At 35.7% G+C, this 137433-nt stretch overlaps 3 protein-coding genes across 8 annotated transcripts; 1 reads left to right on the top strand and 2 right to left on the bottom strand.

Moving 5' to 3' along the window:
- Positions 1-17592: 17592 nt before the first annotated feature.
- LOC136029310 (transcriptional repressor CTCF-like) lies at positions 17593-90342 on the bottom strand. Of its 5 annotated transcripts, XM_065707579.1 has the most exons (11): positions 90223-90267; positions 85246-85313; positions 72856-73135; positions 70910-71170; positions 67649-67843; positions 59593-59865; positions 33835-34080; positions 30094-30261; positions 28623-28847; positions 27329-27529; positions 17593-22709 (listed from the first exon to the last, which is right to left on the bottom strand). In XM_065707579.1, exons 3-11 carry the CDS (start codon positions 73100-73102, stop codon positions 22066-22068), a joined length of 2460 nt encoding a protein of 819 aa, XP_065563651.1. In that variant the 5' UTR covers positions 73103-73135; positions 85246-85313; positions 90223-90267; the 3' UTR covers positions 17593-22065. The 5 variants fall into 5 exon arrangements, with proteins under 5 accessions (XP_065563651.1, XP_065563647.1, XP_065563648.1 ...); XM_065707575.1 differs by lacking the exon at positions 85246-85313 and having other exon boundaries at positions 90223-90342; XM_065707576.1 differs by lacking the exon at positions 85246-85313 and having other exon boundaries at positions 72856-73179; positions 90223-90309.
- On the top strand, positions 39424-45512 carry LOC136029307 (uncharacterized). The gene is made up of 3 exons (XM_065707573.1): positions 39424-39554; positions 42591-42797; positions 44322-45512. Exons 2-3 carry the CDS (start codon positions 42594-42596, stop codon positions 44766-44768), a joined length of 651 nt encoding a protein of 216 aa, XP_065563645.1. The 5' UTR covers positions 39424-39554; positions 42591-42593; the 3' UTR covers positions 44769-45512.
- Positions 90343-96721: 6379 nt separating the features above from the next.
- On the bottom strand, positions 96722-136554 carry LOC136029309 (transcriptional adapter 2-beta-like). Of its 2 annotated transcripts, none has more exons than XR_010618013.1 (9): positions 136388-136553; positions 127956-128015; positions 122966-123119; positions 112271-112576; positions 111192-111369; positions 106159-106372; positions 103001-103108; positions 100795-100987; positions 96722-97130 (listed from the first exon to the last, which is right to left on the bottom strand). XR_010618013.1 is itself a non-coding variant. In XM_065707574.1 (9 exons), exons 1-9 carry the CDS (start codon positions 136514-136516, stop codon positions 96945-96947), a joined length of 1509 nt encoding a protein of 502 aa, XP_065563646.1. In that variant the 5' UTR covers positions 136517-136554; the 3' UTR covers positions 96722-96944. The 2 variants fall into 2 exon arrangements, 1 of the variants encoding a protein (XP_065563646.1); XM_065707574.1 differs by having other exon boundaries at positions 103001-103089; positions 136388-136554.
- Between the last annotated feature and the right edge of the window lie 879 nt (positions 136555-137433).

The following is a 137433-nucleotide window of genomic DNA, read 5'->3' as shown; positions in this document are numbered from 1 at the left end:
TTTAAGACATATATGTTCACGTAGAAATCTATTAATGTTTAAGTTTAAAATGACTGATGAACTTACAATGGCAAAAGCTGATGAAGATGCTCAAAAGAGTCTTTTTCTTCTTTATTTTTCAGCGTCACTATGAAGTACATATCGCAAAACCTTTGTCTTTTTTAACTTAAATCTGGTAGGCATTGATGACCTTATTCAAGTCAAAATCCCAAACTCAATCATCATCGCTATCATTTTCAGTTTTGATATGTTTTAACTCTCGCTGTCCAGGTGGATTTGTAGGTTCTTCAGTCATTTTACAATTAAACATTTTTTCGTGAACGAATGTCTTAAATACCTTTAATGACGTCATAGTCACAACAAAAATGACGACAACTAACTTCATGACGTCAGTCGACACACAAACATGACGTCACTCGACACACACACACACAGACAACTTATTTTTATATATATATAGATAGATTAGTTTGGCCTCAAGCCGTATACAGGATGCCAACATGCTCATCGTGCTCTAGCTTCGCTATTGCTTGAGGCGCATAAAATGGTTTTAAGGTTAATTTTTGTGCACTGGATGTTTCAAAAGCATTTGATTCAATATGCCAAAGCCAACTTGATATTCTTTAATCCAACTTGGTGTTAATGTGTCTATTATATCAACTCTTCGTTTTTGGTATGCTAATTCATTTTTTGGTAAGCTAAAAATTTTAGTTTGCTGTATTCTTGGGGCATATTTTTCCTAATGATTTAAGTACACAATAAATGCACGGCATTAATCCCCACTAAGGCTATTATTCTTTTTATTCACAGAAACACCAACCTAAAGAGAAAAAAAACAAGCGTATTCCCTCTTGGATAACTCCCCTCGTGGAAAATTCCCCTCAGATACAAAATAGAGCAGCTAAAACCTATAATATACACGAGCCTTGCGACACGTGGGATTGAACCTCCAAACCTTCGGCCCAGAAAGTATGGCTGTATCCACTACACCATCACAAGGTATTGAGATTGATGATTCTTGTATAACTTGATTAATTTACTTGAAGCAGTAAACAATTAATGGTTGGTGTACATAATTTAACTACGATGAAATTGAATACGCAACATGATGCTTTTTTTTGTCAAGTTTCGTAATTTAATAATTGTTCTGTCTGTGTGTCTGTCAGGTGACGTCATGTTTATGTGTCGACTGACGTCATGAAGTTAGTTGTCGTCATTTTTGCTATGACGGTGACGTCATTAAAGATATTTAAGACATATATGTTCACGTAGAAATCTATTAATGTTTAAGTTTAAAATGACTGATGAACTTACAATGGCAAAAGCTGATGAAGATGCTCAAAAGAGTCTTTTTCTTCTTTATTTTTCAGCGTCACTATGAAGTACATATCGCCGAACCTTTGTCTTTTTTAACTTAAATCTGGTAGGCATTGATGACCTTATTCAAGTCAAAATCCCAAACTCAATCATCATCGCTATCATTTTCAGTTTTGATATGTTTTAACTCTCGCTGTCCAGGTGGATTTGTAGGTTCTTCAGTCATTTTACAATTAAACATTTTTTCGTGAACGAATGTCTTAAATACCTTTAATGACGTCATAGTCACAACAAAAATGACGACAACTAACTTCATGACGTCAGTCGACACACAAACATGACGTCACTCGACACACACACACACAGACAACTTATTTATATATATATATATAGATTAGTTTGGCCTCAAGCCGTATACAGGATGCCAACATGCTCATCGTGCTCTAGCTTCGCTATTGCTTGAGGCGCATAAAATGGTTTTAAGGTTAATTTTTGTGCACTGGATGTTTCAAAAGCATTTGATTCAATATGCCAAAGCCAACTTGATATTCTTTAATCCAACTTGGTGTTAATGTGTCTATTATATCAACTCTTCGTTTTTGGTATGCTAATTCATTTTTTGGTAAGCTAAAAATTTTAGTTTGCTGTATTCTTGGGGCATATTTTTCCTAATGATTTAAGTACATAATAAATGCACGGCATTAATCCCCACTAAGGCTATTATTCTTTTTATTCACAGAAACACCAACCTAAAGAGAAAAAAACAGGCGTATTCCCTCTTGGATAACTCCCCTCGTGGAAAATTCCCCTCATATACAAAATAAAGCAGCTAAATCCTATAATATTCAATAGCCTTGCGACACGTGGGATTGAACCTCCAAACTTTCGGCCCAGAAAGTATGGCTGTATCCACTACACCATCACAAGGTATTGACATTGATGACTCTTGTATAACTTGATTAATTTACTTGAAGCAGTAAACAATTAATGGTTGGTGTACATAATTTAACTACGATGAAATTGAATACGCAACATGATGCTTTTTTTGTCAAGTTTCGTAATTTAATAATTGTTCCTTCAGGAACAATTATTATTGTATATATATGGAGATATATAAATGACGACGGGGATACAGGGAATGTTTGATTAGCAATCACCATCAACAAAGCTCAAGGGCCATCGTTAGAATAATGAGGTATTTTCGCGCTGCTCTGGTAGTTCCTTGGCACGCTTTCTGTTGTTTCTTTCTCTATCAGCCTCAAGCCTGTTTCCTTGCTGTTCTTTTGATTCCTCGGCACGCCTTCTATTCTGACATTCTCTATCAGCAGCAAGTTTTTTGGCATAGACTCTTTGAGCATCTTCCTTGGCTGTTGCCATTGTAAGTTCATCAGTCATTTTAAAGTTAAACATTAATAGATTTCTACGTGAACGCATGTCTTAAATATCTTTAATGACGTCATCGTCATAACGAAAATGACGACAACTAACTTCATGACGTCAGTCAACACACAAACATGACGTCACCTGACAGACACATCCATAAATCTTATGTAAGTATTGTATAAAACAAATTCTAATAACTCAAAAATCATATCCAAGCTGTAACATCTCAAGTTAACTGTAGTATTAAAGCAATTTGTCCATATACTTTTTTATTATAAGTGTCTATTTTTAAGAACCTTTTACTAGATAAGAGGAAAGATTTCTTGATAACAGTTTTTAAATTATCAAACACTACATAAAGTGATAAATTAGTATAAATTGTCGCAAAATCGAAAGACTCAATTTTTTTAGCTGAAACCATTGTTAAAGAATCTATCACCTGCAGTGAATTATTAACACTCGAATATGGATTAAAATTCGAAAATTTTTTAATACCACAACAATAGGTTTTAAGTTTATTTACAATTTCCATTAAAATTAAAGAGAGGTCAGTAGCATCAATGCGGGTTGGACAATTAGCTGCTCCAGCAATAAACCGTGGTTTAGGGGGATTCTTATGAAATTTTACAGTCCAATATAGGAAAGGGAACTTTTATATATATATATATATATATATATATATATATATATATATATATATATATATATATATATATATATATATATATCTATATATAAAAATAAGTTGTCTGTCTGTGGGTCTGTCAGGTGACGTCATGTTTCTGTGTCGACTGACGTCATGAAGTTAGTTGTCGTCATTTTTGCTATGACGGTGACGTCATTAAAGATATTTAAGACATATATGTTCACGTAGAAATCTATTAATGTTTAAGTTTAAAATGACTGATGAACTTACAATGGCAAAAGCTGATGAAGATGCTCAAAGAGTCTATGCCAAAAAACTTGCTGCTGATAGAGAAAGTCAGAAAAGAAAGCGTGCCGAGGAATCAAAAGAACAGCAAGGAAACAGGCTTGAGGCTGATAGAGAAAGAAAGAACAGAAAGCGTGCCGAGGAACTACCAGAGCAACGCGAAAGCAGACTTGCTGCTAAAAGAGAAAGTGAAAAAAGAAGGCGTGCCGAGGAATCACGAAAACAGCAAGAAATCAGGCTTGCTGCTGATAGAGAAAGTAAGAAAAGAAAGCGTGCTGAGGAATCATAAGAACAGCAAGAAATCAGGCTTGCTGCTGATAGAGAAAGTAAGAAAAGAAAGCGTGCCGAGGAATCAGAGCAACCTGAAAGTTATTGCCTGGCATTCAGGTATAGCCCAGTCGATGATTATAGCTTGAGTAGATGTGTTCATATCGGGACAATGTCTAAAATTTTTCCCTATTGCAAGGCATTGAAATTCAATGGTGAAACAATGGGAATGTGTTGCGCCTCAGGAAAAGTTAAACTTCCTCTATTGGCTGCACCACCAGAGCCATTGAAAACTTTCCTTACTGGAACTACGTCAGAATCTAAGCGTTTTTTGTCAGAAATCAGAAAATACAACTCATGTTTCCAAATGACGTCGTTTGGAGCCCAAATCGAAAATCCAGATCAATCTATAACTACTTTCAAAGTAAAAGGGCAAATTTATCACAGAGCAGGGTCCCTTCTACCATTCTCAGACGAGAATTATAAATTTTTACAATTGTACTTCATCAGTGATAGAAATTCTGAATTGAATGCACGTTGCGAAATTTCTCCCAACGTTGAAAGGACAATCGTTTCCCAATTGCAACATCTTTCCGACGAAAATAATAATTTAGTGCGTCTGTTCAAAACAGCCATCGATTTGATGCCTACTGATACGCATAAAATTGTTATTTACGCTGACAAAACGCCTCCTGGCAAACATGTGCGTAAATACAATGCTCCAACTATCGACGAAGTGGCAATCGTTATGGTCGGTGACCAGTTTTTACCTCGAGATATTATTCTTCATAAGCGAAACGCTCAGTTGTTAAGAATTGCTGAAACTCATCGATCCTACGATGCCCTACAATATCCTATCATTTTTTGGGATAGAGCCGACGGCTATCACTTTAATATTAAATTGATGAATCCAGCCACTAACAAAGAAATGAATAAGAAATGCAATGCAATGCATTATTATTCCTATAGACTAATGATTCGGCAGGATGAAGAAATTATATTTTAAAATGCCGTGAATTGTTTCACCAATTTGTCGTTGATATGTATGCTAAAATTGAATCAGAACGTTTTCTATATATCCGCCTGAATCAGACCAAGCTCCACTCTGAACAATACATTCATTTGCGAGATGCTGTTATAAATGACGGTAATGCCACAAACGTTGGAAGATTAACAATTTTACCTTCGTCATATACTGGCAGTCCCCGTCATATGCATGAATATGCTCAAGATGCTATAGCGTATGTTCGTCTCTATGGTCGTCCAGATTTATTTATTACATTTAAATGTAATCAATCTTGGGACGAGATACTGCAGCTTTTACTTCAAGGACAATCGGCGGTTCATATGTATGACATTACGACCCGTGTCTTCCGGCAAAAGTTGAAATCACTGATAAACTACATAGTAAAACTTGAAGTGTTTGGGTCTGTGCGATGCTGGATGTACTCAGTGTAATGGCAAAAACGAGGTTTGCCACACGCACATATACTAATCTGGCTACATAAAAAAATTACTTCGAACGAAATTGATGATGTGATTTCCGCTGAAATACCTGATAAAAATGTCGATAAGGGGTTACATGATATTATTGTAACAAATATAATACATGGACCTTGCGGTGCACTGAACGAGAATTCACTATTCACCCCAATCAACATGAATGCTTCTTTCTACGCCTGCTTTTAGTGAATGTACCCGGTCCGACATCCTTTGAGTATTTGAGAACTGTAAACGGGACTATACATGACACTTACCGTAGTGCATGCCAAGCTCTGAATTTATTGGAGAATGACCAACACTGGGATAACTGCATCAATGACGCGTGCGAAACGTCAACCCCAAGTCAAATTCTGCATTGTTTGGCATCATTTTAACAACTTGCTCTCCATCAGCTCCTACAGAGTTATGGGAAAAATATAAGTCAAAAATGTCCGAAGATATACTCCATCGAAAACAGTTAGAGACGTCAGAAATGACTTTTGATTTTACATCAGAAATTTATAACTACACTTTAGTTATTATAGAAGATTTGTGCGTACGTATGGCAAACAAACCTCTTCAGGATTTGGGAATGCATTCACCTAACCGTATCGCTGCTGTTTCGACATGTGTAGAATTGGATCGTGAACAAAGTTACAGTACGAGTGATCTATTGACGTATGTACAAAATAACATTTCCAAGTTAACGTCGGAACAAAAAGACATTTATGATACGATAATGCATTGTGTCGATAACAACGTTGGAGAAATTTTCTTTTTGGATGCGCCAGGAGGTACTGGTAAAACATTTGTGATAAAACTGATTCTGGCATCAATTCGATCAAAAAATGATATAGCGTTGGCAATTGCGTCGTCCGAAATAGCCGCAACATTGCTGCCTGGTGGAAGAACTGCTCATTCCGCTTTGAAATTGCCTCTGAATTTGCATTCTACAGAAACTCCCACGTGCAATATTTCCAAATCATCTGGGATGGGTAAAGTATTGCAGCAATGCAAACTTATTATTTGGGATGAGTGCACAATGGCACACAAAAAATCGCTCGAGGCTCTGGATCAATGCTTGAAAGATTTGAGAGGGAAGTCGAAACCCTTTGGCAGCACATTAATATTGCTTGCGGGAGATTTCAGGCAAACATTACCTATAATACCTAGATCAACTCCTGCAGACGAAATGAATGCTTGCCTGAAAAATTCTAATTTATGGGCACACGTAAAAATATTAAAATTAACTACAAATATGCGTGTCCGATTGCAAAACGATGACTCTGGTCAAACATTTTCAGATCAATTGCTGGCAATTGGAAACGGAAAGCTCCCAGTTGACTCAATTTCAGGACGTATACAACTACCTGCTGATTTCTGTAATTTAGTGACGTCCAAAAATGAATTGATTGAAAAAGTATTTCCAAATATTCTAAATAATTATAAAAATAATAAATGGCTAAGTGAAAGAGCGATTCTCGCACCCAAAAATATAGACGTCCACGAAATCAACAATATTGTTTTGACCAAGATTCGAGACCAGGTAGTCCTTTACAAGTCAGTCGACACATTTTTGGAACCAAATGAAGCGGTTAATTATCCATCTGAATTTTTCAATTCCATAGATCTTTCAGGGTTTCCACCACACGTGCTACAACTAAAAATAGGCGTACCAATAATACTTTTAAGAAATATCAACCCACCAAAGCTTTGCAATGGCACTCGACTTGCCGTAAAAAAAACAATGGAAAACCTAATAGAGGCCACAATCTTGACAGGGCCTTTTGAGGGTGAGGCTGTTCTTATTCCTCGCATTCCCATGATTCCAACGGATCTGCCTTTTCAATTTAAAAGATTGCAATTCCCAATTCGATTAGCATTTGCAATCACCATTAACAAAGCTCAAGGTCAATCATTAGAAAAATGTGGTATAGATCTTAATACTGATTGTTTTTCCCATGGACAATTGTACGTTGCATGTTCGAGGGTCGGTAAACCTGACAATCTATTTATATGCAGCGACAATTGGACAGCGAAGAATGTTGTATATTCGCAAGTTTTACGCAGTTAATTTGTATTGTATCTATCTATCTATCTATCTATATAAAAACGAGTTGTGTGTATGCATGTTTGTTTGTTTGTAAAAAGAGCGTTTGAATATGACGTCATTATTAGTACATACGGCTTTGTATATGCACAGACAATGGGAAAGCCAAGAATGTTGTATATTCGCAATTTTTACGTAGTTCAACTCCTGCAGACGAAATGAATGCTTGCCTGAAAAATTCTAATTTATGGGCACACGTAAAAATATTAAAATTAACTACAAATATGCGTGTCCGATTGCAAAACGATGAAACGGAAGCTCCCAGTAGTGGGAAAGCCAAGAATGTTGTATATTCGCAATTTTTACGTAGTTTGAAACACATATATAAATCTATCTATATTCACAGGTGGGACATAGGGACACAACTACAATAGCGCGGAACTAATATGGCACGTAACGACTTACGCGCGCGGGGGGGCTTGGGGGGGGGGGGGGAAGCGCCCCACCAACTAGGTGTTGGGGTGGCGCGAAGCGCCACCCCAACAGCTAGTATATATATATATATATATATATATATATATATATATATATATATATATATATATATATATATATATATATATATATATATATATACTAGCTGTTAGTGTGGCGCTTCGCGCCACCCCAACACCTAGTTGGTGGGGCGCTTCGCGCCCCCCCCGCGCGCGTAAGTCGTTACGCACCATATTAGTTACGCGCCATTGTAGTTGTGTCCCTGTGTCCCACCTGTGAATAGAGATAGATATAAATATATGTTTTTAACTACGTAAAACATGCTAATATACAACATTCTTCGCTGTCCCATTGTCTGTGCATATAAATAGATTGTCAGGTTTACTGACTCTTGAACATGCAACATATAATTGTCCATGGGAAAAACAATCCGTATTCAGATCTATACCTCATTATTCTAATGATGTGTCCCTGTGTCCCGGTCGTCATTTACATTCCCTGTGTCCCGGTCGTCATTTGTGTCCCGGTGTCCCAGTTTGTAATTTCTCTTTGAGTGTCCCGGTCGTCATTTATATTCCCTGTGTCCCGGTCGTCATTTGTGTCCCGGTGTCCCGGTCTGTAATTTCTATTCGAACAATCCCTGTGTCCCGGTCGTCATTTATATATCCCGCCTGTGCCCCCGGCGTCCCCTCATTTTACAATTAAACATTTTTCCGTGAACAAATGTCTTAAATATCTTGAATGACGTCACCGTCAAAGCAAAAAAGACGACAACTAATTTCATGACTGAAAAAGAAAAAAAATTAAAAAAAGGAAAAAAAGTGAAAAATAAAGGAGAAAAAGAAAACTAAAAAAAAGCGACCGGACACAAGGAATGTTCGATTAGCAATCACCATCAACAAAGCACCGGGACACAAATGACGACCGGGACACAGGGAATATAAATGATAACGACGGACGTCATGTTTGTCAACTGATGAAATTACATACCGGGACACCGGGACACAAATGACGACCGGGACACAGGGAATATAAATGACGACCGGGAACCTCAAAGAGAAATTATAGACTGGGACCAACACTGGAATAACTGCATCAATGACGCGTGCGAACCGTCAACTCCAAGTCAAATTCGTGCATTGTTTGGAATCATACTAACAACTTGCTCTCCTTCAGCTCCTACAGAGCTATGGGAGGAATATGAATCGAAAATGGCCGAGGATATACCCCATCGAAAACGGTTAGAGACGCCAGATATGACTTTTGATTTTACATCAAAAATTTATAACTATACTTAAGTTATTACTGAAGATTTGTTCGTATGTATGGCAAACAAACCTCTTCAGAATTTGGGAATGCCTTCACCTAATCGTACGCTCCTGTTTCGACATGTGTAGAATTGGATCGTGAACACAGTTACAACACGAGTGATCTATTGTCATAGGTACAAAATAATATTTCTCAGTTAACGTCTGAGCAAACAGACATTTATGATAAGATAGTGCATTGTGTAGATAACAGCGTTGGAGAATTTTTTTTTTTTTTGGACGCGCCATGAGGTACTGGTAAAACGTTTCTGATAAAATTGATTCTGGCATCAATTCGATCAAAAATGACCTAGCGTTGGCAATTGCGTCGTCCGGAAGTTGCCGCAACGTTGCTGCCTGGTGGAAGATCTGCTCATTCCGCTTTGAAACTGCCTCTGAATTTGCATTCTGCAGAAACTAAAATGGCAGTCTCAAAATTCATATTAGATATGTTTAGGGAAAGGGTGGGCATGGGAGGGGGGTTAGTAACCCTTCAATCACTTTTGACTGTTAAAATGATCACTTGTCGTCTCAATTTCCGATTGAAAGAACCGTTTTTGAAGTTTCTACGACAATTCCTTCGATACGAACTACCCTAGTATATGACCAAAAGAATTACAAGTTATGGCAACATTGTTCTTTACTTAGGCCGCACTGTTGTGCTGCCTATTATCTACAACCATGATACCAATGTCATAACTTAAATTGAACTATACCAATTCTATATTATTAAAATGTATTGTTTTATACTACCTTATCTAAAGATAAGTATGTGTTGCATCATCATCAATGAAATGATTACTTATAAATAAATCATATCATTGGTAAAACGCTAATAATTATCGAGGCAATAGCCTGGTCTATGTATGTAAATTAAATAAAAAAAACGAATTTTTTTAGCTGAAAGTAAGGAGCGACATTAAAACTTAAAACGAACAGAATTTACTCCGTATATGAAATGGGTTGTCCCCTCCGCAATCCCTCGCTCTTTACGCTAAAGCTTTTAATTGTTTTAAAAAGTAGAATTGTGGCAGAGTCAAACTTTAGCGTAAAGAGCGAGGGATTGCGGAGGGGACAACCCATTTCATATACAGAGTAATTTCTGTTCGTTTTAAGTTTTAATGTCGCTCCTTACTTTCAGCTAAAAAAAAATAGTTTTTTTTTATTTAATTTCTGAACGTTTTTGAATTAATGCATGTTTGGTTTTGGCTCTCCGCACATAAACTATTAAAATGAAATTTGTATATTAATTCTTTTTTTGGCTAAATGGCTTTCTCTTAGTTTTGATCAGACGATTTTGAAAAATAAGGGGTGGAGAAGGAGGCCTAGTTGCCCTCCAATTTTTCGGTTACTTAAAAAGGCAACTAGAACTTTTAATTTTTAACGAACGTTTTATTAGTAGAAATTATATGTAACTTAAGAATTAACTTACGTAACAAACTTTCATAACCTTATATTTTTATTATGTATACGAGGGTTTGTACCCTCGTTAATACCTCGCACTTTACACAAAATCGTAAGTTTTGTCCCAATTCTTTAAGAATGACCCCTAAATCAGAAAGGCCGGTAGAATAAATAGTTGAAATTACTAAAAATACTTTAGCATAAAGAGCAAGGTATTTATCTCCTCCTAAATACCTCACTCTTTATGCTAAAGTATTTTTAGAACAACTCATATGCGTAATAATCTCTGTTCGTTTTAAGTTTCAATGCTACTTCTTCCTTTCATTTGAAAAAACGTTTTCATGTTTAATTTTCATTGTTTTCTTATAGTAATGCTAGAGAACCCTGCACCCTTTTCATTGAATTTTTCTTCCCCCATGACAGACTCCTCCAAGTAAAGATCCTCCAACATAGCCCCCTCTCCTCAGCCCCACCCCCAAACAAAATAAAATCCCCCTGAAAACGTCTGTTCACTTCCCAATAACCATTACTATATGTAAACACTGGTCAAAGTTTGTAACTTGCAGCCCCTCCCACAGGGATTATGGGGGAGTAAGTCATCCCCAAAGACATAATTATTATGGTTTTCGACTATGCTGAACAAAATGGCTATCTCAAAATTTTGATCCGTTGACTTTGAGAAAAAAATGAGCGTGGGAGGGGGCCTAGATGCCCTCCAATTTTTTTGCTCACTTAAAAAGGGCACTAGAACTTTTCATTTCCGTTAGAATGAGCCCTCTTGCGACATTCTAGGACCACTTGGTCGATACGATGACCCCTGGGGAAAAAATTAAATAAACAAACAAACAAATAAACACGCACCCGTGATTTGTCTTCTGGCAAAAAATACAAAATTCCACATTTTTCTAGATAGGAGCTTGAAACTTCTACAGTAGGGTTCTCTGATATGCTGAATCTGATGGTCATTTTCGTTAAGATCCTACGACTTTTAGGGGGTGTTTCCCCCTATTTTCCTAAATAAGGCAAATTTTCTCAGGCTCGTAACTTTTGATGGGTAAGACTAAACTTGATGAAACTTATAAATTTAAAATTAGAATTAAAATGCGATTCTTTTGATGTAGCTATTGATATCAAAATTCAATTTTAGAGTTTTGGTTACTATTGAGCCGGGTCGCTCCTTACTTCAGTTCGTTACCACGAACTGTTTGACAATCATTTAGTAGGATGATAATATTCAGACTGAAAGATGCTATAGACAAAGTTATAAGAGAAGGTCAGTATGGTTTCAGAAAGGATAAAGGATGCGTCGATCGAATTTTACCTCTTAGGTTAATAGTTGACCAGTAACCCAGTTATTGAGCACATTTAGTCCTCAGTTTTATAGATTATGAGCAGGCGATCAATTATGTTGATAGAAGAGATTCAGCATAGGTCTTATACATGTCTAGTCTACCAGACAAATACATTAAGTGAATAGTGCTATCTGCGAGGATAAGACTGCTACGGTTAAGATAGGAAAGGGAGTTAGCTGCTGGATTAACATTCAATCAGGAGTTAAGCATAGTTATGTTCTATCCACCTTTATGGATTATTTTGATCCATTATGAAGCATTCACTGAAAATGATCATCGTGCAAGATTAAAAAAATTAGTAGCAATAAAATTATATAATGCTAAATTGAAACACAGTCTTGCACGCAGTCCTTGCGACACCGAGGATTGAACTTGCCACCCATTGAACTGGATGCACATGTTCATCCACTACGCCATCACAAGGTATAATAAATCATATATCTTCAATAACTTCATTAATTTACTTTCATCAGTAATTTACTTTGTAATATCAGAGACTTATCTATATCTTCTTATGTTATACCTTATAAGTAAGGTAATCTAACTATAGTAAGGCGCTATAGTTAGATTATGAACAGTCATATATAGCTTCTTTTTTTTAAGTGAGATATTAGTGATATACTTCATAACAAATCAGCCTCTTAGCACAATAAGCCCTGGATTATTACTTCGAGCAAAAAGTCTTTCAGTTATGTCCCAATAATCATAGCGTAATGAATCCCTAATAGCTGTTGCAATGTGCAAATTTTGGTGGTATATCCTACAGTCCTCTAGTTTTAATTTTTCAACGTAAGACGATAATTATGCTATGTTTTATAGCGGATATCCAGTTTTATTTAAATATTGAACAACTTTTTTTTTATAGGTTGAAAAAAAGGAAATTTTTTCCATTCTTAAGCAGCTGTGGATAATCCTCAAGAAACAATCTAAGTAATATCATTATTCAGGATCAGTGAATGGAAAGATAAAACTAATTAATTCAGTTATATAAATATATCGCGCTTTCAGTGCAAGAAACGGTTGTAGACTCATCCTGAGAGGAAAGGTTCAGGTTCAGTAACTTTCTAAACAGTGGAAGCAAATAAATTACTAAGTTTGAATATGTTAAATTTATATGGAAATAGTTTGATTCTTTAACCAAGGTTGTGCTCGATTTGGAATCTGTGATCCCAGGAACAGTAAGGAAGCATAGTTTTCAATTCTTCTCATATAATCTGTGTTGAAGAATAGATTTATTTAACTGGAGTTGCCTTATAATATTGTTACTAATTTATGCTCTTTGCTTGGAAGCAAAACAGCGTCATCTATAATAATTCTTAATAGCGGATTCTAGAGTGCGTTCATATTATTAAATTTTACTAATAAGCGAGCAGAAGAGGGGAGTTTCTTGTCGCAAGGGCCGTTGTACCTGCCGGGAGTGTGACTCCCTTAAACTGCGGGGATCAGGTAGCAAGAAACTACGCTTCCCTCGCTTATTAGCTTAAATAGCTCTGTATTACGTCGTAGTTTATTGAACTGGCTCCTCCCCTCGGACTTTGATTTTGCATTACGGATTGTGACGTGGCTGTTGCGATGGGGAGTAATGAGAAATTGGTTTGGAATGCGTTACTGAATTATGCTTTCCGTGCGATAAAAGCTGGTAATCGCTCGGAGGATATAGCGAAAAAAGCAGTCGAGTTTTTCTCAGAGGAAGCAATTGCAATGGCGAAGGAGTTATTGTGGCCCCTAGCAGGAATTACCACACGTGTTACTGCGCGATCGAAGAACACCGATGATATCCTGGACATATTAAAAGTATTTCGGGTTTGTGAAGATAAAAATATCTCGTTGCCGCGGTTTGTGATTTTCGAACCTGATGAAGTTCCGATAATCCCGGGAGAAGTGACGGCTACCCTAACCCGGAAAGTAAACGAATTGTGTGCTAAGTTCGATAGTTACGTGGATTCTAATCCCTCTCCTTCTGTCTCTGCTATGCCTGCGGCAGAAACCAACACGATCATGTCGAAACTGTCATATGCGGTTGTTTTGAAGAATCCCCCGAAAGATCTTTCGAACCCTAGCGCTCGGAAATCCTATTTGGACAGAGTATGTGGTGATACTAGTTCGAACATTGTGGAGCTGAAACCTAGGAAATCTGAATGGAGAGTAGTCTTGAACAACAAGAATGCTGCCGAGTCCCTGGCTGAGGCAGTGGGTAAAAGTGACTCAACTATAAGTGTTAAAGTAAAAACTCCCGCTTTCTTCGGAATAATCCGCCACGTTCCCACTGAAACTTCAGATGACGAACTGCGCTCAGTTGTACCGAACTGTGTTAAGGCCGTACAAATTGGTAGTACTCGGTCATTCAAATTACAGTTTGAAAGCAAAGCTCATCTCTTTAACGCAATGAACTCTCCGCCCATTTTTGGTTACGAGCGACTACCCATTACAGAATTTAAATTCTTACCGATGCAGTGCTACAACTGTCAGTCCTACGGACATGCAGCAAAATCTTGTGTAGATCCCCCGAAATGTTCAAAGTGCGGTGGAGATCATTCCAGCTCTCGGGACAATCCATGCCAAAATGCCCCCAAATGCGCTCTGTGTGGTTCTTCTCGACACCCGTGCTACAGCTTCCAATGTCCAGTAGCTCAGAAGCTAATTTCTAAACAATGATCGGTGATTCTATACGGGTTGTTTCATGGAACTTAAATGGTGGAGTGGTTGATAAAATGCCACTGTTAGAAGGATTGTTATGTTATAACGATGTACTCTGTGTGCAGGAACACTTCCTCTCGAATCAAGCCGTTAGTCTGCTTGAGCTAAACGATGGCGTCAAAGTATTTGCTACTCCTGCAAAGTCATCGGGCAGGGGAAGGCCGTCCGGTGGAATCGCCATTCTTGTTAGCAGCAGGTTAAATCCCATTCTGTATAAATCTTCAGACTTTTTTGTTGCTGTTAAGGTGCACAAAACTGTTATCCACTCTGTGTACATGCCAACAGACTACAGAGACAGTAAATCAGAAAAAAAATTTAGTGAAGCCTGCAGTAAGCTATCGAGTTCGGTGGGCAGCTGTTCTAGCCAGGGCCTTGAATGTATAGTCGCTGGTGACGTGAACTGTGACTTGACTGATGAGTCTAACGCTCGAGCACAGATCCTCCTATCTTCCTGTGACGGTCTTCGTCTTGCTAACAATGATCTGTGTTTTACTTATATCCATAACTCAGGCTCGACTTCATCTCTCGACTTCATGTTAAGTTCCATCCAATCTCCAGCTTGCGGCAATTCGCACGTAGATCTGAGCGTAAGCGCGTCTGATCACTTTCCAATTATAAACACTTTTCGAGTTATTCCTGCCTCTCCTAACCCCCCAACTAATGAAAAGAAGTGGAAAATCAAAACTAATTGGAGTAAAATTGACCTGGCTACTTATCATTACGTATTGGATGAGATTCTCACAAAGATTAAAGTGCCGTTCCAATTACTACAGCAGAGTGTATGTATTCAAGATGAAGAGAAACAGCTGCTACTAAACATCTACTGTAGTGAAATATCTCACGCACTGTCATCTGCCGAGGCCGCTGCGGTCCCCATTCGTAAAGTCCGAGTGGGAACGGAAATTCCAAAGTGGTCCGAAAACCCTGCTCTAAGTGAAGCATGTGGTCGTGCAAAATTTTGGCTTAGGCTCTGGAACGAGTGTGGTCGTCCGAAATCAGGTGTTGTAAATGAAGTTCGGCTGTTCAGCAAACGCAGATTTGCCAAGATTTTGTCTAAGCATAAATGTGAAGTGATCGATCAACATAGTCAATTGATAAGTAATGACCCAAATGCTGTGTGGAGATTTCTTAAACGTAATGGTGATCAGAATAGTGTTGAACCTGTGATCTCTGAGCAAGATTGGGTGTCCCACTTTACTTCTGAGTTCTCTCCACCCGAACAAGATCTTGAAGATAAATATGAAGTCGAACTTGATAAGTTCATGGAATTGCCTAGTTCTGGTGTTGGCTACATAGTAACTGTTCCTAATCTGATTCGTGCAATTTCAAAATTAAAAAAGAAACAATCGAAAGGTGTCGACAAGTTGTGTGGGTTGCATCTTGTACATGGTACTGCTGGTCTCCTGAGTCATTTAGAGCTTCTATTCCAAATTATCTTTAATTCTGGTCTCGTTCCCGACGTTTTTGGTACTGGAGTAATTACACCTATTTTGAAAAAAGGGAAAAATCCGTCTGAATGCGTATCTTACCGCCCTATAACTGTTTCGCCGGTTTTATGTAAGCTTATGGAATTGCTAGTTATAGATCATATTGCTTTTCAATGTTCTACCCCCGATAATCAGTTCGGATTTAAAAAAGGTGTTGGTCGCGAGCACGTCCATTATATTCTTGCTAATATATTAATAGAAGCTGATGAACTGAATGAATCCCTTATTCTAGCGAGTCACGATGTTAGACGTGCTTTTGATTCTGGGATACATCCCCAGTTATTAGTGTCTGCTCATAAACGTGGTGTGGACCGATCGGTTATTTTGCCTTTTCGGGATATGTATAAGAAGCTTCGAGTCCAAGTTAAAGTCCCGTCTCCTAACGGGCCGATTGTATTACCAAATGCTATTCCGGTTAGAAAGGGCATTAGGCAGGGTGCAATTTCGTCACCCCGGTTGTATAATAATAGTGTTCTCGAGGCCCAAAAGTTAGTGCAAATGAGCTGCATTTTCCGAGGTTTGGATGTAACATTACTTAATTACGCAGATGATATTTTTAATTTAAGTAGATGTTTGTCTCGTATTGAAGAAAATTTTCAGATTCTAGATGATGCTTATAGAGAGATAGGCCTATCTTTTAATGCAAGTAAAAGCGAGATTGTTGCTTTCAATAGGAGAAATGCAGATTGTATAGATCTTGCTGTCAAATTTGGTGCTCAAGAGGTTCCACTGTCTGACTCCATAATGTACTTAGGAATGCCTATAGGTCATAACATGGCATCTACACGTGCTCGCCAAATAAGTAATTTCGCAGAAAAGGCACGTAAGGCTTACGGGGCGCTATCTTCAACTAAAGCGAAATATAATCGACAAATTCGAGCTAGGCTATATAATGCACTGGTGATCCCACACTTTCTGGCTTTATCACCGTTTTGGCATATATTTAGTGTTAGTGATAAAAGAAACCTTCGATCACTTTTTTACAAATATGCAAAGTTTCTTTTAAATACCCCACCGTGGGTTAAAAATTCCAAGATGTCTGCAAGGTTCGGTATCACAGATCCGATTGCTGCTGTGACGAAACGTCGTTCTGAATTTTTGGGGTCGCTTGGGCCTAGTAGTCTGGCAATTGCAATTCGTCCTTAGTGAGTTTTTGTAATAATGTTTTTATTTATTGGCGGTGTATCGTAACGTTTGTTTTTGTTTGTGCAGTTAAGTGTTTGTTTTTTTTTTGTTTTTTTTTTTTCTTTTCTTCTTTGTACTCCATTCGTGCCATTTGTGGTTTTGTATCGAGTGGGTGAATAAAATTATCTATCTATCTATCTATCTATTCAGTCACTTACCCCCTTATGCAATGTGACTAAAAACAAAGAATGTTTTCTAATTAGTTCCGCCATCCTTTTCTGGTCAAATACTTCGGTTTAATATCAATATATTTATTTCAGCAACTTCTTAAATGTAACCCTAAACCAAAACGGCACTTTAGGAAAGCATACATATGTAATATAAAACAAGTTGTTTGGTAAACACATGATCCTGTTAAACAACAAACATGAAAAAAAACTAGATCTATTACGACTATGTCTATTCAATCTTTTCGAGATGCCAAGGATCAATAGGACTAACATAGCCTATAATAGAATATGGTTACCTAGGTCTGGTATCTTATCAATCAGAGTTTTTTTCCGTTTTGAACCATATATCGTTGAGCTTAAAACGAAAGGCCATACCCGATATTTATAAAAATTTAAAAAACAGCAAAAATAAAGTTCCCAGTCTTTCTTATGGGCCATTTTTGTTTAAGAATTTAAACGAAACAAAATCTGTGAAAAGTGCAACGTGCAGCCAAACAAATTACCATTTTACCAAACATTACCATTGTTCAGATATTCTCTGGGATAGAGGTATCAAAACATTGTGTGTCAAAGCCAAAGCCACTCTACTATCATCTGTACAAAAAATCTTTGATGGCGATCAGTAGATAAATTATACTTCCTGACGCAAGTTTCAAGTACGCCTGTTCGTTCGAGGCAAAACGATATAAACTCTTAAAGCATATTCAAATTAAGTTGTCTCTAAATCAATATCAGAATGACACTACCTAATGAATCCTGTTACGCGTCCCTATTAATTAGGACCAGGACCAATAGACCTCTTCATTAGTCTCTCATAATAAGCTTCTGTATTTACATAAAAGACACAGAAAAGAGATAAGATACAAAAAGATTAAATATGGAATAAATCCGTAGAGCCGGCACTACAACTGGATAAGCTATATCATTGCTTCTAATCATGTAGATTTAAAGCATTAGTAGTAGTCATGAAGGTATAAAAATCTCTAGTAAAACAGGGTTTCATTTAACTCTTTTTCATTAATCATTTGTTATTACTAATGCTATCTTTTTCTGGTGGGCACTAAATACTACTACATATGCTACTTTCACTTTTACAATCAGTTTAATTGAGTTTTAATCTAGATTTCCCCCTCCCTCTTTTTGTTGTTTGAATTTTCACGTTTCCTAAACCTAGATTGAAGCCCCATCTATAAGGAATTTTTTTAAGTATACATGGGTGCTATCTCACCATCATGATTAAGAACAGTGAAAAGTCCATGAAAAATCACTGGATTAAAACTCCGCAAACACACATGAGTAGAAGCAACGTTTAGATAAGTTAACTAACCCTTGGCAATTACGTCATCACTGTTACCTGGTACGCCTTAACAAGATCAAAATGCAAAAGATCGTAATCAAACCAGATATAGTTGACCTGTCCCCATAACCACTTGCATTAGACTTAGTAACTATGTTATAGGTGCAATCATATTTTACAGAACAAATATACATTTATACAGAATGTCATATACCTCATTTATGAATAAATAAGGTCAACAGGTTCACTGAAAAAAGAAATGATAGCTAGTATTTGAACATCGCATAGTTTGCATTCATGAAGAATAAATATTATTGTTTATAGCCAGAAAGGTTCCTGCTAAACTTTAAGATGTAGTCAAAGCATTTTATTACTCTTTATAAAAACAAGACTGTGCTACATACTTTTACCTTTCCTTAATTCTGTTCTTTTTAATAGAATTTTAATTCTGTTCTTTAACTATTTTGAACTACTACAAAAGAAAAGATGCAGAAAAATCATGTAAAAAAATAATAAAAAAACAGAAGAATATAGCAAAAATTTTTAGATTGAGGCTGACACAGGTCTAAAACCTCCTTGGTGGTTTCCTCTGTCTAGTGGCAAACAATGTTCCACCCCACACCTCCAGAGCGCAAAAATATTTTTGAATCTACAAAATGGGTTTTGCGGTAAATCTTATGGGATAAGCCTCGAGGTTCTGCCCCCCTTTGTTTCGCTCTCATAGTAGATACACACTTAATATTCACCTGGTCTAACCTTTTGCGCCCATTATCTTTTTTCAATATAATAGCCTTTTCTTCAATATCTAAGGAATGTGTGGAAGCAAAGTACAGACGAATCAAATCGACAAGTCACTTTTTTTGTTACTTTCTTTCGAAATCCTCCCCAGTGGTTATTTCTGCAAATGAAGTTGGATAATATTTTTAAATTTTTGAGTAATAGCTATGCATGCAGAGAAGGTGATAATTTGTTTCATCAACTTTAATTGTTTTATAAAACATTATCTACCCGTATATACATATATATAAACAGCAAATTAAGAAAATAATATAAGGAAGTCTGAATCAAATCAAAGAGAATCTGAAAAACAAACACTACGTCAATATAATTCACGATACCAAAAATAATAAATAATAGCATACAAGGATTGTAATGAAAACCAAAATCAATCCATAGGTCCAATGCTACAGCACTATTTAATCATAAGAAAACAAAAGGCATATTATCAATGATAAAAGAAGAAAAATAAAGAAGAACTTTAAAGCAACACTAAAAATAGGCAATGAAAATACACAATATATTTCCCTTAAGGATCTGAGAATAAACTTAACTGTCAGATAAAAAAAAAAAATGCTTCATATCTATATATTAATTCTTTTTTCAATATGTTTCATGATATCAAACGAATCAAAGGTTGATTACATTATCCTAAATAATCTGATTTAAATTATCCATAGCGTCTTTCGGTATTAAAATGCCGTATCTCCATAATTGTCAATTTTCAGAAGAGCAAAGAACACTTCAAAGCTTTTGTGTTTCCCCTCTGATAACTATAAAACGAAAACAGATTGATATGCATTGATTTTACGTATCAATTCATTTTTGTTTTATAGTTCTCGGAGAGGAAATAAAAAAGCTTTGAGGTGTTTTTTGCTCTTCTGAACATTGACAATTATGGAGATACGGCATTTTAATACCCGACTGACGAAATATAAACACTTTCTTTTCTCCTTAAATTTAAGTTCCTCGAAAATATTAGAATGGTCTAACCACTCTTAGAAAATGCTATTGGATCTACCCCCAGTTTTGGCTCATTACTTCTACCTTTCAAATGTTGCAGTTCAGTTTGCACAGTGTGTCATTTAGGAATAAATGTTAGAAATCTTATTTATAACCACTTTCTTATTCATTATGGAAGTTCTGTCACCACAGAACATTAGCCATAAAAAGAATTTTACTTTCATCTTTATTGGAAAAATTTATTCCTTTTCCATCTTTTAAACTGATGCGGCTTATACAGTTTGTCACTTTTCATTTGAAAGCAAAGTGAAAACGAGCAACGTTACGCTCTTCTGGCAAACTAATAAACTTAAATGGTGTTAATGGCTACATTAGTAATTACGTCGAACGCAAAATTTATCGACCTAGCTTAGCAACTGACATCAGATATTTTGCAAATTTTAACAGGTCAATTAGACTCAAGTTAATATTAAATAAGAGTCAAACAAGACGTACTATAGCCTAAATTACTGTAAACCCACTATTAAAAAATCTTGAATTCCACGAAGGCAAGATACGATGGGAGAGGGAGGGGGGAGGCTTGAATCTTAAGATTATGTGTACTAAACGGAAAACATTCCCTTGTGTCTATTATTCTACTTATAGGATAAAGGTTTGACTTATTTGTATCAGAAACATAGGTGATTGGATTATGCTACACCCAACAAGGTCAAAATTACTTCGTGTGACAAATTTCATCTACTTTATTTCTAAGAGTTGATAATGCGTCATGGCGGTTCACTTATGTTTGTATTCAATTATTTTGGCTAAAATGTGGGAATTATCTGAGTTTTTATTTCTTTTAATGGCGAGAAGCAGCCTTGTTATTTAATATCAAATATAAGGGCTGCTATTTTTATTCGTTTTAATGGCGAGAAGCAGCCTTGTTATTTAATATCAAATATAAGGGCTGCTATTTTTATTTGTTTTAATGGCGAGAAGCAGCCTTGTTATTTAATATCAAATATAAGGGCTGCTATTTTTACTCTTTATGTTTTTGTCCTTTCGCCCTCTTATTAAACAGATTCTATTTCTGATTCCTTCGCTTTAACGAAGGCAAAGGACTGAATTTATATGAATAGTTTTGCTTCATTATCTCGTCTACTGTGTTTAAGGTATTCTGAGATAGAAATAAAAAATACAAGCAAAGACAAATAAACAGCTGTCTGAACCTGCAGTTGAAAAGGACCAATGCACTCGGCATGTGTACCAGGCATCCTAAACCATTCTTATATGGTAGTTTTCGAAAATATCTCACTTTCTAGTATGGAAATATATACTTTGTTACCAAAAGACGTTCCTTTCATCTTGTAACTATGGTGAACATAAATAGTTCTTTTACTCTTTAGAAGATTCTCCTTTTTCCTAAGGAAAGCCAGTAAAGAAAAGAAAATCGGCAAATCCAAATACCAGATCAAAGCCTTTGCTGTGCCACAATATGATATTAAGATATCAATAACGATTACTTGCTTTCATCAATGTCTATTTTAGCAGAGTCTGAGCGATCACTGCAACCGTTCACTTGACGCAAATTCTTTGCAAATATTTCTTCTTCAAAGCTTTCATTCACAATATTTTTGCTTTGTCCTTTTTCATTTATATAGAAATCCGGATTTTCAGTCGGCTCATCGTCCATATTAGTTTCAAGTTCAATCATTCCATTTTCTGAAAATGCATCTTGTATGTTGTGTTCCTCGTCGTCAGCATTATTCTCAGACTTAATCAATCTATTTTCTTGCAACACATCCGCTTGGTTTTTTGACTCTTCGCTAATATTACTCTCAGACTTAACCATTGAATATTGTGAAAACATATCCTCTTGGCTGTCAGGCATTTCATAAGCAAAACTTTCAGATTTAACTATTCTATTTTCATCCAACACATCCTGTTGGTATATTGGCTCTTCATCAACATTTCTTTCCGATTTAATAATCCCATTTTCTGATGACACGACCGACTTGTCAAGTCTAATCGTAATTTTAATTGGTGGTCTATCTCCTTCACTTGAACTTTCTCCTTCCGCAGTTGTCATATCAAAGCAGTCCATAGCTGTCATCTCTGAGCCTACCATTGCTGTCGTGTCTGAGCTTTCCATGGATGACAGTTCTGCAATAAGGAACAATTAACATTTCATTTTATAACAGGTTAAGTTCGTCTATGAGTAGATAAACATATGATATCAGCGAAGGCTGAAGTCTCAAGCAAACATCAGAAGATAAAGGCGTAAAAGAGAAGAGACAGAAAGAGGGTACAACTATACGGCTGACAACAATAACACGGTGATGAATAATAAGTCAAAGTAATTTGATAGTGTAGCTCAACTCGTTAAGGGGGAAAAGTTCATGTTCCCTACTTAATTGACAGTTTTTTTTTCTTTTTCATTAGAGGGAAATTTATCCTAACAGACAACATCTACACTTTAAAGACCACTCCGAGAAGTAAAAACTTGTTCTAAGGTGTTACAAAAAAATACAATTAAAAACATCCATTTTTTCGAGTCTCAAGCTACAGTCAGATTATAGCAACTTACTTTCATAGCAGATTGTCTAGTGACCGAAACCAACGTCTTAGGTATGGACCAATTCGTTGGGGTTGTTAACAAAAACACAAAAACAATAACTATTTACAAAGCTATTAGAAAAAAAGAAGAAAACACAAATGAAAGCATGTCAAAAATCCCTCGGTATACCCACTTTTGTACTTTTCTGTAAAAAACGACTATCTCACATTTTTTAACCGTTCTCATGAGTTGTACTAGGTCAAGCAGCAGAAAAGCCGGTAGGGAGGCTGGTTGCCCCGCAATTCCCTTTGGCCCTTAAAAAGAGCCAAACTTTGAATTCCACCTTCATCAAAAAGCTTGTTATATTTGCTTTTTGTAAGTTTGGTGTTCTATAGCCAATTGCAATTATTAAATTGTGCTCTAAAGCACTTGTTGAAATCTGTTGTAATGAATTATTAGCTTGTTTTGCTTCAGAGTTCAATAAGCTGCAATTCCTCCTTTTAAAGATAAGAAATTCTTCGAGTATTTATCTCTTAGCATTAGCCAACAATATTTTCGGTAAGCTTCAAGGTTCTACTCAGTTTGCAAGATTTTCATTTTTTTTTTTTTTTTCACTATTTTATTCTATTAGTATCATTATTATGCATATAGTCGCTTCACAAGACACAACAATATCTTACACAGGACTACTCCGCACCACGGTTGCGGCATGCGCCGCAACATAGTAACGAACGAACTCTAGCACAGAGTAACCAAAAATTTTTAAACGCGCTTCAAAAAAAAAAAAAAAAAAAAACTGCGCCATTTGACGCCGATTCTGGAATGGTAAGTATTATTGTGATGAGTGTTAATGATAAAGTTTATTTTGACAATAAGTTTAAAAGAATTTCGAAAAACAGCCTGAAACACCGTAAAAATGGTGTCTGATCAAAAAAAAAAGAACTGCACCATTGGAATCTTCATAGTCGAACATTCCCAAAAACTAAAAGAGAACTACAGTCCTTTGTCTTGAGCAACTATTCAAACTACTTTTTCGCATGAGAAACAGTGATGCGTCTCTTTTTATATTCTCATGATAAGAAAGAGCCAATGAGCACATACTTATCCTCAGTAAAGATGGTAGTTTAGCCAGCAAAAATTCCAAGGCCTACATTTTACAGCGGCACCATTCAGTGTATCGTGACAGGTGGGAATACCAACCCCTGGGTAGCCAACTAGAACATACTCTTGCTTACCCTAGCTGTGTATATATTGTAAATTGATACACATAAATCACCCTATAGATAAACAAAATATTTATATTAAAACATTCTTTATTCATGCGTTTTTCTACAAACGAAAACAGCTATAGTGGCTATGAGCTATTTTTGCAGATAAAATACTCTACTCAGTTTTCAGTCATACACGTGTGGTGGATGTTGCTCTAATTTAAAGTTAACATAATTAGGCTTTTAGCTTCAGATTATTTGGAGGGTTTCTGCTTTGAAATGACCTGAGTATATTACAGGGGGAAATGCAACCGCAAAGCCATTTCACAAATTTATTTTTGCTTTTGTGATCACTCGGTTTTATATCTTTCTGGATTGTATCCTGTTTAAAAAAAAGTTTTAAAGGCTCTCAAGTCATCTTATTTTCGTTTCCTCCGTTTTTTACTGTATCTTCCTCCCTGGTACAAGAACAGTGGTATGGTAACAAATTTCGGGGCTCCAGGTTTATTAAATAAACTTAAAGTGCTACACCAGAAACTATCCGACTCCATACTTTACTATTAACCCGTTTCATGATCTTCTAAATGTTTTCTACAGTAATTTAATGTGTTATCAGAAGTTTTTTTTTTCTGTGTCTTTGTTTTTATACTCCGCTGTTTCAAGTGGGTCACAAATAAATTATTATTATTATTGTAGAAATTTCCCATGCACGATATTACGACAAAAGCTGGGAGTCAATGTTTTTCTGTGCTTAAATAGACTAAATTCGAATTCACTTGTTGACCAAAATATTCCAAAGGTTGCTGAAGCACTCTAAATGTATCCAATGTCCTTTCATGGCAATACAGAACCAACTTCACGAGGGCTTTTTTTCTGGTCTGTTGCTTTCAACCTTTAAAAAAACGTTATCCTCCTTCTTGTCAAAAAATGGTCTTAAAATCTTTTGCAGGGATTACGAAACTACAACCATAGTTGGGAACTAATTTCAATTTTTTAACTTCAAGATTTAACAATTTTTAATTTAATCAGATTTAGCAATTATTTGCATTATCTATTTAGTGCTTTGCATTATGTATTTAAGTCATTATAATATCAAATTGAATTTGTATTATATATTAAATGTATTATCTATCAAAAGAATAAACGTTTTTCCTCGGAACTTTCCGACAAATGTATCAGACAGATTCTATTTAATATTATTAATCAAACAAGTCAGAAGCATTGTCCAACACAAACACCATATGAAAATCGTATTCCGTGTGTTAAATTGGGGGTAAACCTTTTTTTTTTTTTTTTTTTTTTTTTTTTTTTTTTTTTTTTTTTTTTTTGTAGTATAACTACGGATTACTTTTTTTCAATAATCATTACGACAACCTACTGACTTATCTATCGTTTAAAATTTCTGAGCTGATGAAGCATAATGGAAAAAGATGTTTGAACTGGCCAATCCTGCAAATACAGTTCAATTATTCGCTACCAAACCTTTTTTGAAGCAATTGTAATTCAATTACAAACACAGTTTCCATTTAAAATTCATCTATTTTTTTTACTAGAATTAGATAACACTTAGAGAAAAAACACATTTTAAGATATACACATCTCATAAACAGACAAGTTACAATAACTCTATGAGGTAACTCAAATCAGTAGTAAGACCCAATGCTTATTATCTATGCTGAATAGTCCCTCAACGACATCAGCAAACGATGCAGGGTTACTCAGATACTTCTGACTTTATAATTATACCCACAACGTTTTTATATTTCTTTTCCTTTTCTAGTCACAAGACCAAAGGGTTGATGCCTTTATCTATTGTCTTTGCGGTGATGCTGCAAGCGTAAATCGTCAGTAGGGATGGACTACAGTTAATTGAGACAAAATCAGCGAGGACACTTCACTAGCAGTGGCCAGCGGTTGTTTTCAGAGGAAGAGGGGGGGGCATATTGTCCGTTCCTCTGCTTATCAGCCTCTGGGGATTAAAATACATCATGGAACGGAAGCTATTTCTTCTTTTTCATCTCTACTATAGCATTCCAGTACAACAGCTCAGTAAGTATTGTTCCTAGGAAAAAATTCCCATAAATTATGCAAGCTGCTGTTTTCATAAACTGGGTTGCTTTGAGTCGACTGGTTAACTGATCAGATTAAATCTCTTCAGTTCTTCCAAAAAATAAAATATCAACAAAATATTCAATTTTATGCATATTTCATGTTTTACAGGTTTATCTAAAACTTCAGGCATTTTTCATCTGACAGCGATCTTTTGAGCTTGATGACGCCATCTATATTGTTCTTATTGCATTATGTATATATTCGTGATTTCCCTGTTTGCTATTAACAATTTAGCCATCAGACATGTACGAGGACACGTAAGAAAAGAAAAAACGAACACGTTGAAAATTTACACGTTTTAGCAATATTGCAAAGTTTGTTACTCTGCTTGAAGTAGCTTGGACTTTTAAAAAAAAATAAATATCAGTTTGAACTTACATAAAAAGGGGAAAAAAGAGACATTACAGAACATAAGAAATAGAAAAAAAAATATACATGGTGCTTTATTAGAAATCAACGAGCAAAGCTAAGGAATATCTTCTTCAGTAATCATTTACCACTCAAAAAATAAGAAAATACCCCCCCCCCCTCGCACCGCTATAGTCCACCTAAATAGACCTCTTTAATCCGCTAGTAAGCGTGCTTTCCAACTACATTGTGGTTGGCCCAATTTGATGCGATAAATAAGCCAAAATAATTCTTCAATATAAAGGCAAATGAGTTTTAGTTTTCCTAAACATTTTTTTAGCCACAGCACTCACACTTCGAGCCTTAAGATACAACATAAGAGGAGATGGAAGTAGTTTCAGACCATACTATAAAAAAAAAGGAAAAAAAAGGAAGATGATGGAAGTAGTTTCAGACCATGTTATAAAAAATAAAATAAAAAAAAAGTTGACATGACGATGATAAATTGTAGCCATCCCCGAAATAATCTCAATAAGAAATGAAAAGAAGTAACATACCAGTTCTGTGTTTTGACATATGGACAGTGACGTCAACATTTTTCGAAACGTAGACACCACAGAGTTCGCATTGCCAGGATCGCTTCAGTTTTGATGTGCTTGGGGTATAATGTGATTTTTTATGTTTCTTCAAACTCCATGCGTCTCTTGCTTGATGATCACAAATGTCACAAATGTGCTTCTTCAAAGCAGTATTTTCATCTTTAAAATACCAATTATTTCTATCAGTATAATAATATAGACAAAGGTCTCAGCACAGAGTAAGGGAAAACGATAAAAGAAAAACTCCAATTTCGTATCCGAGCAAAAAAAAAGGGTCAACACCATCTAGCACTACCCAGCAAAATCATTCAGTTATTTATACAAAACTTAAATGTTATATGTATTAATACACTTATTTTTTGCTTGCGCTTTACACTGGGACAAAGACAAAAAAAAACTTTTTCCAGAACAGCGCAATAGGTATCTTTGTATTCGTTTTGCAAAATTAGAATATTTTCTGATAATACTAAATGATCTATAATCGATAAAAACATTGCGTAAAAATAGAATACACATCCATTCTGAAAATGTCAATACAAATCTAAAGAGACTTAGAACTTTAATTGAAATCTACTTACTACAGTACAACAATTTTGCGCTATTTGAAATTTTCTCCGCTTCCATTTTTATTCTTGGCTTACAGACTGCTCCATTAGAAGATGTATATGCTTTCTATTAATTTTTTCGTACGAATTATTAATTAATTTGAGATTAATTATTTCAAATTATTAATTATTAATAATTAATTATAATTATTAATTAATTATTTATGTACTTTTTCTTTCTTAATTTGTATGTTTGTTCTGGCTTAAAGAAAACATTCAGCGATGTGGTCTTTGAACCTCGTAGGGATTACCACTTTCATTCATATATGCATATACATAACTTGGTTCTCTTCTGCTTTTCTTTATTTTGCAAGCTTTGGATACAATGATAACTCTCTCGTACTAGGAGAAGAGGGGTCGTCTGGACTCTAGAAGTTTTGAACCCCCTCCCCTCCCCCGTCATCTTAAAACCTAAACAAAATATCCCGGCATTGGACCATCGTGATTTTCGTTGTGATTTCAAATTTGATAACATTTTCCACTCTCTAAGTCACAAGGTGCCTCTTCATCGGACGAAGTTCCCATGGTGCAATCCGATGTTTTTTTAGGATTGTAATCATTATTTTCCTCTTTCATTAAGCTTAAATTATTTAAAAACTTCTCTCTTTAACTACCTATGAATTATTAGAGCATATAAAAATACGGACCTGGATGGAATTGATCATTGTGCCTCTTCAGATGGTCTCTTCTTGAAAAAGTTTTTTCACAAAGGAAGCACTGAAATCCATGTTTGGACAAAAATTCACCTGAAGTTGCATGGTTGACTGAATCCTCAGATGAATAGGCCATTCCCGATTCCATTGTTCCATGCATGTCTGGACGATCCACTTTTTCAGAAAACTGAGCCCAGTCGACACCAGTCCAGTCAATTTCTGAAAAAATATAAACATCTTCTAAAAATATGTTGTAATTTCCAAAAAGCAGCGGGACTCAGTTTATAGTTTTCGTTTTCTAACTAAATCTAACGTATATCCTATCATTTTTACCATATATAGATGGATAGATATACTATAATAGATAGGTATAATCAATTGGAACTAAACATACAAACATACTAAAAAACAGACAAACTCGGAACTGGCATCTACGCGAGATTTGTTTTCAAGGGCAGGGGATAAGATTGTCAAAACAGCCAACACAGACGTAAATGTTATGAGCCTACGCCCCCCACCCCCTCATGCATCCTAGGCCCAAAGAGCATATTAAAAAAAAAAACACATTGAATCTTTGCAGGACAAATATGCCCAAATACAATGCGATATATACGTGGTACAGAGAAAAGAAGTAAAATAATCCGATCCAAGTATATTTATTTACTTTGTTCTTTTTCGTAAGAATAATTTCCAAATATTAACAAAGGTGTTGCTCTATGAGATCGAGATGAAAAAAGTTTTCAAACCCGTAAAGTCTTTTAGCTGATCAAGTCCTTTGTACTCTAGCAGAAAAAGAAGTCGATACATATTAAAAGCCTTTTTATAACTTTTACGAAAAAAGTTAGTTTTACTTGAATCTACCATGATACTAGGCCTACTTCGCATAGAGAGATGAGTTCGTAAGTTCCCCCCCCCCCATACATGCAACAGTACATACAATTAGTACATACTTTAAAATTAAAAATAGTATATTCTCATTACTGGGGCTGTCAACTCTAGATACTAATTTTATTTATTTTTTTTCAGAAATAGTTATCGGTGCCGATATTCTTGTATTCATATTCTAAACCAATATTTTTTCCAACATTTTACAAAGCAATTACTGGTGTCAGGACAGAGTGCGCGGTAGCAATGCTAGCGGCTGGACACAGGAAACTGGTATTGGTATCTGATTTGTAACAGGAAACTGGCATCGGTATGTAAACTTTGTATACAATAAAACAAAATCGTGTTCCCGCCTATGGTGTTGCAGTACGATCTACACGTCGGAGCGCGGGCTCGGAGGAGGCGCCAAGTTCAGAGCTCTGTACAAAAAGCTTCTTATGGGCAAGATAGGAGTTTTCATAACTGTATTGGTATCTAAGCTGTGTTGAATACAAAGAATAAATCTGCACATACCATATAATATATTACAGTCAATTAGCGATCAATTAGCGCATAAAATTAATCAGATATAGTAACTTACGTTTATGCACAGTATCACAGTGACGTTTCAAATGGTACAATCGAGTAAACATTGCCTGACAAACTGAACAAGTCCAAACCTCCACTTTTCTTTCATCTGCAGATTCAGCTTGCGGCATAGAGGCCTCTTCTTCAGATCCCCCTTCATCAACTCTTAGGCTGACGTTCACTGAAAGAGCATATAAATACGGCTCAAGAATTTCTTTCTTTCAAAGGAACTAAAGAAAATTATGTCTTCCCACAAGTTCTAAATTGCATCTTAGATGTACGATAACATTCGATACGAAGAGGAAAATTATTCCAAACCTGGTACAAAGAGATGAAAAATTCAGCGAAAGAGAATCTTCAAATACAGAAAGAGTTATTTTACGAGAAATAAAAATTTCATTCTTTCCTTCTTTAACGTTTTTTATTGGGATTCAAAGAAAATGTTATATTTTGTGCCATTAACTTATATCGTCCTTGTCAGCCAACCAACAAGGGCCAAACAAAAGTTCACTCGGTTTATTGTTTATTGTCATAACTAAATTATATTCGTATTTTAAACCCACTGCTTATTTATAATACCGTCATTAATTGTTGATATGGCTCTGACCCTTTCTTAGGAATTCGTTGTACTATATTGCTCCTTCTTCTGACTTGAAAGGACTCATTTGGTATGTTTCAAAACTTCTGTGAATAAAATCCTGTCTGTCTTTATCGCTAGGTGGCCCACAGCTAAAAAAAGTTTCTTATATTTTCAGATTGAAACTTCCTCAGCCTGAAATTTTATGTAACTAAGCTTTCAATTAGCCACAAAAATCTTTTAATTTCACTTTATTAGATATCTTTTTCCTTTTGAAAAGTTGAGTGAACCCCTAACAAAGCATAAAAAAATTTAATGACTTTTAGAGCAATGTTTGAGTTCTCAAAATACGAAATAAGTCCTATTACATGGAAAACGACGATGAAACAATGGAAATCTCAAACAATGCTTTCCAACACAGTCGCAGTGGATGACTGAGTGAAATTTTGCCCAGCATACAATTGTAACAGATCAGGACTTTTAATATGAAATCAAACAGGAATGAACAATTTTTTTTCTAAATTAATGATCCTATTTAGTTTATATAAAACTATTTCGTCTTCATCAAGTCTAGCATTTAATTCAAACAATACAGAGCCCAGATGTCTTAACCAAGGGTCCAAAGCAAACTACTTGTGGCTCTTTAATCATCCACACTGACAAACATAGAATGATTTCAACAAGGTGTGATACGTTCGTCGTTTTTGAAATATATACGGTAATTGCCCAGTTTCATTTTTTTTTTCCTTTTTAGGGCAGTCTTATTGCAATCTTAACAAATTTAAATAATCAGCATTTAAACATTAAGGACCGTTTCCTATTGAATCCCTGAGCAGTCATGAGTCGAAGGATGGACATAATATGGGGAGGAGCCATTGATCCTTATATAATTATAATCACTGCTTACTAAATAGATTATAAGCACTGCTTACCAAAAGGGTCAGATGTGGTGTGTATCTACTGGTTACCAAACGGGGGTCGGAGACGGCGCATGCACTCCATTGATCGAAGGATCTAATGATTGTGAGTCAAAAGAATTAAAACATTCTTATATTAAAAAATTGTTTGAAGGGGGAAGGGCCTGAGATTGGGCCCTCCAGTGATACAGATTGAAAATTCTTGTATGACTGATAACAATGAGGCGTAGCATACGTGCTGTTGACCATAGTGGGTCTGACACAGAGCGCGGACAGGGCTGAAAAGTGGCGGGGTCCTCAGTGTTGAGCCAGGGGGTTTGGACACGGAGGATTTGCATGGCTGACCAAAGTAGGTTGGTGATAGGGGATAAATCAACTTAACCAAATGAAGTTGGAAACGGAGGATATGCATCATTGACCACAGGTTCTCAGTAATTCAAAAGAGGTACAATCCACTTTGCAAATACAGTTAAGTAGAAGGGGATACATCCAGATTTGAACTAATGTGCCAATGAAGCTTCTGTTTTACACGGGCTATTTGTAAATTTACGGGCTCACCTCTGGGGCCTTACTTATTATGTCACCCTCCTCGCCTATTTCAGAAACATATCTTGGATCTTTTGGCCGTTCTGATTAATAAGAATGTATCTCGGAATTTTCATTTTAGGCCACTTTGGGGAAAGGCAGGCCCATGGAGCAGTTAAGGGGGGCAGGCTACCTTCCAAAAGATTTCAACCCTTAAAAAGAGCATTAGAAATAAGGACTTGTGATCAAGTGAACACTGCCCCAACTTTCAAAGATAATTTGTATTATATAATAAACATGAGAAAGACACAAAAGAAGACACGTCGCTCTTTACTAACTCACTGCTATTGCGTGGACTACTATATCGAGGTTTGTCTGTTACTATCCTTTGTTTTCACTGCTGCATGCAGTACAGACAAAATAAAATCTTTATATAATCAATAATCCAAAGAATTTCAGCATTTGATTTATCAATTAATAGATTGTTATGAAAATGAGTGACGTTTGGAAGAATAATTATTTTACCACTTCATCTTACATAACATAACATAACTGTCATTTGTTATTTAGTCACAAATTATGCAAGACAGATGAAGAAAGTTGAGTCTATAGTTACCCATGATGTACTTGGCATCGCCCCGGGACAGTTTTCTAATAAATTCCACAAACTTTCAATTGGAATAAAGTTGTGGGAACTCCCTGGCTATAGTATCTATCAGGATTTTATAAGCTCTGTGAAGCAGTTTTTGTGTAGTTTTAAATGCGACTAGGTTTCTCGCTAAAGCAACCACCAAATTCCCTTTCTCTACAACAGAATTGTCCCCCTACTCTAAATATGAGTAAAAGTAATATTGGCGGGCCGAAGTAAACCCCACACTTCACTGTAGCAGCTGACCTGACCACTAGTCAGTTTTAAATGCTATATACATTACTATAATGTTGCCAATTATCATAAGACCCTACTATAATAGAGGCAAAGCGGAATAATGACATTGATTTTATGTAGTAAAGCTACATTTTTTAGCCGCTTTTAAAGATTTTTTTTTTTGTCAGAACTGTACATTCAATGACGTCGACACTGTATATTCAATTGAAAGAACAATGTAGGTTCAGAATAAAATTTCCTTAAGTTGATATCTGATGCTGAAGGGATGGGAATATCTTAGAAAAGTATGAATATTTTCCAAAACCTCCACCGAATTCTTGAGAAATTCTCCATTCCTCTCTGCGGTTAGAAATAGCATGACGTATAGGGTATGGCCTAGGGATTTCAACTCCTCCTCAAAATCAAGGGTTCGATCATTTAGGGATAATGGTATGCATAAACACCACGGAAGCTTTTCGAAATAAGAAACAAAACATTCTTTTGAAAATACTGATGGTACACCACTAGCAAAATGCAGTTCAATCTGTTATCAAAAGTAGAGAATAATTTTATTGCATTAAATGGTTGTACTTTCTTAACTAATCCTGGGAATAATCATAAAAGTGGAAATAACCCGCAGAAAATTAATTGATACTACAAGCAAACGTAGTTTTTAAATGTAGAATTTCAAAGAACAATAACGCAAGAAGTGACTAGACAGATACCGAAATAATACAACATTCAATTTTTTCTTCTGAACTCCCAAAAAGGTGTCATATCAAGTTTCGTCAAATAAAATTAAGAAGAACTAAAAATAGCAACACATAAAGCAAAACAAAAAATTAGCTACACAAGTAAGAAAACACGTACCCAGTGACTCTGTGTGCTTGTCTATGACATGCTGCCTCCAATCAGCACGCTTTTTATAAATCTCGCCACATTCTGAACAATGAAATTCACCCTTGGGGGCTGTACATAACATTTTCCTTTGATTATGGCGAATTAATTTCGATTTGTCGTTAAATATAAGTCCGCACAAAAGGCACGGATACTCCATGCATTTTTGAGAGGTGCGCTCAACATATGCCATCCCTTCTCGTGCTTTCGCTTGCTCCTCTGTTAAAAAAGAAATAAATATAATAATTGAGATAAGAGTGAATTATAAAGGCATGTATTACAAATAGCCTATTTCCACAATAAAATTCATCAAGTGTTGAATAAATTATAATGAAAGAAAAATACACAAAAAATGTAGGATTTTATTTAATTTTTATGGCAGTGAACAATCTGTAAAATACAACAACGTTCCCAACTGTAGTCATGCTTAGGTGGGCTTTGATAGAACAAAGGCTCAATAAAAATCTTCAGGTCCCTTTACAAGAGCCGAAAGCCTGAGCTGCCAAACAAAGCGAGGCCTTCCGGTTCATAACCCTTTTGAAAATACGCATTAACCTAACTTATCAAATCCAGAACTGTCTTACGAACACATAAACGAGGGCGGGAGTCTTGGGGTCCATGTCAACTCAAAATATCATTATTTTTTCGATTCTATTTATAATTTCTTTTATTTTCTACACAACACATCATTCGAATGTAAAGTTTAAGTGAAACCTTTTTGGGTTTTTAAATGGTAAGGAAAGACACTTTCTGGCCGAAAAATTGATACTCTCCAAAAATCTGTAGCAACGCTGTCAAGCGTTGTTTTTTAGCAAAGAATAAGAGCCTACTTTGTTTCCTATAGTAGAAGTAAACAGGGTATTTGTTTCTTCGTTTAGTTCATATAAAATCATTAAAGAGTTGAATTCAACGACCCATGTTATGGGTACCTTGCTGAGCTGAGGCACGTTTACAATGTATTCATTGTTTGTATAGATTTGTATATAAAAGAGAAATGGAAAAATGTACGTTAGAATGACCCTTAATAACAACAAAGTAATTTTTTTATTTCTTAATAATTTCAGGGATCATACAAAACCGAGCGAGGCGTTGGCACAGTTCAGGAGTGGTGAACCATCCTTCTAATTTACACAGCTTAAAAACATATCTTATTTTGTTGAATTGCTTTGGAGATAGGTCAAAACCAAGTAAGAGGCTGGCAGTGGCAACACCCTGAATCAAACAGTCCGTGATAACGAATTGTATTAAGGAGCGACCCGGCTCAATAGTAAACGAAACTCTAAAAACAGAATTTCGATGCTAAAAGATACATCAAAAGAATTAAATTTTCATGCTGATTTTAAGTATATTAAGTTTCATCAAATTTAGTCTTTGTCATCAAAAGTTACGAGCCTGAGAAAATTTGCCTTATTTTGGAAAATAGCACCCCCTAAAAGTCATAGAATCTTAACGAAAATCACACCATCGCATTTAGCGTATCAGAGAATCCTATAGCAAAAATTTCAAGCCCCTATCTACAGAAATGTGGAATTTTGTATTTTTGCCAGAAGACAGGTGATCACGGGTGCGTGTTCTTTTTTTTCAGGGGTCATCGTATCGACCAAGTGGTCCTAGAACGTCGCAAGAGGGCTCATTCTAATGGAAGTGAAAAGTTCTAGTGCACTTTTTAAGTGACCAAAAAAATTGGAGGGCACCTAGGCCCCCTCCCACGCTCATTTTTTTCTCAAAGTCAACGGATCAAAATTTTGAGATGGCCATTTTGTTCCGCATAGTCGAAAATCACAATAACTATGTCTTTGGGGATGGCTTACTCCCCCACGGTCCCTGGGGGAGGGGCTGCAATTTACAAACTTTGACCGGTGTTTACATACAGTAATGGTTATTGGGAATTGTACGGAGGTTTCAGGGGGATTTTTTGGTTTGGAGGTGGGGTTGAGGGGAGGGGGCTATTTGGGAGGATCTTTCCTTGGAGGAATATGTCAAGGGGGAAGAGAAATTTAATGAAAAGGGCGCGGGATTTTCTAGCATTACTATAAAAAAAAAACAATGAAAAATAAACATGAAAAAGTTTTTTCAATTGAAAGTAAGGAGTAGCATTAAAACTTAAAACGAACAGATATTATTACGCATATGAGGGGGTTCTACAAAAAATACTTTAGTATAAAGAGCGAGATATTTAGGAGGAGATAAATACCTCGTTCTTTATGCTAAAGTGTTTTTAGTAATTTCAACTATTTATTCTACGGCCTTTCTGATTCATGGGTCATTCTTAAAGAATTGGTACAAAACTTAAGATTTAGTGTAAAGAGCGAGGTATTAACGAGGGGACAAACCCCCTCATATACATAATACAAAAATAAGAATATAAAAGTTGGTTATGTAAGTTAATTCTTAAGTTACGTACAATTTTCACTAATAAAAACGTTCGTTAAAAATTAAAAGCTCTAGTTGCCTTTTTAAGTAACCAAAAAATTGGAGGGTAACTAGGCCTCCTTCCGCACCCCTTATTTCTCAAAATCGCCTGATCAAAACTAAGAGAAAGCCATTTAGCCAAAAAAAAGAATTAATATACAAATTTCATTTTAATGTGCGGAGAGCCAAAATCAAACATGCATTAATTGAAAAACGTTCAGAAATCAAATATAAAAAAAACTAGTTTTTTAAACTGAAAGTAAGGAGCGACATTAAAACTTAAAACGAACATGAAATGACTCCGTATATGAAATGGGTCATCCCCTCCGCAATCCCTCGCTCTTTACGCTAAAGTTTGACTCTTTGCCACAATTCTACTTTTTAAAACAATTAAAAACTTTAGCGTAAAGAGCGAGGCGTTGAGGAGGGGACAACCCATTTCATATACGGAGTAATTTCTGTTCGTTTTAAGTTTTAATGTCGCTCCTTACTTTCAGTTAAAAAAAAACTAGTTTTTTTTTAATTTAATTTGCTAACTGGCATTATCCCCGGGCGCTGGCAAACCTAGCTACAGTCCTGGTGGTGCATGTTAGTATGTGTCAAAATCGAAGGTAGACTTAAACGATTGAAGACTTAAACGACCCCCCTTAATTTTCCAATTAAAAAGACGTGCTATTTACCATATTATTTGTGTCTAGGGATCTTAATATTGAGAAAAAGATAAAAAAAAATAGGGATGGCTTGACGCTTCCAAATAACACACCCTACAAAATCTAGACCCTTCATAGCAAACTGAATGAAAGTTGTTTAAAATGAAGCATAATTTGCAACAGAAATTGCGGTTGAAATATACTTCTACACATGTACAACATGTACAAAAATTGAAAGACAAACATATTCCTGAATTGACAATACAATTAATTCCTGTGTTTGATGTCAGAATTGAATTTTTCTAAGTCCGAAATTCATTCTATGTCATCAAATTTTAAGAATGACAGGGTTATCTATTTCAGTTAGAGTAGATACTCTAGACGATCCCCATTTACCTCCGTCCACTTTATAAGGATACTTTCTAACAAAACAACTGATGAATAAGTCTCTTTCACAATGGATTTCTTGAATTTACCAATGGTTCTCAGATTTCTTGTAGACATTATGGACTTGAGGGAGCTCCAAAAAACGTGGGAGGTTTGAGGCGTTTTGTGCCCATCGAAAGTCAGTCTCGAGATTACCTTTGGCCACCAAATATCCATTTCAGCCTCAGCCAGAATGAATTTCAGCTGCGGAAGATTGCTCTTTTATAGCAGAACCAGAACGCCATTATATGTGACCATGCTAGTGCTTTCATTTCGAAAAGGAGGCGATTTTCCCTTATGATTGATTACCTTTCATTAGCAATTAAGCTTATATAAAATTTCGCTAAATAAAATTGTTTGGCAGCTGGCAAGGCCGGGTGTAACGATAGTCAATGATGTTTAAAGAGGAAGGATGGACAGTATATTGTCATCTGACTATTCTGCCATACTAAGGATAAAATACGGCTTGAAACCCAAACTGGGCTACCGGCTATTCTTAAATGCCGTCAAAATTGAACTTTACTTTTAATGTGTGCATCGTTTACGGTTTTCACAAGTGCCGTTTCCTACTTATATTTTTTCACGGGCGTGTTAATTTACGCTAGACTACAGACGATATGTGTTTTGGCATAATGTTCCTCACTCCTTCCCTTCCATACCACAAATAAAAGCTTCTTAATGTCTGAAGTGTTCGAAGCATTTAACAAAATAGGTAAAACACTGTATTTTAGTTTTATTACTTAATGCCATTGTTGCCACTAATATTCTTAGATACCTCTTTTCTGTTTACATTCTCCCCTCTCATAATACACTCTCCACATTATCTGGTATTCATTTACCAAAGAAATTTATGATTTTTTCCTGATTTTAAGAGGTATGTTGATTCTATTCAAAAATAAAACTCGTTTGGAAACAAATCGACTGCCGCAACCAAGCCCAATTAAATAATCCCAACTACCCATTCAACTCAAGACTCAACTAGAGTCAATACCAGAAACAAGGTGATAGTTTAGAAACAAGGATAACTGACCACTCATACTTCTACGATAAAAAAAAAGCAAGGTTTGGCTAAGTTAGGTTGGGTCTATATTAAATAAGAAAACAAGTTTTTTTTTAGCTGAAAGTAAGGAGCGACATTAAAACTTAAAACGAACAGAAATTATTTCGGATAAGCAGGGGTTTGTCCCCTCCTCAAAGCACCGCTCTTTACGCTAAAGTTTTTTTTATTGTTTTATAAAGTAGAGTTTTGAGAAAGAGTAGCGTAAGGAGCTGGGCTTTGAGGAGGGAACGGCCCCTTTCACATACGGAATAATTTCCGTTCGTTTTAAGTTGTAATGTTGCTCCATACTTTCAGTTGAAAAAACTTGCTTTTCTCATGTTTTTTTTTTAAATAATGCTGGAAAATCCAGTTAGTAAAAAGATATACACCTGCAAACAGGGTGAGAGGGGCTAAGGGAAAGCTGGCCCAAAGAATAGCCAGAAAAACAGAAGCCTAAAAACAATTTTCATGTTTTGCCAACCACCCTCCTATCCTTGTCGGACCTGTGTATAACCATAGAAAGGTATGTGTATTCTGCTTATTGTCGTCGTCGGTTAATTATTACGTTTACAGGTAAAAACTAAGCAACAAATCATCTGCGGTTGTAGTTTTTGTCGTTAACTGAAAGTCAACAGAATTGAAACTGGGTATCATTAATTTAATTTGACAGTTTTATTTCGAGTTTAACAATGTATATAGGATAATTTCTGCTTCAATAAAATCTAAAATAATACTTGATCCTATAATACTTGTAGTACAAGCACGCATTAACGCTACTGGTCCGACTTTCACCAATCATTTCCTGTACCTTCCGTGTTACTCCTTTGTATACAGACGATAGGAAACAACAAAATAAACAAAACGGAACAACGAAAACCCGCATTTTTTTCAACCTTGATTTTCACCTTCTATTAAATACAAGACAACCTTTACTACAAAATCACCCGGGTAGAGGATTCCTAATACAAGGTAACGTTCAAAAGGCGTGCTTTCCTATTGGGCAGCTAATGTATGAGCTTCTTGAAATATAATTATCGAAAGGCCAAAGAAAATGGGTTCAGTTGCTTTTAAGATATTGACTTATCGATGACAATGACTAAAACTAGGTGCTAATTACTAAGGATAGATGAAAATGTACTTTTAGTCAAGGGAAAGGAAACTTCTAGGTAAAACTTTGGTAAAATTCTAGTTAATTGACGTTTGGCTATCTCGGAAAGGGGTTAAGTTATGAAAATGAAACTTTCAGGGATGGGTCTACACGCTAAAGTATGTCCCGGGAAGGTATTTTAGAGTAATCACCTCCAATCCTTCTCCCTCTAGAGGACCCTGAAATTTGCCTACAAGACAGGTCTATACCTATTGAAATTTTGACAAAACATTTTACCTTAATTTTCAGTTACCAATTACTTTTTCTCTGCCTTTAGTTCTGAAAATACAATTCCTGTTATTTGAGTAGAATCCTGAGCCATATCAATGTGTTTTTGTTGTTTTTTTCAAGATTTAGGAAATGTATTTGCATATCTTTAAAACCTTATAAAATGGAATTGAGCAAAGTTATGAAGCTGAAAACATTTTTTTTGTACTTCAATTAAGGAGAAGATCTATTTTGCAAGGTTTCATTTATATAACACGCATATTTTTAAAGGTCATCAAAGGTCAGGGCCCTCTAGAGGGAGAAGGAGTGGAGGTAGTTACTTCAAAATACCTTCCCGGGACATACTTTAGTCTGTAGATTCATCCCTGAAAGTTTCATTTTCCTAACCTAAACCCTTTCTGAGATAGCAAGAAGTCAATTAACTAGAATTTTACCAAAACTTTTTTTCATTGAGAACATGTTGCACGCTTTTTGTCAAGTTAAGTATTTGCAAAAACTGAGACAAAATTAAGAGTAGAAATTCTAAGTTACTATGACAAGACAATTGGCCAAGTACAACACTACAAGTAAAAAAAAATCTGAAAAGTCATCTTTTTACCGGTGTCAGGATTAAACAAATTAACATCTGCTAAACGAAACACATTCAAAAATTACACTGTGTAAGATCTGACAGAAACCGGTTTCATCTCTGGCATCGGTTATGATTTGCTCATTTTGAGTGAGAAAGCGTACAATGTATGTACATTTTAATTAAATGTTAAACATATATAGATGGTTAGGGGTTAGTTTATGTTTGATATTTAATAAAACGCGTTCTGCGCGGCCTACTGTCCATAATATTTTGTCGCAGTTTCCATAGTTTTGTTTCTACAGCATTATATTATCATCATGCTTTGATATATTCCATTGGAATTAACCTAGCTTCACTTCTTGGGCGTGTTTCGTTTAATAGACAAGTATCGGTGTCAGTTTCAAACATAACGGTAAAATTACAGCTGGGGGGGGGCCTTCTGAAGGAAACATGCTTCATCGCTAATTGAATCTCGTGGTACGGCATGGGTTCTTTGTCATAACGGGTTTCTGCATTCTCGACTCACGGAAATCTAGCTTTTCCTGAGTGATAAAAAATTTTTATGGCTATAAATATTATATCCCGGTACTACGTATATATATATATATATATATATATATATATATATATATATATATATATATATATATATATATATATATATATATATATATATATATATATATATATATATATGTATATATATATATATGTATATATATATATATATGTATATATATATATATATATATATATATATGTATATATATATATATATATATATATATATATATATATATATATATATATATATATATATATATATATATATATATATATGCCAAATACTATTCAAAACGATTTATAAGTGGATAACAATGGAAGGAAACATGATATTCTGATTAATAGAAAAATCTTGCATGTTATAAGCTATAAAGTAAGAATTTCATTGTTTTAGTGTCTCCTTTTGGTTGATTACATAGGGCCATATCTGAGAAAAACAAGGGGGTGGGGTGTATTGGCAGGAAATCAACCACAATATTTGGAAAAAGCACATAATAAGGCGCATAATGGAATTAATTTTATCGAGGGGGCATTCACTTTCAAAAATCACGTAGACCGGCTGGCGCGTGCCAAGCGTGGAAGAAACTGCGCTAAGCATGGCGGGATAGTGCAACACACGTGAAGTTCTGAGATGTACACCGGGTGGCGGAAAGTGGGCACCCTCTCGATTTTTAAAACGAAATGAATAAACACGTCACAAACCACTGACCATTATTCACATGACGAGCTTCACGCCATACTTAAAAAATGGATATCCGAACTTAGACATGCCAAAAACCACTCACCATTGTTTCTTTTATTAAGTCTGTTGTACCGAACCATACCTTTTTATGGCAAATGAAGGGTAGGCTAGCGTTACTTTCACTTGAGTACCCATTCAAAGGTTTTTATTGATTGCTAATATCACAAAAATACAAAAATCACGATTTTTTTAATGCTTTCTTAATCAAAATTTCTTATCATCCGTCTTATTTGAGAAGAAAATTTATAAGTTGCACGCTGGGGACACACATTTTTATTAAATTATAAATACAAACGTTATGCGTCAATAGCTTTAAGCGTAAACAAATATCACAAATATCAAAAATTGTCGTTCTTTTTTTTTTAATGCAATCCTTCCACTAGTTTTCCTCGAAAACGGCTCCATATTTTTCAGGAAAATTTGTATCCTGGGATTTTCTGGCCTAAAAAATCTATATAGGTCAGAAGTTTGGGAAAATTCATTAAAAGGGCTTAATTGAAAAAAAATCATGTCAGTGACAACATATATAAGAATACATTCGAAAAGCACGCGTACGTCATATCTGCCTCGGTAGTGGTTGTATCGTTGTATCGCATCGGTAGTGGTTGTATCGCATTTTACAATTTCTTAGCCGTAGTTTTGTTTGAACGTTATATAAATTCATTTTGCGTTGTTTTGTACTTCTTATGTTTTATTTTTGTTCGTGTGTTTTTGTGTATTTTCTTTCTTCCTTTAGTTACTCCTCAATAGCAACATCTTATGTGTGTAAAGAGGATAAAAATAAAGTACTATTATTTTTTGTGTCCGTTTCTAGCACCAAACAATAGCTCTGCTTTACAAGATTTGGGACACAGGACAAAAATATTATAGACAAAGTGAAAGCTTATACCAAGTTTTGTAAATCAGTTTTAATGCAAATACGGAGCTTCATTCTTAATATTTCCTTGTAGGAAATGATTTTGCCAGTTCGCTATTTGTATGCCATCTCCAGCCTTTTCGGGTTTAAAGTAAGGCCAAACAAACCAACTACTTCAGTAGAAAATCCGGTGATAACCACAAATCAACCAGGATCCATCCTACCGGTCCGAGATGAAGCTTCACCTATGCCAGCAATACAAGACACAAATATAGCAAATTTAGCTTTCAGCAACAATGCGGTGAGTAAAAAAACCATCTGGCTTTAAAAGTGTCAAATTTACTTATTCTGAAGTTGTCTTTCTTCCTTTAATTAAACTACCAAATATTAAGTGATTAGTTGTACTTACAACCGATCTTGGTCAGATGATACATATTTAGCATACATATATTTAAAGTGCTGTATTAGCTAAGGTTACTTGGTTCTATAGTGTTTGAAATAGTATATTCGAGAAAATACACGATTCATTTGGCTGAAAAAAACATATTGTACTTTTTTGCAATGTAAATTCCCCGAAGAACCCCCTTTTCTAAATTTTTCTAGAAAGGTTATTGTCTCAGCTAAAAGTTTCAATCACAGGTAGAAATAACAACCTAAACCTCCAGCTACAGATCTGCCTTAAAATAGTTTATATAATAATATGAACTTCAAAATTAAAATTTTTAAATCAGATTCGGACAAAAAAAGACCAAAATAAAACTGGGCCACGGCACCACTAAATGTGCCCTCGCGAAAAAAAGAGAGAAAGCTAGGAGAAACTTTGTAGATAATGTGCTCACATACGTAGATAAAAAAGTACCTAAGAGAAACCGCTCGGGTACGCAAATTTACTGAATGAAAGGAACAATTGATTATTTGATTATAGACTATCTATTTGTTCTGCTTGCCTTTTTACTTTCTTAAATCAAGAATTAACTATGACGTCTGAATAAACCCATCACTGGAAGCAAAACCAAAAAAACACACCTGTTCGCAATACCGAGGTGCTTTGACGCAAACATTCCGTGTATAGGTGACAGAGATATGATAAAATTAGTTATTTAATTAAATTTCTAGAAATTTCACTAAATTAAAGACTTTTACCATATGATTACAGCATATCTACATAAAATCCATGTTCGGTTTTGAGGAAAGGGACATGTCTTGCTCCGTAATACTTAAAAGCATTTTTAGCAACATAAAACAATATAGGCCAATTTCTTCCATAATACTGTAACAAAAAGATGCTTGATTTCAGGGATAACCTTGGATTAAGGCTTAAATCACAACTAGACCTGAATTCGAGACAAGCCGAGCAGATCCTGGCCTCAAAAGCCATATATATTTCGTTGATAATCGTTAAGGTGACCTTCAAGAAAATTCCTGCCTGTGAAGCAGCGATAATTGAATAAATATACCCGAATTCGATAGCCAGAGATAAATAGGCGAGTGTGAACTTCCTATGTTAGAACGGTAACTCCACAAAACCTAATTTTAGCACCCTTAGTGTCAAATGGGATTAATAAACATGGTGAAAGGGAAGTTCTCCTTTCTATTTTGGAAATTATCACATGTTGAGGACACTTGCGCTCTAGTAATTTAATATTATAAGACCTGACCTTTTTCAATTTTCACTGGGGTTTGTTTTATGGACTGAATCAACCTGTTTTATGAACTGTTCTTATTTTATTTATCGTCAAGAGTCCAAATACACGACAAATATTTAAACAAAAGAAGGGACGGACACTACGGCCAAAACTGCTCAAAGCCAGATTTTTTTTTTCAGGAAGCAGAGGATTCTCGAACTCAGTTTCCATGGTGGTTCCTCGAATGGCAAGATGCGTGTTCCAAATCCCCCTCGTCAACCAGCTCTCCGCTAGCCAAATTAACCTGTAGGGGTGACCCACTAGTAAAGGCGACTCAGGGTTACACCCGGTTCAGTGTTTCAAGCCAGATACGGGGCAATGGAACGTGTTCATTGTGGCTTGGACCAGCCGACTTCAAAATTGATGATGAAGTATTGGCATTAGCCACCCCTGAAAATAGAAGATGTCCGCCATGGCGTATTCGTGATCCAGAATACTTGTGTAGACGTGTCTGGCTGTGCGTATTCCCTGACAAAAATGACAGAATTCTTAGAAAAAAGTGTCCAATTGGACAAGAAAGAAACTTTACCGGCGAGTGTTTAAAAGTCTATAAACACTCAAAGAATAAAGGCGATATTACAACATAAGAACAAAGTGAAATGTAAATTTTGAAGAGTATAATACTTAAAAAAGGTTTTCCACCCAAAAATTATAGAGTCTTCAGGAAACAAAGAATTTCCAAATAAAGGACCAGCAATAGCATCAGAGTTTTAACAAGTTCGTTACAGTTGTCGTAAGTGTGATAAACTGGAAGACTGAAACCTGACAAGAAATATTCAAAAGAATGATAGTTATTTCCGTGGAGTCAACGCTTCATAATATACAGCGTTATTAAAACAAAAAAGAAGGTTTAATATTTTTTAAATAAATAAAGATCTTCTTCCAACGGCATTTAAACAGAAATCAGAACATCGATATAATAATTAATGCTGGTGCTATACCAAAACGCTGATGTTTTAGTTATAAGTGATAACAGTAGTCAGCTAACAAGCCTCTCTTATACCTCACTTGTAACTATGACAAGGCTGTATTCAGGGAGAGGGGTTAAGGGGTTTGAATCCCTCCCTCCCGAAATGTTTATCTGACTCGTAAGAAATTAATGCACTTTTCAAAGTTTTTTTGTCCCCCCCTCCAGAAAAATGCTTTTGCCCTCCCCCCGGAAAAAACTAGATACGACTCTAAACTGTGACAACTATACTGAAACAAAGAAGGATTTGATGTTTGCCGATTCAAGGAACTTGGAAACTGTAGTTATTTTGTATGCTCTTTCGCTATCTATTTTGTAATTTATTTAACGTATTTTATCTACAATAAAATACCCAACAATGCTATATTTGGTGTTATTATTGTTGTTGAATTCATATTACGCTGAGCTTGAGATTAAAACCAACTGAGAGGAGCCAAAATTTAAATTAACCGAGAGAAAGTAAAATTGACACGCAAGTCCTTGGAAACAGAATAGGTTGGAGGCATATCGAAGTTCCCTGTGTATTATTGACAGCTGAACATTTCTTGACGGATTTAACTGAGGGTGTAAAACAATTTTACATCAGGAATACAAAAAAAACTAATATGTTCGTTTGCCAAATTATATGTAATGTATACCACTTTAAAATTCTGTAGTCGCAAAATCAAGCTGGAAGATGTCAAAAATTGAGAATTTCGTCAATAATTTTAATCTTTGGATAATGCAAAGAACCAACCTTGTTTAACCTAACTTTCAAAGTTTGATAGGTTAGTAGATAAACTAACCCAACAAAGCAGATCCTGGCCTCAAAAGCCATATACATTTCGTTGATAATCGTTAAGGTGACCTTCTAGTAATTTAATATTATAAGACCTGACCGGTAGGATGGATCCTGGTTGATTTGTGGTTATCACCGGATTTTCTACTGAAGTAGTTGGTTTGTTTGGCCTTACTTTAAACCCGAAAAGGCTGGAGATGGCATACAAATTGCGAACTGGCAAAATCATTTCCTACAAGGAAATATTAAGGCTGATTTACAAAACTTGGTATAAGCTTTCACTTTGTCCTTAATATTTTTGTCCTTTGTCCCAAATCTTGTAAATCAGAGCTATTGTTTGGTGCTAGAAACGGACACAAAAAATAATAATAATTTATTTTTATCCTCTTTACACACATAAAATGTTGTTATTGAGGAGTAACTAAAGGAAGAAAGAAAATACACAAAAACACACGAACAAAAATAAAACATAAGAAGTGCAAAACAACGCGAAATGAATTTATATAACGTTCAAACAAAACTACGGCTAGGAAATTAGAAAATGCCCCCCGCTTCTCCTAATGAACACCAAGACTTTAAACATGGATATGTTTAATCCCTGGCATCAATCAGGCTACGATATTCTCTAATTAACGGATTCAATTTGCCTATTAAGCTCGTTATTGCCAAGATCCACCGAACCTTGAGATTTCAATATATATATATATATATATATATATATATATATATATATATATATATATATATATATATATATATATATATATATATATATATATATATATATATATATATATATATTCGTGTGTTTTTGTGTAAAAGTTTCAATCACAGCTAGAAATAATAACCTAAGCCCCCAGCTACAAATCTGACCAAAAATGGCTTACATAATAATATAAATTTCAGAATTAACCTTTTTTAAATTATTGGCGGACGAAAAAAGACCAAAATAGAACCGGGCCACTGTGGCTCTTCCAAAACTAAATGTGTCCTCGCGAAAAAAAAAAGAAAAGCTAGGAGAAACTTTGTAGATAATGTGCTTACATACGTAGATAAAAAACCCCCCTCCAGAAAAAATGCTTTTGCCCCCCCCCCCCAGGAAAAAAACTAGATACGACTCTACACTGTGACAACTATACTGAAACAAAGAAGGATTTGATGTTTGCCGATTCAAGGAACTTGGAAACTGTAGTTATTTTGTATGCTCTCTCGTTATCTATTTTGTAATTTATTTAACGTATTTTATGTAGAATAAAACACCCAAAAATGCTATATTTGGTGTTATTACTGTTGTTGAATTCATATTACGCTGAGCTTGAGATTAAAAACAACCGAGGAGCCAAAATTTAAATTAACCGAGAGAAAGTAAAATTGAGACGCAAGTCCTTGGAAACAGAATAAGTTGGAGGCATATCGGAGTTCCGTGTGCATTGACAGCTGAACATTTCTTGTCGGATTTAACTGAGGGTGTAAAAAAATTTTACATCATGAATACAAAAAAAAATATGTTCGTTTGCCAAATTATACATAATATATACCACTTTAAAAAAAGGAATATATTCTGTAGTGGCAAAATCAAGCTGGAAGATGTCAAAAAGAACATCGTCAATAATTTTAATCTTTGGATAATGCAAAGAAACAACCTTGTCAAGAAATATCTTACCGAATTCCTGTGGATAGAAATACCCTTCTGTCATTACTTGGTTCAATTGCAAATTTAACATAGATGAACGTTATTGGAGAATATATATATACATAATAAAGCAAAGCTAAAGAAAAAGGTTCTCTAACTTTCAAAGTATGATAGGCTAGTAGATAAACGTTAAATTAAGCATACATTTTAATATTCAACCATACAATACTGTGCAAATCCACAAGATGGCATTTATTGTTCAAGTAGATGACATCAAATGAAGGGTTCAATCTTAATAGTTTCAATCTTAGAAATTCAATCTGAAACTCGTAAACTAAAATCTAATAGCGGGGGGGGGGGACAAAAATTTAAACTATCCGTACGATCTATTTGAGCTATCAGATACGTAGCATGAATTCCCTGGAGAGGTGGTCATATAATTTTGAGGGCAAGTTTGGTTTAAGCTCAAGAAGATGTGTTTATTCAGCCAATATAAAAGCTTCTCGGCCGCATATATACATGGTAGTTGAAATAAAATATTGTTGTTTTCTGTGGAGGGGGGTACCGCTATGAATAGAGTGAAAAACTGCAAGCCATAGAGGCGGTTATTTGAATCAGCTACAGTTCATCTTAGAAAAAAAAAACATGAAAAAAGGTTGAATTGAAAATAAAGAAAGACGTTAAATAATTTCGAATGTGAACGTGAAGACGTTCAAAAGATGAGCCATAACGAAACTAATCGAAAAATTACATGCAACTGTCTTGAAATGTCAGGGTATGAAGGTAAAAGAAGTTACTGATACTTCAGTAATGTTAAAGGAGCACCTCGATTACAGTTTGCTCGAAGAATAGCAGCCCGAAAAACGTTGGCAAAAGATGAGTACCGCAGATGTTCACTACTGATCAAAAAAAGTATTTGAGCGATATTTCCTAACAGTACTTGGCACACAAAAAAAACGCAATTTCAGCATGACTATATAACAATGTACGAAACTGGATTATTAGCATTATAATGAAGCTGGACCCGCAAATTCGTGAATGACCCCTCACGCCAGTGATTCTATTCTAAGTTTTTAAATTCTGGGCAAATCTTGAAAATTTGGGGAGTTATCGGGAAAACGAGTGCAAACTTCAGAGAATTCTCGAGGAGGGATAATAAAACTTACACGCATGTAGCCTCCAAATGTTCCAATTTATAGCTGCAAGTATAACAATATGTAGCTTACATTCTTTTAATTTATAGCTTAAAGTATAGCAATTGTAACTTTTGAGGTAAGAAACATCCTTCACATATAGTAAGACAAGCTAAAATTGTACCTAGCTTGGCTCAAAATACCTCACGGAAGCCTCATTTGAGTGGTTTGCAACGTAGCTCAAATAAAAGTGAACTTATTTAGCAACACCTAGTTCAAATTAAAGTTATTTTTCAGCTGGTTGCTGACTCATGAGATTCTACTGGTAGTAATGTTTAAATGTGACTGGGGTTGCACATGAGTTTGCTTGGAAGTTCTGATGTACCAGCAGCCAAGTTCAATGATAATTTAGACTTTAAATGAATAGATTATTCTTTGTCCTGAATAACGATCGTTATAATAAAGAGGCTGGGATAACATCCGATTGTTATTCCAAACTAGCTGTTGGGGTGGCGCTTCACGCCCCCCCAAGCCCCCCCCCCGGGCGCGTAAGTTGTTACGCGCCATTGTAGTTGTGTCCCTGTGTACCACCTATGAATATAGATAGATTTATATATTTGTTTTGAACTACGTAAAACTTGCGAATATACAACATTCTTGGCTTTCCCATTGTCTGTGCATATACAAAGCCTTATGTACTAATAATGACGTCATATGCAAACGCTCTTTTTACAAACAAACAAACATGCATACACACAACTCGTTTTTATATAGATAGATAGATAGATACAATACAAATTAACTGCGTAAAACTTGCGAATATACAACATTCTTCGTTGTCCAATTGTCGGTGCATATCAATAGATTGTCGGTTTACCGACCCTCGAACATGCAACGTACAATTGTCCATGGGAAAAACAATCAGTATTAAGATCTATACCACATTTTTCTAATGATTGACCTTGAGCTTTGTTGATGGTGATTGCAAATGCCAATCGAATTGGGAATTGCAATCTTTTAAATTGAAAAGGCAGATCCGTTGGAATCATGGGAATGCGAGGAATAAGAACAGCCTCACCCTCAAAAGGCCCTGTCAAGATTGTGGCCTCTATTACGTTTTCCATTGTTTTGTTTTTTTTACGGCAAGTCGCGTGCCATTGCAAAACTTTGGTGAGTTGATATTTCTTAACAGTATTATTGGTACGCCTATTTTTAGTTGTAGCACGTGTGGTGGAAACCCTGAAAGATCCACGGAATTTAAAAATTCAGATGGATAATTAACCGCCTCATTAACCGCCTGTAAAGGACTGCCTGGTCTCGAATCTTGGTCAAAACAATATTGTTGATTTCGTGGACGTCTATATTTTTGGGTGCAAGAATCGCTCTTTCACTTAGCCATTTATTATTTTTATAATTGTTTAGAATATTCGGAAATACTTTTTCAATCAATTCATTTTTGGACGTCACTAAATTACAGAATTCAGCAGGTAGTTGTATACGTCCTGAAATTGAGTCTACTGGGAGCTTTCCGTTTCCAATTGCCAGCAATTGATCTGAAAATGTTTGACCAGAGTCATCGTTTTGCAATCGGACACGCATATGTGTAGTTAATTTTAATGTTTTTACGTGTGCCCATAAATTAGAATTTTTCAGGCAAGCATTCATTTCGTCTGCAGGGGTTGATCTAGGTATTATAGGTAATGTTTGCCTGAAATCTCCCGCAAGCAATATTAATGTGCTGCCAAAGGGTTTCGAATTCCCTCGCAAATCTTTCAAACATTGATCCAGAGCCTCGAGCGATTTTTTGTGTGCCATTGTGCACTCGTCCCAAATAATAAGTTTGCATTGCTGCAATACTTTACCCATTCCAGATGATTTGGAAATATTGCACGTGGGAGTTTCTGTAGAATGCAAATTCATAGGCAATTTCAAAGCGGAATGAGCAGTTCTTCCACCAGGCAGCAACGTTCCGGCTATTCCGGACGACGCAATTGCTAACGCTATATCATTTTTTGATCGAATTGATGCCAGAATCAGTTTTATCACAAACGTTTTACCAGTACCTCCTGGCGCATCCAAAAAGAAAATTTCTCCAACGTTGTTATCGACACAATGCATTATCGTATCATAAATGTCTTTTTGTTCCGACGTTAACTTGGAAATGTTATTTTGTACGTACGACAATATATCACTCGTACTGTAACTTTGTTCACGATCCAATTCTACACATGTCGAAACAGCAGCGGTACGATTAGGTGAAGGCATTCCCAAATCCTGGAGAGGTTTGTTTGCCATACATACGCACAAATCTTCTATAATAACTAAAGTGTGTTATAAATTTCTGATGTAAAATCAAAAGTCATATCTGACGTCTCTAACCGTTTTCGATGGAGTATATCTTCGGACATTTTTGATTTATATTTTTCCCATAACTCTGTATGAGCTGATGGAGAGCAAGTTGTTAGTATGATGCCAAACAATGCACGAATTTGACTTGGAGTTGACGTTTCGCACGCGTCATTGATGCAGTTATCCCAGTGTTGGTCATTCTCCAATAAATTCAGAGCTTGGCATGCACTACGGTAAGTGTCATGTATAGTACCGTTTACAGTTCTCAAATACTCAAAGGACGTCGGACCGGGTACATTCACCAAAAGCAGGCGTAGAAAGAAGCATTCATGTTGATTGGGGTGAACGGTGTAGTCTTCCTATCGTGGTATCTTTGAAGATGGTAGGTTGGCCGTCGACTGACTTACCCTGTTTTCGACGTTCAAATACTTTATTTTTAGTATTCCACGTGTAATACGAAGGCACTTCAGTATACAGCAGTTTTTTTGCAAAAGAATCATTTTTGCATAGCGAAAAGAAAGCAGTTAACTTTGTATCCGGTGGATTCAGGGCTCTTTGTTGCACGTTGGATTCCGAAAAATAAACACGTTGACCATTCTGTAAATGTACCGCTAAGTGAACAACAGCTGGACTATGTTCATGTATCGGAAATGAAAGAATTCGCCAAACAGCTTCATTACTGCTTATGTATCTTCCAGCCTGATATTGTACGATTTCGTCGATATCTTTGATTTCGGACTGCAAGCCAAAAACTGCCATGTCGCTGCCTTTGTTGACGTATTTACATATGTATTTGATTGCCATTACGGAGTTACAATATTCAACGTTTATGTGCGCATTAAATGTTTTCGATAATAATGGGGAATATGGAACAACCCACTGGTTATCTACTTCGATGGTGGTACCGTTACGCTTCTTTATTATTGCTGTTTTACCGCCATCTTCAGTAGATCTTCTTCTATATTGTGGGTAACCATCATTGCCAGTAATTGTGTTGGATACTAAAAGTCGAGGATATTGCTTCGTGTACCTTCCTTTGGCCATGCATGGTGAATTTTCGTTCAGTGCACTGCAAGGTCCATGTATCATATTTTTTACAACAATATCATATAACCCCTTATCGACATTTTCATCAGGTATTTCAGCGGAAATCACATCATCAATTTCGTTAGAAGTAATTTTATTATGTAGCCAGATTAGTATATGTGTGTGTGGCAAACCTCGTTTTTGCCATTCCACTGAGTACATCCAGCATCGCACTGACCCAAACACTTCAAGTTTTACTATGTAGTTTATCAGTGATTTCAACGTTTACCGGAAGACACGGGCCGTAATGTCATGCCTATGAACCGCCGATTGTCCTTGAAGTAAAAGCTGCTGTATCTCGTCCCAAGATTGATTACATGTAAATGTAATAAATAAATCTGGACGACCATAGAGACGAACATACGCAATAGCATCTTGAGCATATTCATGCATATGACGGGGACTACCAGCATATGACGAAGGTAAAATCGTTAATCTTCCAACGTTTGTGGTATTACCGTCATTTACAACTGCATCTCGCAAATGAATGTATTGTTCAGAGCGGAGCTTGGTCTGATTCAGACGGATATATAGCAAACGTTCTGATTCAATTTTTGCATACATATCAACGACGTATTGGTGAAACAATTGACGGCATTTCAAAATATAATTGTCTTCATCCTGCCGAATCATTAGTCTATAGGAATAATAATGCATTGCACTGCATTTCTTATTCATTTCTTTGTTAGTGGCTGGATTCATCAATTTAATATTAAAGGGATAGCCGTCGGCTCCATCCCAAAAAATGATAGGATATTGTAGGGCATCGTAGCATCGATGAGTTTCAGCAATTCTTACCAACTGAGCGTTTCGCTTATGAAGAATAATATCTCGAGGTAAAAACTGATCACCGACCATAACGATTGCCACTTCGTCGATAGTTGAAGCATTGTATCAACGCACATGTTGGCCAGGACGCGTTTTGTCAGCGGAAATAACAATTTTATGCGTATCAGTAGGCATCAAATCGATGGCTGTTTTGAACAGACGCACTAAATTATTATTTTCGTGGAAAAGATGTTGCAACTGGGAAACGATTGTCCTTTCAACGTTGGGAGAAATTTCGCAACGTGTATTCAATTCAGAATTTCTATCACTGATGAAGTACAATTGTAAAAATTTATGATTCTCGCCTGAGAATGGTAGAAGGGACCCTGCTCTATGATAAATTTGCCCTTTTACTTTGACAGTAGGCATAAATTGATCTTGATTTTCGATTTGGGCACCAAACGACGTCATTTGGAAACATGAGTTATATTTTCTGATGTTTGATAAAAAACGCTTAGATTCTGACGTAGTTCCAGTAAGCAAAGTCTTCAATGGCTCTGGGGGTGCAGCCAGTAGAGGAAGTTTAACTTTCCCTGAGGCGCAACACATTCCCATTGTTTCACCGTTAAATTTCAAGGCCTTGCAGTAGGGACAAATTTTAGACATAGTCCCGATTTGAACACATCTACTATAATCATCGACTGGGCTGTACCTGAATGCCATGCGATAATTTTCACGTTGCTCTTGTGATTCCTCGGCACGCTTTCGTTTGGCATTATCTCTTGAAGCCGCAAGCCTGTTTTCACGTTGCTCTTGTGATTCCTCGACACGCCTTCTTTTTTCACTTTCTCTTTTAGCAGCAAGTCTGGTTTCGCGTTGCTCTGGTAGTTCCTCGACACGCCTTCGTTGACGTAAATTGCACATTCCTAATCTAGCATTATCTCTTGAAGCCGCAAGCCTGTTTTCACGTTGCTCTTGTGATTCCTCGACACGCCTTCTTTTTTTACTTTCTCTTTCAGCAGCAAGTCTGGTTTCGCGTTGCTCTGGTAGTTCCTCGACACGCCTTCGTTGACGTAAATTACACATTCCTGATCTGGCCCTTTCTCTTTGAACCGCAAGCCTGGTTTTGCTTTTTGGTAACATTCTATAACATTGACAGTTAGAAAAATCTTCACGTGCCAAGCTTGCTAAAGCTCAACAATTTATAATAAACCTCAAAATTTTAAGTATCTTTTTTAAGGTTTTCAAATTACATTAATCTATTGTCAAAATATTTCGAAATATTTGTGCAATTCCTAGTTTTTACATTTAAACCCTCAACCCAAAAATACATACAACTTATTTTTATATATATAGAAGATATAATCTGGCGTAACAAACAAAGTGTAACAGACATAACACACAAACAACTTATTTTTATATAGATAGATAGATAGATTAAACTACGTAAAACTTTGTTTATTTTTTAGTTTTTTCTTGGTTTTTTACCATTTTTCTTTTTTCAGTTTTCTTTTTCTTCTTTATTTTTCAGACGTAAATACATATCGCCGAACCTTTTTTTTTTTTTTTACTAAAATCTGGTAGACATTGATGACCTTATCCAAGTCAAAATCCCAAACCCAATCACCATCGCTATCATTTTCAGTTTTGATACGTTTTGACTCTCGCTGTCCAGGTGGATTTTCATCTAACTGCGCGGTTTTGCGTTCTTTAGCCGCAAGCCTTTTGGCATTAACCCTTTGAGCAGATTCCTCGGCTGTTTCTTCTGCCATTGTAGAATTTATACTAAAATTTCTCTTTGAATTAACTATTTGAGCAGCTTCCTCGGCTGTTTCTTCTGTCATTTTAAGATCTATACTAAAAATTCCTCTTCACGTGCCAAGCTTGCTAAAGCTCAACAATTTATAATAAACCTCAAAATTGTAAGTATCTGTTTTAAGGTTTTCGAATTACTTTAATCTATTGTCAAAATATTTCGAAATATTTATGCAATTCTCAGTTTTTACATTTTAGTTTGTTTTCTTTTTCTTCTTTATTTTTCAGACGTCATATGCAAACCCTCAACACAAAAATACATACAACTTATTTTTATATATATAGAAGATATAATCTGGTGTAACAGACATAGTGTAACAGACATAACACACAAACAACTTATTTTTATATATATAGATTTGGTCATTTTTGACCAGCCCCGGGAATAGTGATCTTGGGTTATATTTCTGAGAAATAGTCACTACAATTACATTTTTAACAAAGGAATCAGATTATAGGATTACTACGGTTTTTTAAAGCAAGTCCTTGGGGAAAAAGAGACTCTTAAGGAATAAGAATCTGATTTTTTTTTTTGTAATTTTTGATGTGTTTGATTTTCTTTCAGTCCGAAAGCTTAAAATTACACATATTTTGAACTTCTTTTGACTAATGAAGAGTTGCATGACGGGGAGTTATGAAATGAATAATTGTCCCGAGTTTCGCGAGTGGGAGTTTAAACGGGGAATTGTGTCCTTAGGAATTTGGGAGATATGGGATGAGAATTGTATGGCCACTAGACTTTGATACTTTGGGTTAATTTGCTGTAATGATTTCTCAAATACTAAGTAACAGTCAATTTACTATTGATATTTGACTTGGTTAACATTACATTGATGTTTTTATTAATTTATGTCTAGTTAGCATAACGGAATTCCGTAAAGCGTAATTACAACCCTCAAGGAGGGTACAACAAATTCGGTTGATCACACCATTGAAATAAATAACTATTATGGACAGGAAATTTAAACCAACAAATTCTTGGCATAAGAGCATAAACAGAAAAACTGTTTCACAGGCCAGGAAGCCTCGCTGACGGAAACAAAATACAATCCTCTCTAACTTTGACTCATATATATATTTTTAATTTATCTAGCAATAGTTCCACTAACTTTCTTTTTTTTTTTTTGCTTAATCAACAAACCATAAAATTTAGTTAGTAAAAAGATAGATAAAAATAAATAAACAAAATAAGTCGGCAAGTGTCTAACATAAAACATGTAGGCTATTTATATATGTATACGGAAACAAAATGCAATCCTCCAAAGCCCTGATTCATACAAGAAACAAAAAAAAGGTTGTGTAATTTTATACAAATGTTGAATAAAGATTTTCATTTTTATTTTCAACAAAACGTAAAAATCCAGTAAGTAAGATAACTAAGTGAAAAGTACGTGCTTCTATCAATAAAACCTACAAATGTTTAGGCTAAACGATCTTTTCTTGGTGCTGGGTCGTTTACCAAAAAAACCCATGAGGTTTTATGGTCTTTCACACAACGCCGCATAAAATTTCATACTAGCATAAAACTTTGCGTTACTTTATGCTATTTTGCCGAGCAAACTTTGTTCATTATATACGCAGTGTCAAAGAGAATCGAGGTCTACATATAATTTTATGTTACGTAAGTTCATGTTGCGTTACGGAAAAGTCAACATATTAGCAAAAAAAACGAAATTTCTTGGTGAGCAATTAACTGCCTAGTGTGAAAGGACTTATTTAAGAATGAAAGTTTATGTTTAACGCAACGTAACTTAAACGCTTAGCGTAGAAACTTGCGTGCATAGTGGGAAAGCCACTTTACAAACGACAAAATAAGAAGCAAATCTACAATTAAAAATTCCACGTCCGTAAAATGGCATAAGTAAAAATGAAGATTCTTAAGATACGTCTTGGTACAGCTTTTTTATATACAAAAAGCAGTATTTTTTTAATAGTTGCTTAATATCTTCTTCTATAGCTGGATTAGCAATAAAAAAAATAGACAGAAAATTTGTCTTATTAATAGTTAATCAGGCATACAAAAAGTATAAGCGGACGCCCAGATAAATGGCTGGCGAGATGTTAATAATTCTGCTATTTCACATCCAATATCTAACATTTTCTGCATAATTTGCCTATTTTTTGAAGTTTTCTCTCGATCATAAGTACATACTCCCTCCAGTCTAAACCTTGCGTTATATGTCTGGTCGCAGTTTGGGAAATTCATACCTATATTAAAATAATTTGAAAGGGTGACTAAAGCAAACCAGAAAAAAAAATACTACCACAAAACTGAACAAAGATATTACCCTAACTTTGTTGATGGATTGAAACGAGGGAGCTCTCTTAACAAAGCAAAGGCTAAACAAAAATTCTAGCTCAAGTTAATAATAAGTTAAAGACTAAATTTCAAAGCTAAAACTGAACTTCTTTAAGGGCAACTTTTTCAACACAAATTGGCATTTCCACCTTCTGGCTGATGACTTTTGCAGATACTTCCGCATAGTCTAATCATTGAAAAGCTAATGCTGGCTGTTCTTAAGTTTTATTTGCTTTTACCACAGTTCTTCAAAATTAAAGTAAAATAGTTTGATCGCTTTAGTAAGTGTCCCACTGTCTAGCCTTCTATATCAAAGTCTTCAACAGACATTTTTTTTTTATTTCAGAGGATTTCTACAACATACCTTGGGAAGAAGCAATTTTTTATTGTGCCTTCTATTCCAGAAAATTATTACTGGAGTACAATTGCTAGACAATACATATAGAGATAAATCAGTTTGATAAATAAATTGAGAACTGAATAAAAAAAATAAGTGTAACTTTTGAGAGTTGAAACAGGAGCTAGTATAACAAAATTTCCAACTTAATCTAGCTTTTGGGGTTTCTGGGCTTTCTTTTTAGTGCAATAATAAAGCAAAATTAGGTGTTTCAGTGTAATTGGCAAAACAGTGTAGCAAAAATGCCTGATTTCAGTTTCTGAGGAAAAAAAAAACAATAACGAAGTTTGAAAAAATACCAAAAAACAGTAAATGCCTCAAGGCGTTGGTTAATTTTTTTCGACAATATTGTCAGATTCCTCTTTTATAAGTAACTCATTCTGATTGGGCTGAACACTAAAACGAATCTGAAACCCATCCGTTATTTAGACAGTACTTCCGATTTGTTACTCTTCCAATTTTTATTTTGTCTAAATGGAAATTATGATATAGAGTTGTTTTTGGGTAGTGGTGGCAACCTTTTCTCGGTGCCCCTAAGAGTGGTAAGCACAAAAATGGGTCTACTGCTGCTTATTTCAGCCACCATCCAGTCACTGGCTATTCTACCCAGCGTTTGATCAAAAAGCAGAACATTTTAAGAAATACACTGTCGAGCTCGAACGGACTGAAGCCAGTAACGGCTGCCAAAAGAATGTCCGGGTGGGGTCAACCCCATAAACATATGAAGCATCACCTATGATGCAAAAAATGGCCCATTGAGGAGCAAATTGAAGTAAAAGAAAGAAGTTCTCGTGCTAGTGCTTGTTCTGAGGATCAAGTGTCGCTTGCTGCTGGTGGCTGGTGAGCGAGGGGTTACTCCCCCTTCTCCTTTGAGGGATGAGTATTACCTACACAAGCGAGCCAAAGGCTGGCGGGACAGGTTCTCATGGGAAATACAACCCTCAACTAAGTTTTGGAGCCACCCCGGTAATAATCATAATAATTTCATTATAAAAATTAATTACGGATGTTCGAAAGACCCTTATTTAGGAATGACGGAGTGGAATGCAGTTGTGATAGGAAATTTATTTTCTTAACATTGAAACTTTGGCATTCTGGCAATTCATAATTATCATTAATCGGTTTATAATTTTTCTCCTTTTCATTCATTGGCACGCGAAAAAAAGTTAATAGGAAACTAGCTATTTTAACCAGTTGTTACTGACTTACAATTACAGTGACGCACGTCATAAGCCCTAATTTAGCCGAAGAGAATCAGGCAACCACGACATGTGGTTAAATGAGACAATTTTCACTTATACACAAGAGTTTCGCTACATTGTTATTGAAGACATGATATAGGTGCTATTACATGGCTATTTCAATTGACAATAAAATAAAGAAATAGTTATGGTAGTTCATTTAATAAATAATTGCTTTCTCGACGTTAATATCAATATAATGAACTATTACACCCTTCAGAAAAACACCCCCGGATTACTCGGATTTCACGCAGTTTCACCGCATATGACCAGTGCTTTTCAGAAAGTAATGATACTTTGGTCAATGGAAGAAGAATTCAGAACAATAACCCCCCTCCCTCCAGAATAAACAAAAAGTGACTAAGTAATAATTGTTGTAATATCATTTAAAAATATGCCTTTCAAAAAAAAATGTAAGCATCAAAAAAAGATTTTCCCTTGCTTTCACGCGACAGATTAGAAATCACTAAAACGGCAATGTGATAAGCGACTAAAATGACAACAGCTAAAAATGACATGCTATAGCAGTTGACCAAGTCATACTGCATGCGAAAAGAACTGAAGGAGTAGAGACTCGCAGCTTCGACTCAGCTTCAAATCTAATATTTGAGATGCTTTGGCATTCACAACATAATATATTTATTAATGATAACTTTGCAGGATTTTGCAATTTTCTATTTGGTTGACGGATTGGTTACACTGTTTTGTCCTAGGTTATTCGATAGATTAGTAAGGCCAGGACCATGTTCAAGTGCTTGTTTAACTCAATTGCTAAAGAAGGATTTTTTTCTAACCAAATACTTACCTGTAATACATTATAGACCTTACACGATATTGAATTTAGAAGTGTTTCAAAATTACGAAGGAAAGAATTATCTAAAAACTAAACTTTATTAAAAACATTTTTTTCGATGGGAGAGGGTTCACAATGAATAAAATTCTTACCTTCGGGATGGGTTAAGATATGATCATATAATTCAAGCTCCGTTTTATACACTGCTTCACAGCTTCCACAATTCCAAGGTCTACTACTGCATTTATTTAGTGAGCTAAGATGGCGCTTTAATTTCCACGCATCGCCAAGAGATTTTCCACAGACGTGACAAGTGACCCTTGGTTTCTTTCTAGGCGTTGAGACTGATGTAGGTTGTAGACGTTGAGGCTTGGGTGTTATAACCTCTGGTGGAGGTGGTATCATACCAGAGACCATTTCGTCACCTTCAATCAAAAAAATTTAAGGATGATTAACACAAATTAAACCAAATGAATTTCAATAATTAAGAACTAAAGCTAATTAGATTAAGAAAACTAAAATCTTCAACTAAAATAAATTGCAAACTGAATATCTTTTCTACGGATACATTTCAACTAATTTGAAAGAATATGTAAGGGAAAACAGTAGCGCAACAAGAACACTTGTGATAACATCTCCGGGATAATGAAATCCCCCCTAAAAATCCATAATACATTTCAAATGAATAGTTCTTTCTTTTCGGGCTGGTCAAAAAGGAAAAAAAATATAAACAACAAGACTATAAAACTGAGGAGCACAAAATCGAAAAGAAAAGTTTAATTTTCGAGAATAAAGAATAAGCAAAAAATAACGATAAAAACGCTAAACCTATGTATTACATACGGTCATCAGAGAGACAAATATGGTACAAAAAATAAGACAATCAAGACACAAATTATTGAAACATTTTAAAAACGTTTGTAGAACAGTCCAGCTTCAATGAAAATTAAATTAATTGAAAAATGACAAATATAAAGAGAAGAAGCAAACAAAAGAGAGGGGAAGCTGTTTTCTTTTATTTAGCAGACTCAATTAAGTTTCTCCGTTCTACTATAATTGTCAAAAGGATGACACAACTGCTGCTTCTCAAAAATATTAAGCCCCATGAGGCTGACTGGGTGGTTCTCTCCACTATTGGTGTTGTGGACCAACCATTTTTGGCATTTCTTTTGTTTAACATACATACTAGTACACCTTTATTCATAACAATGTAAAAAATTGTGAAAATTTGTAGTGAATACTAATAAAGAATTTAATTCACTACGGTTGTTTACAATTAAAGACGATGCTATGCAGACTATTAGCATTGTGAGACTCAATATTGGAAAATATAATACCGTACCAGGATTCAGGATGAGAAGGGAGTCTCTTAGAAGACATTTATTTTATTTGTTTGTTGAAAACCCATCAAACCAACATACAACAAGACGGAGAACTTATGAAAAACAAGAACTAAACTGACAGAAAAAAAAGGGGTCCCTAAATACGTAATGAAAAAACAAAACACAAATAGAATCGCTGAATGAGCGGATGGGACCAGTCGAATAAATCAACTTTTCGAATGTGTTTCACTATCCCCCTAGCAGAGGTTACGTCAGGTCCAGCGACTTTGAATTCGGCATGGACTTGCGTATTCCTGTATTGCGCAGGCAGATGAAGAAAATATTTTGCAAAGCCAAAAAAGAATTCATTTAGTTTTGTTCTGGTCAGTTTTGGTGAGAAATTTCCAAAGAGAATAATATACAGTATGTGAGGAAGAGCGACAGCGCTGCATAGATTAGCTAGAAGCGGGAGGTTGAACCGAAGTTCTGAGACAATCAACGGGATAAACAGAGCTAGAACCGAGGGTTATGGTACGAACACACCAGGAAGATTTTCTGATTAAATTTAAATTAAAGCGATATGATATGCACTAAACTACGGATTTTCCTTCTTTTTTTTCAAAGAGAGGTGTCAGATCTCCGATCCTGAAAGAGGAAGATACAATCCCCTGAGTAAAACTCATTTGCACCAGCAGATAGATGCGCCAAGAGAGGTTCATATCCCTATTTCAGATAGACCACATTAACTTGGTCAGCGCATTAACTAAAATGGAAACTTTCCATTTTATTTTACAGATGTCATTTTCTACAGAATGCATACTAACGATAAAATCTTCGTTGGGACAATAAGACAAAACTGACCCAGAACAGCCTCGTGGGATTGCTCGACGAAGGGTCATGGGCAGAGAATTCCGACTTATAATAAGCATACCCTTCATCTTCTGAGATATCAGCTAGGGAAGAGGAGGAAGAGGTAGTTGTCGAGCGAGAAACAAACCTAAAGTCTTGTTTAAATCTTGTTTAGCACGGCCGTAATGCGACTGATAAGATTTTTACGAAGCTGAGCTAAGATCATTGCTTGTCTAAACGAAGTAACTAGATCTGAGTTTCACGACCATTAAGGAACGGGTCCTTTATGAACTCGTTACAAAGGAACAGATTGATTTGCAGAAAAACGAAGAGCATGACAAATGTCAGCACAATACACATCTAGACTGATCAGAATCTCTTTTTGAGACAACTGGAATGACTCCTGAAGGAAATGAGAACTGGCGCTGAGTTTCTGCTGAGTTGAGCCCACCTGCCTGATCAATAGGGCTTAATCGATTGCCGACTAGTCATAAGATGGCAAAGGATTGATCAGGTTATGGAAAGATGATCAGAGAACAGAAAAAAAAAAAAAAACAGAACTCTTATTGTATCCGCTGGCAAATCTGAAAGATAGTGTAACGTGATCAAAGTTGGATGCTCACGAGGACGTATGAATATATGAAAAATCGGATGATTGATCCAAAACGGTCAAGAAATTACTTAACATAATTTTAACTGGTGTTGTACGTGGCGGTGCTTGAGAATTTCGCTCAGAGTCCTTAAACAAATAATCGTTAAAGTCGCAAGCCATAATGCAAACTAAACCTAAACGCCAAAATGTATCTACACAAGAACCTAGTTTTATGCATAATAATGCAAATAAACGTTGTGACAGATCATTATTGTAGTCTTTAGGTAGATTAAACATTAATAAACACGGAAGAGTCCTCCCTTAGGGCTAAGTTATAATCATTGGATTCGAAAAAACTAAAGCGGAAAGCTGAAATCATAAAAGTATCAAGTCAACCATAGGGTCAGCCTCGGTTGTTCAGCTGTCTAGCAGGTCCGGAATACGGAATTATGTGTTCAAGCTCAAGTATGTCCCGACCGTGTTTACTCATAAAATAGTCCTACAGATTCCAATCCTAGAAGTCTTAGAGGCTTTCCAACACTGAATTTTAATTAACAAAAGAGAGTCATTTATATTCCACGATAGTAGTTAGTGACAAGGCCATGTGTTCAAGGGTACAATTTTTCAGGCACTCCAAATTCCAGTACCTGCGACCCTACGTCTTGCACCTAATGTAAAATACCGTCTTCTGACACGATGTATCAGACCCAGCTTTGTGATCGTCAGAACCACATTTGGAGCACAAAGTACTGTTCTTGTAGTCCAGAGCGAGTTTACCAATTGAGTGACAATTAAAGCAACGCCAGGGTAAGAACACAAACTCTTCAACTGGGAGGCGTTCACATTCGATTTTCAATGCAACTTTCAGAAAGGTATCGAGGTCGTTTCGTGTCGGGAAATAAACTTTAAATGTTCGAGACTAGTCATACTGTAGGATTTTAGTGCATTTGGGAATTAACTATTTCAAGACTCTTCGTCTAGACCTTCCAGCAATCAATTCGTCGTATCTGAAAAAGCCGTGTCCTCGAGACAGATGTTAGGCGATGATCCCATCCTCTTAACTGGATCTAATATCTGGCTCGCTGTTTGCTCGAAGCGAATCGGGAGTTTTCATTCGGTATTAGAGCGACGTAACTCGGCTATATCAGCATCTGGACACGAGCACAATTTGAAGATAGATGCTTTTCGTTCGCTGGGTCATTTTAAGTGTTTTGGAGAGTTTTTGAAAATAACAGAGTACAACAGTCACGAGGGTGCCGTTTGAGACGACTGAAAATTGTCAGGCAAGCTTAAATCCGTCTAATTTTCTGGAAAGTCCGTTTATACTAGACATTAAAGTGGCGTGAATCACCTCGTCGATGGCAGGTGCTTCTCACGCATTAAATATCAAATTTCACGACTGGAGCATTCTGCTTTGCTGCATAGACTAGTGACTTACACATATCTGTAATATTTTCATCTTTGACGTGCAGAACCATCCGAATTTGGATGTCCAACTTGCTATGACAGGTAATTTTTTCTTTTAGGATTGCACCATGACCGAAATAGTCTAATGCAACTTTCCTAATCACATCAAGTTTATCCCTTCTGTCAGTAGTCTGCTCAAAAATGTCAATTCGGGCTGAGTACCAACTTTTCTGTTATTACATTCAATCAGACCACAGTAAAGAGCAGAGTTCGATACGAGCGTATAGACTTCGCAACATAAGAGTTAATGAATGATAATTTCTGGGACTAACTCCCAATATCCCGGAACAAATGAAGCATAGCACATACTTTTTTGAGTTTACAATTGCTTGCAATGTACAGCTTTTTCCATTTCCTCTTGAGCTGTAGCTTATTATACCAACATCAATTTGCAATTTGACTCATTGACAGTTATTTCGCAACTTTTGCGAACAGCTGGAGAGACATTTTTATTTATGACGTCAAAGTACTAAACCCAAACTCACTCACTTTAATATACCTTTGTGTTGTTTTCCAGGCAGATCGTGTTATATTATTTCAGCCAACCAACTTGCAACAAAACTAAAACAAATAAGTACAAATATAAAACAACATATAGTACTAAAAACAACATAAGCAGGCAGGGGATGCAGAAGGGCCAATACATGTTCATGTGATTCACTAGCAGAAGCAAACCTTAGCTTAAGGCAGGTCAGATTACTACGGTATCTTCCTTCGCCTTCTGTCTGAATACAGCATGATCTAGGACCAACGCGTGACAGCGCTATGCGCTTGGTCAAGCACATGGCCTTCTTTGGCTATAGTTTGACCCATGCTGTCTGGTTGTCATTCTGTGCAATAAGATCTTTTGAAGCCTTATTGTAATTTTATTTCCGCGATTTTTGTCTTCTTTTTTTCTGGTTTTATAGGACTCCCTTCTAGAAAAATTTTTTGGTTCTTCTCATAAGAAGCTTTGCCCATCTACTGGAGCGTTTCAATATTCCAATAGCCCAAGATACAAGAGCTTTTGACATTAGCTTGCTCTCTGTGTCCACTGTCATCTTGGCATGTCCATTTGATTGAGGATAGTCAGGACTTGATGAAAAATGTTGGATTTTCCATTTCTTCAGAAATGATTGAAATTCTGTCCCTTATCTAACCGCATTCCTTTTTAAAAGACCGTACCAGGCAAAGCGTGCCTTAATCTTCCTTATGGACTCTGAAGAAGTAGCAGAATCAACTGGATAGATTTATAGCAATCGAATGCAATATTTACTCGTCTCCAAGAATTCTCTTTCTTTAATTTTGCATAAACCGAGATACAAGCATTCTCAAGGAAATTTAGGAATTAAAGTTTGTATCATATGTTCCTATTTGCACTTGCTGTAATATCTAATTGCACAGCATTTCAGGAATCATAGTTTTACTTTCTTTCAAGACGATGGACAGTTCGTCTCTAAAGTTCCAGTAAGGTTCAATAAGGCTGGAGCACTAATGCCGGTGACGGGGCCACCCACCATATATGAGTGAGGTAGGTAAAATAACTGGGTCTATATTACTTTTTTTCATGATCTTTTCCGATTTTCATATTTCTCACATATTTCTCACATCTCTCACTTTCTAATTGTGTAAACATCGAATTCAAAGTCCAATTCACATACTTTGTCAAAATTGAGTGGATGAAGTCTTGACAATTTTCTGCTATAGGTAAGTCATTTCCCTTTGCATAGTGGACCCTTATATCATATGACTGCAGCTGCAACCCCATCCTTCGAAGCCTTGAAAGGACACGGACGAGAGGCTTTGATAATGCAGCCTCTAACTTATGATTTGTACATTAAGATGTAATCTCTACAGCAATACAGAATGGCATAAAGAATAGCTCCTTTTCGATCAGGGAAAGTCTTGCTCTGTTTTTGTATCTTGAGCTAAAAACAAATGATTTTCACATTGATACTTTATTGTGCTTCAAGACCATGTATAGATGCATCTGTTTTTAGTTTGACTAAGGTGGCCAAGGCATCAAAAGTTGCTAGGTTGCTTCAGATTGAAGTTTTGATTCTCTCAATAGCTGCTGAATGCTTAGTAGTCCAGTCAAAGATAGCTTGTTGCCCCAACTCTCATCCCAAGGTAGCATTATTTAGAACTCGACTTCACCTCAGCTTGTCTTGCCTTCTCCAGGATCTATTCCCATAATGTTCATCATCTTTCTCACCATGTTCTTCATCTTTTCCAGATATGAGAATATTGTCAACAGTGATCCCATCATATTGTGCCCATATTAAGCCAAATGACAATATTTTTTATTTCTGCCACCCAAATGGTATATAAAAAAGTTAAATTAAATAAAGACTCTTGAGGAAATGCCAACATCCATTAGAAGACCTTGCACTAAGTTATGAAAACTTATTGTAGCCATTAGAGTTTTGGCCACAATATCTTTAAAGATTGACATTAGATAATAGTGCCACTCTACTACTTTTTTCAGTTCCCTTGGATCCAAGCAAAACCATTATAAACCATCTGACTTCTCAATAGCTACAATTGAATTAACCCATTCCGTGGGAGTCACAAACTTTCCAATGATTCTTAAATTTTCAAGGTGGTTTAGTTCAGCATAACATTCCCATTTAGGAAAAACGGGATCCTTCTAACAGGGTTAACAGATGGAATAGCATCTTTTGCAACATGGATCTTAACCGTTTCCTGGGAGCTCACCAATCCAGCGAAAATACTACAGAATTATTTTTAAATTTGGACCTTCAGGTAGCTCTGCTTTGCTGATAGTGTAGAAATAGATGCAGCAACCATTCTTATACCCCAGTGTTAGGGTACATTTTGCCTCTAAAAAAACTGTAATTTTTGCTGATACTTCCAGTCTGGTTACGCTCAAGGATGCATACACCTACAACTCGTATACGAGTACCCAGAAGAACGAAGGATTTGAGGTAACATTTTTATCAGCTCCAGTATCAATTTAGAATTGAGTGTCCCATTTTGAGCCATCTAATCCGATGGCTACACTTTGTTGGTTTAATTTTAATACATCTATGGTTCCAACGAACATAGTGTCAATGAAAAATTCTTGTCCTTTGCCTTTTCTTTGCTCCTTCATGTCAATTATGTCTACTGGTTTACCCTGAAAGACACGGGCATAATAGTTTACCTTCCCATACTTAGAACAAACTTTACCCCTTGCAGGGCATTTGTGATTTGGATCACCACCATAAAACTTCCACCTTTTGCGTATTGTGGAAGCAATAAACTCCTGGTCTAGCTGATTACATTAATAAATTTTTAATGAGCAAAGACAGGATCGTTCGTAAAAGATATGTGCTCTCGCAATTTTTCAAGGTGAACATCGAGTTAGTTTTCTTCATCTGATTCCAAGGTTCAAGTGCTAAATAAGTCTCTTTCATTTCTCCAGACCACCAAAGAAGGCCTGCAAATTTACGTTTCGAAGTTCTCCCACTGAAGGATCTACTGAACATCAGACTGACGTGCTTCTCGAACTTTGTTCATACTTAGAGGCTGGCTAATTCTAAGGTGAATGATCGGAATAGAAATGACACCATGCATTGTTTTCCAGGTAGATCCTTTACATAAGCAAACCGACCTGCAACAAAACTAAATAAGCAAGCAAATAAGCAACCGCCCAAAGCTAAAACAATATAAGCAGGCAGGGAATGCAGAGGAAAACTACCACTTTAGCACTTTGAATATTAAACAGAGAACATCAAATATGAAAAATGTTGAGCTGAGAACCCTGAGCTATAGAATTATGAAACAACGTGCTGAAGTCTGAGTTTATTTATTTGTGCATTTTAACCTCGATGCAATCTAAGTTATGCGTCGAATCAAGCTCGAAATAGCTAACTTATGACAACTCTAGTTTCCTAGCAACAAATTAGTACCGATTCCCAAATCCATACCCCTGTTTTTACAAATAATGTTCTTCAAACAATTAAAGAAAGATTGCAGGGTTAGATAAGAACTTACCTCCAAAATCAATTACCACTGAATCAGATCGTGTGCCAGTTATATCTGTGCATTTATTAACTTTTGTCATGTGCTTCCTGAGGTTGAATTTATCTCTGAACGTCTTGCTACAGTAGGGACACCTAAGTTTGGAGGTTTCAAGTTTTTTCAAAGAAGGATTGAGTGTGTCCAGTTCAGGCACTGACAATTTTAGAACTGAAGGAGAAAGAAAATCAATATAACAATGAAAAACTGAAACATGAAAAATCATGCAAAAAAAAACAAATAAACATGAGAAAATAAGCGAAACAAAGAGAACAGCTAAAATAAACACCGATTGTGCCACTTGAGATGCAAATTGATTACGTAAACTTTTTAATTGTTGGCTCAGGAGAACAGGAAAAGAGTCTCTTAACCTATAAGAACTAATAGGAAACGTTACCTCTTATCGATGTAATAGAGTAAAAATTATATACGCCTTATCCTAGTTTTTTGGAGGAGGGGCTGTATTTTCGTTTTTACTACAGTCATAAAGGGATTGCAAAATCTAACCAGCAAGTTGTTTGCTTTTTTATTTGGTCAATAAAAAAATAAGAGTCTTCAGAAATTAGAATACTTTCATTAAAAAAAAAATCCCCTTCCTTTCCATAAACTTCTTGCGGACGGTTCAGCCTGAAAATTTATCCATTGCATACTTTCATTTAAAAAAAAAAAAAACTTTAATTTCTAATCGTTTTCCGATTACTCCTTAAATCTCCCTTCCGCAATTTTTTTTCCCGGAAATCAAAAACCACTGAAAATTTCCCCCAGAGTATCTCCACATGCAAAATTGAGCTGGCAAAGAAAAAGAAAGACAAATCGCCTTTCCCCACGGGCCGTGGGGGATCATGTTACCCCTAAAGGCATAGTTATTGGATCTTTCAATTATGCTGAACAAAATGGCTATCTCAAAATTTTGATCGGGAGACTTGGGGGGGAAGAAACGTGTGAGGAGGGGTGCTAGTTGCCTTCCAGTCTTTTTGGTCACTTAAAAAGGGCACTACAACTTTTGATACCGTTCGAATACACCCTCTCTAGATCTTCTAGGACCATTAGTTGGTACGATCACCAATGGGAAAAAAAGCATATAAACACGCATTGGTGATTTTTCTTCTGACAAAAATAAATAGTAAAATTTCACATTTTTGTATATAGGAGCTTGAAACTTCTAAAATAGGATTCTCTGATATGCTGAATCTGATGGTGTGTTTTCATTAAGATTCTTCAACTTTTAGGGGGGTTTCTTTTCCCCATATTTTGAAAAATCACGTAAATTCTCTCAGGCTCATAGCTATTGGTGAGTAAAACTATAATTGACGAATCTTATACCTTTGAAATCATTATAATAAGCCGATTCTTTTGATATATCTGTTGATACCAAAATTTTGTTTTTTTTAGAGTTTTGGTTACTATTGAGCCGAGTCGATCTTCTCTTTCCTTACAGTTCGTGCTGAACTGTTTGGAAAGAAGTCGCCGAACAAAACTCCTCTAAACAAGAAAATACTACTCTAAACTTGACAAACATGTGACGCGAGTGCTTAAAATATGCCAAACTATCACTTTTTGAGGATTTTGTTTGGTTAAAATCTTTTTTTAGTTAGCATTCTGTCATTGGCTAGATCCACACGAGTAATATAAAAACAATAAAGTCAAATGATGCTATTTAGAAGGTATAAGTCAAAGGTCATGTGAAAAGAAAAACTCACAGAGTCATGCCCCTGACCCCAATTCCAAACCAAATAAGCAGTGACACCAGGATTCGGTCCCCTGACGTCACCGACAAAGGATTTCAAGATTAGCGTGCTAACCACCCGGCTAGGACCGCTAACACTTGCTTCAGTTTAATTGTGATTAGTAAGAAGATGAAATGCTTTTCGCCAAAAATTCTTTTCGGTGATAAGGAAAAAAAGCTAGAAGCAATGGTTTTGATAGATAAAACAGACTGCCATCTAGTTATCCCAATTTACTACTGATGGCGAAATACATGCACCAAGTCATTGGAAATAAAACTGTTACCATCCTTTGTTTTCTTATTTAATTATATCATAAATATTACTCATTTCTCGAGTTGCAAAAAAATCTCCCTTTCAGTGTATTTTTTTTACAGTGTGACAGGGTGACACATGCAAAAACTATGTCTACTATAGCCATATTTTGTGTTTTTCTATAAACCATATTTTCTACACAAGCAATATTTCAGAGTGCGAAAGCTCGATAGAGGGGGGATAGCGCAATAAAAATTGTTAAAATCACCATTGCATTGTGGGACAGAAATACCCGTAAAATTCGTCCTGTACAGTGTCTACAATTCGGCAATTAATCAGATTTTTCAGATTTTAGCATCACGTTTTGTAAATTTGTAAATTTTGGCAACTTATTTAAGGATACTGTGCTGGCAAATGGTTCATCAGCAAAACCTATCTTTTTCAGTCAAGCAATGCACATAGAAATAGCAAATTTTCTAAACATTATTAATGAAATTTACAAAATAATAGGCGTAACTACGCTAATTTAAATTCAATAATTCTGTTTTGCACACCAGTAGATGATTAACGGCCTTATACAAACAGTTGTACAAAGGAAGTCTTCAAATCATAAATGAACTGACTGTTCAATTAAATAACGACGGCAAAATATGGTTTAATAGCATAAAATTCAAACATGCATGGTTCTTACTAGTTATAAATAATCTTTTAGCTGACAATTCCAATTTCTTATACCGTTTTTAGTACATCATTTACTCTTACAATTACTAATCTTGTTATTACCCTAAGGACACAAAGGCCAAATTCTAGAGAAGGGAAGAGGGCTGTTTGAATTAATCCTAACAGGAATTCCCCTACATCATCTTGGCTAGACAACACACGCTTTTTCACCTCCCTCCAATCACGCTGCCAACTAGAGTCGGTAGCTTGGGATTCTACCCTTGGAGATGAACCTTTGCCTTGCTCTGGCAGGGCTGGGGCCCTAAATCTTCACTTTGATTGAGCTATACTTGGGCCTCCGGACTCCTCCAGAGAGACCTTGCTTCACTCAGCCCTTATGAAGATATTTTTACAAAACTCCCAATAAGTGGTAAAGTTTACAAAAAATATGGGCTCACATTCCTCGCCATTTTACACAATGAATATATACCTCTTCTTCTTCTTCTCTTCTTCTAATAAATTCTGAAGATATACCTCTAGGCAATTATAATTAACAGAGCAAAAAACTCTCTAGTAAAGAATAATAGATAGAAAATACCTTCAAAGGGCACAGCATCAGGCACTAATTGAGATCCTTCGTTTGATTCAACGAGCATTTCTTTTGAAAAATGATCACTGCATAAGTGGAAAGATTTCCGGTCAGTTAAAATTGATTCTATTAAGTTCAGAATACCAGCTCTTCGAGCCCAATCAGTTGCTTTTTCCTTATCATCAGGAAATTGAAAAAAAGATTTCTTCTTTTGACCTTTCTTAAAGTTGGCAGTAGAGCTAAAGCAGCCAGGTGCACAACAGCCTTGCCCTAAAAAGAAACAGCAACATTTTTAATGTTTTTCATTATTATAGTCGTCTTGAATCTACAATTCATTCTTTGGGAATTATGGTTACCAACTTCACCACTCCTTATGGGTATAAGCAGGAGTTCATACATTGAAATCTTAGAAGAACTTTTTCAAGAACTGTTGTGCAGAGGGTGGGGACTGAACTGTATTTTCCGGCCATTGCTCATTAATTACTCTTAAGGACCCCCTCTTCCTTGTGTGTATCTATATACATAAGTATATGAAAATATGAAAAATTTTAAGGGTGTAGCTGCCTCCAAACAAGAGGAGAGGGACTGCATGCTTGCAAAAAAGAAAATCTATCTTTCTCCCGCCAGATTTTTTTCTTAAAAAACACTTCCAAGTGCGTCCCCCAGCTCTTCCCTCTGTACTGGTTTAATCTATACAAATTTATGTTACCAAAACAAGCCAACAAAGAAGAGAACTACAGATCACTTTAACTATAGAGTGCTGGACTTTCTGGTAGCTGGATCATCTGGTGCTGCTGTATATAATTCTAGACTTACTTAGGACATTTGCAATTCTTGCTCCCAACAAAAATAGGAACCCCCATACAGGGGGCTCTTGTTTTTATGTCAGTGCTGAAACCTGTAATTTTCATGTCTATCTGTCCAAGTATTTATAGGAAATTCCCATATCTTCACTTAGTTTGAAAAGTTCAAGACAACTGAATTATAAAATTTCATAAACAAATCATATCCCATGAAGCCTACTCTAGCCTTTCTTATACTTTTTACCCTTGAATGGAATCTTATGTGTGGGTATATTTACTCTTTCTTATACGTCTGTATATTGGCATCATCTTTCTTAAACTGAAGAAAGCCCAATTACAGTACCCTATTGACATATTCAGCTACTTCCGTATTTGGGCATACATTATAATACTATCTTAAATTCACTTGGCAGGATGGATTTATATTCTCTTATACCCCAAAGGTTTGACAATTCCATATATATGATTACTATCAATTAATGATGAGAGAAAATGTCGCAAATTGGAGAATCTTCGCACAAATTGAAGAAAAGGTATAAAAGTTTACTTTTTCTCTTTCGTCTTGTCCTATTGTTTCTAATAAAATGCAAAGTTGGTGCAATTAATTGGTTTTCAAACTTTACTAAACAAAAAGTGGCTGACTGCCATACACTCAGGGGAAAATATTTCGATAAACAAGTAAGGAGCATTAATTGCCTCTCAAGCTTGAGATGCATGTTACATTTTATTTTCTAGAAACAGATACCATTTTAAACTACTTTGCATCACTGAAAAAATCAACTTTAAAATTATAAAAAAGTATAGGTCTACTGACATCAATAAAAATTTGCTACATATTTAAGAACCACCTATCTGAGGTTAGGCAGCATAATTTGAAGCTTATTGTTTTATTAAAGACTTAAAAGCTTACTTTACAATAGAAGTGGTTTCATTAACCTAGGCATCCAAATTATCATAAACTCAACCCTGTAATGAAGTATAAATATCGGGAAGACACAAAACAAAATAGACTACCAGTCTCCTGTTTCCAATAGCTCGACTTATCTAAAATTAAGATTAAGACCTCATTACACAAAGCCTAAAAAACTTCCCTTCTTTCAATAATAATTACTTACTTATTACAAAGACCAAAAAAAAAATATAAAGACTTACAGATTTCTGACTCTGATCGCTTTCGCTTATTTGAGTTTAATATGTCAAATAGTTCAGTTCTTTCAGTGTCATCACTTATCATTACTTCAGGCACAGCATCAATATAAAAATCATCATTATTTTGTTCATTTTCACTTTCACTATTACTGTTGGCAGAACCAGCTACTTCACTTATAGTCACATTTGGTAGGCACAATGTATATGGATTGATTTGTACTTCAGGCTCAAAAGGCTGCCAGCTTTCCATAATGCTTCTGGACAAGGTGTAAGCTACAGGTTTCTATAGAAGAACAGGACGATATTAGAAATGAATATTCTGACAACCTAAAAAGCAGGTACCACATATATTAAAACTGTAAACCCTCTCTTGTTCATTTTGATATCTTTTTTGACATTGTTTCTGTTTTTGAGCAGGGCATTTTGATTGCTAAGTATGGGTTACCAAGGCTATTTATAATTAACAACACCCGTTGATATTACAAAAGAAAACTTATAGACATTGACAAATAAACGAAAAATCGACTGAATTAAAAACTGATATTCTATTCTGAGAACCTAAAATAAGGTATATGTGAGGAATGTAGTCTCATTTTCTAAGAGCGGGTGAAGGAGATTGTACTGCATTTAACTGCTGCATTACTTGTTGCCAAAGCTAGCATTTCCGTTTATATGTTTTCAATTGCGAAAGGGCTTTTCAGACACTTTCACTTTAAAGGTGAGGTTTCTCCTATTATAACCAAACTGCAAATAGACAGGTAATACAATATATTACTAGACTTTATTCATCCTTCTAAAAGTTAAATTTCTGAGATATATAACCCATTTAGAAGTCAAGTAAGACAAGCGCACAAAACTCTTATTAGAGGGTTTTGAGAAGAAGATAAATTGCTGGTTTAAAATTGTATGCACTAATAATTTCGTCAGAAAACCTTTTTTTCTGCTCATATGTTTTAGTATGAACAATGTACTTATATCTTAGAATGAATTAATTCAGATTCCCATCCAGAATAATTTTTGAATATTTAATGGTCAAAAGGTACTTTCGCTAATTCTTCTTCTTTATCAAAATCACTACATTTGGATCAATCTTAACTTTAAAATATTCTCATGAACACATTTTTCTTCTTTTTGTTAAACCTGAATATAAAAGGTTCTCCTTATGGACACTAAAAATTTGCAACTTAACTGTGTGCAAAAATGAGCTAAGTCTGGACTCAGTGAAAAACAAGGTACGTCATGATTTTGTGCAAAAATGAGTAAGTCTTGGCTCAGCACAAAAACAAACTAAGTCCTGAATTGATATAAATACAAGCAGCCAAAGCAAAAATTCTAAGCCTGAGCTACGGAAATTTCGTGACTTGGTACAAAACAAGTCAAGTCCAAGCTCCAAACTTATATGGCCCAAAAGCGAAATCTCTGACTTGGAGTGAAAATAAGCGTAAAATCCTGGTGTGAAAAAATCATGATATGGCACAAAAATAAGTCCTGATTTTGGTTAATGAGCTGAGAAGTTATCTTTAACATTTTGGAAATCACAAGTTTATGTTAATTATTTTCTTTGAGAGTTCTTAAGATAAATGAAGTCACATTCTTCATTTTGAAGTAAAGTACGTTTGTGGGTAGAGACTGAATGATCAATAGCTCAAAAAAAAAGAGAAGAAAGAAACTTCGGAATCATTGAGTCGGCTAAAATTTAACTTTCATTCCACTCAATCAGACATTAGAAACCATGGATGTAACTGTGTTTTAGTTAACGCTAATGTGAGCAAGCCCTTAGGTGATGATAAGGATGACCCTGGCATTTCCCTAAAAAGAGAAGGATAAAGCAACTCTTAACGTTAGTCAGATATGCACTACTAAAAGGTCAAGAATGTCCAATTGCCCAACATATTAAGGATACGTACATCATCTCAACATAACACTATATTTTATAGACAACAAAAGGACATCATTATTGCAAATAGTGAACACCCTGTAAACAATTTCCAGTCTTTTTCCACTTTCAACCAAAGTTTCTGCAAAAGGCAACTCTAAGAAAATCGTTAAAATCATCTACCAGCTCTGTCACTACAATCAGTTATTTTTCTAACAAATCTACTTATCTTTGGAACTCTCTAAATAGAGAGAGTCTCCATAAAAAATACAGAAACCTTCAAAGTCAGAGTAGACACCGAAATTAATAATCTTTGGTTGAATTAAAATGAGTATACTGATGAATCCTCTGCTTCTCAGTAAAATCTTGTCCTAGAAACTCCCTCAAAGAATAGGGTGTCCCCATAAAAAAAAATCCAGATACCTTCAAATTCAAAGTGGACAGTCAATTTAGAAATCTTAGGTGAAAGTATAATCGATTAATGACTCCTCTGCTTCCCAGTGAATCTTATCTTTTGAACTTCATCAAAAAAGAAAATGTAACATAAAAAAAAATAATCCAGAAACCTTCAAGGCCCGATTAGACATTCAGTTTAGCTGCCTTTAGTTGAAGGACAACAGGGACATTTATTACCTCTGCTTGGTAGCAAATTTTATCTTTGGAATTCCCTCAAAAACGAGGAAATATCCATACAAAATCCCGACACCTTCCAAGCCAGAGTGAACACTGAATTAAGAACCTTGAGCATTTAGTGGTGCATATCTGACTCGTGCTAAAAGTTGCTTTATCCTTTTCTTTTTAGAGAGATGTATAAGGGTTCTTTTGAGAGATGCATAAGGGTTTACTGAGACTGGAAATAACTTTAGCACAGCGAGTGCCCATGGCTTCTAATGCCTGATTGGGTGAAGAGGTAACCGAGTTGGGATGGGGGTTAAGTTTCAGATGACTGTAGAAAATTCCGAGGTTTCTTTGCTCCTTACCATCTTCTTTGCACCATGTGTGGTTGACAACTGTGTGATTTCCATGGGGAACAATTACATTAATGATAAAGGCTATAAATTTCAAAGACTATATTGTTTTTGTATCTTGTAACAATACCAATCTTATTTTTTTTTTTTTTTGCTTGAGTTAGAGGGGCTTTAATAATAGGGGGCCAACATACACTTTTTACTAATTTTGACCTCAACTCCTCTCATATTTCTCCTAAAAGAGATGTTATTTTAGGCCCCTGCCCCCCCCATCACTTTTTTTCCAAAATTTACCTCTTTATCAGGGTGTTTTATTTAGATTAAGTAATAGTAATTTCAATACAAGCTAAATCTTAAGAATATTGTATAAGGGTAAACCGATTCTTTGCAGAGGTAAACCAAAACCTCATTCTAATAACTAATTATTAGTCAACTAAAAAAAATAATTAGAACCAAAATCTACTAAAGCATAGTAAAACATCTCAAGCTAACTTGCTGCACAAGTCTTTGAAAAAAAAAATCTACTTCTTTATATTAAAAATATAAAATCAAGGATTCTGTTTTCTACTAAGCCAAAACAATGGTAGAGAGTGTTTCTGCAACAGCAATGCTGTCTTTTCTGAATTGCAACCAATCAAGAGTGAAGCACCTCATGGGACCATTCTGGGACCTAAACTATTCTGCATGTACAGCAACAACTGAACAACCAACTTGAAGAATCCTTCGACGCACTATGAAGATTCCAGTATTAGTTATTATTAATTTAAAAAACTTTCCGAAAAAGAAGTTTTTTTTAAAGAAAAGTAAAGGTCATATCAAACAGTTCGTGGTAACGAACTGTAGTAAGGAGCGACCCGGCTCAATAGTAACCAAAACTCCAAAAAATGGAATTTTGATACCAATACCTACATCAAAAGAATCGCATTTTAATGCTGATTTTAAATATATAAGTTTCATCAAGTTTAGTCATACCCATCAAAAGTTACGAGCCTGAGAAAATTTGCGTTATTTTAGAAAATAGGGGGAAACGCCCCCTAGAAGTCTTAGAATCTTAACGAAAATCACACCATCAGATTCAGCGTATCAGAGAACCCTGCTGTAGAAGTTTCAAGCTCCTATCTACAAAAATGTGGAATTTTGTATTTTTTGCCAGAAGGCAGATCACGGATGCGTGTTTATTTGTTTTTTGTTTTTTTTTTGTTTTTTCCCAGGGGTGATCGTATCGACCCAGTTGTCCTAGAATGTTGCAAGAGGGCTCATTCTAACAGAAATGAAAAGTTCTAGTGCCCTTTTTAAGTGACCAAAAAAATTGGAGGGCACCTAGGCCCCCTCCCACGCTAATTATTTTACCAAAGTCAACGGATCAAAATTCTGAGATAGCCATTTTATTCAGCGTAGTCGAAAAACCTTATAACTATGTCTTTGGGGACGACTTACTCCCCCACAGTCCCCATGGGAGGGGCAACAAGTTACAAACTTTGACCAATGCTTACATATAGTAATGGTTATTGGGAAGTGTACAGGCGTTTTCAGGAGGATTTTTTTGGTTGGGGGAGGGGCTGAGAAGAGGGGGATATGCTGGGGGAACTTTCCATCGATAATTTGTCATGGGGGAAGAAAATCTCTATGAAGGGAGCGCAGGATTTACTAGCATTATTTAAAAACACAATGAAAAAATAAATATGAAAAAGTTCTTTCAGCTGGAAGTAAGGAACAACATTAAAACTTAAAACAAACAGAAATTATTACCCATTTGAGGGGCTCACCTCCTCCTAATACCTCGCTCTTTACGTTAAAGTATTTTTAGTAATTTCAACTATTTATTCTACGGCTTCTGTGATTCTGGGGTCATTCTTAATGAATTGGGACAAAATTTAAGCTTTAGTGTAAAGAGCGAAGATCTGACAAGGGGGCGAACCCCCTCATATATGTAATAAAAATATGAGAATACAAAAGTTCTTTACGTAAGCTAATTTATAAGTTACGTAAATCTTTTGCTAATAAAAATATTCGTAAAAAATTAAAAGTTCTAGTTGCCTTTTTAATTAAACAAAAAATCAGAGGGCAATTAGGCTTCCTCCCCCGCTCTTTTTTTCTCAAAATCATTCGATCAAAATTATGAGAAAGCCATTTAGCCAAAAAAAAAAAAAATACAAATTTCGTTTTAATTATTCCTCCGCGGAGAGCCAAAATCAAAACATGCATTGATTCAAAAATGTTCAGAAATTAAATAAAAAAAAAACAAGTTTTTTTAACTGAAAGTAAGGAGCGACATTAAAACTTAAAACGAACAGAAATTACTTCGTATATGAAAGAGGCTGCTTCCTCATCAACGCCCCGCTCTTTACGCTAAAGTTTTTTTACTGTTTTAAAAAGAAGAATTGAGAGACAGAGTCAAACTTTAGCGTAAAGAGCGGGGCGTTGATGAGGAAGCAGCCTCTTTCATATACGAAGTAATTTCTGTTCGTTTTAAGTTTTAATGTCGCTCCTTACTTTCAGTTAAAAAAAAACTTGTTTTTTTTTTATTTAATTAAACTTAAGATCAGTAGAAATAGAAACCTACAATAGCTCAAACTCATAATGATTAGAAATTACTAGAATTACCCAAAATTAAAGAATAAATGAAACCCAAGACGGACAAAATTAAATAAAAATAAGAGCAAAAAAACATACAATAGGTATTAACACAAATGAATAAATAAATTTTAAAACGAGTAAAGCTTAAATCGAATATGCAAATCAAGCTTAAAACAAACAAAAATATTTTGCCTTTGGAGAATAAATGAAAACCAAAACGAACAGAAATTTAACAATCATAGCAAAGAAACCTACAATAGGTACACACATAAAGAATAAATAAATTTTAAAACGAGTGAAACTTAAATTGAATATACAAATCATGCTTGAAACGAACAAAAATTCCTCCAACAAGAGTTTGGGTTTTGCCTCCTACTCTCACTCTAAAACCTACTGCGTAATTCGCGCTTAATTGAAAATTATATGTGCCTTGAAAAGCCTGGGAAAGTACAAATAAAATCAAACTGAATATTTGATATATAAAGATATTAGCTGTTGAAAGATCATCAATTCAAGCTTCTATTTCACTGTAATGTTTATTTTCATTTTCAATACTGTAATAACTAGAAAAGAAGATATTTGTAATATAATTCGTTTTCAGTGAAGTGCCAACGACAAGGTAGGCTTAAGACTTTTACAGCTAAGGAAGGGGGCAGTATCCAAACTCTTGTTTGTAGTGAAACTATATTCATCTTAAATAGTCTTGGAAAGAACTAAAAAAATTAAAATGAATATTTAGGCTAACATAATAATATATTAATTCCTGAAAGCTCATCAGTTCAAAATTTTATTTTACTGAAATTCTTATGTTTATTTTCAATTTTGTAACAAGTACAAAAGAAAATATTTGTAAGATAATTTGTTTTCAGTAAAGCACCAATGACATAGTAGGTATTAGACTTATACAGTAAGAGAAGGAGGCAAACCAAAACTATTGTTTGCAGTGATTTTGTTGGTTTCAAGCATGATTTGCATGTTCAATTTAAGTTTCGCTCGTTTCAATATTTATTTATTCATTTATGTAAGTACCTATTATGTGTTTCCTTGCTATGATTGTTTGTTTAATTTCTGTTTGTTTTAGATTTCATTTATACTTCAAACGCAAAATGTTTTTGTTCCTTTTAACCTTGATTTGCATTTTTGATTAAAACTTTACTCGTTTTAAGATTTATTTATTCATTAATATTAGTGCCTGTTGAATTTTTTTTTGCTATGATTATTTATTTAATTTCAGTTCGTTTTGGGTTTCATTTATTCTTTAATAGTAATTTCTGGTTGTTTTGAGTTTGAGTTATTGTAGCATTCTATTTCTAATCATCTTAAGTTCAATATGGCCTTTACTTTTCTTTAAAAAAAACTTATTTTCCAGATTTTTTTTTAATTAATTTCTGTTCATTTTTTATTGCCGAAGTTTTAAGTTTTTCAAAATCCCTATCTCAGCATAATTTTTTATTCCAAAAGAAATTAACAGTTTTGGGAAGAACTAAAAAAAAATTAATACTTAACATAATAATATCAATTGCTGAAAGCCCATTGGCTCAAGATTTTGTTTCACTCAGGGCCAGATTTAAAGTTTTGACGCTTCTAGGTCCAAGCGTTTTTGCTGCTCCATTTTCGCAAGATTTTCGTTGAAATCCCCAAAACCTCAGGGATAGTGAAAACCACAGCACCTAGTTTGCCTTTTTGTAAATCCTGATTTGGTTTCACCTTAATTTTCATTTTATTTTCAGTGTTGTAATAAGACAAAAAATTATTTGTATTATAATTTGTTTCAGTAAAGCGCCAAATACACAGTAGGCCTTGTGCTTTTACCGTTAGGGACCTGTCAGTAGCCAAACTCTTGTTTGTAGTAAAGAATATAGATGTCTCCAACAGTTTTGGAAAGAGCTAATAAATTAAACTGAACTTTTGGAATAAAACATTGCTAATAAGTTCTTTTCAGGTGGGGGAGAGGATCGTGCCATGGAGGGAGGACCAGAGTCAGCTTTCATGATTTATCATTGATAATTGTTCAGGGGGGGGGATATCAGGCCATGGACGACCAGGTGTCAGCTCCCACGAATTTTGGAATAAAATGTCGTTAATAAATAGTTTTTTTGTGTGGGGGTAGGGCCATGGAGGGCCAAAGGTGAGTTCCCATGATTTTTGGAACAAAATGTCGTTAATAAGTTGTTTTTTGGGGAGGGGCGCATGCAGGGACAACCAGGGGTCAGTTCCCTTAAGTTTTGGAACAAAATATAATTAATAAGTTTTTTGAGTGAGGGAGGAGAGGGGGGCTTACCTGATCTTTGAACTATTCTATAAAAAACCTCACAAAAAACTTATATACCCCAGGGAATAACATCCAACACTTGCCCCTGAGCTCTGGGGGGGGGGGTATATTGATCCTGGAGGTTTTGTTATTTAAACTTTTGACTTATTTTAAGAAAATGGCTATCTCTTATTTTAACAAAATGGCTGAAAGACTATTCTAATTGATGGTTTTGGGTAGAGGGCAGGGGGCTAGTTACCATCTGGTCCCTTTGGATTCTTAAAAAGGGAGCTAGAACTTTCAATTTCCAACATAATCAGCCAACTTTAAAGTTTATATGACCATTCCTTCCATAAAACCTCATAACCCCCTGGGGCATAATTTACAACTCTTGTCCCAGGGTTCTGGGGGTTGCATAAACCCCTGAGTTTTCATTTTATGATCTTTGGTCTATTTTGGACAAAATAAATATCTCAAAAATTGGATTGGATGCATTTGCGGAAAAATGGGTTGGTGGGAGGGGCTAGTTATCATCAGATCACTTTCGACTCCAAAAAGGGAACTAGCACTTCCAATTTCTAGTCATCTGAGTCCTCTCTGAAGTTTCCCTCTTCTGTAAAGACCTTCTATGACTCTGGGGCGTAAGTTAAAACTTTCTCCTGGGCACTAGTAGGGGTTACGTTGACCCCAAAGTTTTTGTTTTCTGATCATTTAACTATTTCAAACAAAATGGCTATCTCCAAAATTTTGATTGAATGCATTTGGGGAAAAGAGGATGTGTGTGAGAGTGGGGTGGGGATATATGCCCTCCGATCGCTTTTGTCTCTTAAGAGGTAACTAGAACTTTCAATTTCCAATTAAATGAGCCACCTCTTAAGTTTATACGACCACCCCTTACATAAAAACCTTATATGCCCCCGGGGCATAACTTACAACACTTGCCCTGGGCTCTGTGATGTTGTGTTGACCCTGAAGTTTTGTTATTTGATCTTTAAAGTATTTTACGAAATGGCTATCGAAAATTTGGTTTTATAAATTTGAGGAAAAAGGGGCCTTCAGGGGGGGGGACTAGTTGCCCTCTGATCCCTTTTGACTCTTAAAAAGGCACTAGAAATTCCTATTTACAATCGAATGAGCCCTCTCCAAAATTTATACAACCATTCCTTTTATGAAAACCTTGCATAACCCTGGGGCATTGTTATCCCTAATAGTTTTTGTTATGTGATCTTTGGTATATCTTGAACAATCGGGATATATAAAAAATTCGATTGAATACATTTGGGGAAAAGAGGGTTCAGGGGGGGGGAGCTAGTTGCCATCAGATCACTTTTGACTCTTAGAAAAGAAATTAGAGCTTTCAATTTCTGATCATTTGAGTCCTCTCCAAAGTTCATATGACCACCTCTTCCATAAAAACCTTGTTTGCCCCCAAGACATAAGTTAAAACCCTTCCCCGGGCTATGGGAGGAGGGGGATGCCGACCCCGAAGTTGTTGTTATCTGACATTGGACTACTTCAAACAAACTGGCTATCTCAAAATTTTCATTGGATGTATTTGGGGAAACGAGGGTGTGGGGGAGGGGGAAAATACCCCCATCACTTTTGAATCATTAAAATGTGCATAAACGCATGTCAAAAACCTTACTGATAGGGGATCTTTAGTTGACATGATATTATGGGATTTAGCCTAAGCATTTGGTAAGGTAAATCACAGGACAATAAAGTATAAACTCTGTGCAATGGGCATCCATGAAGATGTTATTAACAGGGGCGGATCCAGGATTTTCTTTAGGGGGGGGGGCGCATAATAGGTTGCTTGGATAAACTTGCAGACAAAGAAATACCCACAATTTAAAGGGAGCCTCAACAATTATGTGTTGTAGGTAGGTAGTTGAAATGGTTGTAAATTTAATCTAAATCTGGTGAGGGTTAAAGTTTTAATAAATCTTTTGAAATTAAAATGGTATAAAGATATTGATACAAAATAGTAAGTTATAAAAATCATCCTGTGACAGAAAAAAAATAAAAAGCTGTTCACCATCTATAAAAAAATGATATTTAATGTTTTCTGTGTAATTTTTTTGACTTTGCACTTCTGAACACTATAGAGAGTGAGTTATTGCAAAAAAAAATGGTCTTGAACCATCTTTTGAGGTCATGCACTCTTTGTGACAATTTGTATAGGTCAAACCATTTAGCATGTCGTCTAACTTTGTGGTATTGCCTAGAAGCTATGATAGTAATGAAGAGTAGGAAACAAGGATAAAGATACACCTTGTAGTAAAAGATATATTAAACATTAAATACTAGTTCTTTTAGGAATTAAATAAAAAAACAAGTTTTTTTAACTGAAAGTAAGGAGCAACATTAAAACTAAAACGAACAGGAATTACTTGTTATATGAAAGGGACTGCTTCCCCATCAACGCCCCGCTCTTTATGCTAAAGTTTGACTCTTTCTCTCAACTCTAATTTTTAAAACAGTAAAAAAATAGCATAAAGAGTAGGGCGTTGATGAGGAAGCAGCCCCTTTCATATACAATTTAATTTCTGTTCATTTTAAGTTTTAATGTTGCTCCTTACTTTCAGTTAAAAAAAAACTTAAGCTTTTTTTTATTTAATTTCTGAACGTTTTTGAATCAATGCATGTTTTGATTTTGGCTCTCCACAGATGAATAATTAAAACGAAATTTGCATATTTTTTTGGCTAAATGGCTTTTTCATAGTTATGATCGGATGATTTTGAGAAAAAGGAGCCGGGGAGGAGACCAAGTTGCCCTCCGATTTTTTGGTTACTTAAAAAGGCAACTAGAACTTTTAATTTTTTATGAATGTTTTTATTAGTAATTTCTTCACCAGCCACAAGCAGAAAATCTGTTTATTTGAGACAGGCGGCCAGCCTATCTACTCTGATGAGGCCACAATACTGAGTGGGGTATCACAGAGAACTCTACTAGGCCCAATCCTTTTGCTGATGTACAACAACAATGTTTCAATCATATGTATAATAATATGCATTTGTCTGCTGATGATGCTAAACTTTTTGGCATTGCAAACCCACAGAAAATCCAAAGCAACCTAGACAGGCTAAAGGATTGGACTCAAGACTGGCTTCTCAAACTCAGTACAACCAAATGCTATATTTTGCACCTTGGATCCAATAACCCAATGGCTACCTACTCAATTTTATATCATATAATATGAAAAAAACTTCGTTTTCTTAAAGAGTTAAAGAGGCTGCGTCCCAAAGTCGAACCTTAAAACGTACAGGAATTAGAAGAGGCAGTTGGGGGGCTGCCGCCCCCCAAACCCCCAGCTTCTAAAGACTCCTTTGTACAGTTTTTTTTTTGTGGGGGGACTTCATTGTTACTATTTACTAGTTTCGGCGCAATGGTTCTCCTGTCCTCTTGTGTTTAACATTTTTCGAAGTTATTCCATTATTCATTCATTTCAATTTTTTGTTAATTAAAAGAGGGCCTTTCCGAAGCCAAGAGCTGGGGGTTAGCAAACAAACAAAAAACCTGTACAAAAGAGTCTTTAAAAGCTGGGGGTTTGGGGGGCGGCAGCCCCCCAACTGCCTCTTCTAATTCCTGTACGTTTTAAGGTTCGACTTTGGGACGCAGCCTCTTTAACTCTTTAAGAAAACGAAGTTTTTTTCATATTATTTCTGTACGTTTTTCTACAATCCATGGTGGATGTAATTTAATAATTCCTGTACTCCTCGTACAGGAATTAGGAGAGGAACTTGGGTGGCTGCCGCCCCCCCGCTTTTAAATCATTGTATAAAATAGAAAAAAAATAGATAGAATGACCGAAATGTTTCTTTTGCTCATAAGAAGCTAATATTCTGTTATCTCTCAAATGATAAGCTGTCCAGGTGTTATCAAAAAACTTTCTGGAATGGAGCTGGATTTTTATGATGCTTGCAGTCATTCTCGCCGTGCCGAGCTGATTATTTTAATGTACTTGAATGTTGATATTCGTAACTTTTAAGAATTTCAAAAATTAACATGGGACTATTAGACTATTAGGACTATAAGAAGACTATTAGGAGAGGCAAACCCCCGCTTTTAAAGACTCTTTTGTACAGGTTTAATTTTTTTTCATATTAATTCTGTACGTTTTTCTACAATCCATGGTGGATGTAATTTAATAATTCCTGTACTCCTCGTACAGGAATTAGGAGAGGAACCCCCCCCCCCCGCTTTTAAATCATTGTATAAAATAGAAAAAAAAATAGATAGAATGACCGAAATGTTTCTTTTGCTCATAAGAAGCTAATATTCTGTTATCTCTCAAATGATAAGCTGTCCAGGTGTTATCAAAATTTTTTTGATGTTGTGAAAAAAAAAACCGCCCGTAAGGGACTTGAACCCTTGACCCGAGGATTAAAAATCTCACGCTCTACCAACTGAGCTAATAACTTGAATGTTTGTTAATATAACTTCTCAATAGCTTTTAAAAATTTCAAATTAACATGGGCTCTTATGGAGAGAAATCCGTTAATTTAAATAGCTAATGGGTGGTTTCTGGAAAACAGGGAAGGAGTTATCGGATCAAGCTGAAATTTCGCGGATAAGCTCCTGGGCCGTAGGGGACCTTAACTTGTGAATTTCAGCCCGATCGGACAACGTTAAAAGGGGTGGGGGGGGGGGGGGGGGTTGGAGGGTCGAAACTTTTGGGGGGTTAAGATTTTCCTACGAAACTTTCATGGGCACTTACTCGGAGAATTCTGCATCGAATGAGTCTTTGTACACCCAGATCCGATGTCGGATGTGACCTGTAGGCGTCTAGAAAAAAAAAGTAAATGAATTTTAAGTGGCTATGCGTGGTTTCTGGAAAACAGGGAAGGAGTTATCGGATCAAGCTGAAATTTCGCGGATAAGCTCCTGGGCCCTAGGGGACCTTAACTTGTGAATTTCAGCCCGATCGGACAACGTTAAAGGGGGGCTTGGGTTGACAGGTCGAAACTTTCGGCCAGATTTTCCCCATGAAGAAAAAGTTGGAGGGGGATGAAATTTTGCAGGTTTCTTAGTTGGAGCTCGGGCTACGAAATGCATCCCTCCCCATCCGTCTGCGACCACTGGAACCGAAGATCGCTTAACATTGTCGTGTGTCGCCTCTTTATAGAGGCACGAGTGTGCCTCCTTGATCACTAAAATAAGGGAGCATCTAGAGAATAAAGAAGAAGAAAAGGACCATCATTGACAACAGGTTGAGGTTCTACAGCCATGTTCAGCATGTTGTCTCCCAAGCAAATTCTATCCTTGACCTATTAAAAGGGACCATCAATAGCTGAGAGGCAACAATATTTATAAATTTTTTTAAGGCTCTTGTTAGACCCCATCTTGATTTTGGCAGGTGCCTGGCTGGTCCCTCTTGCCAGAAAGATATAAGGCTCATCAAAAATATCCAGAGGCAAGCAACAAAGTGCATCAAAAGCATAAAATCAGCTTCATATGAGGACTGCTTCAAGTAACTCAAGCTACCTACCCTTGTATACAGACACATGCATAGTAATATAATGCTGATGTAAAAACTCCAAAAGGAAAACTACCATCTTCATGGGCAGCCACAGTAACAGCCATCATCTTGCAAGAGGAAACTCAAAAAGCTACCAAAATGAAGCTCCAGATTGAGAAACCATCAAATGTACTTTTCAAGAAGAGTCATAAACCACTAGAATGAATTAAAGCACTCTACTGCCAGCACTCTCTCCACTCAGTCTTTCAAATACCAACTTGACAAGGAATAGGAGAAGAGGCAGTTGAGATTTGACTGGGAGTCACCAACTCAAGAGCACTACAGGTCTGAAGGATCTTAAAGCTTTCAAATGGATTAAGGTAAGGTAATTTCTTTTTAATTGTTCAAACAATATTTAGGTAAATATTGCACTAAATCACAGATGGATAGATTCCAGATTGCACAAAAACCAGTTTTAACAAAGGGTCTACAATATATGACAAGATAAAATTAACCAGGAAACTTATTATTAGGGCTACACATAGAACCATAAGCAGGGGCTGGGTGAATTGTCAGGGTAACAACTATTATACTGAAAAGGAACATAAAACAAGGAGTCAATTGGTACTATTTTTATTTTACTTAGAAGTTTGCTTTAGATTGAGTTGTATTTCTAGACCATATCCCATTATTCTTCTTTATTGCCTTGATTACCTTAATTCACACTTTGGAGCAAATCAGTTGCAAGAACTGTGATGCTCTATAGTTGATGATGGCAATAGATCTGGTCATTGTGTTGAGGTCAAGCCACAAACCATCAGGAATAGAGGGTGCTGGATGTTGTTCAAGAACAATTCTCCAGCAATTTAGAGTTGGCACCATCAGACAACAGCAACTATTAAAACTGACTTGCTGCAATCATGACCCAGTGAAACCTAGCTTTGTCAGAGTGATAACATTATACTATGGATAAAAACATTATTCAACATCAAACAGTTTGTGGTAACAAACCATAAGTAAGGAGCAAGGCAGTTCAACAGAAACCAAAACTCTAAAAAAAAAAGAATTTTGATACAAATAGACATATCAAAAGAATTGATTTATTCAGTTACAAGAATTGATTTATTGATTTATTCAGATTTATTCAGTTACCATTACCCATCAGAGGAGCCTGAGAAAATGTTGCCTCATTTTTGAAAAAAGGGGGGAAGCCCCTTAAAACTTAGAGAATCTTAATGAAAATCTCACTATCTGTTTGTTTTCCCCCTGCAGTGATTGTATCAACTCAATGGTCTCAGAATACTGGGTGAGGATTCATTCAAACAGAAATAAAAAGTTCTTATGCCCTTTTTAAGTGACCAGAAAGATTAGAGGGCTACTTGGCCCTCTCCTATCCCCTTTTTGTCAAAAATCATCCAATCAAAATTTTGAAATAGCCATTTTGTTCAGCATAGTTAAAAGGCCAATAACTATGCCTTTGGGGATAACATGATCCCCCTAGCCATAGGGGAAAGGTCTTATAAAGTTTATAAAATTATAAGAGTTAAAAAATTTGCCCATTATTTATATCTGGTATTTGTTATTGGGAAGTCTGCATACATTTTTCAGTTGGGGGGAGGGCCTACAGGGAAGGAAGTTTCTAGGGGGGTAAACTTTTCAAGAGAAACTTTACACTGGGGCAATTTGCCAAAATTTCTATCTTAAATTCTTTATATTTGCTTTACTTCCCCATTGCTGACTCAATTTCTTTGCATTGAGATGTTAAGGGTAATTATCCAGGGTAAATTTTCCCCAAGATTGGATTGTCTTAAGGACCTCACTGTGGGGATCTTTATGTGGAGGTTGAGCTGGGTTTCCTGGTATTATTCAAAATTAAACTCAGAAACTTTTTAATTGAAAGTAAGGAGCAGCATTGATACTTAAAACAAACAGGAGTTATTATGTATACAAGGGGGTTCCCCCCTTGTCAACACCTTTCTCTTTCAACTAATTGTTTGTTTAATCATTACACTAATTGTAATCTTTGGCCAGTTGTTTAATTTGAATAATAAGAAGCTTTTTAAAAGTAGTTTAGCATGGAGAGTAGCGCTGAGGAGGGGGCAAACCCCCCCCCCAATATGCATAATAATATCTCTTCATTTTAAGTTTTAATGCTGCTTTTTACTTTTAACTATTAAAGCTTGTTTTTTACTATTATGTATATATATATATATATATATATATATATATATATATATATATATATATATATATATATATATATATATATATATATACATATATATGTATATGTATATATATATATATATATATATATATATATATATATATATATATATATATATATATATATATATATATAAATTATATATATGTATATATATATATATATATATACATATATATATTATATATATATATATATATATATATATATATATATATAAAAAAATTATATATATGTATATATATATATACATATATATATTATATATATATATATATATATATATATATATATATATATATATATATATATATATTGCCTCATTTTTGAAGAAACGGTGAAGCCTCTTGCTCAATGGTCTCAGAATATTGGGAGAGGGCTCATTCAAACAGAAAGTTCTTATATCCTTTTTAAGTGACCAGAAAGATTGGAGGGCAACTTGGCCCCTGCTCATCCCTCTTTTTTATGCTCTGTCCAAATATAGCAATCAATTCACTCATACATGCACCCACCATCTCCCTGATGATTATGCATATAGCCCTAGAATATAGGGTTTTACAAAACTAAAAACAGTAAAATTCTAGTTAATTGACTTCTTGCTATCTCAGAAAGGGTTTAGGCTAGGAAAATGAAACTTTCAGGGATGAATCTACAGACTAAAGTATGTCCTGGGAAGGTATTTTGAAGCAACTACCTCTACTCTTTCTCCCTCTAGAGGGCCCTGATCTTTGATGACCTTTAAAAGTATGTGTGTTATAAAAGTGAAACCTTGCAAAATAGATCTGCTGCTTAATTGAAGTGCAACAAATTTTTTTTCAGCTTCATAACTTTGCTCAATTCCATTTCATAAGGTTTTAAAGATATGCAAATACATTTCCTAAATTTTGAGAAAAAAAAACTGATATGGCTCAGGATTCTACTCAAATAACAGGAATTGTATTTTCAGAACTAAAGGCAGAGAAAAAGCAACTAGTAACTGAAAATTAAGGTAAAATGTTGTTTGTCAAAATTTCAATAGGTATAGACCTGTCATGTAGGCAAATTTCAGGACCCTCTAGAGAGAGAAGGAGTGGAGCTGGGTACTTTAAACTAACTGAAAGTTTCATTTTCCTAACATAGACCCTTTCTGAGATAGCAAGAAGTCAATTAACCAGAATTTTACCCTAAAAACATACACTTTAACAAATTCTTATCTATTTCATAATATGCAATGTTTTGATTAATGTCAATAATAGGCTATTTGATATCCAACAGACCCAAAAATCTTTTACTGTAAGATGTAGGTCTAACAGTTCAGAAAGGTCAAGAAACCTGTTTATGAAGAAAGCAAAGCATCAACAGATGCAAAACAACAGAAAAATATATAAAATAGGGCTATCTATAGAACTGTCAGAGGGAGGTGTATTGTGATTAGGCTAAAATAACTATTAGCCTATGTTTAGAAAGGGCACAAAAGAGGCATTATGTAGTGTGGTCACTTTGTATCTGCATCAGTAGTATAATTCTGTATAGCTACTCTATACCTAGGACCATGAGGGTAGGGGGGTCTGTTGTAAGAAAATTGACAATGATATTTAGAAATAGCACATAATAAGGCATGTAACAGTAGTCCAGGTCTACTATTTGTATTTTGTAAGCAATTTTCATCAGAAGAACTCCCCTCCAGTAACAATTTTCCCACAGGCTTTAACAGTAAATACTAGCCTAGCAACATAGACTATAATTGGATTCCTTGTAGACTATTCTATTAGTTAGACCTAGGCTAACCTTAGTCTATTGACACAATGTTGCAAAGGATGTACAATGGAGATTTCAGACTAATCATCTGTGTGACTATGGATTATCTTACCCAACATATGCTGTTATTGTCAATATGAAGATTTGGGTCTAGCCCAGGGTGGGGATCCATAAATGGATAATTTGACAATTAAGTTAATTACTATTCTAGTTCATAGAAACTTAAAACTACCAAGAGTATGTTTTTTCTAAGATAGGGGCAAGGCCAATACCAAGGAATAATGTAGATAAATCACGTCAAATTATTCAATTGGCTGGAATTCAACTCATTCTAACATATCAAATAGTTTTGTTGTTGTTGTGGTGTCTTAAGAATGAAAATGCGGCATCTACATAATCAAATTCCAGATGCTGTGGTGAAACAATAAACCACAAGAGCTAATCCATGGTTCCCACTGTTGTGCCTATCCCGACACGATTTTTTCTAGCGGAACAGACGTTCGACAGAATCGGATGGAGGTTCACAAAGAAACACAGACTCTTACGTCGCAGCGACAAACTCTAGAAGAATCAGAATTAGCCAAAATTGGCTTTTCAATCAGCTCCATGACTTTGGTCATGATTTTTTTAATCAGAACAGCGCATGCGATTTGCCGTATGAGCTGAAACTATTCAACGCATCCGACATTGCAACAAAACGGATGGTTTTGCGTTGTTTTTTGCAGGATTTGTGCCATTTGTCACAGGTCGCAGGATTTTGCGTGAAATCGCAGCAGTGGGAACCAGGGGTAACTCCACAAGCATCGAATTTAGCTTTTTTTAGAAGAAAGTAATAGCGTTTGATGAAAAGTCCAATCTTCGAGGAGGCAAGTTAGAAAAATAAGCAGAAATCAGTTTTCGGCAAGACTATTTGCTCTGTATAAGTTTTGATAAGAACCAATAACCATGTCAGAAATACAAGTTATGATGAAAACCTGCATCAATTGCGCAGAAAAAGTGCCGTTCCAAACGGAACCAGCTAGTTTTAATCAAAAAGGCCTAAGTTGGATTTGAAATGTGTGGCTGGTCCAGAGTAATCCTATGTTAGTGGATTGTTGGGGCTCGTACAATTTTTAGTATTCCATGTGGAAAATTTGTGATTAATCTCGTGCCGATGATATGGACAGAGTTTGTTTGAATACTAAGCGAAATTTTGCTAATAGTTCAGCTAAGCGCCATGCTAACTTGATTTATCAAAATAATGAATTATCTCTTTCTGAACTCATTTCAGTACAGAAACTGATGAAGTGTAAAAAAAAAAGTCAACAAATATTTCGGATGGTTCCAAAAGATTCCTACTATGCATTCTCGCATGTCTGGAAAGTGCTATAGGTATCATGTCCTCAGTGTCCATGTCAAAGAAACTATTAGTAAGCATGAAGATTCTGAAGGTAGTGACTAAACATATGTTATGTGCTTGCTTAAGGTGGTACTGAGCTCACTAAATATCTTGCTTGAATATCTTGCTATCTTTCTTCTTCAGTTGATTTTTGCTCAGGATTGGTTTTTCCTGTATTTACAGTAAGTATAGTGACGGAAGCTTTGTAACAAAACGCTGTGTATTTTAAGCTTTTTATCACTTCTTTTTTATCAATTAAATCAAATTGAACTTTGAACCATAGAGTAGATTTTAGGAGGACTATGAGGCTTAAGGAAGGATGCAGAAGTGACGTTAGGCTTAAAAAGGAAAATGGTTAGTTTCATTTACCGAGTTAGAATTATTATCAAGGATGGGGAGTAGAATGAAGATGTATAAAGTAAAGTAGCCAAAGTTCAGGGTATTGTCAAGGGTGCAGTTAGGGTTTGGAGTTTGGAGGGGGATATGAAAAATGCCGACAAAACTAAATCCCAAGGTGTCGAGGGGTCTCCCTCCCCTCCCCTAGCAGCACCTCTGGGTAACGTTTCACGTTTGAAAAGAGCTTGGAAAGATAGGAAGATTATTCTTCGAGCTAAAATATTGGGTATCGGAAGCCGTAGTAAATGAAATTGGATAAGTTTGGCGCTTAAAAGCGGTGATTCGAAAGGTTGAGGAAGATATGATAAGTGTAATAGAAACACAGAAGAGAGAAAAACGAGACATTTTTTTCCCTAAGACAGTGAACAAACAAAACTTATTTAGATATTTCGGCCCTATATCTAAGGGCCGTCTTCAGCAAAGAAAATAATAAACAATAACACACTTACTGTAAAAGTTCTTGGTTAAAAATCCATTAAAACTGGTCATAATAGTAAAATTCAGTCACATTTAACTGATAGAAACACTTATGTTAAAAGGTAATATTCGATTATCAATCACCATCAACAAAGCTCAGAAAAATGCGGCAAAGGTCTGAATACGGATTGTTTTTCCCATGGACGATTATATGTTGCATTTTCAAGAGTCGGTAAACCTGACATTCTATTTATATGCACAGACAATGGAACAGCGAAAAATGTTGTATATTCACAAGTTTTACGTAGTTAAAAACATATATCTATATTCACAGGTGGGACACAACTACAATGGCGGGAAACTAATATGGCCCGTAACGACTTGCGCGCGCGGGGGGGCTTGGGCGTGAAGCGCCCCCACCAACTAGGTGTCGGTGTGGCGCTTCGCACCACACCAATAGCTAGTTATGAATAAAACTATGATAGTAAAATTCAGTCACATTTAACTGATACAAACACTTATGTTAAATCAGCCCATGACCAGACTGATCAATGTGCTCAAAAAGTTATAAAAGAATTAAAAACTCCGAAAGAAAATGGCAGAATCACTCAACAGCTGTACAATAAATATCTCCCTCGTGGTGTTTTTTGCTCAAAGTTTTATGGATTACCAAAATTGCACAAACAAGGCATCCCTCTAAGACCTATTGTAGCTAGTAAAAAATCACCTGCCTCAAACATTGGAAAATGGTTATGCACTGCATTTAATCCATTACTTCACTCCAAAAATTCTTAAATAAAAAATTCAGTTGATCTTGTCGAAAAATTAGAACAGATAGACATATTTGAAAATTCCATATTAAGCAGCTTTGACATAGTTTCCATGTATACTAGTATTGATGTTTCAAAATATGAGCAATTATTGCAAAATAAACTGGAAAACAATTATCATGTAATCGAAGAGTCAGCGATAGGTCTAAACATTGATGTGCTCATGTATTTGGTTAAATTATGTAACAAATATTCTATGCACTTCCAGTTTCGAAATTCTCATTACAAACAGGTAAGTCCTATGGGAACACCTCTATCAGGGCTACTCGCAAATATTTTCGTCAAGAAATCTTGAAAATTGGGCACTGGATTCGTATTTTCTTAATCATGTGTTTTGGGGACACTTCATGGACGATGTAATTTCAGTTTGGAATTATGGCGAAAGTGAACTTAAAGGTTTTTCTAGAACATTTAAATACTTACGATAGAAACCTGCAATTCACTCTAGAGACCGAAACGGATGGAAAAATACCTTTTCTAGATGTATTGATAATACGTAGTGTGAATAAACTGGATTTTACGGTTTACAGAAAACCTACGCATAATAGTAGATACCTTCACTTCAAATCTAACCATCCACAGGTCAGAAGAGGCATGGTAATATCTCTTGTGGATAAAGTACTTAATATCTGTTCAGAGCCATATACTAAAAAAACATTAAATTTTATCACAGACATACTTTTTGGCAGCGGGTACCCAATTTCTTTAATAAATACTGTTATTGCTCAAAGATTAAAGATACATTCTTCTAAAGCTTAAATTCCCACACCAGTAAACAATTCGAATAAACCCACAAGCACGATTTACCTACCTTATATTCCGAAAATTACTTCAAAATTGAAAAAGTTTGTTTAAAAAACAATTTACGTGTTGTCTTCACAAGTAATTTAAGTGTAATAAATCTTTTCAATTCTGGTAAGGATAAGACCCCAGTTACTCGTCTAAGAGGGTGTATTAAATACGATGTAGTTGTGGAAATTATTACATTGGTCGAACCCACCAAAATTTAGGAACAAGATTACAGCAACAAAAAGAAAGTATTGAAAAAGCATTAAAATCTAAAAATAGCCTAATTTCTTTCGATTTAGCTTTAAGCAATAATATTTTTGAAAATCCCAACCATTATGATCTATTTGACGAAACAATTCTAATTAGTATGACCTAGGAATCAAACAAACTGTCCGCGAGGCAATCGAAATCAAACGAAACTTAAATAATAATAGATCCCAAATATAGACTTGGGAGAATACACACTCAACCCTATGTACACAAAATTAATTATAGAAAATAATGTAATTCAAAATAAAACAAAAAATAGGAACCCATAGAAACAAGCCCAATCCCAAAAGAAGTACGAGATTAGCTGCAGAGAAGGCAAACATCGCCATATTGGAATAAGAAATTATTCCAATTTTTTAAAAATACAGTTAGTGAAATGAATGACCCTTTTTAGCTTGTAAAATGTTAGCTTTTATCACAGTCTTGGCTGAACTTTTCTTTGAGAAGTAATGATGCCTAGGCTATTTTTAAAAATGGATTTTTAACCAAGAACTTTTATTGTAAGTGTGTTATTGTTTATTATTTTCTTTGCTGAAGACGGCCCTTAGATATAGGGCCGAAATATCCAAATAGGTTTTGTTCATTCACTGTCTTAGGGAAAAAAAGTCCTCGTTTTTCTCTCTTCTGTATTTGTTTTATGGAAAGGCAGTGTGGTCTTCGTCATTATTTATGCTAGTTGTTTTCAAGAGGATTTATTTAAGGATTTCTTTTACCGACCTTATATTAAACAAGCAATAATACATAAAATTTGTTTTGATCCCACTTCCTAGGGGTATAGTGAACTAAATTCTAAGATTAGTACGGAAAATAGTTCGTATTCAACACCTGATAAGACAGTTTGGTTTTAAGCACACCTTATGCTTAAAACGTATGAGTATGTATGAGTAAACGTATGAGTATGTACATTCTATCTTTGGAAATCTATTAATTGACGTGAATGAACAGGGGAAAGCATATTAAGGTTAAGCACGACCATCGGACAGCTTTCCGATTTGATATATATGCGCAGCTGCTTTTAAATGCTTGTCAGTTTGGTTGGAGTGAGAAAGGACAGGCAGACATGCCCAAAGGCCTCACATTTAAGCCTTCAATCAAAAGATTGAAAATCCTTTCATTACTCTCATCTTAACAAGGATTAACATGTCCATCTTCTACTAAACTATACCTATGAAGTCTACTTGACATCGGGTATTTGCATACATTGAATCCCTTTCTCTCGAGGCTGCAATAATCATGGTACCCCTAGACATACACCTTCTAACCCTTCAGCAATTTAGACTGCAATGAATATCTTGATGTTTTGATATGGTGCTGTGTGGGATTACGAAGGTGACTAAGAGCACGCAAATCGTTAAAGAGCGGGCTGGCAGGCTGATATTCCATCATTTTAACCCCACGAAAATGACAACATAAATGAGAATGTTCGATCAAAACAACCGTTTCTCAACTTTCACGATGATCAGTTCTATATAATCGTCCCTGGAAAAAAATAAACCAATAAAATTATAGTCACCTTAAAAGGTTAGATTTATGAAGGAGCGTCGCTTTTCTAATATATCGTTATCATATATTATTTCCTTGAGGGTTATCATATGAAACGGTTTACTATAGAAAGTTGAGAAAGGGTTACAAGATTGCAAAACTTCTATGTTCCAGTGCTTGTTAGGGTGAAAGCCAACTGAGCTCAACCTTGTTTCCTCTTGAGACACATGTGACCTTATGTGTACCGCAGCTCTACTAACATCGCATCCAAAGTCCAAGTTAACCATTATGTGAACAGTTCAAAGACTGAAAGAGATGTATCCAGAGCTATAAGATAACTGCAGCCTCGAGGACAAGGGCCCCAAACTGTAATGACGAGCTTTGTATTACAGAATTCACAGATAAATTACAAGATATTGAAATACTTATTTGATTCACACATTTTGTGCATTTCTTTTAGTTTATTTTTCTTTTCGAAGCACTGCCTTGTTTTCTATATACTTTTTATAAAAGAAAGAAGAAAAAACAAAGGGACCTCACTAAAAGGCTTAGCGAAAAACAGCCTCCTAAGAACTAACCTGGCAATTATTTAACCATTCCTGTTTGTGTTACAACCCCTTTACAAAAAAGACAAATTTCTCCAACCAAAAACGGATAAACTGGTTGATGGCTACGGTTAGAGAATACAAATTAAAAAGAAACGAAAGTAAGACCAGAGTTTGGCACCTATTTATTAAAACATAACCTTTATCATTCTTACTCCAGATCTTGCAACAAGAAAAAACTAAAAACTAACCAATTTTATGTTGAATAGACAAAATAAAAAATGGACAAAAAGTTAAGTTCAGTGCATGGATGGTTACGGCGGTAAATCCTCGGTCCTGTGAAATAGGACGGCTCTTTCAGAAGCAATCATGAAACCACCTTTAGGAGAGCAAAAGGGGAAGAAGTAGTATCAGGAGATTTTCCACAGTATTTCGTATATGTTCATGAGTTAAACACAAATCTTCATATTATGTATTACCGAATGTTTTAAAACATAATTCTAGAAAAGGAAATGCTGTGAAAAGACAGCTCATAAATGTGAGATAGGGAAACATTTAAATAAAAGTAAAATTTTGCAAAAGATAATCCCCAATCTTTTTTAAGTGATGGCCTTATTAGGTATCCATAGTTATTCCTTTACCTATTAGTCTTTGTTCGAACATATTTCTTCAATTTTGTTTATTAATAGTAATGAAAACATAGCATATATTACAATAGAAAAACAACCTGAGGCACATTTTAAGATTTACAAAAGGAACGAAAAAGAACAGTCGAACACAAAGGATAATTCCACAGAAGGCACAAATAAAGAACAAATGGTCCGAAGCTAAAAACAATATGCAGGTCCAATCAAGAAAACAAAATTTCACTAAAATATAAAGCAACACTAGATTTTTGGTAAAAAATTACACCTTTTAATCAAAGATAGCACTACGGACTTTTCAGCTCTTGAAAAGCAAGATGGTAGTTGAATAGCAGGGAGAAGTCCTTTACATTCAGCAGCATAATTGAAACAGAGAGCAGTTTTCAAGTTTACAAAGTGGGAAGGGCGTATTTTCATGTCATAGCATACCTGAAACAAAAAAAAAAAACTTTCAAAGATAGCTACAAATAGATATAAGCAAACCCACCAACCAAATTTGTAGGAAGTAAGAATCAGGCTCGTAGTTGTGCCTTCTTGCATTGCCGTGTCCAGGGGGGGGGGGGTTAAGTTTGAACTTCCTCTCCCCCGAAATTTTTATCCATCTCCTATATCCAACGCCCTTGCCTTTTTGTAATCCTAATCGCGACAGCTACTTAGTTAAATATATTCCATCGACAGTTACAATTATTATAGTATCATCTGGAGTGATAGGTATGGATAACTGCCCAGTAAATCTTTTTGTTTGAAACATGAAGGAGGGCAATGAATATCGGATACTCTCATCTTCTCTCTATCAGTTCGTTTTTGTAAAAGTCACGTTTTGTGGAATATACATTTGCGTCATTTCACGAAAATTTCAAGGGGGCGGGGTAGCCTATTATTTTTTTTTAAATTTAGGGGGCAGGGAACGAATTCATTATTTTTTTCAACTGTGGAATATGCCAAAAAACTGATTTTTCGATGACAATACCACCCAGAAAGGTATTTGTCGATATCTAGGAGGGGGGGGGGCTTTAACTAAAACTTTTTCGCACGCTGATCAATTGTCTGCGTAGTGCTTTGATCTAATGATTCACTACCTTTGACCGGGAGTGCAAAGCATGGTTGGGGATAAATGATTCAACGCTTCCCGTGTTTTTCCCAAAGATTTCTCCTGGTACCTATTTGGAGCTGGGTCAACTGGATATCTGCTGCGGCTCACAGCGTAAAGTAGCCTGGTCTTACTCAGCTCTTAGGTCAGGTTATGATCAAGTTTATACGAGTGTTGTCACATTAATTTTCAAGAATTTTCCCAAGATCACCGTCCACTATACATAAATTTATATACCAGTAAAAAAAGAAAAGAAGTTCATATGCAATTAAAAAACAAAAACAAAACCGGCTACAAAATACATACCAATTATTTTACGACCACTTCAACGTTCGTAAAATGAAGTTGTTAGATTACTAGAGACATCTTGCATCCTCTTTTATCCATTTCCAATCGTTACAAACATTATTACAGTTTGCACAGGCATCCATTGCTAAAGAATATATTTGCAACTGAATTCGTACATATTTCCTTTCAGACATTAAATTTACATGAAATTTTTACCCTTAATTTACAAACACATTACAACACAAATAGTTACTTCTCTAATTTAAATATTTCAATAAAGTGAACTTCAGCTTCATATACGACAATGCATCCGAGTGATTATCAGCCATTATACGTTACTTCGTGTTGAAACAAAACGTTCTCCTTTTTCTTTAACGAGCGGATTCTTATTTAACTAAAAAGTTGACTACGAAACTACTATTAAGAATTCTTCATTGTTAGATATCTACATAGAATTTCTGGCAAGAAATTCGAACTCGACAGCTCATGCTTGTCTCTATGGCTCTTGCAAAATATAATGATTCATTTAGGGTTTCCGAAATGGCGTAACACAGCTGTTTATCAAAAGCATTTACTTATGGGTTGTATTTTTATTTCTTGAGTTTAATTCTCTTTTCACAAAAGGTTGATTTCAGCCTTCTTTATTGTTTTGACTATTACAGGTCTCACTTTCCTGAACCTGATAGTCTTTTCCTAATTTTTTGAACGGTTCATGCTGTAGCAATTTCAAAATTTCTGCCAAACTTTCCGTTCTATTTACAAAAGCCTGGTAAACTTTCCTAGTTCACTTTCTGGCAAATTAAACACTAAAAGCGTAAAAAGTTGACTTGTTAGTTGACCATGTTTTGTTTAATCGAACGCAACTTTATTCGAACTTTTAATTGCAAAAAGGTTTCAGCTAAAGGACCTATTTCCTTATATATCTTGCCAGACTTTCAAAAACTCACTAAAGCAAATTACATGAGTATAAGTCTGGGGACAACTATCAAGTATTTGTCTTTCAATTTTTTATATTAAGGTTAGTTAATGCATTTGACAGCCCAGAAAACCTTCCTGTTTTATATCTCCTTAATCGTTTTTACTTTTTTATTTCCACTATTGTATTTTTTTTGTAGGTGGCCCATCTTCCAGGACATAGTGTACCACTTTGTATTCCAGGCTTGCGCCCCACAAAGGTTAATTCGTATTTTATCCTTTAATCACTATTGCTACAAATAAATGTCTTATCTTACAATCAATAAATTTTCACGAAGGATCAATAACTCACCAATAATCACTAACAATAAGCTACTAATATCTCTTCCAATTACTACACAAGTGCATTTTTGATACAGAAGTCAATATTTAAGATAATAGATTCTTTATTTTTCTAAAATTACGTCAAGTTCCTTAGGAGAATGGCTTATTATGGAGAGCCCTGATAACAAGAGAAAATTTTGAATTAACGTAAAAAGCAGAATCTCTTTTGTTATAAGTTCTCACACAACATTCAATATTTCAACTTTGATTTATATAGTACATACTGCTCTTCACATGGGGACCATTATTGCGACTACTACAAAAGATGATCGAATAGTTGCTTTTTCGTTTTTATATTATAAAATCCAAAGCAAAAATTATTATTATATTAGCTACTTACCATTGCTATTATTATGGGCACAGTCATAAAACTGAGTCGAATCTCAGGCCGCAAAGGCGAATTGCCCCCTTCTACCACCACTCCCAAAATACCACTGGGCTATAAGTACCTCCTTAGGGGTGACATTTCGAAATAGGGCTTGCATAAATATTTTTTTTACATTTGTAAAAGAGACTTCTTTCGTAGCATCAAAGTATCCTTCATCATTTTCTCCCATCCCCTGAACCCTACCTGCCAGGTTCAAACTGGGTTAAGCATGCATCACTCGCCCCTAAAATGAGAGGGTCACCGACTACTTACCGGTCAGCAAGCGGCATTTGATCCACAGAGTTCGTACAAGCAAGAAAATATCTTTCTCTCACCTTGGATTGCTCCTCAATGAATCCTTTCTTACAAGCCCCAAAAATACTATTGACTTTTGGTTAGACACTAGACAGGATGTACAGTGGCTGGGCAGTGCTGAAATTAGCAGTAGTAGGGCCCCACTTGTAGCCACAATCCTTAGAGGCACACGAGAAGGTTGTCATTACCATTCCCAGCTGTATACCATATTTGAAGTCTAAATTTTTGCTGATAAAAACTTAAATATTGAAAAGAGACTAAAATCTAAATTCCTCAATACCCTTTCAATGTCTACCTTCATTAATATTTTTGTAGGATTTTTTAAAAATAATTTCAAGAGTCCTCATATTCAGTCACTTGCCTCAAACCTTTCTATTGCTAGGACGAACTTTGCATGGGACAATCCCTTCTATTTTATAAGTACAATACCGATTTAGGTACTAGAGTTTTCAGGCATAAGCCTCGGAGTAAAACAAAAACAAAACAAAGGTAGCATTCCATGTTAACCCAACATAACTCTGACTAATATAACATATTCATTATTAGAGTGACAAAATTCTTCTGACACCGTGATTGAATAACCTATGTTTTTTCAATTTTTTTTTCCATATCATATGAAATGACCTTCAAGGATTAGAGGCTCAAATCCTATACTGAAATGACAGTAAAGAGTTACTCAATAGCTACTCCAAATGAAAAAGAGTAAATATTATGGAATAGAAAGTATAACTTACATTTTGTTCAAAATTTGTGAGTAGTTCAAACCCAGGAAGCGTGGCAAATTCTTCTCTTGAGATCACGCTGCCATCGGTATCGCTGGGTCTGCATTGACTAACTGAGCCCGTGTAAGGCTCTCCACGCTGCGCGTTTGAGTAGTACGCTGGGACTATGCTTCTTGTAGTGGCCGAGTAGCTTTCGCTTCCTTTTCTAGCAGAAAAAAGGGCATAATACTTAATTTATGGTCAATCCTAATTTATTTAATTTTGAGCGAATGGGCCACTGAAGAACCATAATTCTCGAAGAAACGAACTTTTTTAAGAGAAACAGAATTTTTCTAATTAAGTGATATGTACATAAATAGGCTCAGCACTAATACTAATGATAATGAATGCAACATACTCTTTGGATTCTTAAAACATTTACGAGAATAGCAAAGTTTAAATAGGTAAAAAAGGAAATAGGTAAAAGGAAAAATAGGTAAAAAGAAATGGGAATGAACTTTTTACACGTGAAAACACGGAACGGTACTAAAACTCTAAACATGGAGAAATAACATATTGGTAGTGACAAAATTTTCTATTCCAGTGACATACATGACTGTAGTTTTTTTTATCTCCAATCTTCACAATTTTCGTTTTTTTTAATCTGCCTAAATGGTACAAGAGTCGTTCGATTATTCAAAATATTAGTACAACAGAGTAACAACATATAAGAAGTTGTTTTCAAAGATCAGCAAAGAAGCCTCTCCACATTCACTTCCTTTTCTCACTCTCATGTGCCTGTTTTCATTTTACTTTAGTGTTTTTATCTTTGTTTTTGACACAGGGAACTTTATTTCTATGATTCCTTTTCCTCCTTTTGTTTTGCTGCTTCACTTCTTTTGTTATGCAGTGGGTCAGAAATTAATCATTAATATAAGATATTAATTCTTTTATTTTGGTTGCTAAAATTAGGATCCATTTTCTTTCAAATTTGTGGTAAGTGAAGCCCAACATAAAATTTAGCGTAAAGAGTAGAGGGCTTAAGAGACGTTATGCCTCTAATTTAAAATTTTTTTGTAGAGGATAATGAAATACTTAAACGAGGGAAGGGCAAATGCTCCGTGCTTGTTTTCTTAGATATTAAGCGTTGAAATAATCAAAGTAAAAAAAAATTCTTTTTGTTCTAATCTTGCAGACGTGTAACCTGCTTACTAAAAAGAAAAAAAAAGAAAAAAAAAGAAAGAAAAAAAAAGCATAATTGTAAAGCCGTATATAACTAAAACCACTTCTTAGAAATAGCTCAGTTTTGGTTATGAAAATGACTATTGACAATAGTCTTCTGAATATACAATGAAAGTAGTATGCAGTAGAAAAAACTAGTTTCAACCAATTAAGCTTTTAAATCCCACGTAGTTTCATAGCTACTGCACAAGCCATTTACAAAAAATAAAAAATCAAAAAAAAATCAAAAAAAAAAATCACTGATATTAGCAGTACAGATAGAATTTTATAGGGTAAAAAAAAGACAATTAATGAAGGAAAACATAGGTGTGTTTCATTCCTCGGAAAAAAAAAATGAGGAAAAACGGCTAAAACTACAATAAAATGAAAAGAACAAAAAAACTGCTTAAATGTGTATTAGTCTTCTATGATCAGGGCCATATCCAGGGGGAGATACCGGGTTTGAGCCCACCCCTCCCCGCAATTTTTCTGACTTCTAAAAACATAACAAAAATGAATATAAATAAATTATTCTTGCGTGTGAGTAAAATACCCCAAAACAAAAATACCTTCCACCAAACAAAAACCCTTGATATACCTTTGCCAACAATGTATGATAGCATAGCAGATAAAATGGCACCTGTAAGCTCAAGACGATTGCGGTTCAAACCTGCTTGCCACTAGGCCTCACCCTCGACGAGTGACATTGCTTGAACCAACAGAAAAAAATGAAATGACTTTCCGATTTTTATTTTATTTTTTTTACAATAAGTGAATGGTTGATGACGGCCAGAACCATGAGCAAAAGTTATATCTGAAGCAAACTCCAATGTAATTAGGTTATATCTAAACGAAAACATGCTTCTAAATTCAGTCACAATCTGGCTTATCTTTTTTTTATGGGACAGGGCAGGTCAAAAAGGTAAACAAATCAATGAATATTTGTCCTTAAAAATAGTTATTGTGTTAAAGGACTATTAAAGTACGAACTTAGTTAGTAATACGAATAGAAACTTACTCTGGTTGTCGATCGTGCAGCCACTGCGATTGGGTCGGTTTCATCTCCACTTCCATTGACTGAGGGGGTAGCATCTGGCTCATCACTGCCTATGGAAAACGATTCACTCTAAAGATAGAAGAAAGGAACAAATAAAACTCAACTAGCTCTATTGTCTAAACCAACCAGGCATACAAAAACTTAAAAAAAGCTTTAAATTGACATTCACATTTCCTGGAAAGCCAAACTACTCCAAAAGATAAAAAAAACGACAGAACAAGCTGTCAGCTTACTCTGAACTCAGAGAACCTTATGAGCCTTTCACATTAAATTTAAAAATATAACGAGACTGTTTCATGCCCGTGACTTTACTATATGCCGTTTAAGGTTAAATCAAACCCTGGTAATTCAGAGAAACTCAAGCTTTTCCACCCCGAATAAACTGAACATACTCCAGACAAACATCTTAATTTTCATTTAGCAACATCTTTTATGAATATTTTACCGACTTGTAATTCCATGCTATAGATAATAACTAGGATTACATCACGATCTTTCGAGGTTATTAATGTCATAAAATTGTATGCCTTTCCAAAGACTGGGGAATACTTTGGCTTTCTGGCACCATTTAAAATGATGCGTGTGTGTGTGGGGAGGGATCACAGTTTAATAGGTGACAGCTTTTACTTATATTTTAGAATATCTCACGATATAGCAAGTTTTCGGCAGTATTCTTTTAGCTTGAAACGTCTGGAGTGTTTAAAAAGCTAACCACCTCTAAATTCATCTTAAATCCTATACCAATCAACTCACATTTGAGAAACTAGCATATTTTCCTCGCAGATCTTGCCAGCTTTTTGTTTAGGTTGTTTCCCGGGTGTAGAAACGCATGACGGGAAATGCAAATTGTTTATTCTTTATTGTAAAATTGGATTATTTTTGACCCAGATTGCTTTTATATACCCGATCTAAGAAACAAGTAATGGTCCAATAAGAGAGTCATACTTACTCCCGGCGTTTACGGTGTCATTTAACCAAACCTTTGGAAAACTATACGTTCTATCACTATCTTAGTTCTATGAGTATCTACCTTAGTTCTTCTGCCCTAGGAATGATGCACGGACGGATGATAGAAAGACTTATCTATTAACAAATGAGCTGACATCAGTTTTATACAATCCTAATAAGGGCTTATGCCAGATTTGCCTCTCACTCGATCAGACTATCTGTCTGGGCTTTTTCTACAATTAGCCATTGCTTGGTGCTCACAACTACCTATTTTAATTCAGGGAATGACACATATATACCCGATGAAACTGCTTGTTACGTTTATATATCTGTTCAGCGTAGATACTCTTAGCAGTGTAATTGGGATCAAAACGACTAGTTCAGTTCTGCTCCTGTGTCTCAACTGAGGAAGGGCTACATTCAAAAATTAAAAGAGCAAAGCTAGGGGGCTTACATAAACTCAGCTGAGCTTGCATAATATTAGTGAAAAAAAAAATAAAGAAATGAAGACCGAAAATGAGTATTTTTTAAGACCAACAAAAATACAAGATACTACTGGTTTACAAAATTGTATAGTGTTAGTGGCATCATTGGGACCAAAAAAAAAGAAGTTCATCTCTGCTCTTGCATTTGAACTTGCATAAATTCAAACACAAAGGCAGGCTAGGGCTGCCAATTGGGGGAAGGGAGGTGTTGGCCCCTTAGATTTTTAAAGACACTTTTTCTAAATTATTATAAAAAAAAACACAAAAAGTACCCCCCCCCCCCGAATATTTCAAAACATTTTTGTACCTTAGAAAAATCTTTACCCCCCCAACATTAAATTTCCGTGGATTTGCACTGCTAATGTAGGGCCATTAATGTGAATGTACATAATATTAGTAGTATCATTGGGCCCAAAATATATGTTCATTTCAGTTGTTGTGCTTTAATTGAGGAGAAGCTTCATTTTGAAAGGAAAATTGGGGCTAGTTCAGCTGGCCAGAGATAGTAGAGGCAGTATCATTTTGACCAAAGCAAAAACTTCATTTTCGTTGTCTGTATTTCAGCTTAGGGGAAGCTAAACTTTTGTTTTTAATAGTGTTCTAAACTCGTTCTAAACAAGTGATCCAGAAAATCTTAATACTTTAATCGAAGAAACAGATGTTGCATATGACCTAGATATCTCAGTTACATGATTAATTCTAGTAGACAGGAGTTTTAGTACCATAAACCTCAAAATGCAGATTAAGTCGTCAGCAGCCTTCATCAAGGATCAAAGGGGGGGGATGTAAGTTTGTCTGGTTTAGCCAGCCCACACCCACGCCTGGCTGATTTTTTTGTCGGACTCGTAAAAAAGTCACAAGAAAGCATGTAATCAAAATGTTGATGTGTTTTGTCAAGTTCTTTTGTCCCCCCCGAACAACAATCATCGATACAGCCTTGAGCAGCATAATCTTCAACGCTGGCGAGACCCTGAAGAATTCAGAGGTATTTTACCCCAAAATAATTAGTAAATTTGGCGTCGTGGTGAGCTAATAATGGATTGGTGGATCTTAACTTTTTACTTTTACCGAAGTGGAGCCCATCTGCCAATATTAGAGTCAATTTTATAAGGGACTAATAGCCTCTTAGCCCTCACATTGAAAGAACTCAAAAGTCGTCTAGCAATTCTAAGCTTTACAGCATTGCTTTCTACTTTGTAAATTATAAACTGTCCCAAAACTTGTTCTAAATTTTATGAAGCCTTCCACCTTGAAAACAAGAATAAAAAGAAAAAAAAAAACAACTAAATACACCAAATAGTAGGCCAAAATAGCTATCAAATGAAGTAATATGGTGGGCACGTAAGCAAGGGAATGAATCTTCAGGTTAGGCTAACCCGTAATATCATGAATTTACCAATTTCCCCTATAATTTCACATAATTGACAAAGCTTTTCCTGTTACAACCCAGTCTCCGCCCCTCTCCCCGAAAAAAAATTCCTGTGTCTGTCCCTGTAATGAGGACAAATTAAAAAAGGATATGGTATAGTTTAAAATTCGTCAATAGTGAGGCGACGCGTATTATAAAAACCCCAGTAGAGATTTTTGCTGCAACAAAAGGAAGGAAGCCTAGGGACTAAAATAGGACAAGGACTCTTTCTAGCTAACCTCTGTGCTAAGCTGGATCTGAATTAAACTGAAACTTACTCTCTTGCGGTCCTCTTTCTTCTTTTCTCTTTTGTATCTTTGTCTTTCATATTCAACACATTCCTCCGATCGCGTAAGTCCATTTTTTCTGTATTTCAAGAGTTCGCGGATACGTGTCCGAAGCTGTCGTGCTCGGGATAAATTTTTTAAAAACTGTTCATGCTCATTGAATGTATGAAATCGAACAAATGGCCGAAACTTATCAAATAAATCTCTGAAAACAACAAATTCGCATATTTAATAAGCGTGCAAATGCAATATAATCAGATGAAAGTATTAATGGAAGAAGAAGGAGCAAAACATTTCAGATTTTTCCATAATTTTTAACAGCAATAAAAAAAAAAAACTCAAGTCTTTTCGTAACGAAAACCCTTTTCGTTATGGATAGAAAAAAAATCCGCTTTCTGTCTTTAGCTCTAATCTTTAGTTTTTTGATTTTAGTTTACTTTGTCCTGTGAGCATACACCAAAGATCATAAGCGGCCAAATCAAAAACGGGCATAATACATTAAAAAAAAAAGAAAAGAAAAAAAAGACAGGAAGTGAAAAAGATTCGTCTAGCAGGCCTCAAATCACTGGACACATTTGTAAAGGCATATTTACTTCGTAGGAGGTAAGAGAGATCGGACGTGATTCGAGAAAAAGAAAATCACAGTGCCTCCAGCACATAACAAACCGTACGTAAAAAATCGACCACATATATAACTAATATGTTTTCTAGCAAAAACTGGCTTCGTACGTCTTTGCAGCACAAAACAATTTGCTTTATGTCGTATGCATTAAAAATAAACTGTATGAAATAGTTTTAGTTATTATTATGACTGCTAACTGCTAGTAGTACTACTAATAGACCCTTGCACTACCAAGCCACCTGAATCCAACACAGCTGTGCACACTTCTCCTCCACCCCCATACATTCGAAGTTTCATTTTCTACCTCCCTCAGATGAACTTCCGATTTGCTATACATTCTCTCTAATGACCTCCCATCGCTCCATTTGGGAGCGACATGCTTCCAGCGTGGCTGCAGCTGGATGGTCAAAAAACACAATCTTCGGCAATCTGCCATCCATAAAAGGCATCCTAGCCATCTTAACATTCATTTCGTTTAAGCCCTATAGAACTAGATTTAATTATATTTTTCGCAGAGTTTGTTGGATATATGGTCAGCAAAACGGAAAATAAGAACAGCTTAGATAATTTCTTTGGATAACATTTAACAGATCTGCATCAGCCTTTCGAAGTGCCTATGTTACAGAACCATACCTTACTCCTGTCATAACCCTAGATTCTAATTTTCTAATCTTGGTTGGCAGACTTGTCTACCTATTCATTCAAACTTTTCAACTATGAAAAATACCCAGGGCATAGGCTATTCTACTTTTTACATTTTCACTGCATCCACCATCTTAATGAGAGGTGAAGCTATAAACTTGATCAATTTCCTTGTAATCTAACATCTCCTATTCATCTTCATTTATTTCCAGTCTAAGCGACTTGACCTTCTTAACATTAATTTTCAAACGTATTCAAGCACCCTTTGGTCTCAAAACTCCAACAATTCATTCATTTTGCTAACATTCTTATCGGAGCAATTAGATCATTTTCATAGCTTAAGTCAATGATTTTTACCCTGCCATTTGATCCTATGCCCTCCCGTAGCCTTCACCGCGTTACTTACGACAAAGAACTACTTCCCCTTTTTCAAAAATTAGTTTAAAAAAAAAAATTCCGAAAAAGAAGTTTTTTAAAGAAAAGTAAAGGCCATATTCAGCTTACGATCAGAAGAAATAGAAAACTACAATGAATCAAAACGACCAGAAATTACTACTAAAGAATAAAGGAAACCCAAAACGGACAGAATTGAGTGAATAATCACAGCAAAAAAAAAACATACAACAGGTATTTGTATAACAGGTATGTACAAACAACAGGTGTTTGTTACCTGATATTTGAACTATTTTTAACAAAATGGCTATCTCATAATTTTTGTCGGGGGCGTTTTGAGAAAAAAGGGCGTGAGGGGGGGCTATTTGCCCTCCGATCTTTTTTGAATCTTAAAAGTGAACAAGAACTTTCAATTTACGATTAAATGAGATCCCCATGAAGTTTAAACCAGCACTCCTTCTATGAGAACCATATATGCCCCCCAGGGTATAACTTACAAAAGTACCCCGGGCTCTGGGGGGTTGTGTTAATTCCGAAGATTTTTTAAATCTGATATTTGAACGATTTTTAACAAAATGGCTATCTCATAATTTTATCGGAAGCGTTTGGCGAAAAAGGGGCGTGGAACGGGCTAGTTGCCCTCCGATCTCTTTTGACTCTTGAAAGTGAACTAGAACTTCCAATATACAATCAAATGAGCCCCCTATGAGATTTCAATGAGCACCCCTTCTACAAGAACCATATATGCCCCCAGAGCATAACTTACAATGCCTGCCCCCGGACTGGGGGGTTGGGTTGACTTTGGAGTTTTGATATCTGATATTTGAATTATTTATAACAAAATAGCTATCTCAAAATTGTTATCAGACGCATTTGGGGAAAAAGGGCGTCAGCGGGGAGAGGGGGGGGGGCTAGTTGCCCACCGATCACTTTTACTCTTAAAAAGGACACTAGAACTTCCAATTTCCCATCGAATGAGCCCCCTCCGAAGTTTATACAACCAACCCCTCCATATGAAGTGCCTTTATGTATTTCCCTTTCTATGCATACCTTATACGCCCAGGGCACAACTTACAACCCTTGCCCTGAAGGTCTGAGGGGGGGGGGATCATCCTCAAAGACATAATTTCTGGAGCTTTCAATTATGTTCAACAAAATGGCTATCTCAAAATTTTGATTGGATGTATTTTGGAAAACAGTGGGCGTGGGAGGGGGGTTAGTTGCTCTCCAATCACTTTTGACTATTAAAAAGAGCACAAGCCCTTCCGATTTCCAAAAAAATAAGTCCTTTTCGAAGGTTCTACGACAACTCCTTTGACACGAAGTGCCCTGGACAAAAAAAATTTAAATAAATGATACATTGTGCCCATATCCCTCGTTAAATTTCCAACCGAATGAGCCTTTTCGAACTTTCTATGACAACAAATGGCCATCTCGAAATTTCTATCAGATACATTTCAGGAAAATACAAGGTGTTTGGAGGGGGGAGTATCCACCCTTTGATCACTGAATGTTAAAAAGGGCACTAGGAGTTTTGATTACCAATCTAATGAGCCCCCTCCAATGTTTATACGATTATCCTTTCTATAACCCTTGCCCTGAGGGCTCTGGATGGGAGAGGAGGGGGGTTATCCTTAAAGACATTATTTCCGGACCTTTCAACTACGTTGAACAACATGGCTATCTCAAATTTTGGTTGAATGTGTTTGGGCAAATAGTGGGCGTGGGAGGGGGGTTAGTGGCCCTCGAATTACTTTCGACTATTAAAAAGGACAAAAGCCCTTGCAATTTCTAGTCAAATGATCCCTTTTCGAAGTTTCTACGACAACTCCTTCGATACGAAGTGCCCTGGTCTAAAATAAAAATAATACACTATGCCCACATCGCTCTTTACTTAGGCAGCGCTATTGTGCTACCTATGATGAGGATCAAGATCATCGAGTCAGTGCTTCACACATTTTTGCAGGCAGAACTTAGCTCATTTTATCACATCGTCACCAATACTACACAACCTGAAATTAGCCCTTTTTTGCCCGTAGCCAGGTCTTTGCTAGTTTCTGTACTGAGATTGAAAATATCAGTATTATTTCTATTTTGATAAGGTCCAACATGTCTATCTATCTATTAAAAGGTTATCACGGGATGGGGGGGGCGAGGGATGAAGTAGAGACCAGCCCCATTTGTTCCTTAAATCATACATATTCGAACTCCTTGCATGCTTCCGGTTTAAACTACTTACGCCACACCCACCTATTTAACTAGAATGCATTTGAAAATAAAGGGATTTATCCACATCTCAGACCTTGATTCTGGGCTATATGGGTTATTTTCTCATTGGGGCACAGTTTTATCAAGCTTCTAACTATCTTGAGCAAAATAACAATCTGTGACCATCCGTTCTACACGAAGTTGTGAGGAGGAAGAAGAACAATTGAGAGAATACTTTTCCCTCTTTCTCTATGAAGCATTCAATTTCGATTTCCATTATATAGGTAAAAAATAAAAAATTAATTGAAGAATAGTCAACCTTTATTTTCCCTCAATAGGGATTCGAACTGTTTTTCATAAGAAAACCAGCACGAAAATCGCATATTTCTTCAAGTGCCATGTATACATTTGACAGATATTCATTTTTCTTTTTCTGACGACCCTAAAATAAATAAATGAAGCGAAACTTCGCGAAAGCTAAACTGCGCCTAAAAATCAGAAACGAGTGGATAAAAATAGCGACGAAGACCACACTGCCTTTCCATAACAAACAAATAAGACGTAGAGACAATAGGGAAAATTTCAAGACAGTGGAAATTATTTCTGTAGATATTTCGGCCCTATGTCCAAGGGCCGTCTTCAGCACAATACAAGAATAAGAGAGAAACTATACATATATAAAAGAACTTACATCAAATTGTGAGGATTAAAACTGATAAGTTCTTTTATATATTTATAGTTTCTCTCTTATTCTTGTATTGTGCTGAAGACGGCCCTTGGACACAGGGTCGAAATATCTACATAAATAATTTCCACTGTCTTGAAATTTTCCCTATTGTCTCTACGTCTTATTTGTTTGAGTGGATAAAACCCTTTCACAAAGTACCAGGAAATTTAAATTTTATCAAAACGGTACACAATTGTACCGCGTTGAGAACGCTGGTTTAAGCCCCACAACGGTAAGAATACGGACATAATTCTTATTGGTATTAGGAGAATTGCATTAATTTTAAATATGAAACATTACTAAGCTCAAATGTAACAATTTTCAGTCGCGGGCCATAACTAATTTCTCATGTGCTATTAATAGCCAGCCGTACACATTTTTATCTCAAATGGTCTGAAAATTTAATAAATAAGTCCTAAAAATAAAACACACCTATCTGCTTTAATCAATTTTTTCCTATGGTCCGTAATTTTCTTGGCTACATCCACGCCACCTTTTTTAATAGGTATAAAAAACTCCTGTGCTAGCTGATAATCTCTGACTAGTCTCTTCCTCTGTGCTCGCTCTCTTAGTCGTCTCTGATACATGTCCACTTGGGCTAGCTTCAAAGCTAAAGAATAAAAAAAAACTTCACTATGTGTTGATAACAGGCAATCTTTCTAATCTGAAGAAATCATTTTAGTGAGAATAAAATAAAGAGAAAAACAGAAGTTCAGTGTAAAAAAACCTGTTGATTAATGGTAATGTTTCGAAATTTGGTCAATACTGGATTAAGAGAAAACAGAAATAGGTGTAAAACAAATCAAGCAATAATCTATTTCAGAACACGGGTTACAGAAAACATGCAAAGAGAGAAAAAAAGTCAGAGGGAATTAAAAGATTACAGATAGAAATCTGGACCGTACATAATGTCCTGACTCAAACATTTTTCCAAAATAATGCCATCAAGGCCAGTAAGTGATTTTTAAGAAGATTTAAAAATAGGAATAAAGAATTAACAAGACAAACGTTTCCCCAAAACTGTGGCCTAGACTACAGCCGACCATAAAGCCTAGAGCCTAGAATAGAGCCCCCCCCCCCCCGAGTATGGTACCCGTACGTTAATACAGGGAAATTTATTATTCGCAACTGAAAGTGTAAGTATGCCAAAAAAAAACTATTAAAGAACGCAAGCAGAATGAGAAGAAAAACAAAATGACGAAAACTACAAATCAGACAATAGACAGCTTTAGACGTAACAAGGTTGGTATGGTACTACACAGCTAAGCTCAGACGAATCTAATTTTTTTTTTTTTAATTGGAAAACATTATTCTAATTCTGAAAAAAAAAGAAATCATAGTCTAATTATATTAGAAGGAATCACAGATTTATAACAAAGCAATTATAAGGACAATAAAAAATCTCATATAACCTGTTTCTTAGTTTAAGATGCACCCCACCCCTCTCCCCAATTGGAAGCTATCATAAACAACACCCTTATCATAAGTGGTTTCTGATGTTGGTAGCTTACCCATATCGATGTCCTCATCCGTTGTGGCATTCAAATCTAAATGAGACACTAACAGCTCTGCATCATTATCGTACTCAGTCTCAAAATCGTCGCGATTGGGCATATATCCAAGCTGTAGTGACTCATCCTGTTGGATTTGCAAAGGGGCCACTCGAGCTGTGAAACTGGGCGAAAGGGGGCCAAAATCAGGGCCAGTGTGATCTTTTGTAATGAATCCAGGCTCAGCTCCAGCTCTATTCACTGAAAGCCAAGTTAAACGACCAATCGTACCACATACATAACGCTGGACATAGTGTTCTCTTACCTCTGGAATTAAACAAGAAAATAAATACAAGAGTTCTAAGGAAATTTTATTACACCCACAAACAGCATTGTGAAAAAAGTATGGATACATGGATCCGAAATAAAGCTTTATATAGAGGGAACTTGGGTCATTCCCCACTGAAACTACCGTAATCTAAGGAATCTAAGGAAAACTATTTTTTTTGTTACATTCTTCACGGTTCCATCACAAATGATAATATGCCGTTAGTCCTGGTAGTCACCTCATTGTCCAACACTGAGGTATTTATTATACCTTCTCCTGAAGGCGTCAAGGGAAGGATTTTCCTGGATTACTTCTGCCAGCAATCTATTCCATGTGGCAACCGATCGCCGACCGAAACTCGTTTTCAGATATTCTTGGCGGAATATTCCAAATAGTCAAAAAGCTTCAGAAAAAAACCCCCACCCAATTACAACAAGAAGCATGCAGCCCCGGAAGCAAGTGAATAAGTTATAGGAATACCTGATTGAGAACAGTGGCTTTGCACATACATATTTTGTACGGAGTCTGACCCGTTAGCTCTTGTTCAAGCAATACTCATGCACAAACCTTCCATCCATAAAAGCAGAAGTCCCAAAGTTGAGCACTAGGTCCCAGCAACCACCTTCCAGCTCGAAACTCGTAGACATAAATTACACATCTTCTGAACATTCTAGGATAATTAAGCAAATGGTCCTGAATGATTAAACATTATCGGTTGTACGTAAGGGGCCCCCATTTGTGTCCTATTGTAGAGGGGGTGAGGGGAGATTAAGATAGGCATAATCGAAAGGAAGTCATAGCCAGTAGAGGAGCACCCATCCAATCTCCGATGCATCAAACATCAAACTTCATGAATTTGTTCATGTTCAAACATAAACAAAGCATCAAACTTCTCCAAACTTGGGTGTCCTGAAGTCTAGAAATGAATATACCAGTTGTTACTTAAACACATCTGCCCTTGAAATGTTTTACGGATAAAGTTGTAGAGATATAACTATAAAATGGTCGTGTATTTACATTTTTCAAGCAAAACAAAAATGAGATCATACACAGCAGAATGAGATATTACGTCTAAAATATTCACCCAGGAAAAGGGGGAGGGGTATTTAATACTGTTACGAGTCTAGTTAGTTGCTAAGTGTCCATAGTTAAAGCAGGTTGGTAAACTAATTGCGCACGTAATGTGTTAAACAGGATGATAGATCGAGAAAGCATTGAAACCCCCCTTAAGTTTTGCCCATCAAGCCACGCCAGTTCCCATAAAAAATAATAATAAAAAGACGAAAAAGTACATTAAAAAATTATATCCCCTCCTCATTACTATTTCCTCGATTTATGCAGTTGTTCTTGCCTTCTAAACTAGCGGCTCACTACTGCTGCTGGGCGCAGGTCTCTACCCAGCTAAAGAATAGCTATCATAGATATCCTGCAGCAATATTTAAATTAGTAATGGCAACAGTTGATGAGTTGCCACCCCCCCCCAGGGGCCAGACAAATCAAGACCAATTGCCAATACCAATTGAGTCTGCGAAAAGGGTAAAGGGCTACACAGTAAAGGTTTGGGAAGATCTAGTATCAACTAGTGATGGAGAATCGGGAGCTATGGTAAATAGTTAAGGAATGGATAGGGGACCCAGAAAGGTTGACAGCTGAGGTTATCTATAAAAAGCTAATTGACAAAAATACAGATTTTTTAACAAAAGCACACAATACTTTTCATACTGGGAATGATAGTAATCACAAACCTTATCCGTCATCTCTATATTAGCTTTGTGCCTCCTCCCAAGTATCACCCTCCAGTTACAGCCTCGACATGCCCTCATGATTTCTAGTGACTGTACCTGGTCGAGTTTCAGTATCAAAATCACACTGCTGGAAGCATAGTACATGCCGCACCAGAGGTTGATTATCTGGTATCATAACATTCACCCTTTGTGATGGATTATGATGATATAATTTTAAAATTCCGTCCATGTGGACAATAATCATTTTTTTTAGCAACAAAAATAATCCCCTAACTTCATTTCAATAGTACCGTAAACTAATTCGACTTTACATATTTTCAAAAAAAAAAATAATAAAAATAATAGGGTGCTTTGGGCTAACAAAACCCCTGTCCATAGGCTGAGCTACCTCTTTGGAGAAAAAGTACAATGAAAAAGGAGGGTTTCAAAATATTCAACTGCTGCAAAAGGCGTATTCTTCTTAAATATCGAATGCTCCCTGCTTACTTCTCTCCTTGATTAAAAGTGTCTGGAACTCCCTTTCTAGTTAAATTTGACAGGATTCCGATATTGTCGTAAAATTGGGGATGGGCTAATAATACCATGCTATTACCACAAATAACCAAATTTGTCTCTGTATATGAGATACCTGCATTTTGGATCCTATCCATCTTTTCTGGCATTTGGATCCTTTCCCAATTTGATGACTCAGTTACTGACTAAGTTTGCACCAGTCCGCATTTTACTATATTTAGGGCCAACTCGCTTTCCTGAATATGATTAAAGCTTTCCTCATATGGCTCACATGCTCCTTAAACAAATACGAAAAATGATAAAATCATTAAGGTAAACTTTCGTGTACGGTAATGACTCCAAAATACAGTCTACTACTTGCTCAAAGAGACTAAACGCCGAAGTAAAAGCAGTCTTTGTTCTATTTGCAATATGCATTTCAACCTACCGTATCCCCGTTTTAAATCTAACATCAAAATAAATTTGCTAAGCCTACCGGATACACTATTTCTTCAATTGTTAGTCAATTCAATCAATTGTTAGAATTGGGTAAGCGTGCGTCTCGGAAGTAGAATTAAGCCACCAGTAGTTTACACAGAACCGAAAGAATCCGTCTTTTTTCGAAGCCAGGACGAGCGGCACCGCCTTCCAAGCAGGATGGCTCTATGATCTTCATACTTCCGTGGCATTTTGTAAAAAGAGCCAAAGTCAACTTTTCCTAATTTTACAGAAGAGCAAAATGAAAATAAAAACGAACAATGAAAAAATCTTTCTCACAAATAAGAAGTTAAGGAGCTTGAAAATTAAGAGATTGGTTCCTTGTTCACTTTTCAGTCGGAATTCGCTGGAAATATCCAAATTGCTGAATTATTCTTTACTTAGAAGATAAGGGATTTATGCTCTTTTTTACGCCCTTTTGGAACAATTTATAAGTCGGTCAAAATTAAAGATAAGCCCTTTAATAGACCAATTAATACACCTCATCGAGTTCTTACAAACCATATGCTTAACTCATTTTCGGATACCCCCCAAGTTCCGAGGAAGTTAGCTTATGTGTTTAGTTTAATTGAGTTTATGTGCCAGCCCTATTCGGCACACTAGATGATTTTGTCAGCACATTCTTTATACCCCCCGCCCCAAAACTCAAAACCCAAGCTGTGCCCTTGCATCTAATAACAATCTCGCAGGTTCAGGGCCTCAAAACAAGGCTGCTACCAGTATAGAGGCTAAGAGGACTCGCCTGACACTCTATGCAAGACAAGAGGGAGGTTAAAATAGGAATAACCTAGCGAAAGTTATAACCTGGAGAAGAATATGAACAAGACCTCAAACTTCTCCCAATTTGAAAGAGCTAAACTCCACAAGTGAATATAAGACTGTTATCTAACAGTATCTGTTCTCTAAGCGCGTTAGGGAAAAAGGGATGCAGACATAGCTACAAAAAAACTCAAGAATTCATTCTTCGAGCACAAAGCAAGAAAATAATGTCACAAAAAGATGGGATACCATGCCTACAGCAAGTGGTAAAGAGGCAGTTTGTACCTAGCACTGTTGTAAGCTTAGCTAAACGGACATTGTTAACGCAGGTAGGTCAGATAATTTCAAAGACAACTGACTAAATAAGCATCTATGATTAACCATTCGAAACCAATTGCATTAATCAATTAAATTACGATATAATATTTGAGGAAATTTAAAAAAACATTCATTGTTTTGCCCGCTTGGTCCCATAAGGTATTGGATCTAAATTTCAAGAAGACCATTATCACGTCCATTACCACGAACAACGAACTGTTTTATCTCCTCAATCACGGTTATTATTATTCATTTCTATCGCAATAGCACTGCCTTACTAAAGAGGGATATGGCCTCAATGTATTATTTACTTACTTTTATTATTTTATCTCCCTGGCCACTTTGCAAGGAAGGAGATGTCGTTGACATTTCGAAGGGGAGTTCAAACGATTTGAAATTGACAGTTCTAGTGTATTTTTTTTAAATGGAAAGTGATTAGAGGGCAGCACGCCCCCCTCCTATGCTTCTTTCTAGCCGAAAATCAAAGGATTTTGAACTTAATCAAATGAAACTATGTGCATCCATGTTGTCAATTTAACGTATCTGCAATATCTGAGGTACGGCTAAGCATAGGCTACTAGGTTGAAATTTTCAGGTGATGTTGAACTAAATCAAAAAGGACTAAGCAAATAAGATTTCTCAAAACGGCCTATCCGCATTATCCCAGGAACAGATAAACGCAATAAGGAGAAACTATCGGAGAATGTTGAACCAAATAAAAGGACCTTAAATGCATCCAGATTGCCAAAATTACATAACTGTAATACCTCAGGAGCAGTTTGGGGTATTTACTTGAAATTATGAGATAATGTTCAGAAAAACACTGAACCAAATAAAAAGATTTTAGTGTCTTCAGATTTTTGAAAGGGAACATTTACTATATCTCAGGAACGGCTAAGGTTATTAGGTTGAAATGTTCAGGGAATGTTGAAGGGGAAATTGAACTAAATCAAAAGACTTCAAGTGCATCTAGGTTGCCAAAATGCCGTATCTGCAATGTCTCAGGAATGCTATGTCGCCAAACCTAAAATCTTGGAAAACGCTTAGAGTGGAGGGATAGGGATGAAACTTGGTTAGAAAATTAAGCACAAGTCCTAGATACGGGATTGACATAACCAGAACGGATCTGCTCTCTTTGGGAGAGTTGAGGGGAAGGTTAATTCTAAAAAATTAGAAAAAATGATGTATTTTTGACTTACGAAAGAGTGACCGTATCTTAATGAAATTTCATATTTAGAAGGACCTCGAAACTCAGATCTCTTATTTTAAATCCCGACCGGATCCATTGTCATTAGGGGGGAGGGAATCGTGGAAAACGTTTAAAGTAGAGAGATCAGAATGAAACTTGGTGGAATGAATAAGCACAAGTCCAAGATAGGTGAGTGACATAACCGGACCGGATCCGCTCTTTTTGGTGGACTTGAGGAAGGGGGGGAGAAGTAATTCGGAAAAATTAGAAAAAATGAGGTATTTTTAACTTACGAACAGTTGATCAAATCTTAATGAAATTTGATATCTAGAAGGATCTTGTGCTTTGGAACTCTCATTTTAAATCTCGATCAGATCCGGTGACATTGAAGGGAGTTGGAGGGGGAAACCAGAATTCTTGGAAAACGTGTAAATTAGTCGGGGCGGCAGCATTGAAAAAGATACTTAGTTTTCAAAACACCCGACCCAAAAGATACAATAGGTCTAATTACACCATCTTGTAGATAATACAACGGCGATTAAGAATATTCTTGGAACGCTGGTCTGCGACTGGTGCTTCATGGCAAAAAAAATACTTTTTTAACATCCTTTTTTACTTTCTTGCGGCTCCTCGTCGGAGTTGGATTTTTAGTCAACAATTGTTCGCTAGGCTGTGTGCAACAGCGACAATCGTACTGAATCTTCCATAGAAGAAGTATGAGATACAATAAATAGAAGACATAGCAGGAATAATAGCTTCTGTAAGTGATGGAAGACGTCTTCAAGTTGAGTTTTTTACCCATCTAATATCGCTGACTTCTCCCATTGGTGAGTTTGACAATTTAATCAAGACCTACCCGACTTCGAAGCTTTGGTTACAGTACATTCGAATGTTCTTGATTATGCTCCAATTTCTTTTGGCTGACCGCTGTGGGAACTTTGACTTGCATTTGAAAGCAACCAGTATGATGCTTCCCTTTATGGCATTTGCAGGCCACCATAAGTACGCAACTTATCTCACAATGTATTTGCAAGACATGAGCGTTTACCTGAACAAATTCGCAAGCAGTTTTTGCAAGGCCACTTTACTGTGAAAAGATCTGTTTGTTCAGCTAACGCAGTTTCTCCAGACCATGCCTTAGAGTCTGAGCCTTGAGACAAAACAAAAAGGCGGCATCAAAGGGCTAACTCTGAATACCAGTGCGGTCGCCAAGTGGATATCTACCTTGCCATTTTGTGCTAATGTATCAGCCTCACTGTGTAAACTAGCTGGAATAAACGGAAACAGCGAGTATGATGGATCCGAGTAGGCAGACTTCAAAACGAGAAGTTTGTGTTGAAGACTATGTCAGTAGTTGAATGTTATGTGAATCCCTTCGATTGTAAAGAAGAAAAACTTATGAACATCATGACTAGTGAGGTTGCTGAAAATTCAATCCGAGATAGTCTTTTGGCTGCTGAAGAAAACGGCGTAAGAGCCGTTGAAGCAATTGTCGCTGGACAACCCAACCCCTTTTCAAAAATTAAGGTGGTGACTATGGCTAGTAGCTTGATGAAGGGTAAAGAGCAGAAGAAGAAAGCATTCAGCTGCATCCAAGAAGAACTAGAAGTGACTAGGAAGATATTACTTGCTTGTGGTAGCGCTCCCACTACGTCTTTGTCAGTATTGCGTAGATTGATGCCCCATGAACTCCTTCCGGTATCACCAGCTCTGTTTGAAAGAACAGGCACTGGTGCTGGCACTTGGTTACGAACGGGTTCCAAAGCTGCACTTATAGATTCAATACGAATGCTTAGTGTAATCGATTCTTGGCCTATGAACGTCACTCTAAAACCTGAGGCAAAGCAGACAGTCTTGCTAGACTTTATGGCATTCATTAAAACCCAAATTCCGTCGAAAACCAAAAAATTGGAGAATTTTGCATGTAGAATGTTGCGAAACAACGAAAGAACTGACAGATTTGACTGAACTGCATGTCATATCAGACAGATACGATGGCCTGCATTTGATAAAGGACCCCGAGGGTTGTCCTATTCTCCTAAAAAAACAGCAGCGGCTGTCATAGTAGAAGGGGCGAGGGCACTATAATCTCTCGATCTGTGACCTTGGAAAACTGGGAGCTTATGCTGACGCAGTCATCGACGAACGCGAAAATTGCTGAGATTATATTTGAAATTTGGAAAGATCAGACAGAAAACACGGCCTTTCCGCTGGTGCTTGCTGGTGGGTTTAGTGATAGACGTGAAGTCTGGTAAAAGGTCTACCATTTGATGTTTGCTCTGAACTTACTGAGAGCCTAGCGAGCACCCATGAGGAAGCTGATACGAGGCTGGTACTACATGTGGCTCATTGTTTTCGCAGGGGTTATCAGCAGGCGATAGTGAAAGCCATCGACACAGATATTTTGGCCATGCTTATTCAGCATTTCCAGATTATGACTTCTAAGTGTACTGCATCCGATCCTGAGCTGTACCTCAAGTTTAGAGATAAAACATTCCCGATCCACCAAGTAGTGAAAAAGATCCCGGTCGCCGTCACAAACACTATTACCTTTCTTCACTGTTTTACCAGCTTTGATACTGTGCACTTCTTCTATTCAAAAGGCAAAAAGACTTTCTTTACTGCGGCTCTAAAGCTGGTGTCCTGGATGAGCTGGAAAAGCTAACAGCGAAGGTGATTAGTGCGCCCTAGTGTTTAACAGAGTTTCTGGATGACCTAACAATTTTTTTTAGAAAAATTGTCATTGTTGCCTACGGCAAGCGATATGAAAAGTTTTCCAGTTTAAATGATCTGCGAGTTCACTTATTTCACAAGAAAAGCAGTCTGAAGTGCCTACCACCAACAGAAAACACTTTCAAATACCATGTAAAAAGAGCTGCCTTTCAGTGGTCTTTGATGCTGCAAGCCTCAGAAGCGCGGCCATATATTCACAACCCATTGCGTTTCGGGTGGGTATATAGCCATGCAGATAGGGTCGTTCCAATAACTACAACGCTTCTGCAGTGGCCTTCGACAGTCAAAGGTATGCCCAAATCATTCTCTTGCAAAAAATAGATGTGCAGAACGTTGCCCTTGTTCTTTTGATTGGAAGTGTGATATACTTTGCTCATGTGGCGGCAGCTACTCAATAGATTCGGATGAAGAATAAAGAAAGGGGAGTTTCTCATGAATGTCTTTCCTGCTTTACCATTTCCTATCTTTTTTTCTTATGTTTAAATGGACATCGTGACTTGTCTGAAATTTAATATCCATTAATCAACTAATCGCTAAGATAATCGACGCTTGTTCAGCCTGTCATCTTTAATGTGGCTAATCCGAGTATGATGTAGCTTCACATAGACTTTTCAGTTGGGCAGTAGCCTACTTTTACCAAAATTCTTCGATCCCCTTTATGAAACTTCTTCTGAATCCTTCTATGTTTTAATAAGCTTTTTTGAGATGTTTGTATAGAACTTTCTTGATTTCTAATCAAACGTTTGTCTTTAAGGACGTTAATGCTGCAAGCCACAGAAGTACAGTCATTTATTCAAGCATTATTTGTGAATCGTAATTACTAGAATAGTTTTTTATTTTATATATTTAAGCAATATATTGGATATGTATCTGTCCTTAACCAGTAAACGAGTCCAATTTGAAGTCTTTTTTTGGAGGGGGGAGGGGGTGAATCGTTTCATTTTGAGCTAAATTTAATTTTTCAAACTACTGAAAATGATAACAACACTTGTTAATGAAGAGAAAGTATTCAATTGTATTAGGCATCAATTCCACCTTAAGCGCCCAATTTTGATCGCTGTTCCCGGCATATTCATAATTAGCGGGTTCGATTTGATGGGAAATCCACTTTCAACCTAGTGTACCTTTTGGATGAGGGGGTGTCATATTTTCCGGACCTGGTGCCTGGACTAAATCGAAGTATCTTACGAATGGGTGATCGAATCTTAATGAAACTTGATACATAGAAGAATCTGATGTCTCAGATGCTCCATTTCCAATGCGAATCGGATCCGGGGACATAAAGGGTTGGAGAGGGAAACAGAAATCTTGGAAAACCCTTAGAGTGGAGAGATCGGGATGAAACCTGATGGGAAGAATAAGCACAAGTTATAGATACGAGATTGACATAATTGGTATGGATCCATTCTCTTTGAGGGAGCTGGGGGTTGTTAATTTGGAATATCAGAAAAATTGAGGTACTTTTAATTCAAGAACGGGTGACCGGATCTTAATGAAATCTAATTTTTAGTATGAACTCATGTCTCAGAGCTCTTATTTAAAATCCCAACCAGATCGTTTGACATTGGGGGGAATTGGAGGGGGAAACGGGAAATCTTGGAAAACGCTTTCAAATGTCGTAGATATGTGATTGACGTAACCGGACTGGATTTGCTCTCTTTGGTGGAGTTAGGTAGTCGGGTTCAGTACTTGTGCTTTGGCGAGTTTGGTACTTCTGGACGTGCTAGGACGATGAAAATTGGTATGCGTGTCAGGGAGCTGCACAAACTGACTTGATAAAGTCGTTTTCCCCGATTCGACCATCTGGGGGGCTGAAGGGTGAGGAAAAATTAGAAAATTGAGGTATTTTTAACTTACGAGTGGGTGATCGGATCTTAATGAATTTTGATATTTAGAAGGACTCGTGCCTCAGAGCTCTTATTTTAAATCTCGACCGGCATTACGCCTCTGATTTTCCTTTTAAGCAATCTATTGATTCTTAGAATTTTGCTAGAGCTCATACCATATGAGCTCTTGGCTCTCGTTTTTAGTTTCTTTTCTTTGTTGTTGTTGGCTTAGGGTCCTTATTCCTACTATTGTTTGCGGTAAGCATTGTTCATTTTAGGTTTGAATTGATTATCATTGCAGTTTTTATTCGTCTTGGGTGTCATTTATTCATTGATAGTAATTTCTGTTTATTATATGTTTGAATGATCATTTTCACCTATTTCTGCTTGTCTTTGGTTTAATGTAGCTCTTTGCTTTTTTAGAAAAATCTCTTTTTCCAAAATTTTCTTAAATTAATAAAGTGAAAACAGTTTTGAACAATGATGTTTTGTAGAATTGCCACTTAGTCACCTAATTTTACACTTATTAGCAATTGAATTATTTATTGTTAAATCGTGCTCTATAATATTGTAGCCAATAACAGCCCCTAAGATATGGCATCAATTTTGGGGGTGTTTAAAAACAAATTAAGAAAGCACTTTTGAGGAAAGAAATAAGGTTTCTGTATTTTCATTTTATTAGTCAGACTCAAAATATCATTGGAAATCCCAACAAATATCTATTTACATATTTTTCACTAAAAAGTTGTTGTACATAAAATAATACTTTTACGTGAAAAGATTGGCAAAATAGTACCGGAAACAATATCTGGAGTATAAATAACATACCGTCAGCCGATCTGGTCTCAATGTACTTAGACACATCTGCGAAATTTCCAAAGCCATACAGTTCAATAGCATCAAGTAAAAGAATTTCTTCCTTAGCTGTCCAAAAACTTTTTTCATCTTCCCCACTTGGGAAAACAGAAAATTCGGATTTGTCCTAAAACAAAACAAAAATAAAGAAAAGTGTCAGAAGATCTAATAGCTGTTAAATCATGATCAGGTGCAATAGCGTTGAATTTGTGCGGAGCAATCCCTATGTACTATTTTTTATTGTTTTCCTGGCCTTATCATATTGAAAAAAAGATATGATAATTGGATGAATTGTCATTCAAAATCGGATTAAAAGTTCTAGTGCCATTCTTGAGGGACTTAGCCAGTCCATAGCTGCCCCTGAAGTTCCCCTTTTTCTTTGGGAGCTCCGAAAACCTCACACTGCAATACATGAAATGATCATAAGATCCAAAACATATGCCTCCTGGTTTAATATAGCTCGTGTAGTCCTGAGAGCAATGGGCCCAAATTACGTACTAGCACTTTCAAAACCGAGGATAAAATAAACACATTTTGTAGAGAATAGGAAATGTTATACCTTGTTTTAAATCAGGAATCAGCGATCTCAAATTATGGATAGAGTCAATTTGATAGCTGCAACAGTAGCTAAAACACAGCAAAGAGTGAACCGTAACTGTACCGTGCATCGTAACTGAGTATTTAAAAACACACAGTGAACCGTAGAGTGAACCGTGCACCGTAACTGAGCATTTAAAAACACAAAGCAAGCATTTAGAAAGATTCCAGCCAACACTCATTTGGAAGGGATAACTTTAAAACATTCAATAAAACATTCTTTTGAATAAAAGAAGATGAATTATTTTCGGATTTCAAAAGTAACCCGATATCCCTAAATCATAACAATGTACCGAAACAAAAAGTACACCATAAAAATTGCGACAATAGGAAACTGTTGATAAATAATTATCTGTCCCCTACCTTGGCAGCCGAAGAAGCCCCCCCCCCCCTCCCGGTTCTACCAGGCTGCTGAAAATTTGTAGAGAAACAAATAACGACTGATATGAAAGTCAATTTTGGTATCCATGTATTTTTTGTAAATCACTACTAATAGCACTACGTTTGAAAATCGGCTTTGGCCGTTTTGTGCTGCAGAACAACAATTTTGATATGAAACGGACGCGATGTCTTCAAATGAAAGTCCTGAGCTTAAAACTATATATTTAGCTTCTCTAAAGTTTTCATTCCTGCTTTCTTATTGAACACACCGGCAATGTAATTAAGTACCATTCGAGAATCGAAAATAATATTTGTAGTTGCTGATCTATTTGGATCTGTCACTAGGTGGCACTGAAAGACACTATATCTTAAATAATTTGGTATTTCTTTGTAATATTCTAATTGTCTATGTTGAAAGTTGAAATTTATTAAATAAAAAAAAATCCCCGTGTAAGTAAAGAGCAATGTTAAAACTCAAAATGATCGACAATTATGCTGTGTATGATGGAGACTCGTGTTTCCCGACTCCAATAGTGTTAAATTTGTTTTATCCACTGATTGCCGTTCGAAAACTCTTGAACTCACATTAGAACTTTTTATATTTAAGGAAACGCACCAACTTCTAACATCTACCATTCGAAAAACATTAAGGAAGAACAAATTAGCTTTTCAACACATTATTCTTGTATTAGAGCAATCCTTCCTGAAGCATTGGTAGGACAATGCCAAACTCTAGTGTGAAGAGTTGTCAAGGTGATGGCATCCTTCTCTATACAAAGTCTAATTTCTAATCAGTTTGAGTTTTAATTTTACATTTTAATTTCATTGACATAACTTTTTTTTTATTTAATTGATGTTTGCTTTTAAAATTCACTCAGGGAATTTCTGGGAGTTTGACTCAAGAAATACATTTCTTTTTTTTTCAGAGTTCAATTTTTCGCATTGTAATAATGATATGGACCAGACTATAGATCTCTAAATTGGTTTACCACAATGGGGAAAAAAGCCTCAAAAAACAACAGCAAACAAACAAACAATGAGGGAGCCTTCCACCCCACCAATCACTCTACTCGTAAAAAGGACGCTAAAACTAACAATTTTTATTCACAAGAGCACTCGCAAGATATTTTATGACAATCAATTTCTTTTGAGCAGTCCTCGTGATCAATTTTAAGGATGAAACATAGTGATAGTGGACATATACTTTGTCAACATCGTATGATTACATTTAGCTTCATTATTGCAATACACTCACATATTTCCAAAGCTTTATCAAGTGACCTTTGGGCAAAAAATCTGGAATTTGCATAAGTGGCTATTTTCTAAAGAAAATTAGAAAACCTGGAAGTCTTAATTTATTTGGTATAAATTTATCCACTATCCTCATTTAAAGAGGACAATAACATTATCATCATCCAAATGCAATTCACTGACCAATATGTTTATACGAAATTAGCCATTTTCATAAATTGGGATTGTTTTTCCGAAACGTCGTTTCAAAACCCTAAACTTCTCTTCATCAAGATATCCTTAAAATTCCAAAATCAGAAATAAACAAAAGATTTACTACATTTTTCAAAGATTTACTTATGAATTCTTCTATATAATTAATAAAAAAAAAACAAATGAATTCTTTAAAAAAAGTAAAGTAGTATTACAACTCAAACTTAAAGTGAACGCAATTATTATGAATGAATAAATGAAATACAAAACGAACAGAAATCAAAACTAATAACCGAGTCAAAGTTAAAACAAATTGTACCGTAACACAAATAAGAGCCGAGTCACTTCCCAATCAAATCCAATATAGGCTAGAGTGTCATTTGCACTTTGCTGAAAACAAAATACATTTAACCAGTTTTTCTTTTTTACCTTATCACGCTACAAAACTAAAAAGACACAAACTTTCAAGAATTCCTCTTTTTATAAGCTATTATATTTTTGACATTTTTTATCTATTGACTTGGCGTGTCGAAATATTGTGTGAGCAAATTATAAATAAAATGCTTCAAACATTTTATTTAGCCATCATTTTATTGGGTACTTTGAATAAAATAGAACAGAAGGAAAAGCATGAACAGAAAAAAATATACATCTTTAAAATAAACAAAGCTAAACTGAACATCGCAAAAATATTGTAATATGCTTTATTCACCTTTTCCCAAAAGTTGATTAGTGTTGTCATTGTTTGTTGCATATACTGATGCTATGACAACAATAAAGATGCAAATCGAAATACATACGGTTTACAGTAAAGGAAAAATGACACTCTAGTTTCTAGAGGATTTGATGGAGCAGTGACCTCATTTTTGTCTTTATAATTTAGTGTATTCTAGCTTTAGCTTGTCTTAATTATTAATTTGAATCTCTGTTCTTTTTAGGAATTATTTATTTATTCATAGTTATTCCTTTTATTTCTAGGTTCGAGTTGATCATGGATTCTTATTTTTATTTTATGTCATGTGTGGGGAAATCTATGACATTTTGTTGAGATTTCATGGTTTAAAGATAGAATTATAGCTTGTAATTGCAACTTTTGGTAAATATAGATATTCAGTAAAATCTTTTCCATCAACCTTAATCTTGTGCAGTTATTTTTAAATGATACTTTTCATATTGAATTTTGAGTTGGATGGGGTCAAGGGTTGTGAATTATATGAACCAATAGTCGGTGAAATTTCCGGCCTTGTATGGGGTAGAAACTACCCTAATCTCATGCTTTAAGTACCCTTGAAAACAGAAATTACTCCTTTTTTATTTTATGAGAAAAATGTTCTCATGTTCTGTTTTGCAGTAGCTATTAGTGTGTTGACCTTTATTTTGCCTAATCGATCCTCTGGATGCTAAGGTACTACTGTAGCCATAGCCAATCAAAGAAATAAAAAAGTAAGCAAACAACAAAAGTAAGTTTTACCCATTCTTTGCCATTTCTTTATTCCAGGTCCCATACTCCTTTTCGGCCAGGGCTTATTGAAAATATTATATCAGACTATATATCCGATCCCCATAAAAAAAAAGAAAAAAAAGGCCACAAGTTTTTTTTTTTGCATTGGGTTATCCTTGAACCAGGGACGTGCGCAATATGTGTTTCCAGCAGTTCTTGGGAAGAAAAGCTTTTGGAGATTACTTGGTCGCCACTTTCAGGAAAACCAATGATTTTTTTTGTGTTGGATTCCCATGACCTAAGGAATTTGCCAATATAAGTTTGAAGCTAATTAGAAGAAAAATTGAACTTAGCACAATTTTGTGTTAGTCTGAACCAAGCTGGTTTTTTCACTGAGCAAGAAATTAGTTTATATTCCTACCAAATAAGAGTTTAGCTCATTTTGTACTAAATCAGCGCTTTACTTGGTTTTGCATGGAGTATGGATTTCAGTTGTGGAATTGCATCACTGATATTTCATACTTTGGACTTAGATTGTGCATCAAGTAAGGTTAAAGCTTGGACTTGGCTCATTTTGGCATCGAGTGAGTTCAAATCTAGTTTTGCATAAAGTCAAGATTTTTACTAATTTTTTCACTGAGTCAGAACTTGGCTTCTTTTTGCTCTGACTAAGGATCTAGCTCGTTTTTGCACATGGTTATTCTGCAGCTTGCACCAAATTCGTGTTAGTCTCAATATGGACTTCGCTCGTTTTTAAACAGACATAGTCCATAGCTTGGACTAACCTCGTTCTTGCACTGCATCACTAAAATTCCTTAACTAAGACTAATCTCATTTTCGTCCCAAGACCAGGCTTCTGTTGTTTTTGCAATTGGTAAGGAACTAGCTCAGTTTATACAGAGCTCCTTTGAATTTCCAACAAATGAGGACCCTCCAAAGTTTCTACAACACTTTCATGCATACAAAGTGGAAGGGGAAAAAACACAACAGATATATTACTCTTTATTTACTGAACTCTATGGTGTTGACTCTTAATTTGTTCTCTAAAGCAGTTTCAAGCACCCTTCCATAAAAGAGTAAAGAAATAAACAATCCAGTTACCTCGAAATGATAGCCATGGTGACTCTTATGCTGGCCGATTTCTGCACCAGTTGAGAAACACTGAAAAAAAGAACCCAGTAAATACCTGGTTTTTACTAACAGAAAAAGCATTAAAAAGATAAAGATAGACTACTGAGAACAGCCATTCATATGACTGTAATTACACTTTTTTACATGACCTATATTCTTGCAAAATTGTTGTTTTTAGCACAACATGACAGATAAAATAGATCCCCAGACAAGTTTCCAATTATACAGGAGTGCTAATCTGGATAGCACAAATTCCTCCTGGTGTAGCTTACAACACAATACAACAAGTTTTTATCCAGAGACCTATAAGCTGAAACAATTTGAGCTACTAAGAACAACAAAAAATTATCCCAAGTGTTTTGAAAGTGCAGAATAAGGTAGAATATTAGGCAATCATATGATGTCAGTTGTCCCTGGTGGTCTTGCCCCTTGTGGATTCACTGAGAGTAAATGTATTTATCCATAGCATTCAAAGGTAGTAATTCACATAATAATACAACTACTAGTAACAACTCACCACAGCACAAAGCCACCAGAGGCCAACAAAGCAATGCATGTACCTCCTCCTTCCTAATTTATTCAAAGCCCCCCTCTTTACACAATCCATGGAACTTCTCATTTACCTTAAACCTTTCTTTATGACATCCTCGCATCCCAGCCATGGGTGACCTGCTTTCTGTTTAGCCCTAAATGGTTGGCCATAAAGGACAATCTTTGGCATTCTGTCATCTTTCGTCTGTAAAATGTGCCCTAGCCATCTCACCTTTGCTATTATTATAGCTCTGGAAAGCAGGATTGATCCACACTTTTTGTAAAACATTCTGTTTGAAATACAGTCAGTCAGCTGGGTACCCAGAACAATCTGTAGGCAATTTTTCTGGAAAACATCTAGCAAATATTTGTCTGTTTTTTTGGACTGCCCTTACTTGAGAACCATAACTGACCACTATCATCACTGTAGCTTCTAATATTCTAATCTTGGTTTGCAGACTTATTGTCCTGTTATTCCAAACTTTTTTCAACTGTGAAAAAACATCATTAGCCTTGGTTATTCTACATTTAACACCTTCACTGCTCCCACCATCTTTATTAATAATTTTATCAAGGTAAGTGAAGCTGTCCACTTGATCAATATTTTTGTTACTCAACATCACCTTTTATTCTCTGGACTTGCAAAACATCTATAAGTTCATTCATTTTGCTCATGTTTTCATCTAGGATGCTTAAATCATCAGCATAATCTAAGTCCAGGAAAGTTTTTTTTTTCGAAGTTGATTCTGTGTTCCCCTGTTGCTTTTCCTGTGCTCCTTAAAACAAAATCCATCAAAATGATCCACATAAAGGGGTATAGAATAAAACCCTACTAAACTCCTGATCTAATATGAAACCAACTACTAACCTCATTTCTTACATTAACTACTGGAAGATCCAAAGCCAAAATAGCTTTGGTCTTGCTATTTAAAAATGGCCCAGGTCCTGCTATTAAAAAACTTTCATCAAAACCTCTAACAAGCCATCAGGAGGCAATTCTGTTGAAATTGGTTTCCTACTCAAAAATAATTTCTAGGGTATAAGCAGGTATTATGGCATCTGTTGATAAAGGTGAGGCTTCACAGGAACTTAGAGTCAAGATTGTAAAGCAGCTAAATGCTTTAAATAAGAGCAAAATTGAAAATGGCATTAAAATACTTTCACAATTAAAAAAGGATAAAAAATTTAATTATTACTAGAGGTGACAAAGACAGCACTATTGTAATAACAGACAGTTGTGATTACAAACAAAAAACGAACACCTTTATTTCAGATAGCACCACATATAAAAAAATTGATTTCAACCCTACTGAAAAATACATAAAGGCAACAAGAATTGAATTAGAGGCATTGAAAAGGAATTTACAAATAACACTGCAATATTACAATAAGTTTTACTGAAGACAGATTTCTCAGAATTCAGGATGTGGCTTTTAAGTCTTTTAACCATGATTTCCATCTTTCAAAGAATTGGTTAGTTGATAAGTTCAGTAGACTTTTGTTTGAAAAGTTCTGGGATTCAGATATTTTCTATCCTTGATTTCATTAGTTTCTATCCTCAGTAATCTCTGAAAATCTTCTGTTCAGAAATTATCACTCTGATCATTATTTACAATTTGACAATGAGACATCCACATATGATTTAAACAGTGGGCTAGGGAGGCAATTGAATAAAAAAAAACAACATATTCTTGCTAATATTTTAGTAGATAGAGATATAGGTAATTTAGAAACCAATCCAATATGTAACATTCTACTTAAAACTGACCCAATAGCTAAGAAGGGTAACATATTTTTTCAAAATCACCAGGAGACTAGATTAAATACAAGACCTAGGACAATTGCAGCAATAGTAGGATTATTTTGCAACATAATAAAGTTTCATGTTCATTTCACTTTATCCAGTCACTTTAGTGTTCTCATAGAAGGAACTCTATTTAGCTTCTGTGGTGCTCAGTCAAAGTAGCAACAATTGTAGATACAGATATTTATTATTTTTATTTCTTAGTTTTGGATTGATTTGATTGGGTTATTTTAGTTTTCATTGTTACTATCTTAGAATTGGAGATGCCTTGTTTCAAATAGGCAAAATATCTGTGTGGCTTCAGTTTTGTATGTTTCTTCTACTGGCCATGGTCCTATTTGTTTACTTTATCATGAGGCTACTCTCTCTCTCTTGGTGATTTTTGCTTTAACTGCAGCAGTGTTATTCTCATACACAGCACTAATCACTTCAATTTATTTGTCTGGTATACAATACAAGCATAAGACCTTCACTAAAGCTCTTCTAACAACTGAATCAGATGCTTGCTTATAATCTATAAAACTGAGAATAAAAGGTGTTTGATAACTAAGGGGTTTCTCCATTATTAACCTAAGAGTGAAAAGCTGGTTACCATATCCTCTACCCTTCCTAAAACCACACTGCTCATCTCCTAAAACTTTGTCTGCATCATCTCTCATTCTAAAAAGTATCATATCACTATGTAATTTACTATCTAAAGAGACCAGGCTAATGCCTCTACAATCACTACACCTGTTGTTATCACCTTTCTTATACAGTGGTTTAATTAGGGTTTGCCTAAAATCCCTAGGTACTTCACCTTTTTCAATAATCATATTCATAATCTTCAGTAGCTTATTTCTAACCTCAGAGCCACCATATTTAAGAAACTCATTTACCAGACTATCAGCACCTGGGGCCTTGTTTTTATTTTTATTTTTAGTACTGTAGCTAAATTCTTCTTCACCAAACAAATCTTCAATGTTAATCAAATGAAGTTTTTAGGCTGTATTATAGATAGAAATATAAATTAGAACCCTCACATAGAATTTCACTAAATCAGCATGCACCAGAAGACTAAATGTCATGAAATCATTAACAAGGTCCTCTTGGGGTAGTAGAGCAAAATTCCAGATTGAGTTTTATCAAAAATATATTCGATCTAAGCTTGAATATGCTGCAGCAATTTATCAATCAGCTCCAAAATCAACCCTTAAAAGACTAGACACAATCCAGAATTCAGCTCTGAGGATTTCCTTTGGAGCAAGGAACACAGCACCAATACCATTCCTGCTATCAGAGACTGGCCTGGAAGACCTTGAAACAAGAAGAAGTACAATAGTGTTGAAATATATCAAGAAACTATGGGCAGCTGATAGAACACGTCCAGTAAAATCAAGAATAGTAAAACCAGGTATCTTCATCACAGACAACAGTCAAAAGAAATGCAATCAGAAAAATATTTTCGAGAAAGCCATTGAACTCTGCTCTCAATTTGATTACTGTTTAAAAATAACTGGTATGCTAAAGGTCCCAGAAAGCATACCACTACCACCTTGGGAACAGAGCCATCTTGAGTGTGTAAATAACACTGGTGAAGTATCCTGGTTCAATCTTGCAATCAGTTTTATATTACACATGGCCAACTTTGTAAATATATATATGGATGGATCAAAAATTCAACATGACACACCACTTGGGGCTGCATTTTTAATCCCTAAGCTGCAAATTATAAATCAATTCAAATTACCTGTTGAAACTTCAGTATTCCAAGCAGAAGTTATTGCTATTAAGAAAGCCTTGGAATGTATAGGAAACAATGTTCAAAACTATCCTAAGATAATTATATGTTCAGATTCTAAAGCCTCTATTGATGCCATCAGTAATGCAACTAGAAATAGGATGTCCATAATGGAAGCAATTGCTTTTTAATCTATGTTTACATTTGTCTGTAAAAAACACAAAGTAATTCTACAATGGGTACCAGCTCATGTTGGGATTGATGGTAATGAAACAGCAGATAGAGCCGCAAAGCAGGCCACAAAAATAACAGGCCCCTTTACTGAATGTTATTCTCCTATAGAAGTTAAGATGATTGACAAAGTGATAAAGAATCTAAATAAATTTTCTTTTGAGGAAAACCTGAATTTGTCAGGCAACGATTTTGTCACCTGCTAAACGACAAGGAGCCATGAATTAAAAATATATGACAAACTAACAAGAAAAGAGGGAGTTACTATGTTTTGTCTAAGATCTCAACATGCATGGGTTCAATCCTATCATGCAAGATTTTTTGGAGAGGATGAATATTGCACATATTGCAACAACAAAGAGACAATTGCTCATGTTCTTCTAGATTGTGAATATTATCAACATCAAAGACAAAGTTTTGTAAAGTTCCTTACACAGAATTCTACACAATGTAATATAAACCTCCTTTTAGTTGGAGTGGCTGATGAAAAAGTACACAAATTGTTCAACTAGTAGTTCAGTTTTTACAAAACATAGGAGCAGACAAGAAGATATACTCTAGTGTGTTGTTTAAACTTGTCAGATGATGTGTATCAATGTGAGACAATATTAGTGAAATGTAGTTATTGATGACCAAGTTTAGCTGTGCAAGGCAACTCAGCCTTTCCTTAGTACTTTCAACCTTCCAGGATGATGTATTTAGAACCCATTGAATGAGAACCTAAGTGACATCTGCAGTCAAGAAAGGTCCGAAATCTTGCTGCTGCATCTCTCAGTCTAAAACGTATCATATTACTATGTAAATTACTATCTACAGAGACCAGGCTAATGCCTCTACAATCACTACACTTGTTGTTATCACCTTTCTTAGACAGTGGTTTAATTAATGTTTTATTAAAATCCCCAGGTACCTCACCTTTTTCAACAATCACATTCATAATCAACTTATTTCTAACCTCAGAGCCACCATATTTAAGAAAATCATTTACCACACTACCAGCACCTGGGGCCTTGTTTTTTCACTACCAGCACCTGGGGCTTTTTTTTATCTTTTTAGCACTGTTGCTAATTCTTCTTCACCAAACAAATCTTCCTTCACATTCAAGGTATCATATACATTTTGATTTTTCTCTACATCTTTTCCTACAACTCTCTCCTGGTTTAGCATTACCTTAAATCACTCTTGCTATGCTAGCAATATTGATGAATCCAGTTCCTCTTATTTTCATATGATCTATCACTTTAGATAATCCATGTACAAGCCTCTTCTCTTCTCTACTAAACATAAAGCTTTTTCACTAATATTCCTAGCTGTGTATGTTCTAAACTTTCTTCCCTAAGACACCACCAGAGCAACTTCACAAATTATTCCATTAACCTTCTATATTGTCAAATTTAACACTCTCAAATTTAGTATTCAACTGTTATTGAAAATTTCCTCTCATATTTTCATCCTAGAGTCTACAAAACCACAATTTCCCAGGAGGTAGTTCCCTTCCAGAATTCCAGCTTTAAATTAACCCAAGATGGTACTGGATAGTGATCATCACTTTTAATATCAATAACAGCACTGCTATATACCCTGGTATCTTCTATTAATCCTGTTAGTCTTTGCTTTACAACAACATAATCAATAAGCATAGCTGTCTCACCATCACATGAATACCTTGTTAACTTATGGGTCATTTCATGATCAAATATTGTATTGGTTATAACTTGATTGTTATACTTACAAAATTACAGCAGTCTGTAATCATTACTGCTTTCTTTTCCTAAACCAAATTTATCTAGACAAGGATACCATCTATCCTTATCCAAATAATTTGCACAACCATTTTTGTTTGCATAATATAAAATTTATTTAATTTTGTTGATAATTTATTGATAAATAATAATTTATTCATTAGTAAATAATAGCTAATAGATAATCTTGCAAGGGGATAAGTAATCTTGGCCTACTTAAATATACTTACCATACCATAACATTAAAAGTTATGTATAGTCAAACAACTGATCAGTTGGAGAGATCCTGTCAGCAACAACAAGATCCTTACCTGTACTGGCCTGTCAGATATGACAACCACGGTATGAAAATATAGATGGCAATACCTTGGACACATCCTCTATATGCCAGATCAGAGACTTCCAAAAATGCTTCTCTACTGGCAAACAGGTGCCAGAAGGCACCTGTTGCTGAGGAAGACCAAAGAACATGCTCCATAGGATGTATGAACATGACAGAAGAGCCCTCCATATAAGTCTCATTTCAGAGTGGGAAGACATATATGCAGCAGCTCACATGAAGGAAGATTGGAGGCTATTCACTGATGCCCAGTGTGCCTCCAGAGGCACTGGAGGAACTAATGACTAAAGACAGTCAAACAATGAAAATAATGGTGTAAGTCTATGGCACAAGCTCCACATAAGGAAATAAGTTAAGAAAACAATTCTTACTTAAAAACATGCAGAATAATTATGCTTCATGTATTTTGCATGGGCAAAACCTTTATCTTTGCTTCTTTCATTGTTTTACACTTTTTCTACCAAATTTCTAGATTTGTTGTGTCTATTCTCTAAATCTTGAAAATCATGCTTTAATAAATGCCCAACTGCCATCAAAAAAATGTACAACAATGAAAGAACTGAAGATATAGGTTCTCCACATGCAAAATGTGTTGACTATGATTATTCTCCATATTATGAAGTAAGAATTTTTTTCTTGACATGCTTTCTTATGTGGAGCTTATGTTCTAGGACTGTACCAAAAAAAAAATTCATGGTTCCTGACTTAAAATATGCTTCAAATGCAGTGCCTAGAAATAAGCCTTATGACAAATGCACCTTTAAGAAGTAATGTTTATATTATAGTAATGTATAGAGGTTATGTATAGTATATAGTAATGTTTACATTTACAGATTATTCAGTTAGCCTAGCTAAGAAACAAACTTAACTCTACATCCTAGTCAGAATTGCTTCCTGAATCCAAAATCTAATGTTGCTTTGCATTGAAACTTTACCCTTACATATACTATCTCAGGGTATATTTATGCAAATTAGGGGGGATAGGTAGGAATAAAGTTTAAACTTACCTATACACTCAGATTTGCATCCTAAATCTAATTTAATAGTCATCAGTTGGAAATGAACTTTACATCAATAACTCACCCCTAAAGTGCAAACATAGACTTGATTTTTATAGAGTTAATTTTTCTTAGCTACTTGAATAATCTGTTAATGTAAACATGATGAGGGTACAAGCCTTTTAGAGGACACATTATAATTAGAAAGTTTCAATTAGGGAATTGAATGGTACTTGCCTAGCCTATACTTTTTTTCTAAGTATTTTGTTCAGAAGAGTTGTGACTCTAGAATGGGTAAAATTCTACTTTAGCAACTTTTGGCTATCTTGGAAAAGGGTTGGATTAGGACCAAAATTAAACTTTCAGGGATGAGTCTACAGCCTAAAGTATGCCCCAGGGAGGTATTTTGAAGTAGCCTACCTACCTCCACTCCTCTCCCTCTAGAGGATCCTGACCATTGATGACCTTTGAAAATAGGCTATGTGTGTTATAAAAGTGAAACCTTACAAAATAGATCTTCTGCTGAAATGAAGTACAACAAAATTGTTCTCAGCTTCACAACTTTGCTCAATCCCAATTTATAAGGCTTTAAGATATGCAAATACATTTCCTAAATATTGAAAAAAAACATTGACATGGCTCAGAATTCTACTAAAATAATAGGAATTGCATTTTAAGAACTAAAGGCAGAGAAAAGGCAACTGGTAACTGAAAATTGAGGTAAAATGTTGTTTTGTCAAAATTTCAATAGGTATAGACCTGTCATATAGGCGAATTACAGGGCCCTCTAGGGGGAGAAGGAGTGGAGGTGGATACTTCAAAACACCTCCCCTGGATATACTTTAGCCTGTAGACCCATTCCCCAAAAGTTTGATTTCCCCAACCTAACCCCTTTCCAAGATAGCCAAAAGTCACTAAGGTAGATTTTTACTCTAGAATGTTAGAAAATTTATAAACCTGCAGCTAGTGAAATCAAAACTTGATGATAAAAGTTCCATTAGGCTGGAAAATTCATTCCATAATGCCAAATACTTACTAGCACGCAAAGGCTAAAATCTGTGCAAACTTTGCACTTCACTTTTGTTGGTCCAAGAAACTCTTGACAGTGAGTACACTGTCCAACTGCTAATGGTATATTTTCTGTTAATTCAGAACTTTTTTGCATCTCTTATATCTGCAGTTTCTTCTATAATTATAAAAGAGCTTTTGTATTAGCAATGGCGTTGATCCCGTGGTCAGTTCTTAAAATGCTAAAACTACCCAAATTTGCATTCAACAAAGCAAATTTCGGTGCTACAGTCATAAAAATTTATGCTCGTGTCGCGGCTTACGTCGCGGCACAGGCATGGTATTTTTAAGAGCAATTAGCTTAGTTTAAGGTCAATTTTTCATCTTTTTATATTTGGTTTTTTACAACTTAGTACCAATCTTTTGAAACGAACACGGCAAAAAAGCGGGCATTTTTATATCGAACTTTGCGCCAACCTTTCGAAACAAGTACGGGATAGAGATGGTCCACGCTTTTTGTACATTCCTCTGTCGGTTTTTCAAAATCTTCATTATTTCTTCTGAGACAACGAGAAATAGTTGTAGCGCGAAAGTGTTACTTTTTGTCATTTTAGTACTCATAATGCAATAGTGCTAAAATAACACTCTCGTGCTACAAGTGACAACCCTGATTGACAGTGCTAATTTTGCATTGTTCGACAACAATATAGACCCCGACACCAGGTCAATTTATTAGTGGGAGTGCCTAGGATGAACGTGGTGTCGGCATGGGTAAAAATTGTTGTCACACACCGGCATGTCGCCAGTGCTACTGATGCAACGGCATAGCACAGGTCAGCCTGTATTTAGCCTTTTTTCCCATGTTTTGTTGATTTTACTGTGCTAAGTAGGCTAATGTGCTTATTAACTTTGTGAAAGTCAAATCATATTCAGTTCTAAGCGGTAAATGGGAGTAAGAGCCTACAGACAGAGTAGAGAGGAACGTATTTAAAGGGAGGACGGGGAGCCTGGTCCCTCCAGAGCTTTCTCAGGATATTCGAAGAGTTTTTATCTCTCACTGTCAGCAGCTCTCTT

The sequence above is a fragment of the Artemia franciscana genome, chromosome 7, assembly GCF_032884065.1.
Source record: "Artemia franciscana chromosome 7, ASM3288406v1, whole genome shotgun sequence".
In the NCBI taxonomy this organism is placed as follows: domain Eukaryota; kingdom Metazoa; phylum Arthropoda; class Branchiopoda; order Anostraca; family Artemiidae; genus Artemia; species Artemia franciscana.
The sequence above is the reverse complement of the archived record's forward strand: the minus strand, read 5'-3'. Positions and strand labels throughout refer to the sequence as shown.

Bases quoted from the DNA above. Each gene is read 5' to 3' on its own strand.
- LOC136029307 (XM_065707573.1), top strand. From the start codon at position 42,594: ATGATTTTGCCAGTTCGCTATTTGTATGCCATCTCCAGCCTTTTCGGG. The intron at 42,798-44,321 runs GTGAGTAAAAAA...TTTTTTTTTCAG, and splicing joins TAGCTTTCAGCAACAATGCG to GAAGCAGAGGATTCTCGAAC.
- LOC136029310 (XM_065707575.1), bottom strand. From the start codon at position 73,102: ATGGAAAGCTGGCAGCCTTTTGAGCCTGAAGTACAAATCAATCCATAT. The intron at 28,848-30,093 runs GTAAGTTACTAT...ATATTTTTTCAG, and splicing joins CTGTGATACTGTGCATAAAC to AAATTGACTGGACTGGTGTC. The intron at 27,530-28,622 runs GTCCGTATTTTT...GGTATTTTAAAG, and splicing joins CAATGATCAATTCCATCCAG to ATGAAAATACTGCTTTGAAG.
- LOC136029309 (XM_065707574.1), bottom strand. From the start codon at position 136,516: ATGCAAAAAAGTTCTGAATTAACAGAAAATATACCATTAGCAGTTGGA. The intron at 128,016-136,387 runs GTAAGTATTTGG...TCTTTTTTTCAG, and splicing joins ATTTTAGCCTTTGCGTGCTA to TGTTTCTCAACTGGTGCAGA. The intron at 112,577-122,965 runs GTATGTTATTTA...GTTTAATTCCAG, and splicing joins TGAGACCAGATCGGCTGACG to AGGTAAGAGAACACTATGTC.